This window comes from Erpetoichthys calabaricus, chromosome 3, assembly GCF_900747795.2.
Source record: "Erpetoichthys calabaricus chromosome 3, fErpCal1.3, whole genome shotgun sequence".
NCBI classification, from domain to species: domain Eukaryota; kingdom Metazoa; phylum Chordata; class Cladistia; order Polypteriformes; family Polypteridae; genus Erpetoichthys; species Erpetoichthys calabaricus.
Genome location: NC_041396.2, coordinates 251,916,287 through 252,027,262, shown reverse-complemented (window position 1 = coordinate 252,027,262; position 110,976 = coordinate 251,916,287). Strand labels below are relative to the sequence as shown.

Here is a 110,976-nt window from a genome sequence, read left to right as displayed (position 1 = left end):
TGCAGCTGCGCAGGATTCACTCAAAAGTCCATCTGCAGAAAGTGATGAGCATGGGCAATGGAAGATGGTCTTCCCTCAGACTTCGCAGGAAGTAAAGATGCTGCTAGGCTTTCCTGTCTATGGAACTGGTGTTGAAAGACCAGGAGATGTTCTCTTAACCAAGGAATTTGATGCTCCAAGCTTTAGCTGTCGATATACAGTGGAGAGTTGTTTCTTCTAGATCTTTTGAAGTCAACAACCATCTCCTTTTGTTTTTTCTAAGTTCATAGACAGCTTGTTGGTTTTGCACCAGTCCGTTAACCACTTCACCTTCTCTCTTTATAAAGTCTCGTTCTTACTGATGAGGCCCACCACAGTCCCACAGTCATGTCATCAGCAAACTTGATCATATGGTTTGAACTGTCCATTGCTGCACAGTCGTGAATCAGTAAAGTGAACAGCAGTAGACTAAGCACAAGGCCCTGTGGAGCTTCAGTGCTCAATGTGGTGGTGTTACAGATGCTGTTTCCAATCCTGACTGACTGAGGTCTCTCAGTCAGGAAGTCTGGGATCCAATTACAGATGGAGGTGTTCAGGTCCAGCAGGCTTAGCTTTATAATCAGGTGCTGAGGAATGAGTGTGTTGAATGATGAACTGAAGTCTATGAACATCATTCATATGTATGTGACCTTCTTGTCCAGGTTAGACAGGGTCAAATGGAGACTAGTGGCTATGGCATCATCCGTTGAATGGTTTCGGCAATATGCAAACTGCAGGGGGTCCGGTGAAGGGGGCAGAAGGGTCTTGATGTGCTTCATGATGAGCCTCTTGAAAAACTTCATGATGATGGGTATGAGTGTAACAGGACGATAGTCGTTGAGGCAGAACACTGAGGATTTCTTCGGCACAGGGATGATGGTAGTAGTCTAGAATCACATTGCAACAGTGGCATTGCTCAGGGAAATGTTGAAGATGTCAGTGAGAACATCCACCAACTGGTCTGTATATTCTCTGAGCAACCTGCCACAGACATTGTCTGGTCCAGCAGCCTTTTGTGGGTTAACTCTGGATAGAGTTTTCTTCATATCGGCTGTGGTCAGACACAGTACTTGATCGTTGGGAGGATAGTTGGTCTTCCTCACTGCCATGCTGCCTGCACCTCAAACCATGGGCAGAAGTTATTCAGCACATATGGAAGTGAAGCATCACCGTCACAGGCCAGTGGTGTTATCCTGTACTTAGTGATAGCCTGGATGCCCTGCCACCTGCGCTGTGCATCACCACTGTCTTGGAAGTGATTCCAAATTCTCTTGGCGCTTTGCTACTCTTATGGCCTGGAATAGTTTGTCCCTTGCTGTTCTCAGGGCCACCTTATCAACTACTCTAAAAGGGATGCCCCGGGCTCATAGTGCACACACACATCAGCAGTAATCCATGGCTTCTGATTGGGGAGTGCGGTGATGAACTTGGAGACAGTGACGTCATCAATGCACTTGCTGATGTAGCTGGTCACTGATGTTGTATACACCTCCAAATTAGTGCAGTCGCTGTTCATTGCAGCCTCCCTGAATGTGTCCCAGTTAGTGTGCTCAAAACAGTCTTGAAGATCTGACATGGCTTCTGCTGGACAGGTTTTCACTTGTTTCAGAACCAGTTTGAATCACTTGACAAGTGGTCTGTATGCTGGAATTAGCATAACCGAGAGTGGCTCCACCCAATACATGTCAGGAATGTTTGTGTAAACAAGATCAAGCACCTTCAACCTGTCATTGCAAAGTCCACATACTGATGGAATTTAGGGAGGACTGACTTGAGATTTGCATGGTTAAAATGTCTAGAGACAATAAACAGTCCGTCTGTGTGAGCATTTTGTAATTCATTAATAGCGCTGTATAGCTCACAGAATGCTTCCTTAGCGTTTGCCCTGTGGTAAGTAACGCTAAGTGGTAAGTAAAAACTGAGTTCTTGCATATTCCATGTTGATGTAAACACACACATTGGCAATGCAAGCTTTACTGCACTGAGTTTCATTTCTGTCGGTATGAAACATATCTTGTCTGCCTAGCTGAACCGCGGTGTCTGGGATGCTTTTGTGAAGCCACGTCTCTGTGAAAACAAAGATTCAGCAGTCTCTAAACTCACACTGGGTAGTCTGCTGAAGTCGGATGTAATCCAGTTTATTGTCCAGGGAGCAAACATTTGAGAGTAGAATGGACGGGACAGCCCACTGGCTACCGTTTGCTATTAGCCTCGCACAGACTCCAGCCCACTTTCCGCTCTTCTGCCTCCTCGAACACTGCTTACATGTGCCCCTTCATCAGCCATTGGTATCGGGCAACGCTGAAGACTGAAAGGCCTGGTCCTCGCAGCAGTCCGAAGTCATGCAGCTTCTTCAATAGATTGTCCTTTGGGCTGAATTTTGGATGACTTCTGTACAGCAAAAGTGTCTGGTGATGGTAGACACAAACACTGGTTGTTCTAATGTCCATTTACTGCAGAAGGTCAAGCTACGAGAGAAAATAGTATGAGATAGCACCATTTTGGGTACAGAGAGGCTACTATGGGCTACTTCTGTACTTCCACTTCATCACAATAATCTATGAACTGGAGATGAGTTGAGGAACAGTGTAACCCATTTTTAAGGGGAAGGGTGATATTCAGGATTGTGGAAACTATCATTTAGTATCACTGAATCAAGTATCACTGCCTGGTACTATAAGAGATGCCCCTTCGGTCTCAGATTTCAAATCCCGGCTGAAGACTCACTACTTCAGTTTAGCATATCCTGACTAGAGCTGCTGATTAACTGTACAGACTGCATCTCTGTTGCTAGTCATTAGCACTAAAACATAAGTAACATGATAGATATACAGTAATTGTTATTAACCCTCACTTATTCTGTTTCTCTTCTCAGTACTCAAATGTGGCACTTGGTGTCACATCCCAATTGCCAAGTTGTTTTGCCTGCCTAAGGTAAAGTCATCCCTGATGGAGGATTGCAGGAATCATGGGTAGAGGGGTCCTTTCATCGGGTTGGCTGGCCCAGCGCTGTTTCAGCTGTGGAATGGCCAATTGGGGGAGGCAGCTTGATGGCCGAGGTCTCCAGGACTCTAAACAAATCCAAATCATAATATGTGATATCATCTACTGTTACATTCTGCTCCATACTTGCAATATTTTTATTTTATACTGTATTGAGGATTACTTGTGTTCTGTTCTGTGTATTGTATTGTGTTGATCCCCTTCTTTTGGACACCCACTGCACACTCAACCTACCTGGAAAGGGGTCTCTCTTTGAACTGCCTTTCCCAAGGTTTCTTCCATTTTTTCCCTACAAGGGTGTTTTTTGGGAGTTTTTCCTTGTCTTCTTAGAGAGTCAAGGCTGGGGGGCTGTCAAGAGGCAGGGCCTGTTAAAGCCCATTGCAACACTTCTTGTGTAATTTTGGGCTATATAAAAAAAGTTGTATTGTATTTTATTGTATCATTCATTGCCATAATTACATATTGTAAAAACATATTGTTTATTGTTTTGATTGGGCACCACTGTTTGATGAGGAGTTTGTTCATAGCTGTGGCCATGTTGTTGATGGCAATGACGGACCTTGCAAAGCACGTGATCAGGCGTCATTGAGAACGTGACATCAACACATCCAGGCTAAGATGGTGTCTCACATCAATGGGCATCCAGGATTTTGCAGTAACAGATTTCATTTTTGTGGTTTTTGATATTTTTGACCTTGGATTATCAAAGCTTTTTTTTGTTTTTGACATGTTTCTAGTTGTCTTTCTAGCTTTGTGATCCTTGCTTTTTTGAATGCCCCTTTAAAAAAAACTTGAATTAATCTCTTATTCCTTTTTGTCTTTTACCAGTCCTTTTATGAACTGGCTGCCATAACCACATAACAATGGATGGCTTCTTAGTTTGCAACACATACAAACTTTGAAGTAAAAGAAAGGAATGACTTGGCAGGGAAATTCTTTGAGAACATTCACATTTTGAATCACTTGGATAGGACTCTGGCTTTGCTAAGACTGTTTTATTTTTATTTTTGTTGATGTTATAGAGTTATTCTCAGCTTTTCTTTGTTACATGATGTGTGGGTTTGGGTGCTGATTTTGGATATTATTACTGTATATTTGTATTTTGATTCTTATTCTGCTTTAATCCTTTCTTTTAGAAAATACATTTGGTGTCTTCTTAGGTATATACTGAAATCATTTATTTTGTTTGTTTTTTGTTTTGAACTAATTTTGGGGATGTTTCAAAAGTTTTTCATGCTGATTTATATGGGCCATTTTTCTGTACTACTGCTAAGGTGCTATGAAAGGACAACTAGAGGTGCACGTTATGTGAGGCCACTCATGTGATGATACAAAACTCAGTGCCATGCTATTCTTGGTTGTCCGAAATTGCGGATACAATCAAAAGCTTGCATTTTGTTATTGTGCCTTCTTGACTCCTGGTTAAAGAACTTTCATTTTCAACTGTTGCTTTGTGTTTTGGTCTAGATGTTTTGTGAGTTTTATCTCAAACGTTGACCTGAATAAGATGACATTTCATTTACCAGTCTCTTAATAAACAAATCTGTTTGGTTTCTGTACTGATAGACTAATGGAGATTACATTTCTGATGTCTCTTTTTTAAGATATTTACAATTGTTAAAATACTATCAATTCTTTCAGGCCACCTTTTTGTTAGTGCTGTTACAATGTGGCTAGGAATGAGTGATGGGAAGTGTGAGGTGTGTAACTTAAGCACTGTGATGGTATAATAGGTCTGAGCCACACTTATCGTGATTATCGGAGGTTGGGTATAAAACCTTAAAGCTTCACAAGTGCAGATTTTTATTAACAGTAGTCTTACTGGTTTTCACCTTAGTACTTCAAATTACTGATTACATCTTTGTTTTGAGATTTGGTTTTGGTAAAAAATAGGATTGGTTAAAGATTCAGACTCAGCTAGGCAAATGACGGAGTTCCATCTGTGTTTTTTTTCTATCAGTCTCTTTCACTTTTGTGATAACTTTGAATTCAGTGATCTCCATTCATTCTTGCTGAATGATCTACTGACCTCTAGTGGTTGGACTTTGCCTGTGTAAATGAGTTTTCTTCTATAAAGTCCCTAAGCCACACAATTTAAAATTTGGCACATGAGAACTTTTTTTTAAGCTGGTGGCAGACACAACACATTGAGCCACACCATTATACACATGCTTGTATGCAATTAAGAGGAAAAGGAGGGTAATGCTGAGACACTCCACTGCTCATAAATCTTGCAGCCTACAGAAATGTGCTAATAAAGGGTGACAAACCTTGTGTAGAGTAACATCAAGTAAAAGAGTAATTTCATCATGTATAACTTTGTCACAAATGGGATACAACAGCCAAAGACTTAACTGAGTTCCAGTTGTCAGTGAAAAACAAGATGTGGTTGCAGTAGGCTAACAAAAAGAAACACTGGAGGTTTAGGAAAACATGACCTGATCTGAAGAATCATGGTAATGTAAGATCAAGATGTGGCAAAAAACATTCTGGGAGTCATCAACGAGGAATACTGGTGTGTTTCATTGCACCCTAATGTGAGTAAAACGATATTTGCATGCCAAAGGATTTATAAATATCATTATTGGTCAAGTGCATACATTTATGGTAGCAATGTTTCCATTTTTAAAGATGCTTTACAAGAGGATACTGTTAGGAAAGTCCTAGAAAATTTCCAGGAATGTAACAGGCAATTTAGACTAAGGCAACAGCCTCATCGGTCATTAGATTTCAATCCAAATGAACATTTGTTGAATGGGATGGTACGACGTATTAGAATTATAAGTTTTCCATTAAGTAATTTACAATAATCATAGCATATAGTGAAATTGACATGGACCAGCATAGTGTGCCACATTTTTGACACCTGTGATCACTGAGTACATGTCTTCCATCCATCCATTATCCAACCTGCTATATCCTAACTACAGGGTCACAGGGGTCTGCCGGAGCCAATCTCAGCCAACACAGGGAGCAAGGCAGGAAACAAACCCTGTGCAGTACACCAGCCCACCGCAGGGCGCACACACACCCACACACCAAGCACACACTAGGGAAAATTTAGAGTCGCCAATGCACCTAACCTGCATGTCTTTGGACTGTGGGAGGAAACAGGAGCACCCGGAGGAAACCCATGCAGACACAGGGAGAAGATGCAAACTCCACGCAGGGAGGACCTGGGAAGCGAATCCGGGTCTCCTAACTGCGAGGCAGCAGCGCTACTATTGCGCCACCGTGCCGCCCGAGTACATGTCTTAGAGAATTTTTTTTTTGTGTTTGGAGAGCAAATGAGGGACCTACCTACATTTATTAGGATTATCATTTTATTAGAAGGGGAAATTATAGTCAGGTGTTTCAATTAATGGAATGACAATCAGGCATGAGTGTTTGAGACCCTGCCCTATTTAACACACATAAATCTGTATCATGCCTCCTCTATCAAAGGAAATTCCTGAGGACATCATCAAAAAAAAGGTGGTTGCTGCTCATCAGGCTGGAAAACTTGAAGAAATCAATTCTAATGAGTTTGGACTCTACAAGTCTACTGTCAGGCAGATCATGTACAAATGGAGGAGATTCAACACCAAAGTTATCCTCACCAGGAGTGCTTGACCAACAAGGCATATAACATACTAGGAGGTCACAAAGAACCCCAGGGTAACATCTATGAATCTGAAGGCATCGCGTGCATTAGTTAATGTCATAGTCCATGAGTCTACCATCAGAAGGAGAAAGCCACTTCTCTTCAAGGAAAACACTGCTGCCCATCTAAAGTTAAAGTTTGCTAAAAAACCACATGGATAAGCTAGAAGGCTATTTCGGGGTAGGTCCTGTGAATAGATGGAACTTTTTGATTTGAATGAGAAGGCTTATGTTTGGCGAAAATCAAACACTAATGACAACCTTATCTCATCTGTGGAACATGATGGAGGCAGTATCATGATTTGGGCCCATTTTCCCTCCCATAGAATAAGAAGGCTTGCCACCTTTGATGAAACTATGAATTCTAAGTTTAAGTAGAAACATTGTGGAAGGACCTGAAGCAAGAAGTTCATGCAAGGAACCTCACCAACATCACTGAAATAAAGCAGTACCAGAAACATGTATACATGTATGTATGTATTTATTTATTTCATTTTATTGGACGAAAATAATATTTCATACAATCAAGTCGAATGTAACAATACAGAATTCAACAACAACAACATTTATTTATATAGCACATTTTTATACAAAAGATGTAGTTCAAAGTGCTTTACAGGATGAAGAAAAAGAAAAATGACAAAATACAGAAATAAAATTAGGCAATACTAATTAACATAGAATAAAAGTAAGATCCGACGGCCTGGGAGGACAGAAAAAACAAAAAAAACTCCACATAGCTGGAGAAAAAACAAACTAAATCTGCAGGAGTTCCAGGCTACGAGACCGCCCAGCCCCCTCTAGGCATTCTACCTAACATAAACAACCTCAATCAGTCCTCGTGGTTTTCAGGCTCCACATGGAAGAATTTGATGATGGTGGTCATGTGGACCTCTAGCCTTAAATCCATCAATGTAGGGACTACACAGTGCTTTGATCGGAAAACCGGAGAAAAGAACAGCAGAGAAAGTAGGGAGTAATACAGATTTTGGTGCCACCAAGAATGATAATGATAATTAAATGCATATACAGAATATCAGGGTTAAATTAAAATGAAGCTATGAGAAAGCCATGTTCAAATAATGAGTCTTTTGAAATTTTTTAAAGTACTCCACTGTATTAGCCTGGCGAATTTCTATTGGTAAGCTGTTCCAGATTTTAGGTGCATAACAAAAGGCCGCTTCACCACTCCTTTTAAGTTTAGCTCTTGGAATTATAAGCAGACACTCATTGAAGATCTAAGGTTACGATTTGGAGTGTAAATTGAAAGACATTCTGAGATTTAGGATGGAGCGAGATTATTTAAGGCTTTGTAAACCATAAGTAGTATTTTCAAGTCAATTTTAACTGGCACGGATAACCAATGTAGTGACATTAGAACTGGAAAGATGTGCTCGGATTTTCTTTTCCTATTTAAGATTCTAGCAGCTGCATTCTGCACTAGTTGCAGTCGATAGATGTCTTTCTTGGGTAGTCCTGAGAGGAGTGCGTTACATTAATCTAGGTGACTGAAAACAAAAGTGTGAACTAATTTCTCAGCAACTTGCAGAGTTATAAGAGGTCTAACTTTTTCTATATTCCTTAAGTGAAAAATGCTGTCCTAGTAATCTGATTAATATGTGTTTTAAAATTTAGGTCAGAGTCAATAATTACCCCTAAATTCTTTACCTCTGTCTTGACTTTTAATCCTAATGTATCAAGTTTATTTCTAATACCCTCATTATATACCAATCACTAAAATTTCTGTTTTCTCATTTAGTTTGAGAAAATTACTACTCAATTCAGAAACACAAGTAAGACATTGTGTCAGTGAACCAAGAGAGTTGGGGTCATCAGGCGCTATTGCTAAATACAGTTGTGTATCATCAGCAGAGCTGTGGTAGCTCACGTTATGCCCTGAGATAATCTGACCTAACGGAAGCATGTAAATCGAAAACAGCAGTGGACCCAGGACAGATCCTTGTGGAACACCATATAGAATATCATGTGTCTTTGAAGTATAATTACCACAACTAACAAAGAATTTTCTACCTATCAGCTAAGACTCAAACCAATTTAAGACACTGCCAGAGAGGCCCATCCATTGACTAAGGCAATTTCTAAGAATATTGTGATCGATGGTATCAAATGCGGTACTCAGATATTACAGAATGAGAACAGGTACACGGCCTCTGTCTGCATTTATCCGCAAGTCATTTATTACTTTAATGAGTGCAGTTTCTGTATTGTGATTTGTTCTAAAACCCGACTGAAACTTATTAAGAATAGCATGTTTATTGAGGTGGTCATTTAGCTGCATAATGACTGCCTTCTCTAGGATTTTACATAAGAAAGGCAGGTTAGAAATAGATCTAAAATTTTCAAAAGCAGAGGAATCAAGATTATTTTTCTTGAGCAGGGGTTTAACTATAGCAGTCTTAAGACAGTCTGGGAAGACCCGGTATCTAAATCATGAATTTACTATGTCAAGAATACTATCAATTAGCATGCCTTATACTTCTTTGAAAAAACTTGTTGGTATTGGGTCAAAGACGCAGGTGGAGGGTCTCAGTTGAGAAATTATTTTATATAAATCAGGTAAATTTATTCTGGTGAAAGAATTTAATTTGTTTAAAATGGAGTACCGGGGTTTAAGAGGATCAATATCGGGGAGATGTACTATATTATTTCTAATATCATTAATTTTGTGATTAAAAAAATACAGCAAAAGCCTCACAAGTTTCACTTTAAGTTTTTTGGAGGCATTCCATCGAGTAACCTGGGTTTAGCAGACATATTCAGTTCTATTCAATTGTAGAGAATAAAACTCTGGGATTACTAGCATTCTTATTTATAATTTTAGAGAAATAGCACTGCCTCTCAAGACAGACCCATCCAAGGATTACCATATTTTAAAAAAGCTTTGAACAGACCCTCTAAGCAAGAACTTGATTTTTTCCAATTTTAAATAGTATAGAACATTAGTTAATATGTTGGGAGTGATTGTGACATCAAGGCTGTCTGGTAGGTATTCAAAGATGCTTGTGCAAAAATGATGCTAATTTGGTGCACTTCCAAAACAAGTGGCTCAATGACGATGGAGCTAGATTGCAACTTTTGCAGGTTGGATCTTGCTCTGGATACATTTTGGACAATTTCAAATGAGATAAATGTGATCAACAAGAGATTTCAAGTTGAATAATTTAATGCTTTGCACATATGATGCTAGCGTGTATTCTGTGCATGGCTGCCTTCTACTCCTCTGTGATATTAAGTGAAAGGTCCTTTCCCCACTGACCCATAAGATCTTTAAAAGGGAGATACTTTAAGATGTTTTTATATATTGTTGAGATGATCAGTCTTGGAATAAAAATGAATAGGAGGTGTGGAAAACTGGGTAGGTTCTTATTAGCAAAATTTACTGATGTTTTGTCTGGGTAGACTCCTTTTTGGCTCAACTCTTCCCTTTTGTACTTTTTATTGTGTAGACTTTATGAGAGTGCATCAAATATCATAGACTTAACAATTGTTTAAAAGGTATTGTGCTTTAGTGGTTCTCCCCACCTTCCCTTCTACATTTATAACCTCAGGAAATTACATGGAGTAAAAGGACAAGCAGGGGTTAAGTTACACATTCTATGTATTATTGATAATAAAATAATAATACTAAAGAAAAGTACATGTGAATATTGGCAAACATAGGCAGCACACAGACTTGTAGTTACTCAAATGTCTCTGGTCAAGTAATTATTTCTAGTCAACATTCTTTAGGACAGGCCACATACCTGTCTCAATATGGCTGCTGAGTTGTTCTCCTAATTGTGTTCTCTTCATGGCCGTGGTGTGACAGAGAGAGAGGGAGGGTAAAGCATCCAACTTTATACATTCCTGTCCAAACCCTTAGGCCATAGGGCATCGTGGTACAGAATGGCCTCTCATTCAATCCAATACCAAACAACCATACTTCAGACCAATGGGTGCACACACTGCCTTTTCACACCTGCCCTCAAATAGTGTATACCATGTGTTTAGCTGTAGCTTGCCAGCTTCCTGCGTGGGAAGTCTCATAGAATTTTCTGCACAGAATCCTCTTGCCACACCTGAGGCACCTCACCCCAACCCAGCAATTAATTTCACATTCTGAGTCAGTCCTAAAGACTCGGGGTTGGTTAGTTAGATATGAAAGTACAGTATACCAAGCCTAATGAAACACTAAAATTACAATTGGTATGTCTTGCTTACACATAAAGACACACAAAGAATTTGTCAATTTATATACAAAATATGACTCCACCACAGCTAGGAAGGTAAATTTGAAGCATAATTGTTCATAAAATGCAAAAACATTGTCTATATACAGGCCTCTAAGTATTTTAATCCCAGATATTTTCTAAAGATTAAATGCTGTGTAGGTTTGAGAGGGTTGAAAAAAGTGATAATTATGTAGAGGAGCAACAGATAAAAGCTTTTCTGTCTTAAAGTTCATCCTGCATTGGTTCCATATTGTGACTGATTGATGAACAATTGGATTATTGGTATATTGATGATAATTTGCATTTACTGGGGCACAAAGCAGGGCATATAAAGAAGTACAGCAAGATTTTATTTCTATTACAGACAAGGATTGTGTATATTCATCAGTTGGTGTCAATTTCCAGGTCTTTACAGGTTGCATATGTGCCATCCAGTAATAAAACTGAAAGTTAGGTAGTGCCATGCCACCTTCTGCTTTAGGTCTTTGTAGTGTCACCTTTTGAATGCGAGGAAGTCTTGAATTCTAGCTAAATTACGTTATTAGAAATTAGTCTAATTTCTTAAAAAATTATTTGTTAATGTAAATAGGGATGCTCTGAAATGGAAAAAGAATCTTGAGAAGAATATTGTTTATCTTGACAGAATTGATATATTAGGAATTGATGCAAATATGTTTGCCTAATGCGGTCTATCATCCACATTAGGTGCATGAATATTTATCAAAATTAGTTTAGATTTGAAACAATTACCCATCACCATGACATAGCGTCCTTCAGGATCAGATACTATGTCTGATGCTACAAATTAGATTATTTTACTTATTAAGATTCCCACACCACTAGTTTTCTTTGTATTCCTGGAGTGAAAAACTCCAATCTATTTGAAATCTAAACTGGTCCTTACTTGTTAAGTGAGTCTCCTGCAAAAAAAAAAAACTATCATAGCATTTCCCCTGTTAGGTGTGAAAATACTTTTTTTCTCGTTACCAGAAACATTTAGTTGATTGCCGCACAATGGGGTCATATCAGTTACTGAAAGGAAAGCTTCACAAACTTTTTCACATACAAATATGTAACACTGGATAAATTAACAAGTATATATTTTTTGTCTTTTGTTTAATTGGGTTCTCATTATCTACTTTTACAACTTACATAGAAATCTGATCAATGTTTAGGACTTGTTTATGCAGAAATAGAGAAAATTCTAAAGGGCTCACAAGCTTTCTAGCACCAGTTTACTTTCTTTTAGTTAGGTTTTCCTAATAAAGTATGAAATATATCTATTGTTCAAATAGAGCTTCTTTTGTGATATACAGTAATCCCTCGCTATATCGCGCTTCGCCTTTCGCGGCTTCACTCCATCGCGGATTTTATATGTAAGCATATTTAAATATATATACCCTTTGTCACCGATTCTGTTCATAACTTTTATGGACAGAATTTCTAGGCGTAGCCCGGGCGTTGAGGGGGTCCGGTTTGGTGAGCTCAGGATTGGGTCACTGCTTTTTGCAGATGATGTTGTCCTGTTTGCTTCATCAGGCCGTGATCTTCAGCTCTCTCTGGATCGGTTCGCAGCCGAGTGTGAAGCGGCTGGGATGAGAATCAGCACCTCCAAATCCGAGACCATGGTCCTCAGCCGGAAAAGGGTGGAGTGCCCTCTCAGGGTTGGTAGCGAGATCCTGCCCCAAGTGGAGGAGTTCAAGTATCTTGGGGTCTTGTTCACGAGTGAGGGAAGAATGGAGCATGAGATCGACAGGCGGATCGGTGCGGCATCCGCACTAATGCAGGCGCTGCATCGGTCTGTCGTGGTGAAAAAGGAGCTGAGCCGCAAGGCGAAGCTCTCAATTTACCAGTCGATCTATGTTCCTACCCTCACCTATGGTCATGAGCTATGGGTAGTGACCGAAAGAACGAGATCGCGAATACAAGCGGCTGAAATGAGTTTCCTCCGCAGGGTGTCTGGGCTTTCCCTTAAAGATAGGGTGAGAAGCTCAGTCATCCGGGAGGGGCTCAGAGTAGAGCCGCTGCTCCTCCGCATCGAGAGGAGTCAGATGAGGTGGCTCGGGCATCTGATCAGGATGCCTCCTGGACGCCTCCCTGGTGAGGTGTTCCGGGGCACGTCTAACCGGGAGGAGGCCCCGGGGAAGACCCAGGACACGTTGGAGAGACTATGTCTCTCAACTGGCCTGGGAACGCCTTGGGATTCTCCCGGAAGAGCTAGAAGAAGTGGCCGGGGAGAGGGAAGTCTGGGCATCTCTGCTCAAGCTGCTGCCCCCGTGACCCGACCTCGGATAAGCGGGAGACAATGGATGGATGGATATCGAGGATTTTTTGCTGGGTCGCAGATTTCTGCGGACAATGGGTCTTTTAATTTCTGGTACATGCTTCCTCAGTTGGTTTGCCCAGTTGATTTTATACAAGGGACGCTATTGGCAGATGGCTGAGAAGCTACCCAGCTTACTTTTATCTTTCTCTTGCGCTGACTTTCTCTGATCCTGACGTAGGGGGATTGAGCAGGGGGGCTGTTCGCACACCTAGACGATACGGCCGCTCGTCTAAAAATGCTGAAAGATTATCTTCACGTTGCTATCTTTTGTTCAGCTGCTTCCTGAAACGACATGCTGCACGGTGCTTCGCATACTTAAAAGCTCGAAGGGCACGTATTGATTTTTGATTGAAAAACAAACTCTGTCTCTCTCTCTCTCTGCTCCTGACGGAGGGGGTGTGAGCTGCCGCCTTCAACAGCTTTGTGCCGCAGTGCTTCGCATACTTAAAAGCCAAACAGCCCTATTGATTTGTTTGCTTTTCTCTATCTCTGTGACATGCTCTGCTCCTGACGGGCACTCCTTTGAAGAGGAAGATATGTTTGCATTCTTTTAATTGTGAGACGGAACTGTCATCTCTGTCTTGTCATGGAGCACAGTTTAAACTTTTGAAAAAGAGACAAATGTTTGTTTGCAGTGTTTGAATAACGTTCCTGTCTCTCTACAACCTCCTGTGTTTCTGCGCAAATCTGTGACCCAAGCATGACAATATAAAAATAACCATATAAACATATGATTTGTACTTCGCGGATTTTCTTATTTCGCGGGTGGCTCTGGAACGCAAGCCCCGCGATGGAGGAGGGATTACTGTACTTGCAACCAGCAGAAGTGAGTGAAAAAGACTCACACTTCCCTTACTGCATTTTTTCTCAATGGTCCTCAACATTTTGACACTTCCAAAATTATAATTTTGGAAAATAATTTGGAAAAACAAGTTAAATGCACAATATCATTGTCAATCAATGTCAATGCCTAGAATTTTACGAAAACTAAATGCCGTCTTGAATTTAGGACTGCTGATTCACAAACCATTGGTCTCATTCCAAACTTCATACTGCAGGGTGCTCCTCTGCAACGTGGAGTCTGCATATTTTCTTGTTTGTCCAAATAGTCTTTTACAAATTACTGTGGTTACCTCTCACAATCCAGAAACGCATATTATTTATTGGAGGCATTCATATGAAAGACTGGCTTCCATCCCATCCACGTTGCAGGTCTCATTCACAGCTAGTAATAGAATGTAACATTTGGTGCACTATTGCTCTGTTCACAATAAGTTTATAAAATGGATGAAATAAAACAATGCTAAAGACAATAGTTTTTGATCAGCTTGAGAATAATTCAATTGCTTGCAAACACAATGCAGCTCACAGTAGTCATATTGTAATAGTACTGCCAGGTGAACAGAATACAATGAAATTCTTGCAAGCACAACCATCACACAACACATCATCACTCTTCGGCACCATGATAAATAACAGGGTAGTAAACTTCAAAGCTTTGCATTTAATAGAAAACACACTGATATACTCCTTACCACAGTTTCAGTATCACTTTTTTCATATCACGTATTCTCACAGTTACAGAAATCTTTTGAATAAACCCTGGGTGTGCTATGGAAAATGATTACTTATGCCTCATTAACTCCATCAACTAAATATGATTGAATATAATAAGATTCAAAGATTAAAATGTACAATTATTTATAAATTTGCAATATCATAAATGGCTTGTCACAAACGTGGGCTGGGTTCCCCTGGAACATACGAAGGCGACAAGCAATAATGAGCAATAATTTCTCTTCTCCTTTCCACCTCTGCAAAAAGGAAGATTGGCGTGCCTCCAACCATGATGTCACTTCCAGGGTCACTCCACCTGGACTCGCCACTTCCTCCCAGAAACCATCAAAACCGGAAATGTAGTACTTTCATCCAGACTCCGTGAACTGATAGAGAAGTCTCAACGATTGCACTTAACATGTGTGTTTTGTGCCTTTAGCACTCTTTCAGTATACAGGGATCACCTTCGAGGTGCTGCAGACCCTTTACAATTGTCTGTCTTGTCATTACAGGCTATTTAAACTATCATATTTTAAAAGTGTACAATGTTTTAAGCTTGTGATTGTACAGTGCACTATTAAAAAAATTAACTAAATTCTGACTGCAAAATGATTCCATTAGTTATAATATGACATCACTACAAGTATGAACCATAATAAACAGTCAATGTCTTTGTAAAGCTAACATTTATTAACCCTTTAAAGTAAGCTTTAATGTCCCTCCAACCCTTAAAAGAGACATACAGTGGCAAATGTGGACTCCATAAGCACGGTGAAACCTCAGAGAACCACAGCATCTTTAAGAAGAAGTGCCCTGCATATCCAGCATCCACATCCAGATGAAAGTTTGTTTTTGCTGCCCTCTGTCCTGTCCCTTCAGACAGTTTAGCACATGTATACATTTAATGCTTTTGTGGTTGGCAGAATCGTGGTGTGAACTGGGATTTTTTGGGTTACGAAAAGTATGCACAACAGAAAAAGGATTGGAAAACACTGCTCTACCTACACCTTTGCTCCTGGCATGCTAAAAAAGAGTTCAGTAGGTGCTATCTCACTTAAAAACTGACACTGTGCATTACTTGGATGGTTATGTTGACATTGACTCAATCTTCTAACATGAAAAAAAAAGAGAGCGTAATTTTTATCTTTTCAAATTTTCTGTAACATTACACCAGGACTGTCATAACCCCCCCCCCCAAAATCCCATTGCCCCAAATCCCCTGCACCTATGTCAGTCTGTATAAATGAAGAAAATTAACACCAGTGCTACATATTGACATGTGGTGTATCATTGTGAACCATGTGATATGAAATGTTAAACTGTAAATTAAAATTTTATTTCATAAAACTTTTAAAAGTAGTATATGCAGTATACCGTACATATACAGTATATATATATATATATATATATATATATATATATATATATATATATATATATATATATATATATATATATACATATACATATACACTTATTTGTCAGGGAGGAACAACACCAGTACATGTTTCAGGAGTTTGAAACAAATGAGCTTTTATTGATTGCTTCCCAGTTAAACTCCCACTGTTCTAGCCGTGGGTGAGGCCCATAATTTTTCTACTTGCAATCAGACTTGTTTGACTCTTATACTGCTTGTCAGTGTTACGGCCCCGAAGCCAGGATATCCGTTACCCACAGGCTCATCCTCTTGCATATCTCTGAGCTTACCCCTTAACAGGGATTGCTGGATGATACTGAAAGCACTGGAGAAATTGAAAAACATGATCCTCAGAGTAAAATAACATCAATACGAGTTCAAAAGGTCCCTAAAGACCTAACTAACCTCCACCTTCCTACCTGTTAATTTTTTTTCATGTGTTTTTTCATGGTTCTGTCTGTGAAGAAAACATTTCTAAAATCTGTGCAAAATCTGCTCTTAACAAGTTTCCAACTGTGCCCCTGTGCTCTTAATAAAGAATTTATTTTAAAGTAGCAGTCTGGATATACTACTGCTAATTTCCTTCGTAATTTTAAATACTTTTACCATGTCACATCTTAATGGTTAATCTCCATTTGCTTAAACAGAAAACATTTAGCTTCTTAAGTCTCTCCTCACTACTCATACATATTTTACACCTGGAATTAAACCTGTCACTCTCCTCTGGACTTTTTCTAGTGTTGCTACATTATTTTTTGTAATTTGAAAACCAAAACTGTACACAGTACTTAGATGAGGTCTCACCAGTGAGTTATATAACTTAAGCATAACATCCCTTGACTTGGATTCCAAATATTGTGAAATATAACCTAACATCCTATTAGCCTTCTTGATCACTTCTGTGCACTGTTTTGATGTAGATAATGATGAGTCTACTATTACTCAAAGGTTTCCCTCATAATGTGTACTTTTAATTTTCAGACCCTACATTGTGTATTTAAATGTAACATTTCTACTTCTTATATGTAAAACTTCACATTTACTTACATTAAATTTCATCCAATAAAAATATGCCCAAGCCTGTATGCTCTCCAAGTCCCTCTGTAACAATTAAGCTGCTTGTACATTACCTGCCCTTCCACCTAGTTTGGTTTCATCTGCAGACTTAACCAGCTTATTGACTATATTCTTGTCTGGGTTGTTTATGTATATTAAAAAGAGTAGTAGCTCCAGCACTGATCTGTGAGGTTCACCACTTTTTTAACATCGCTTAATTCTAAAAATGTTCCCCTCACCATAACCCTTTGCTTCCTGTGTTTGAGCTAATTTTGCATCTACATATATACTGCACATAATTTTAGTTTAATAACTAATCTTTCAGTGGTACCTTATCAAAAGCCCTCTGAAAATCAAGATAAATAATATTGTATGGACCTTTCATATTGCATGTTTTCGTTGCTTCTTCATAACATTCCAGCATATTAGTGAAACACAGCATTCCTTGTCTGAACCCATGCTGACTACTTCCTAATACACCTGTTCCAGACATGTGCTGCTTGACCTTGTTCTTAATACTTGCTTCCATTAGTTTACCTGTGACGCTTGTTCAACTTGGTGGCCTATAATGATTTGAATCACCATTTTTATACATGGGATAAAATTTTTATTTCCATGTCCAAAAAACATGCAACACATGAACACTCTCCTACATCAATGATAAACCAGAATTTATTAAAATATAGAACTACATGTTCTAGTGTACTTTCCAGCTTCAATAATCCTGTTATTGGGAACATGTCAATATGTTTTATCAATATTTTTCATACTCATATGTAAAACATTACTCTTTAATCTTTCACTTATGATTTCTATTCTCATAAATCTGTACTAATTTAGCTGCTCACAGGGTACAGTATTTACTAATCTACTGAATTTGCTTACTTGCATTTCCAACCAACATGGAACTTGTCATCACTCTCCAGTGCCACGATTAACAACAATGTATTAAAATACAACATGATTAATAACAACATATTAAAACACAACTGTATGTTACTTGTTTATTCCAAAAAACATCAGCCGTCTCCACACTAATACAGTGGCAAAAATGAGTATGTGAACCCTTAAGAATTACCTGGTTTTCTGTATTATCTGGTCATAAAAATGTGGTCATAAAATGTGATCTGATCTTTATCACAAGTCACAAGTATAGACAAACACAACATACTTAAGATAATAACACACAAACAATTATAATCTTTCATGTCTTTACTGAACATACCCATCAAACATTCACATGCGCTGTGGAAAATGTAAGTGAACCCTTGGATTTAATAACTAGTCAAACCTCATTTGGCAGCAGTAACCCCTAACAAGCACTTCTGTTAGCTGCAGATCAGACCTGTACAATGTTCACGAGAAATTCTGGAAAATTCTCGGTTGCAGAATTGCTTCAGCTTAGCCTTTTTCTTAGGATGTCTGGTGTGAACGGACATTGACTACTGGCCCACTCCAAAATGTGGATTTTCTTTTTTAGGAGTCATTCTGTAGTAGATTTGGGTCATTGTCCTGCTGCATAACCCAACTTGTACTGAGCTTCGGCTGGCAGTTGGCCACCCTGACATTATCCTATACGATACCTTGACAAACTTGAGAATTAATTTTCCCCTTAAACTGCCCAGACCCAGAGTCAGCAAAGCAGCCCAAATCATAATTCTCTCTCCACTGCATTTCATCATTGGGATGATTTTTCATGTTGGTCTTCAGTGCCCTTTTTACGCCATATGTACTGATGCAACTTATTCCTGAACAAATCAACCTTAGTTTCATCAGTCCACAAAACAATTTCCCAGTGGCACTGTGGAGTGTTATGATGGTCTTTGGCAAACTTCAGCTATGCAGCATTTTTTTTTTTGGAGAGCAGTGGCTTCCTCCTTGGTGTCCTGCCATGTACACCATGACTGTTCAATGTTTTATGTATGGCAGACTCATTAACAGAGATGTTAACCTGTTTTGATGATTACTTAAGGTCTTTGGCCATTACTCTGGGGTTCTTTTTTACCTCATTGTGTATTTTATGATGTGCCTTTCAAGTTATCTTGGCTGGGTGTCCACTTCTAACGAGAGCAGTCACAGCACTACTGAAAATCGTCTCCATTTATTCACAATTTGTCTAACTATGGACTGAAAAGTATCTATACTCTTTTAAATTACTTTGTAACCCTCAACAACTTTTATGCAAATCAACAATTCTTGGTAGCAGATCTTTCAAAATCTTTTCTTGCAAGGTATGCAGAATATGAACAGATGTTTCATGTGAATAGCGAACTCAGACTGCTTTTATTTTATTTCATTTATTATAGGTCAAAGTACCTCTAAAACACCTCCAACCTCACTTCATTGAATGGACTCCTGTTAGCTGTTGTTGAAGCTATCAGAATAGGACAGTGGTTCCTAAATGTGGTCCTGGGGAACCCTGTGGTTGCAGGTTTTTGTTCCAACCAGATTTACAATAAGTGATAATAACTGAGAATAACTGATCTTATTTAATTAGATGGTCTTTTTTCTGTTCTTCTCTTGTTCTATAAGAAAAGCACAGCAGTATGATTTTTGTATTATAAGACATTTAGACATATTTCTATTTCTTGCTATAGCTTTAAATGTTTAACTCTTTTTTTTGTTGTTTTCCTATTATTTTTCCCTTATTTTGTGCAACATGCTTCCTCTATTGTAATAGTCACCTAATAGTGACAATCAAAAACAAGAAAACAGATACCCAGGCAAACAACACTAAATGACGAAAGTCTGCAACTGCTTCAGTGTCAAACCTACTAAGAAAATCAGGATGAGCTTAAATAAATAGTTCTTTCATTGGTCCCAAAACACAGAAACTGAGGAATAACAGCTCACTTAATTAGGCTATGAGTCCAATTAAAAACAGGAGCTGGTTGGAACAAAAACCTGCAGCCCCAGGGGATCCCCAGGACCATTTGGGAACCACTGGATTAGGGATTCACATACTGTATCTTTTCTAACCTACACCTCTGAATGTTTGAATGATGTATCCAATATGTACAACACATCGATTTGTGTGTTATTACTTAAAACAGATCATGTTTGCCTGTTATTTTAACTATCTATATAGCTATCTATTCTATCTATACATAAATGTGGTTTTTCCCAAAGGGTTAACAGTCTTTTATTTGCCACTGTACCCGTGTGAATACCAGGACAGTCTTAACAGCATTATAGACCACGGGGCAAAGCAGTGCACTGGGGCCCCTACCAACACAACCTGAGTTATGTCACAACATACATAGATTAGCATGGGCACCTGCTCAGTGTGCCCATGCTTTAAGCAGGCCCTGCTGAATACAAGTGGGACATTTCCTAATTTAGAAAAGTATCAAAAACATTAAAGTAATTGTGCACACATCTGCATACCTAAACCCTTAATTCATCATAATTTTTAAATTCAGGCAGAGGATCTCATTTTTTTCTCAACTGCGTTTGAAAACTTAATGGTGCTTTGCTGTAATGCCTAATCTTAATATTTTACCTTTTCCTCTTTGATATTGATAAATGTTAACAGTGCGTTTTTTTTTTTTTGGAATCACATTAGTTTCTTTAAAGGGTGTTGCAGTGACCTTTAGCATGAAAGAGTCTATGTTAAGATTAAGATGACCCTGACCCGTGTCAGAAAATGGCATGACATGACTAGAAATTGACACAGTCAGTTCAGGTGAATGGTTGTTCTCTTCAAACCAACGATCTTCTTTTTTATACTCTTTATGATAAATTGGACACATTTCGTCTAAACAACATATGACTGAGTGCACAAATAATTTCTGAGTTATCGTGCCGCAACAGTCTGAAGGAGACAATGGTTGCAGTGGAGGACGGAATAGGGATCTGAACAGTACCTGTTTTAATGATAATGGCGACAGTCTCACCGATTCGAAGAGAACTGTCGCCACCTTATGGCAATGGAATATATAGACTTCAAGTTAAACAAAAATGCGATGTCTCCTTTCTCCACCCAACTCATTAATAATGCAACCAGAATCCCAGGCCACGCCCTGCCACGCACACAGTATTAATAAAAAGATTGTGGACTTAAAGGGGGTCGACTTGACATTTAAACGGACGGCCACGTCGATTCGCGTGGCAGTGTAAAGTGAATCGATAAGTAACCCACTTCCTAAAAACGGCGATCTTAAAAATGTGGCGCAATACTTTAACCCGGCAGATCAAAGTTGTGAACAGAGGTGTATAATTATTGGAAGCATCAGTCAGACTTAATAGTTACCATTTAACAGCAGCAGCAACGCAACACACGATTGCAGGTCCACGGTCACCGTGCCACCTAATAAACCCGCCTCCGTCTCAAATTGGGAGGTGGTGGGAGTACAGTCTTTAATGAGACTTTCTTGTGATTGGTTGGGATTGGGAGCGGTGAAAGAATAGAGGCTAGTGATTGGTGTTTTACTGGAGAAGGCGGACCCATATGGAAATTAACAAACGCTGACTGGAACCGCCGCGTGGACGCGCCGCCGGCATTTTAAAGCAGTAGCGCGGAAGTGACGCCAGCGTCGCCGGCTGGACAGATTGACCGACTGACGGACAGGCGGACGGCAGCTGTTGAGTGAGTGCTTTGTGTCGGGATCGGGCCTCTCGAAGCGCTTTTTGAGGACTCAGGGTCTCAGTGGAGGTAATGGTCACTATTAAAACATGATTTTTTAGGAAAGAAATCTGTAGGTAAGCATCCCGACGCGATAGCTGCAATAATGGTAATAAATAATGCGACTGGAGACTGGATGGTCTAGTGGTTTCTTAGTGAGATGCTTGTCTTTTTGTTGAGCATGGACCTTCTAAGATGATTTTTAGGTACTGGGGACGTAAAGAGTAAAGAAGGCAGGTGCTAAATCACAAGACTGTACGCTTTGATGCGGCAAGATAGTTCGGTGATTCTTATGGTGTGGCCCGGCTAGGTTCAGAAGAGTCCGGGTCGGTAGACCCTGTGGTGCGACAGGGCTTGGCTGTTAAAAGAATTTTCCATATGCAGTGATTTCCACTCGTGTTGGATTATATAGCATTTTTTTTAAAAAAACCTCAAACGTGAAACAACTGCCAGATATTCTGATTATGCAATGCCATCCTTCCCAGATTTGTGCCTAATATGCATGAGATGCATGGGTAAATGGTGAAATGCGGTAACGTAGCGGAACGCTGAGTAAAAGCTCTTTATTTTCGGGGGCGTTCGTCAGGATAAGTAAGACAAGAGAACTTGGGGCCCCAACCCCTTTTTCAGTATTGTTTCATAAATAGCATCTTCACAAGATATCTCGCTTCCTCTTTCAGTGCAGCTGTTTTATCTGACATTTACGAAAGTGCACTTCGCTTTGCATATTTCCGAGTGAGCGATGTATGAAATTTTGTAATTCTGAGGGATCGCCTGTGTTTAAAATAGCAACAGGTTAATTGTCCAGCATTACTCCAATAAACGTGCATATCCGTCTGACTCTGCCTGCCATTCGCCTTGGTGATCTGCATGTGCATCTCCAGACTTTTTTTGCCAGGACCCACTTGACTCACCCTCCCCTCCCCTTGGTCCCAACAGTTTCAGCATACGTAAGCAATTAAATGCCTAGTTTGGCGTCTCGATTTTAGGCTTTCCCCCAATGTAGCTGTGTATAACTTCCACAGGTTTGCAATATTTATTTTTCACTAATCCTTCATTCATACCGGGTTATGGTGACATGGGCACAGAGGTGCACAAAGTGGATGATTTCACGTTTTTGTTCTTGCAATGACTTTGACTTAATGATATACAAGGAGGCAGGCAATTTTGACAGTTTGTTTATACTGAAGCCCACCTGTCATTGTTTGTAAGGCAATTTCTGATTAGTTTTGCATAAGCTAGTGACCAAGTTTGTGGGTGCATAATTTTTGTTGGGCTAATGAATAGTGGCCTTTGCTCCTGCCCTTCAGCCTGTCGTGATGTGCTTCTCACTTCCTCTGGCTGCAAAATATAAAAAAATGAGGATTAATGGAAATAGACAGGTTAGGCAAACTTTTTATTATTCCAGAGGGAAGTTTGTATGTAGTAGAAAGTACAAGGCATCGTTATGCAGATACAAGACAATAAGCAAAGACATAATGACTGAAAATTAGTGTTATCATAAATACACACACTTAGGATTAGTACAAAGAAGAATTACCTTTAACATCACACAGACTATTTACGAATTCAGCAGCATATCTACAGAATTCAAAATGCTTATTGCTCTAGGAATAAGAGTTCTTCAGTCTGCTGCTCTTTACTTCCATATAAACATAATCGGGGCACGCCATCTTATGGCTGTCTGTGTCCTATAGACATACAGTACTTGGTGTGATTATTCGGCAACACCAACTTTTAGTGATCCGTCTGCTTTTTAATTCTCTTCAAGACCCTGCTGCTTGGTTTGTTAAAGTGCCAAATTCATTTTATACAATACCCATTAGCACTGATCATCTTACATGGACCAAAGCAATTGCTTTTTGTGTCATGAAACTGGAATTGCCAATATCCTAATTCTTTTCACTTCCAGCCTGTTCCTTTTTTAATTTTAAATTGCTCCTTGAAATCTTGCATGCACTTTGTAACTGAAGCTCCACTTCTTCTCTCCTGCATTCATGTAATAACTTTTTCATTTAATCCATCCATCCATCCTCTTCCGCTTTTCCGAGGTCGGGTCGCGGGGGCAGCAGTTTAAGCAGAGATGCCCAGACTTCCCTCCCTCCGGCCACTTCTTCTAGCTCTTCTGGGAGAATCCCAAGGCGTTCCCAGGCCAGCCGAGAGACATAGTCCCTCCAGCGTGTCCTGGGTGTTCCCCGGGGCCTCCTCCCGGTTAGACATGCCCGGAACACCTCACCAGGGAGGCGTCCAGAAGGCATCCTGATCATATGTCCGAGCCACCTCATCTGACTCCTCTCGATGCGGAGGAGCAGCGGCTCTACTCTGAGCCCCTCCCGGATGACTGAGCTTCTCACCCTATCTTTAAGGGAAAGCCCAGACACCCTGCGGAGGAAACTCATTTCAGCCACTTGTATTCGCAATCTCGTTCTTTCGGTCACTACCCATAGCTCATGACCATAGGTGAGGGTAGGAACATAGATCGACTGGTAAATTGAGAGCTTCGCCTTGCGGCTCAGCTCCTTTTTCACCACAACAGACCGATGCAAAGCCCGCATCACTGCGGATGCCGCACCGATCCGCCTGTTGATCTCACGCTCCATTCTTCCCTCACTCGTGAACAAGACCCCGAGATACTTGAACTCCTCCACTTGGGGCAGGATCTTGCTACCAACCCTGAGAGGGCACTCCACCCTTTTCCGGCTGAGGACCATGGTCTCGGATTTGGAGGTGCTGATTTCCATCCCAGCTGCTTCACACTCAGCTGTGAACCGGTCCAGAGAGAGCTGAAGATCACGGCCTGAAGAAGCAAACAGGACAACATCATCTGCAAAAAGCAGTGACCCAATCCTCAGTCCACCAAACCGGACCCCCTCAACGCCCTGGCTGCGCCTAGAAATTCTGTCCATAAAAGTTATGAACAGAATCGGTGACAAAGGGCAGCCCTGGCGGAGTCCAACTCTCACTGGAAACGAGTTCGACTTACTACCGGCAATGCGGATCAAGCTCTGGCACCGATCGTACAGGGACCGAACAGGCCTTATCAGGGGGTCCGGTACCCCATACTCTCGGAGTACCCCCCACAGTTTTCCCAGAGAGACACGGTCGAATGCCTTTTCCAAGTCCACAAAACACATGTAGACTGGTTGGGCAAACTCCCATGCACCCTCCAGGACCCTGCTAAGGGTGTAGAGCTGGTCCACTGTTCCGCGACCAGGACGAAATCCACACTGTTCCTCCTGAATCCGAGGCTTGACTATCCGACGGACCCTCCTCTCCAGGACCCCTGAATAGACTTTTCAGGGAGGCTGAGGAGTGTGATCCCTCTGTAGTTGGAACACACCCTCCGGTCCCCCTTCTTAAAGAGGGGGACCACCACCCTGGTCTGCCAATCCATGTTTTAATCATTTAATTAGCAACATTTAATCCATGTTGCTAATTTTTTTTCAATTTGTGCTATCCTTTACTTTTTGATGCACAAGTTTGACTTCACTATATTCAATTTCTTTCAAGAAATTTGATTTTGAGAGTGTGCTTTTAAAAGCACTGTATAAAATAAAGAAAAATTCCATATATATTAATCTATGTAATTGAGTGTCTGTCTCCATCTCCTTCTTTAGCTGGAATTGGTGGCTGCTAATGTTGATCTCAGGGCAGATTTACAAGATAACATGATTCCATTTGATGTTTTGTAGACTGTATATAACTATTAATAGGGGAGAAAATTCTGCTGACTTGCAGAATCCTGAAATCTCAGCATTTTAAAAACCAGGTTGTAAACCCTTGAAGTTGTGTATGCCACCTTCTGCTAATGTAGGTGTCTTTACTTTGATTTTACTACTGATGACATTTTAAATGTGGTGTAGCTTCTACATTGGACACTTTCACGTAGGATAAGTGTGTAATTCTTTGTTTTTGAAACCATGTTCCAAGAAAAAAAATCCTCTTTATCCTTTATTCAATGACAGTGTTTGACCACTGGGAATAAAAGTAGCTGGATTTCTTGTATAATCTTGAACTCCTAATATTTTGCTTTAGGTTTGTATTGACCTATACAACCTTTTTGTTTAGAGTGTTAACTTGGGATCAATGGCTTTTGTTCCCAGGATCATTCTGACAAAAGTCTTTTATGTCACCTATATACATATTTATTTAAGGCCTTTTGAGAAAGAGACAAATGTAAAAATTCAAGTAAAACATACTTGCTGGTTTGGGGAAAAGGGATGTAGATTGTGTGCTTTGTTAGCATTAAAGAAATACGCTTAGACCTGCTTAATCAATTTTGGTGCTGCAGTGGGCCAAAGCTGGTCTTGGCAGTGCTAAGTGCAATTCAAAAACCAGAACTGGACACACATGGACTACTCCTGTACACACACCGACTAGAACAGGGCCAATCTTTATTGAATTGGCAATTAACCCAAAATGCACATATTTGGGCGTCTGGCAGAAAAACTCGAATACCCAGAAGAACTCCCACAAGTATTTGGTGGGGATGGTGTTTTAATTTCCTGCCTATGGGGATTTGGTCCTATTATTCACATGCAGTTGTGTGTGTTTTTTTTTTTTTGTTTTTTTTTAACTTTTGCTTATAATGAAAGTCCAGAAAATGTGTGCAGTGCTCATAGGACCAAGCCACTTGAGGTGAAGCAAAATTGTTCTGGGTTTATGCATGCTTTTTCATGTTCTCTTCGTTTGCAATTGTTGACTTCCGCACAAGGTTAAAACCCACCCTTAACACAGGAGAGAAAACATGGTAATATTGTACAATTAATCTGTTAAAAGCCAACTGCACTCCTCTTCAACAATTTACACATTCTTTCCTATATAGATTTTTTTTTTTTAAGTTTATTTATATATGTCTAAGTTGACGTTATCATTTTTATTTACATTTTTATAACTGGGCAATGCAAATGTTAATGCCTGACAGCTCTGGGCTGAAAGTGCCTTTGAGCTAATAAGCAACTTTAGTTGTCTAAGCTAAGCTGGATGTGTGAGCGTCATGTGTTAGGCATCAGGTTCAGAGCAGAGTCCAAGATGTGCACACTGACAATGCTCTCCACCTGACAGGTGAACCCTAATGCACTACACAAACGGCATGTTGCTCTACATACTAGAGCAGCTATGACGCAAGAGATGTTTAAGAGGGGTGTGTTGCCTCTTAACTTTATTGTTTCCCGGGCCAACATCATGAAATGAAATAACCTTTAGAGGCATGCTGCTTGACAGGGTCCTTTTAACACTAGGAAGACGCATGTGAAACCTCCAGGTAAAAGACTCTTAGCTACATATTGCAGGCATTGTATATTGTCTACTCATTTGAGCTGTTCTCCTTCCTTTTTTAAATGTTGCTGTGTGTTTTGGTTTGGCAATTTTCTTACGACTTGAGTAGGAAATTTACTATTTTCCGAAGGGCTCAGAAAACATTTAGGGTATCAATGTCCTGGACCAGCTATAGACATACACTACCTACCACAGCAGGAAAGGAAGACAATTCTAAGTCTTCCTGCATCTCAAATTTAACTTACGAAGATGGTGAAAATATGTTGCCATAGATATGCACTGTTTGATTCTTGCTGCTTCGTTTTTCTTTTTATGGTCTCTCTCTGACTTAACCGGTTCAGTCAAATACATACTGATTTGTTCATCTGTTCGTGGCTTCAACTTGCTTCAGCCATGGTTGAGGGCCCTTGGCTGAACATGAGGATTCCATATTTTGTGGTGTTGTCCAAAAAAGTTCTGTTTTTGACCAGGTTTACTTTACAAATCTCTGTTCATTATGTGTGTAGTATTGGATCTGTACCAGTTGTCTTCATTGTGTAAAGTTCTGAGATTTGTGGCTCGGACTTATTGTTTAAACCAGTAAGGCAATCTTTTCCTCATTGTGCCCTTCATGGGGAATACTGTCTTTAAAACTGTTCATAGTAAAACCAAGTTCTTCCTTTACATGCCTGTTATTTTTATATTGTTCCTGTAGTATTCCACATGTGCAATAGTCAAATTTATACAGTTACAATACAGAAATGCTATAGCAGGCATATGAGCTACTTAGGGGTGTACAGTAGGCCTATGGAGGAATTGGAAGCTGCCTGTAGTTTACTATCCAACTCCATTACCACTTTTCCACATTGTCTGCCAGTTAAGACTTGAAACTTCCCTGTTATTGGAGGCAAGGTGTAGGAAAGTAGGAATGAATGGAAGTCTGTCTGTTTGGCTTTTTGGATTATTTGCCCTTGCCACGTTCTAATACTTTTTGCTGAAATGGTAGTAAAGATTCTTGGCTAATTCTCTTTATTCTTTGTGAGTGGTGTTGGGGGGGGTCACTCTCTTTTTCCATCAGTAGCTCTTCAGTGTATCCAAAGCAGGACGGTATAAAGATTCAGCCCAATGCTATTACTATCTTGCACTTTGTGTACCAATGGGCCTGTTATTCACAACTTCCCGTCATAGATGGTGCCCGTATATTAAGACAATGACCTGAACTTATTTTTTTCTTTTTCCCTAACTTATACAGAGCTTCTTGGAGTCGGCGGTGAAGATGCAACACTCGGCCTCTGACATCTGTGCAGCCACCACTACGTGATTTCAGACTTGCCGAGAGATTTGTGAAACCTGAGCCACTTCTGGCTGGGCCCCAAAAGCATTTGGACGTCGAAAGTTAGCCAGACCTGGCTGGGAGAGAAAACAGGAGTGTGACAAGAGGGTTGCCTATGCTGCAGGGTTTATCTTTCTTTATATATTTTTTTTTTTTACCTGGAGAAGCTCATCCCTTGTCGTGCTGGCAATCCCTGCCCCACCAGCGTGGTCCATTTTGTGGGGATTGACTTCAGGAGAACATGTCCAAAAAGCACGGTCCAAAAGGTGGGTGTCCTATTTTGAAGTGGTTCTGGGTTTTTGAGTGTTGGGTGAGACTTTGTCACACTGATTCTTTGGGATATGAGAGAAAGAGGATCTGACTTGCACTGCTGCCATGGATGTTCCATGAGCCTGCTGCAGTAGTTTCCCCATTGGGAAGCATTTTTTTTATGTCCCCTTCATCAGATACTTGAAGCAGTGGGGTTTTTGGGTTGAGTGCTTTTTCTTGACTGGTCTGTTTTTTTTTTTTTTTGATAAGCCCAAGCAGCAGTCAAATTTTCAAAAGCTAAGCTGGGAGTTTACAAAAAAAAAACTGGTAGTATGATTGGTAGGATAGTATTTGCATTTCCATTTCCACACTTTTAAGATCTAAGTAGATGATTTTCTTCTAAAAAAGAAAACGCTACTTTGAACTAGCTACAACTATCATAGATTTTGGAGAATTTAGTCTCTTTCTGCAGTTCTTATGCTCCCAACCTCTTCCTCCTCCTAATGCATTTTAGGTGATGCTTTTATTCAAAGCGACTTGCAAATCACAACAGTTTGCATACCTCTATACTATGAGCACTGGCGGATTATTTTACTTGCACAGTGCTTTTTTTTTTTTGTTATGGCAACATTTGTCTTAAAGTCTAATGGCTTGAATACCAGGTCACACTGTCCAGTTCTCCAGAGCAATACTTTGAAAGTCACAAATGTACAGTAAAATCAACTCTCCCATTGAATTACCTTTTGCTGGTTGCTTCACAAGTTATAATCTTCTACATGTTTTTTTTTTTTTATTGTTACCTAAAAAGTAATACAAAACTAGTAGTTTCTGGGTAGAATTACCTGGAAAGGGCCTAGCCCTAATTACAGGCGAGCGTGCCAAAAGAAAAAAACAGAAAAATGTCTGGTTGTTTTTATTCTTTTCAGATTTTTATATGCGTTTAATTTAGTTTGGGCAATCGTAAGTGTTAGTTGGCTTATGTGAAGAGTGAAGACTGCAGTTGTTCTCTTGACTCAGTCTTCATGAGGAGCTCTCTGCTACCCATTGCTTGTTTTGTGCGCGTGTGCTGCTATGCCATTGATCTTCCTGTTCTGAGTCTGAGGCCCCGTTGATTGGATACTTTTTCCCCTTTGCCTCACTCTGAAACTACTACATTATGCTGTTTCCACCCTTCTGGCCCCTGATCCCCTTCACAGAGTTTCTAACATTACTGGACTGGTATAACTGTATGTACCGGAAGCAAGGGGCACTATTTGTGTGCTTTTGTACATCTAGGAAGTGACCTTTCTATCTGGCTTTTGCCATTTGCAATGTTGGGGTGGGGGATGATGTTTACTGGGTGGTCTGTTACTTTAGTTCATTTCTTCCTGTGCCTTGCCTCGGTTTGCTCTTGAAATGAGCTGGATCAACGTTGCCGCTTAAGGGGGGGAGGGGGGTTATAGGCAGCATATGTTACTTCCTTATTTCTTGTTGCTGGAGAAAGCATAAACACCCCCAACCCTTGTAGAGATTCATTATTTACATGCTGGAGAAAAGTTTTGAATGGCCAATCGCTGGCAGTAGACTGAGTTTGTGCCTCATCACTGTCGGCTTACATGCAACAGAGGAGGCTGTAAGGGGGTTGTGTTGTGTTTAGGTGCAATCTGGTATGCAACACAAGTCTGTGACAGATTTTTGGATCCAAAGTGAGGTGGGAGCCTGGATCACTTATGATTGGATTAGCATTTGAATGAATATATATATTTTTAGGAAGTACTGTATTGTATTATGCATATAAAGTATCTCAGAACAAGGCTAACTATGAAAGATGTAATGTGAAACGAATACTGATGCTTATAGTTTATTTTTTTTAGAATATTAGGCTTTGACATCAGCAGACCTCTGGATGATGGGAAAAGGGGGCTGTTGTTTTTTGCTTAGATGGAGCAAGCTAACTCACTAGTAAACCGTTCTGTCTAGACTGCTCAAACCTAACATGAAATGAGAGCTATAATATTTCATGCATTCAGTTAATTGATGTATGCAGCTCATTTGCCTGGAAGAGTGCTTTTTAGTTTGGCTTGTTAAATTCTTCATTTGAGTACACAAAATCTTGGTGGAGCACAGATTGATTTAAGTTTTGGCTGTCTTGTTAGTCTTGTATTTATTTAAGGGGTTTATGCTTTATCAGCCTTAATTTTAGAAGTTGTTTTTACATTTTCCATAACTTCCAAGATATTTCTTCATTGTTGCGTTCAGATGTCTTCATCTGTGGAGTGAGCTGTTGCTGGAAGTGCTTGAGCAGTTTTTCAAGAGGTGCTTTTTAATACAAATGGCTCTTCTGTGTACTTTTGGAGTAGAGCTACACAGAATTATTTCTGAAAAACCCCTCTGCCTTTACTGTATTTTGTTATTACGTTGTTTTATTTTTTTAATTAAGTCAAAATTATTAGTACACACTCCTTGTATAGATCGTGAGAATCCAGCTCTCTTCTTTACCGCACCTTTTGAAATTTTCTTTTTCTTTCCCCCAGTGGCGCCACTTGTTTGCTGCGTTGCCAGGTGGCTCCAAAGCTGTGCAGCCCTGGGGCGTATGCTGATGACGGCCAATGGATAACAAAAGCCAGCTGTGTAATGGCTTTGCGCAGCTGCTCCTACATCCTCCTCAGCCCTTTTGTCATTGCTCAGCAAGTCCTGTTCTAATAATCTGTGTGGTAGGCATCCCGGAGACGTCTGCCATGGCAAGCAAAGTGACAAGCTCCGAGGCTGGCACACCCGCACTGCACAAATAGGTCGGCGCATGCTACGTGCTTGCAGGTGAACTTTGCTTGCTGTGCATTTTGGACCCACCCTGATCACACATACACTGAATTAATTCCTTCGGGGTATGTACTTGTTACTTTTCCACTGTTGGAATTAGCATTGATGCTTACTAGGCGCTCAATCACATTTTACAGTTATCACTGTGCTGATATAGTGCCTTTAATTAAGAGGAAAAAAAAAAAAAGTTGTTTGCAAATCAAATCATCAAACGGTGTGCTTGCATGAAATCCATTCATTCATCCATCCTCTTCCGCTTATCCGAGGTCGGGTCGCGGGGGCAGCAGCTTGAGCAGAGATACCCAGACTTCCCTCTCCCCGGCCACTTCTTCTAGCTCTTCTGGGAGAATCCCAAGGCGTTCCCAGGCCAGCTGGGAGACATAGTCCCTCCAGCGTGTCCTGGGTCTTCCCCTGGGCCTCCTCCCGGTTGGACTTGCCCGGAACACCTCACCAGGGAGGCATCCTGATCAGATGGCCGAGCCACCTCAACTGACTCCTCGATGCGGAGGAGCAGCGGCTCTACTCTGAGCCCCTCCCAGTTGACTGAGCTTCTCACCCTATCTTTAAGGGAGAGCCCAGACACCCTGCTGAGGAAACTCATTTCAGCCACTTGTATTCACTTGCTTGCAATATGGACATAAATTTAATGTCCAGTGTACACATGGGTTAGGCGGTTAGGTTTCACTTTCAATTCTGTGCAGTACATAGTTTCGTTTCTGGGTAAAGTTGGCAAGATAGCAAGGTGAAAGGAGGCTGGGACTGCTTTTCATTTTATTTCTTTCTCGTTACAGACTCTGGAGATGTCTTCTTTGACACACAGTCCAAGATGGTCATGTCTCAGGGTGGAACATTTGAAAAAATGAAGGAGAAGGTGAGAAATCTTAAGATAAATTTTGGCTTATTTTTTTTAATTTGGCATAGTAGTCTACCAGTATGCCAGTTTTGCATGAAGCAAATGAAGAGAGGTGGACAGGTTCTAGTCTTTTATTAATCAAGGAACAATAAATGAACAGATGATACATAGGTTGAGGGGAAAATATGCTTGGAGGCTGACATGGGTTAATACATTGCTAAAGCACTAGGGTCTGGTGTTATTGGCTGATATCCAGAACATTGTAGCCTAGAAATCGTAATGTGGAGACACTTCAGAGGAAATAATGGGGCTTGTTTTTTTAACTTTATGCATAAAACAACAAACCTTTCAGCGTCTGCTCCTCCTTAACTGGTACTGAATGTGTGAAATCTTTATAGATCTAGGAAAATATCAAGTCATCCTGATGTGTGAATGAACGAATTCCAGTAAATTCAGTGGATGTTTAAGCTGGCAAATCCCTTTGCTTTATTTGCAAAGATGGGTACTATGCGACTCTCAAGAGACCACTTAAAATGCCATTGCAGTAATTTTTGTGTGTGGACATGTTAACAATTCTAATTTTTTTTATATAAATCTCATTGGGAAAAGTAGAGTTTCATATATATATATATATATATATATATATATATATATATATATATATAATATATAGAGAGAGAGAGATAATATATATATATATATATATATATATATATATAGATAGATATATATCTATATATATCTATATCTATATATATCTATCTAATATAATATAAATAGTACCTTACAATTATATTTGCAGTACAAAGAGCTAAATATAATTTTGTTTCCCATCCAATGCCACGGCACAGCACTTGCATACTACCTTGTTTAACAGACTTGGATATATGTTGTGCTAAGCCTAAGTGGTCCTTTAATAATGCTGCAGATTTCAATGGCCACTGGCATGGCATCTGTCTTATACTGATATTTGAAATTATGGTCGCTAAGAAACGCATCTTCTTAAATGAGTTCATGATCCAATGCTTTTTTTCTAAAAATGGGTTAAGGTAAGTAAATAAAAGAAAGTTTTGCATTATTTCTTGTTTATGAGCATGTTAGCTAAGTTCTTGTCTTAAAAAGAAGTAACTAGTGTGTGTCTGTACCTTTTTTTTTTTTTTTTTTAGATCAGCGCTGTGCGAGCTGTTGTTCCCAACAAGAGCAACAATGAGATTGTCCTGGTGCTTCAGCACTATGATAACTCTGTGGATAAGGCTGTGCAGGCTTTTGTAGATGGTAAATAGCGTACTTCCTTTAACTATTCTCTTCTTAGTTTGGTCCAGGTATGTGTTTTATTAAGCCTTATTTGTATTATGTGCTTTCTGTACTAGGTAGTGCTGTGGAAATCCTGAAGGAGTGGAATGTCACTGGAAAGAAAAAGGTATGGTTTTATAAGGTACTCTATACCTTGTGGTAATGTCATTTGTTGCATGAGCTGGCTTCTGTCATATTAGTTAGTCACTGTTGACTGTGTGCCTTTTAAAACATTGTGCAAACATATTTATCTGCAAGGGTCAGAGTTGAGTGTACTAGGTCAACAAAATTACCATATTTTTGTTTGCTCAGCTTGGTTCTGTCCAGTCTGCCACTACAAGATTACTAGTATGCTGAAATGTGATTCTGTTTCAGAATATAGGTGGAATCCTTTTGTAATGAAATTCATGGAACCATAAAGATATTTTCTTATAATAGATTCGCCATTTCGCAGAAGGACAGCTCTGTAGCTGCTCAGCTGCGTCTGGTAAAGAGTAAACCAAGGGCAAAGCAATTTGTTGTCTTCTGCCGGATTAGGCTTACCACGTAATGTGCTTGTCACATGATGTTTAGAACATTTGACACTGGACTTTGACCTGATCTTCTTCACACTCTCCTGGTCTGCCACAGCGGTGATTCTGAGCTATCGGTATTGTTCTAATCTGAAGATGGGAGTTAAACAGGACAATTACCATGTCTCGGCACCTATTTTGTGTACTTGAGTGCTGAAGTAACCAATCCTATTTTGAATGAAGTTGTGAGACTGTTCTTGTCTTCTTTATACAGAAATAAAGTACCTGTGTTTTCATGCATGTCTGTGACCCAAGCTTAATAATACTTGTACAAAAAAAAAAAGAAAAAAAAAAGGTGCTTCTTAAACTGCAAAAAATTTTATTTTAAAATAAGAAGTTAGATGAAACTTTTTTTTTTTTCTTACAAATTCAGGTATGAATACAAAATGAAAATGAGATGTTATAATGTTTTTTCCCTTTGGCGTAAATTAACCATGTCTGATGTTTTTTTGTTCATTGCAAAGAAAACTTTGAGAAGTGCTATGAAACTGAACACTACAGTATCCACACACGACACAATTAGCCACATGGATACTCGCTGGAACACTGACTCAGACTTTGGCTATACCTGTATGATGCCGAGACTGCCCGAGACCGGAAATTTCACAACAGACTTTCCCTTTTTTTTTTTTTTTTTTTTTTTTGGCATCTGATTATTAACTTTGGTGGCCATTTTTGGTTGGGGGGAAAAAACATTTAGTTATACTGAAATTTTACATTTTGATAAAATTAAATCTATTAAACCTGAGGTCTAAACATTTGTCCAGCATGACAAAAAGTTTTGGATATTCTGAAAATTTTGCTACTTCTGTATTTTTGTGATTGGGTTCTTATTTAAAATAATGGCAGATGTTGGATTGTGTGTAAGGGTTTGTGGTGGTTTTTTTTTTTTTTTTTTTTTTTTTATATAAAGCATTTCTCGATGAAAAGAAAAATCACAAAATTAAGGTTGTCCACATTTTGCAAACAGAGAAAACAACCGTATCTTTCCTGTAAATTAAAAACCAATCTAGAGAAAAGGTGCAAATAAGAACTTCTTCCTGTGCAGATTTTTCTGCTTTTTTTTAAAATTAATTTTATATTTGTAACCCTCTTTCTGCTCTGTGGCCATCACAGGGCCTTTCACATCACATACAGGGACCTTTCCTTAACCTCTGCATTTTTCTTTAAAAGTTTTTTTTTTTTTTTTGTATTGCAGCCTTCACTGCTCTTCCTTATACATCCCTATACATTACTTTCTTTTCTTTTCCTTCAAAAAAAAAACAATTTCACTTGCAAAGCACAGCAGACCGCTTTTTCCTTATACTATAACTACAGGCAGGGCTGGCCCTAACCATTTTGAGGCCTTAGGTAAGGTTTTGCTCTGGGACCCCAACTAGCACAATGCAAACATGTATTGTGATATTTACATGTTTCCTAAAGGTAGTCTACCTTTTGAGGTGCAGCTGAAAAGAAGCTATAAAGCTGTTGCAGATGTCCACAGAAGACAATGGCATCTCTGCAGATTCTTACTGCATCAGCTACCACTACACTTAGGGTGTAGGCAGCACATGGCCCAAAGAAAGCTTGGGAGTTTTTTGCAGCAGTCTGGCCTTTACACCTTTGTGCTTAACCCCTTCATATTGGCACAATTGTCATATGACCAGAGAAGACACAATTTCTTCATTGTCTGTTTCTGGAAGGAATCCCACAAAGTGCTCTTTAATGCTGTGACAATTCTTAAAATGTCATTTGTTCCTCATGGCTAACATCTAGGAAGAAAATGGAGTAATATTTGGACTGCCTGATGTCACTCGCATTATGCTTGGTTACCTTCTCACATAAGGAATTATTGAGCTAATTTTCAATTGTTTTGCCAAAGTAGCTTGTGTGGGTGCTGGCACCACACTCGATCTGTTCTATATGCTATTTCATAAATGCCTTTCTCCTGAAGCAAGCAATGAGAATCTGACACATTGAAAAGTGAATATGAAAAGCCCGCTACTACGGAAAATGCAACAGACTTCACATCTATGACAGTGGGGGAAACTTTTTAATTAATGAGAAACAAATATTAGGAGGACTTGCCTGTTTTTGTTACACTCAACAAATCATTGTTACTCGTGGAAATTTCCAGTTGAATATTTAGTTAAATAATTTGCAAATCTGTTCTCTTTCACATGAATTGAGATTCTGCTTCTCTTATGAAGTATTCTGTGGTGTACCTATCAAAATAATTTTAATGGTTAGCAACTGCAGATGTTATTAATTTGGCCCACTGTCCTAAATATTTGTGCTTTATATTTTATCTGTTAGCATTTTTTCACCAACTGATTAACACTTACCACTAGCCGTTAATCGGGTATCATAGTTGAAATTTGCCACCTATTTGCCAACCTATAATAAACTGATAAACTACCTACAAAATGGGGAAGTGGGATATTTCATATCCAAACCAATACTAGATGACCATGTGGATACACTTGACTTGAGAATTCCTAGTTTTCATCCTCTTTCTCTATACGTTTAGCATTCGTTTGCTTAGAGGTTGATGCCCTTGCTGCTTGCTGAGCAACTCTTCTTTTCTTCACCCTAGCAGCCTGCTTCTTCTCTTTTTTCGTCGGCATCTTCTCACAATTAATCTGATTGAGTCAGTGTTTGTGTTGCAATTACTTAGTACATTTTCTTTAATTTTTCACTTAAGCTGGCACTTAAGTCTTCAATCTGCCTCAAGAGTGATGTAAGATATGAAGAGGTAGGGGAAGTGATGGCGAAGGAGGTAGAGATAAGAACAGTGCCCATATGCATGCACCACACAGCCGCTCCGCTGAGTTGATTCTACAATAAAATAAAGAGGAATAAGCTTGGAGGTCAATCCTCACCCCAAAAGCTGATAGTAGACATCACGTAGTATATGTGTACCAAATTTCAGGTCAATAGGTGAAATGGTTTGCGAGCCACAGGTGATTTAAAATCCTAGACAGTCAAACGGACAGCCACAGTAGCATATTATACTGTATATAAAGATGTTAAAGACTTGAGGCATAAACAATATAAACTTGCGTTGCTATGTCAGTGATAAGGAACACACAATTTCCATTCTTTAAGACTCGGTAGATCCACTGCTGTGATTGTCTTGAAGGCGTTACTTTAAGTGTGTGTGGTGTGTGTTTTTTTTCTCCCCTCCTCCCTTCCTTTAGGAGCACAACAAACCAGTGGTTTACTACACTGTGAAGTTCAGGTTAGAGTTACTGTTGTATTTTGTGCAGAGATAGTCCACTGGTTTTCTGATGTTGGTTATGACTTTTAGATTTCAGGCATGTATTTTGGAATATTTATGCATGTGGTACAGTTTGATGTTCTCAGCACATACTGTATAACTAATTATGTAGCCACCTGTAGTTTATAGTAAATTTGGCCTGAGGCTGCCTTTGCTATCTTTTGCATGTTTTGAATACTGCTTTTTTAATGTAGAAGATATTTTTGATCTGGTAAAATAGTCCTCTCACTGTGTAACCAGGCCACGTCTGTTTGTAGATAATTATCGGTGAAATAATACAATGATGCTGTGATACAAGATTTGTGGAAATCCATGCAAGCCTTTTTTTTATGGAATGCCATGTTTATCCACATTTTTTGGCCTCAGGATAGATTTTGATTACTGATCTAAGCCTGCTGAGGACTAAAATGTGTTTTTAGTCTGTTGGGCTGCGCCAGTTAAAACTGCTAGATGAAGGAAAACTGCTGATAAACATCCCTGTCAAACACTCTTGTGTTTTGGTGGTTTATTTGCCTTTTTTTTAACTGTACAATCTTAGGTGTTCACTTGGTAATAGCATTCTGTATGTGCTTCCCTACCTGTTTTGTAGACTCGAAAGAAGAAACCAAAACCAAAGCCTCAGACACCGGCCAATGATGGTCAGGTGGAGCCCAGCCAGGCTAACCCTGAAGGAACGCAGTCAGTCACATCCTCAGAAAAGGAAGGCTTGAATGGATTCCATGCTAATGGGTCCCTCAATGACATGGAGTCTGTGGACTCCCTCAGTGAGCAGCTCGACTCCATATCTATGGATCACCATGAGCTGGAAGACTCGGAGTCTGCTACACCAGAGGTATCTGATCCTACAGGTAGGAAGCCTTCAGAAGTGTCAAAATTGATTATTTTGAAGCTTAAAATTAGACTTTCATGACATTGTGTATCTTATAATATTATATCTTCTAATGCAACATTTTGTTAATTTTTTTTTCTTATTTCTATAGAGCTGGAGGAGGGACCATGTACAGTAGAGCCACACGGCCAACAAACTACATCTGTTACCTCTCAGGGGTCCAAACCTCAGAGGAGCTCAAATACAAGGTCAAGACAGAGCTCCCACCCAGTCCCATCTCCGCTTCTGGTAATGCCAGATGATTTGCTTCTTGGTTCTTCTGGCAGTAAGAAACTAGGTAAATGCAAACCAGTGACATTTTCAATAATGTGTATCTGTACTAGTGGCTGGACGGGTGAAATTAAGACTAAAAAAATTGACATCAGCAAGCATTTCGTTGTGTAAAGGATTGTGGGAATTTGGGACAAGCAGTATAACTTTGAAGTTCTCTTCATGTCCTCTAAATGCCGATTGGATGAGATACTAGGACAGCTTGGCTGCTGGCAAGCCAAACAAAGCTGCTTGAATCAAATGGCATCCTTTTTGGTATTTTTTTAATTTGCTTTTAAGGCCTAATAAATACTGATGTGGCTCCACTGCTCAGCTCTGAACATTTCAGTACACTTATGGTAATGTTTCTTTGTAAATTCTAAAGCTCCTCAGTTATCAATGAGGAAGGTGGTGTATGTGTATGTATATACAGTGGAACCTCGGGTCACGACCATAATTCGTTTCAAAACTCTGGTCGCAACCCAATTTGGTCGTGACCTGAAGTAATTTTCCCCCATAGGATTGTATGTAAATACAATTAATCTGTTCTGGACCGTACGAGCTGTATGTAAATATATTTTTGTTAAAGATTTTTAAGCACAAAAATAGTTTATACCATAGAATGCACAGTGTAATAGTAAACTAAATGTAAAAACATTGAATAACACTGAGAAAACCTTGAACAGAGAAAACTAACATTGCAAGAGTTCACGCTACAGCCTTACGAACCAATCGCTGTAAACACTTTTTTTTTTTTTTTTTTTTTTTTTATGAGTTTTAAGCACAGGGAAAAACATTAACATTTGAAAAAATCTGTGATTTATACAAAAACTAACCATAAACAACCAAGAAAACTAACCTTGCATGAGTCGAGTTCTGGCATGAAGGAAATGAGGAGGAACTGGGTGGAGAGGAGGTTACAGTTTTGAGGTAGAGTCCCTCTGCGCGATGCACGTCTGACCGAGAACAATGAACTGTACAGGGAGAGACTGAACACGTGCGTAAATCACTGGCACGTATGAACCGGAAGGGAAACGAAATAGAGCACAAAGAGTTCACAGCGAATGCACAGGGAGAGACTGAACACGTGCGGAAATCATCGGCGCGTACGAACCGAAAGGGAAACTGGCTTGTTTGTCACCTGAGTGTGTGGTCATGAACAGATGCAAAAGTTTGGCGAACTTTTTGGTCGTAACCCGATTTGTACATATTCAGAGACGTTCGTGAGCCGAGGTTCCACTGTATTATATAATTTTTTTTTTTGGCAGCCTTCTCATTTTCATATCCAGCCTCTTGCCTGGCCTGTTATAAACATCCATCCATCCATTATCCAACCCGCTATATCCTAACTACAGGGTCACGGGGGGGGGGGGTCTGCTGGAGCCAATCCCAGCCAACACAGGGTGGAAGGCAGGAAACAAACCCCTGGCAGGACACCAGCCCACCGCAGCTATTATAAATAGATGTGGCAAATTTGTTACAATGCATCAAGATTGAACATGTGCTTTAAGGCATTTTGCATGCTACTTGCTTTTAATTCTTAATGGTTTGTGCATCATAGAGGATGCTCCTCACGTCACATTTGGATTTACAGTATGTAGTTATTTTTGCAAAATCTGATGAAATTGACGTAATGCAGTGGATCTCCGCCAACCCCCCCCCCCCCCCCCCCCCCCCATTTTTTTAAATAACAACAATACTAGCAAGGTTAAGTGAGTTGTTCCAAATTGGGTATTTGTGGGATTGAGTAGGTTAATATATTATGTCTGCCTCCTGTCATTTGGATTGGGGTTGCGGATGAGACAGGCACGCAAATCTTAGCATGTTGAAAAAAAAAAATCTTTAGACATTTCATCTAGTGTATAGATTCATTAATCTTTATTGGTACTTTTCCTTTCTACTTGTAGCATCTAATATCGATAAGTCTGTCAAGGACCTACAGAGATGCATGGCCTCGCTCACACGCTACCGAGTTGTAGTAAAGGAGGAAATGGACTCGTCCATTAAGAGGATGAAGCAGATCTTTGCTGAGCTGCAGACATGGTATGTTTTAGTGTTTCTTTTATGGATTCTGTGGAGCACTGAAAGTGCCACTGAAAAGATTGGATAAGGAATGTCACAAAGAACTGGTATCTCAATATTAATTCGGCGCCAATGTTCCTAAAATGTAATAGTGCCAGTGTTTTTACAGTATTGTTACTAACGAGAAAGTCGGAACTGCAAACATGTATGACTGCAAGTAGATGAATTACTCCAGAAGACACAATAGTAAATGATAAAAACTATGTATAATAATGTCTCATTATGGTGAAGAAATGGCACCACTTCTACAAATGTCCAAAAAAAAACTGCACCATGCATGTCTGAAAACATTTTTGTTTGTTCAGGAGATTTTCAATGGACAAGTGCAGGAATTTTTTTTTCCTTCATTAAATAAAAAAAGAAAAATGCGCATGTAGGCTTGTAATATTGACACCTTCTTCTCCCATTATGGAATTAGTTCAGAAACTGTTTTTGTGTGCGCTTTGAAAGTGAAATAGCATTAATGATCAAATTGGATGTAATTGTTTAACTCGTATTGTTATGCAATTTATAAGCATAGAGATGAAAAGATGAGATTAATTACATTTAAATAGTGTCCTAGCCATTCCAATAAATGAAATGAGGCTTTGCATTCATGCTCCGATTGTAATGAGCTTATCTACAGAAGTCCATCAGTCCAAACATCTATCCATTTTCTAACCGGTGTATACAGTTCAGGTTTGCGCTTGGGTGAGATTCTCATGCATCCACCGATATGCATAAAGGACTGTGGAAGAACTACCAGAGCAGACAACAGTTATAGCAAGTAAACATCAACTCAAGATTTAAAGTGGCAATTTGACTTATCTACACCAGCAATGACATAAGTTGCTCTATATAATACCAAAATAAAATGTATTTAGTATTTAAATACTTCGAAGGATAAGGCACATCTCCCTATTAATAGGGTATGTTAATCATTGAAACATGGAGTTAGGAAGACACTCAAAATGGCATAATGTACGTCATTCCTAATATGAATCTGCAAGTGACATCAAACTAATGTTCATTAGCATGACCCATAAGTGAAAACACACATTATATACAGTATATTTGAATGGTACGTTGAAGGATATAATGCTGTCTCCTGCGTCTGTATACTCGCATAAGCATTAACAAAGTCTGATCACTCAAACCTTAAACAGTAAAACAAAGGCTGTTTAACCGGGCTTCTGAAATAAAGGATTCATGTAAAACCGACAAGTTTGAGTTCACTTAACAGTTGAGGGGAAAAATGTGTTTTTTATATATATATATATATATATATATATAAGACAGATTTGACTAATCTGTCAAATATTACTCTTTAGTAATATATTTTTTAACCAGCTAATGGTGTAAATGTTACAATAGCAGATGTCTCAAACCTGACAGATTTGATCCTCTAACACACCAGATTTTAAAAACATATTATAAAAACAGCTTTTGAAGAGTTGGTTTACAGTGAATTATCTTGAAGTGCACTAATTCAACCTTACATATATAATCAGGTTTGAGTGTTTATATTTATTATGGATTTAAAACAGTAGTTTTCAGTTACTGGATAGAACATGTTGGAGATTAAATTTAGAGTGTGCACATGCCAAGATAAATTAGGTAGTTCATGATATAGATTATTATTTTTTCTTTTTAATAAAGCCTATGCTGAAATCACCCCAAGATTATAAACCCCTGATTTGTTGCACTGTAGGAATCCCCATCTCTGCCACACATTAAAATTCAAGCATTGCATTTTTATATTTATGAATACCATTACTTGTTTGCTTAAATTAGAGGTATCCAATTGATGGATATGCCAGTATTTTAAAGATTTTGTTGTTATTGTTAATATATTGTATTACAGGAAAAGGTACAGTATTGTTCATTTCAATAAATGGAGGTACATTAATAAAACCCCACTGAATGGTTTTCTATTTTTGCCATGGTATCAAAACTTATTGGGATTGAATACAGAAATTCTGGTATTGCGACATCCTTAGACTGGTTAAAGTGGAACTTCTAGTAAGGTGGAGCCTGAGTTGGGGGTAACTGGTAATCTACAGAAATAAAGCAAATTGATTCCTTGATCAGAACATTAGAAAAATGTACACGAGAACAGGTCATTCAGCCCAAAAAAGCTTACTGGTCCTATTCGCACAAGTTCCCCAAACTTGCATCAAGTATAGTTTTGAAAGTTCCTAAAGTTCTGCTGCCTACCACACTTCTCAGTAGCTTATTTCACCATGTCTGTTGTTCTTTGTGTGAAGAAAAGCTTCCTAATGTTTGTGCGAAATTTACCTTTAACAAGTTTCCAAACTGTTGGTGTGTTTTTGCTGAGCTCGTTTTAAAGTAAGTAAGTTTTTAAAGTAAGTAATTTTCTTCATAATTTTCAACTCTTAAATTCTGTCTCATCTAAATGTCCTTGTGCTTAAACTCAGAAATTTCACCTCCTTTAATCTTTCCTCATAACTCATCCCCTGTTGCCCAGGAATCCGCCTAGTTGCTCTTCTCTGGACTTTTCCCAGTGCCGCTATGCCTTTTTGTAGCCTGGGGACCAAAATTGGACACAATTCTCGAGGTGAGGTCCCACCAGTGTGTGTTAAAGCCTGAGCAGAACCTCCTTGGCCTTGTACTCCACATGTTGTGCTGTATAACCTAACATTCTGTTGGCCTTTTCAATGGCTTCTGAACACTGGCTGGCTGCTGTTGGTGACAAGTCCATTACAACTCCTAAATCCTTCTCATATGGTGTGCTTTTGATTTTCAGACCCCCAATTGTATATTCAAACCTAATATTTTTAACTCCCATATGTAATACTTTATATTTACTTACTTTAAATTTCATCTGCCACAAATCAAGCCTGCATGCTGACCAAGTCCCTTTGTAATGGTTATCTACCAACCCACCTATCTTGGTATCATCTGCAAACTTAGCCAGCTTGTTACTTGTATTCCTATCCAAATCATGTACTGTATCTATATTAAAAATGGCAGTGGCCCTAGCACTAACCAGTGAGGTACACCACTCTCAATTTCACTCGATTCTGATAAGGTTCCTCACACCATAACACTCTGTTTCCTTTGTTTTAGAAATTTCTGCACCACCCTACATACTACTGCCCTGCATTCCCACTTCTTTTAGTTTGATGCCCAACCTCTCATGTGGCACCTTCTCCAAATGCTTTTTGAAAATCCTGATAAATTGTATGCACCACTTTGATCATATCATTTTTGTTGCTATTTGCCATTTTCCAATTCTTCAGAATTTCCTCAGTGCGCAGTGACTTCCTAAAAAAAAAAAATATATATATATATATATATCAAGGGTTTATATATGTACTTGAACTTGAGGGTAAATATTATCTGATCTCAGTTATTTTGCTTGATTTCAGCCTATTTAATCTAAGCAGTACTTCTCCCTCTATAAATTCCAAAACACTCAGTGCCTCCTTAGTGTAGTCCCTTTTACCATTGTGAGGTTATCCACTTCCTCACATGTGAAGCCTTCAGAAAAATGCAACTTTAGAGCATCTGATATTTCACTGTCTGTATATTTTTAATTTTCCGTGGAGTGGTGGCTCTGAGGCTAGGGATCTGCACTGGCAATAGGAAAGGTTGCCGGTTCGAATCCCGTAAAATGCCAAAAAAGGGACTCTGCTCTGTTGGGCCCTTGAGCAAGGCCCTTAACCTGCAATTGCTGAGCGCTTTGAGTAGTGAGAAAAGCGCTATACAAATGCAAAGAATTATTATTATATTATTATTACCATTTCTAATACACTTTGCTTTCTTCTTGACTGTTCTGTCAGTTTTTAAGTATTAAAAGAATCTCCTTTGGGTCATCGTTTGCCTTATCTGCTGCATTTCTCTCTAATATCTTTCTTAATCATTACTCCCTACGATTTACACATTAGTTATTAGTCCCTTTGCAGCATCTTTTTCTCTTAATTACCCAGTGCATATTTTGTGTGGTGTGTTTTTTAATTTTCTAGTAATTCCAGATTTTTGGGATGTACCTGTCCTGCATTAAATGTAAAACATTTAAACCTGTATATTTTTTTGTTTTAAACCTGTTCCATTGCACCTTAACTGTCTCCATACTTCAAAACCTACTGTATCCCAGTTTATCCCTTTTAGATTTTGGTGTATCTGTTGAAAATTTGTCCTGCTAAACTTAAGTTTAACAGTATTGGTCTTCGCATCCATGCTCTTCCAAAACATAAGTGTATTATTATATTATGGTCACTTGACCTCTAATTCCTCAATTCTATCCCTGATTATTACAAAATACTAAATCCAGACAGGCTTCCTGTCACGTCAGTGCTTTAACATACTGTGTTAAAAAATAGTTGCTGCTCTTGTACTCTGCTATTTACAAGTTTTATGTAGTTAATATTCGGATAGTTAATGTCCCCCATGACTGTAGTATCCCCCTGTAAACATGCCTTGTTGTGATATGCAGAGTGAGATTTTAAACTGCTTTAGAGCTTTTCTTTGTTCAGGCACAAATATCTTTTAAAATGAGGGAGGCAGTGTGAAAATCCTGTGTGAGGTTAATGAGACAACAGGCAGACAAACAAAGATGGGTGCTGTCCTTGTGGCTTTGTCTTGGTCAACAACTTTACAGTCTACCTGGTTAACTAAGCAAATAAGCTTTCAGAGGACTTTGTGCTGAAGCAGCAGCTGGGATGTAACATTTTGTATATTATCATACTGATGATATTGCTGATAATATTTTGAATTAGAAGTGCTTCTGTCATTTACGCTTTAGTGAGGAAGGTTATATATGGTGTGGATTTAAAGTACTCCGTAGTCCTTATACTCCATACTTGTAGCATTGTGAATACATTTTCAGTCAATCTTATCCCTTTTTGTTAAAAAGAGAACTTTTATTTATTAAACCCATGTGAGAAACTTCCCTTTCCTCCCTACAGTGGTTTTATTTCTGTCAGTTATACTGCATTGTAATGTGAAAAGTCAGCACCAGTGCTTTTACAACAAGAGTGTTAAAGTCTGAAGTAGTGTTGGGAACAGAACCTTGCAATTTTTTTAAATATTTTTTTTTTATTAAAGTTTAGTGAAAGTCCACCTTGAAATGGACTGTGCCTCACTTTCTGTCGGACAGAGGATCATTTGGATCAAAATTGTTTATTGCATAGGCCTGAATGCTCCAATTTAAGCCCTTCTTGTGAGAAGTGGTGTCACCAAGTACCCGTTTACCTTGGCACATGTTCACGCAGTACCCTTGCTTTATACAATACTGGATCAATAATTTTCCACCAATATCTGTTCTTTATAACTGTTTTCCAAGTGGTATCTGGTGGAACACCGTTGGCTTATGAGCACACTACTACAGCACTTTTACTGCCCTGCTGGCTTGCTGTCTCATTTTATTCAATTGGAAGAATCCCAAAACGCCTACTGTTACGCGGGTGGGGGTCTGGAGGGTTAGCTCATCTGGTAACAATTCACAATTTTTTTTGGTTCTAGGCAGCATCTTTATCAGCCTTATTCTTGGCAGTTACTTCTTGCATGAATTCATTTTCACATTCTGTGGCTGCAATTTAAAAATTTTTTTTTTTTTGTTAAGCAATTTGGCAGAAGTTAATTATCTTTTATATATAACTTTTTGTGTGAAAGGAGGATAATAATAATATTGGTATACTATATCAACATGTATATGTAATGAGGGTGTGCCATCAGCATGCACTTTTTAATACAATGAAAATGATGTACACCAATGGTCAAATCTCATATAGTTAAATAATTTAATGGCTTGTTTGCCATGATTTCCAAGAAAACTGAGGCTACAGGGTGTGAGGGGTGTTCACTTCTGTTGATTTATTTTTAAACTGTAACCTTTTCAACATCAGTGGATCTGGAAATTATGTTCTTCCTTACCTTGGAAGCATTGAGTCTGTCATTGATGCATCTTTTATAGATTTACATACAAATTGTGCCAAACACTTGATGTTCTTTCTTTTCCCTTTTCAGCCTAATGGACCGGGAAGTAGCCTTGCTTGGTGAAATGGACAAAGTGAAAGCAGAAGCATGTGAGTGACCACATTGTCTGCCTGAGCAGCTGTTGGCGCTACGCAGTGTCTTACCTCTGTGCTTTTTACGTATACCCTGAACAGTGGATGTGGTCCTTAGGTTTTGTAATAGTTGCCCATTTGCTTCCTTATTTAGAGGGGCATTCATCTTATTTAGAGTAAATGGTCAGGGCAGTTTAGACCTGATTCTCATACTCAAGATGTCCTGCTTTTTAGTGAAAAGGTTACAATGAGACTTAAACAAAAAAGGAGTAGAAACTAGGTGGTGGAAAACTTCCTGCCATTTGGCATAGAATCTGTAACTGGTAACCAAATGGATCTTTGCTCTTGTCACCTTGTAAACAGAAGTGTTATATCTTTGTTTTCCTAATTGGGGGAGTTTGTGTGTTTCTTTTAAATCAATACTCTGTTTAGCTTTGAAAAAGACTTTCGGTAATCTAGTGAACTACCAGTGGCGACTGTTCCTGAAATACAGAAACCCTGATACAGTTCTGAATTGTCTGCAACTTGTTTAACCATCTTGGTAAATGAACCTTTAGCCTTAAGAAGGGTCCAAGGTCCTGACGTTGGGAGGAGTCCACGCCATTTAAAGGCCCGTTTCAGGTGACCAGGGATAACTGCTGATTTGTGACATTACATAAGGGGCAGAGTTCATGATGTTGGAATTGCATCTGGTTTGCATATAATTCAAAAATGTACAAAGTCTACAAGTTTCTATAATATTGATATGAGATTTGTCCAGTTTCATTTCTTGTAATGGTGAAACTGTGTTTATCACAAAATGTCATGTGGAGCTCCTCATTATATTATCTTAGGAAATTAAAGGCAGTCCTGCCGAGCTTACTTATAATTTTTTTTTTTTTAAATTTCGGTACAGCACATTTCTTATTGCTTAGCAACAGAGAATGTAGTACACTTTAAATTACAATGCAGTCAGTTTTACTTCATATTTTTCATACATGCAATGTTTGAAACAAAGCCTGGTGTCAGAACAGGAGCTTATTTGTAAGTGTTGTGGATTTGTGTCTGCGGTGTATTAGCACATTTTACATTGTGCTGTAATCCTACAGCCAAAAAATCTGTAATTTATTGGCCAACATCCCAAGAGTTCGAAAACCAGCACTTGCTTAGTGCCCTTTATTTATAGAATTCTATCAAACTTCTATCCTGAATTTGCATTAAGAGGGTTTAATATTGTTATCTGCATCCATCTAGTTTCAGACCTCCATAATCAATTTCAAGGATTTGTAGGGTGCAGTAACGTTTTACAGGAGTGTGAGGAGAAACATAGGAACCATTGGCAAAACCTGAAAGGCACATGCACGCTCATTCACTCCTAGAGCTACAATTAATTGTCCAATTAACCAGCATGCATGTTTTGAAAATGTAGGAAAGTGAAGTAGGTGGAGAAAACACGAACAACATACAGACACCACATGGGCAATGAGCTGGTTAGGATTTCATTCAATTGTGGAGCGTTTTCCCCATGTGTGTGTCTGCAGTCTTTAGATAATGTGGATGTAAGCTTCAAAGTATTTGTAGAAAAGGTAAGCAGTCAAATGACGTACACCCACTGTCCTAGGATTGGTTATCTTGATGGCAAACTGGGTAGGCGCAGAACAGGATAAGCTTGATCACTTTGCTTTGGGTCAGATGGGCTTTTCATTTGTGGGCAATACCACTGATGTTGGTAGATATCCCTCGAGTCTTCATATTAGATTAGAAAAACTTTCTTAATCCCAAGGGGAAATATAGATGCATACAACACCAGAAACATTGATAAAAATACAGGCTCGCAGGACTAATACAGTCCATCAATCAGTTAAATTAATGTATAGTGTGCTGAAATTTCAAAATGAACTAAAGTGTCTGTCATTGAATTGCTTGAGAGCAGCGGACAGAAAAGATCCCCAGAGGCGCTTTTTTTAGCACACTGTGGTGGAACGAGCCTGTGGCTAAAAGTGCTCCAAGATCGCACCTCCTGGAGGGGATTTTTCATGATGGCATCCAATTTCTAGTGTGGATGCTCTTGTAGTAAAGAAGATGGTGGCAAAAGTGGAGGCCATCATGAAAAATCCCCCACCATGAGGTTAGCATTGTGATGGAGCATGCTTTCTTGATCAGTTTGTTCAGGAATTGTGATTCTTTTGAGCTCAAGTTGCTTCCCCAGGAGACCACCGCGTAGAGCAACACACTGGCCACTATGGACCGGTAAAACATTTGCAGCAGCGTGCTGCACACATCGAAAGACACAAGTCTCCTTAGAAAGTACAATCTGCTCTGGCCCTTCTTGGACAACTTAATTTTGTACTTTATAACTTTAATGTATGGTTTCGTGGCTCTGTGTGCGTCTCTGCATACCATATACAACATTCTTGTTATCTTTATTGCTGTTTTTCTTTTTGCCAAGTTAACAGACGTGTTGCACAATCCATTCATATGCTGACTATTCTCTTTTAAAGGAAATGTCATGATATGTAATTAGGCAATTTTAATGGTACTTGCTTAAGAGGAATGTTGTTACAGATGAGTAACAAGTATGTAAAAAAAAAAAAAAAAGCTATACAAATACATATAGTAATATTGTGGAGAATACACCCCAGGATTAAGACTAATGTAGAAACTTAATTACAGAATCGTCTTTGCTGTAGAAAACATGAACACGAGGACCGGTTCAAATGGAGTTTGCACAATCTCCTCATGTCCACATGGCTTTACTCGATGTGCTCCAGTTTCTTCCCCATATCCCAAAGACGTGTATTAGGTGAAATAATTTGGATCTCTGGGAGCGAGTATACTCTGGTTGGTGTTCTGTTTCTGACTTGTACACAGTGCTGTCCGGATGGATTCTAGGACTTGGTGATTTTATATAAAAACATTAATGTTTGTGTTGGAATAAATAAATTATAAAGCCCATCTTATCAACTGGTTAGAACATTAGAACAATTTTGAGAACAGGTTACTCAGCCAACAATGTTGCTGATGGTATTCACCTAATTTATTCAGAATATCGAGTCATATTTCAGCTCATTTAAGAATACAAACAGTGCATATACCTGAACAGAGGTGACAGTTTTATAATGCAGTGTAGGATTCACTTTATTTCAAAAATAACTCTATATCGACTGCCGGATGGATGGATGGACAGACCGACCCATAAAGTTTTCCATTTATTGTCTTGACGTATTTATGCATTGTGTGTGTGTGTGTGTTTCTAGTTTAGGTCTACCTCTAGAGGAAGCAAAAAGCAAGTACATAAGTATATCTGCTTTATTATTATTTTTTTTTTCTTGCAGAATTGTTCAGATTCATTTAAATGGATAACGTTTGACCTCCTGACACATACTTCATCTCAGATTATTTTATTTATTTATTGTCTCATTCCAGTGGTGTGTACCATGTTTGGACTTCATGTTTTGGTTCACAGGTAGACCAATTCTACCATTACCTATAATAGACTGCAGTAAGTTTTGTACCAGAATTCCTTTGTACTTAAAATGCAGAAAGGGTACATCAGTCCTTAGAGGGTCTTCTAAGGTCCTGATGTAGAAACCTTTTCTTGCACAATAATGCTGTCACTACCCTGCTTTCGCTTTATAATAAGCAGCCATTGTGACCAAGTACTGTAGTTAAGGAGCTAGATGTGTGTATTTGTGAGTGACACTGCACAAGTCACCTGCTGTCTGTGTAAATTATAAATAGTTATGCTATGTATCTGTACTTTTAAACTACTTTTGGGATGGTGTGCAGTAATATGCTTGAGCGAAATGTGGTTAATTTAAAGCACTGAATTCTGAACTGGAGCTCACTTTTCTTCTTGCCTTCTGGCAAACTGCTTGAAATGTGTAACTTTTCTTTCGGCTCTATCCTTTTGTAATGCGTTTTTTAGGAGCCCCGTAATCAGGGTGCCTTTGTCATGTTGTTATTATATGCATACTTTCATGAGTATTGGCCGTGAAAGACTTCTTACTAGTAACCAGGAACTTGGATGAGGCTGGCTGTTTGGTTCCATGCCTATTGTGTGTGTGGCAGATGCTGCATTACCCCCATCCCTTTTGCCTACTTATTGATCCTTTCACTATATGTTTTATTTATTTTTGTACCATTTTTGTTCCACATAGGATGGTTAACTTGTGTAATATTCCCTCCTATTCTGTGCATCTCTAGAATTCACTTTACATTTTCTACAGTTGTAATAGAACATTTTTACTCCATTTTGCAAAAAAAAAAAAAAAAAAAGTGTTGTGCAAAAATAATCCAAACAAATAAAGTGAGCATTTAAGAATGCTGTGCAAAATAAAACTTCGATGATATGGGCTGTGCCAACACCACAGCTTAGTAGAGACATCACCAGGCTGGCCCGGATTAAACGCACAGTAACCATGCTGAGAAATGTTACATTTAATTGGAAGAACTTTGGTGGGACTGGGGTGGGGAGACCTGATGGAATTGAACCTTCTGGGCACTAATGGAAAAGCAGCCTAATTCTTTAGAGATGACATAACCCAGTTGGAGACATCCCTGACTCGGGTTCACTTTGCCATAATAATCTGTCCAAATGCATCAGCTTTGTCCATTAAAAAGACATGAGGATGGTGGGAAACAAATCCTACATCCTTTTATTAAATCCTTAAAGGGATTCATTTTTTGGTGTCTGCCTTAAAGTTTGGATGAATAATTTTGCACATCTCCCAAATGGTCAATGTAATTTGACATTGGCAGTTGTGTATCACCCAAACTTCAGCTTTTATCTAGTTTTTGTTTTTCAGTCACTAATTTTATTACATTTCACTTAACACCAGATATCTGCTGATCTGCGTAATCCATAATTCCACAGTTTCACATGACCATGTGCTTTCTATATTTGACTACAATCTGACAGTATTTTTTTTTCCTTATGCATTACCTGTTAACTGTATGAATTTCTAATTAAAATGGTAAAATGAATACACGGCAGTAGATTACATAGTCGTGATATTGTGAAGGGACCGTTAATGAAGACATCCCTGAGTAAGACTAGTTGTCTATCATTGTGTCAAGCTTGAATTTCAGACCTGTTTTATCTCCTTGTTTTCTAGTGGCAATTCTCAATGGCCGCCAAAAGAAGGCTGAGGAGTTGAGGCGACTCACTGATAAAGTTGGTACCATGTCTGAGGAACAGCTGTCGGAGCTGAGGGCTGATATAAAGGTTGGTGAAGGGTTATGGATTTAGAGAGTGCCTCCAGTTTGGCCTCGGGAGTAGCTAATTTCAGAGTTCCCATAGTTCATTATGCTGTTTTTACATTGGTTGATCAGTTTTGTCATTTTATTCCCTTTTGGCTTGTCATGCCTCTATTAAATGTTTTACTCAATTTCTTATCTGGAGTTCTTTGAGTGTCTCTCTTGTGTGTGTTTTAAATTCTTTTTATTTATTTATTTTTTTTACTTTCTTTTTAGCATTTTGTCAGTGAACGCAAATACGATGAAGAGTTGGGTCGAGCTGTCAAGTTTACATCCAAGTTTGAGCCAGTCAAGGAAGCAATTGTGGGGTTTGGACAAGGTGAGCCAAAGATTGATTGAGCAAAGTTACTGGCTGGTTGGCATTGAATTTTTCTTTTTTTTTTTACCCAACCCCGAACCCTGGTTTTGTCGGCTAAACCATATGTCCAACTTTGTGTCTATTTCTGTAGTCTATCACCCAAACACCAGCTATTCCAGTCGTTCCCGCTGCAGTTCGGCCTCTTCCACCTCTCTGACCAGTCCCAGCATACCAGAATGCCATCCACAACCTGCCCCTGCACCCCAAGGCCTGGGATACAGCCCCCGTAGTGCTGGGCCGCGGTCTGAGCATAACCAGAGACAGGTGAGTTAAAAGCATCATCTCGCACACAGGACAAGACAATTCCTGGGTTAACCATCTTAGAAAGTTTTGGAATTGTTTGTTCAAACAGAAGTAACAAGATGACCCCCTTCATTCCTGGTCTGTAGTATTAACACAAGTAAGTTGGTAGAAACCTAAAAGTTGAATTAAATGGCCATTGCCACCAGTGTCACATTTTTATTGACAAAAGTGAAGGAAAAAAGGCTAAACACCAAGTGCCATGTTTGTCCTATCAGTTCTGCTTTGAATGCTTTGTAAGGGTTTGAGATCATAGTAAATTATTAAAATTTGAAAGCTGAAAAAAGCAGATAAGATGTGAATAAGGTTGGCACTGCATTTTACAATTCCTTAATTTTGCACAGAGCTATTTCTACTGGGTGACCTCTAAGGACTCTTATTTCACCAGTACAAGAGTGGGATGTTGTCTTTATTGGAAATTGCCTCTAGTTTACTAATATAAATGTTGCTTTATTTGGCAGGAAATGGACTTAACATTTTTCTTCTTGGTATAAATAGAAAGTGGCACCCTTATTTTATAGTTCCTTGGGTTTTTATATGTTTATGATTGCCACTTTGCAAAAGGACCTCTTTTTATAGTCTGTCGTCAAGCAAGTTCTAGTCTTGTATTTCACCACCCGAGCTGCTTATGTTCGGTTTTGCTTTCACTTTGTATATTCTACAGGAGACCATTGGGAGATTTTGTGTGCACTTGATCTGGGCTGCGTTTGTTGGTAACATTTTAACACAAATAACATTGTAAACTCCAACTTAAGACTGAGAGTTTCTCAAAACCGACCATACATAGATTATGCAGGATTTAACATGCTTTATGTTCTCACCGACCTAATCGTTAATCACTAAGTGCTTCTTAAAGGAGAAATTTGGTATTTTTTCAAGTTGAAGTTACTTCTTCATAAACATGTTAACTATGCATTTGCCACTCGAAGTTGTGTTCTAAAGCTAAGTGCGTTCTATAAATTAAAAGAAAAAGAACATATCTTGCCTGCTCTGGTGCTTATACAAGGGAGATCATGGGGCTCAGAGGAAAATCTGTCTGTTTTTGAAGCTAAGACCGCTATGTATTGATCCGTGCCTTCTGTGTTTCTGATGCATGTTTGTGGCAACAAAGGGGATTTGGATTTCTCATTTTATTGCATATTCCTGGTACTATAATTTTTTTTTTTTTTTCTTGTGGTAAAGTATATGGGGGTTTTTTTTATTCACCTGTGCAAATTCTCATGTAAATACGGAAGTAAATCAAAGCAAAAATCAACCATGTGGCAGATGCCCCATAGATTGCCATATAAAGTGCCAGTGTAGCCAAGAGTTTTTTAAAGATGGAAAACTATTAATTTTAGAACACAATTTTGCTTGGTACATGCATATATAACATGTTTGTGGAGAAATAACTTTTGACCTAAAAAATACCAGACTTTTAAACTGGCTACCTCTTGTGCTGTCTGTAGGCCCAGGCAGTGGGCGCCACACTGAATGCATTAAACTCGCATTATGACAGCTCTTATAACACATTTGTACTTGAGATGATATCATTTTCATGGTGAGATGCATTAAAGCATTCGTAGTATTACATTTTATAGATATATTATTGAATGAATTTAATATAATTACGAGTATAAATTATTTAAAGTATAAAGGTGATGATATTTCTGTGTTCTTTAAAAGTTTTTGAGGATTTAGTGTTCTAAGATTGCAGCTAGTTTTACCTTCCCAGAAACATTTTCTGTGTTGCAATTGATTATTTTATTTATTTATTTTTGATTGATTAATCCCAGAGGGGAAATTGACTTGTGAAGGAGGGGGAAGAAAAAAATGGAATGACAAACTGGAGGTGATTCATTTGGACAGAGCTACTAGGTCTTAATTGTAGCTGTAATAAGAAGAATATCCATTGAATTCTGTATCTTTGTCTCTGAATGCCCAACACTTACATTCCACCCACTTAATTTAAATAATGTGTAACTGAAACCCATTCATACATTCAGCCTCTCGTACTCTCGTTACGCCTGCCGTAAAGGTTCTCTGCATTGAACATAGTGGTGATTTCAAAATTACTAAGGACTGTTTGTGGATATTATAGCCACATGCCCTGGAGTATCAGCGGTGTCTTCATCTAAGCCAATTTGACAGGTATGTTGAAAGACAAGTCCTTCTGTGGAGGGACAGGCACTTCGTGTTAGTCAGTTTGGCTTTTGTGCATGCCTGGTGACACCTGTAACTAACCCTTAGGCAGTGTCTGAAGAACAATACAACACAGCACATCCGTAAACGCGCAGTGTGGTGGAACGCAAGGCATAGGCACAGCTTCTGTATGTGGAAAATGGGCTTACTCCGTCTTTAGAAGTACTAATGTGGGTTTTTTACATTGTATTATACTCCAGTTATTCCATGTAATGCATAATATGAGAAATTAAGAATTATGTACTCGCCAAAAGAGTTTGGGAATGTCTAATCTATAATTGAATTTACTTCATTTAATTGGGGGGGTATAAGAATTAGGCTTATACGCAATGAATTTACAAATTGCCGCCAGGCTGTCTAGGTGGTATTTTTTTTTTTCTCCTTGTATCATACCACTTTTGGTTTTCTCGTTGTTTAATGCAAGCAGCATCCTCTCCCACAACAACACTATGCTGACCTCCTCCAAACTTCTTTTGTATTTGTCTTGGAAACCGTACATGTCAGACTTTGTGTATATACTTATGCTTTGTCATACTTGGTTCTTAGCATTATAATGACTAAGTTTACCTTGTAACTTTTTGACAAGTTTATTTCATTCCACCGAAAGACTAATAATGAAAACCTATCATCATATTACTGTTAATAGATTGCTTTGTTTTTCAATTGACTTTGTGTCCCCATAGGTGGGAAGTTAACAAAGTAGTACTTTATACCCGTTCATTATAAGTGGATGCTTAAGAGGGATTCTCAGAAATGTGCAAAAAAGCAGCTGATATAGTGTATATAGAAAAGAACCCCCTCTATAAAATATTCACATTTTGTTGGTTTACAGCCTGAAATGGAGACACACACAAAACAAAATCTCCAGCTGTATTTACTCAATGCAACTTATAATAGCCAAGTGAAAGATAAAATAGCAACAGTTCAGAAAAATATAAAACAACCAGAATGACTGATTATGGTTAAAGGATCGCCCCCCGCATGTCAATACTTTGTGGAACCACCTTTTGCTTTGATTAGAGCCTCGAGTCTGTTGGGATCCTTCTCTACCAACGTTGCCCATCTAGACCGAGTAATCTTTGCCCACTCATGTTTACAGAGCTCTTCACGCTTCAAAGTTGCCGTAGGCCTCTTGGTAGCCTCTCTGACCAGTTTTCTCTTGACTCTTCCATCCAATTTTGGGGGGCTGGCCTGATTCGGGAAGGGTCCTAGTAGTACCAAACACATTCCCCCTCTTGATTATGGACTTCACTGTGCTTCTGGAGATTGATAAAGCCTTTGGAATTTTTTTTTGTATCCATCTCCTGACTTGTGCCTATCCACAACTTTATCCCTGAGATCTTTTGGGACTGCCTTGCCATCCATAGTTGATTGTTTGCGTTCAGTTGCACTACTAAGCACTGGAATTCTCTAAGAATAGTCAAACAAATCGGGTGGAAGTCAGTTAGCTTGGTGTGCAATGGAGAATGTGATTACTTAACGCTGGATTGAGTTTAACAGTATTTTTAGGAGAGGGGAAATCCTTTAAATCTTTCTGAACTGTTGCTATTCTATATTTAACTTATCACATTTCAATAAATACAGTGGGAATAAATACATTTTTTTCTTTTGTCTTCATTTTGAGCTGCAAAGCAACAACATTTGAACACGTTCCATACACACTGTACATGCATCATAGGGTTACTTGTTCAATCGCCAAGATTCGTCGTAATTTTGGGAAATGCAGCCCTGGTGGTTTTACTGCTCTGTTTATACAGAGAGACCGACAGAAGTGGTAAATTACTAAAAAACGTATTGGGTTTTAACCTGAGGAACAGCTGGGTAGTTTGCCAGAATCTTCCAGGATGTGTTGCTTCAAAATGTCGCTTGATCAGGCCTTTGTGAGAGGCACTACTAACGTGATGCTTTTTTCTAGGATTTGTTTTCAGTTTAAAGCCCAATTGGATGAAGCTGAACTACTGCTACAATTTTTTTTATTTGAAATAGGCTGCTATTTTTTTCCTGTTACTTGCCTTCATATTTTAAAGGTTTATAAACCTCTTGAAGACTGTAGACGTGATGTAAATTATCATACATGAGGATTTGTCCTTGTGCTTCTCTGTGCACCCCACATGAGTCCTGCCATAATGAGTGAAGAGGGGTGAGTGCTAAATGTTTTAATGGTTGTAACCTTTTGCATCTAACAGACCGTACTTCCTTCTGGCTTTCTTCAGGGCTACCAAGGCAACAGGAGACCAGGTCAAGGCTACCAGCCCCGTGGTCCACGGCCTAGTGGCTCCCATTACCAGGGCCGTCCCGATTACCACAACCGGACTAGCAACCGCTTCCCTAGTCAAGCCCACAACAGTCCTACCAACAGAACTGCAGTGTCTTCATCCAAACCAGATCAGCCCAATGGGCTCCCACCACGTCCTGTCCAAACAAACTGTTCCGTCTCTGACCCCTGAGATCCTGCTGCTCGATCTGTCAGCTGCCCCTTCTCTCCCAGTCCCCCACCCCCCTTCATCCCATCCCCTCAACCTGTATTGTTACTGGTGCTGTGTAGAGAAAAGTGAAACCTAGAAATGAAGAAAACCGCACCAGCTGGGCTGTCCTGGGTTGGCCTGGTTGGCCCAAACTCCTCCAGATTAGTTTGCATGAAGAGTTTTGGATTTCTGAAGACTGGTCTATTTTAATTTGATTTTTTTGCTCTCTAATCTGTACTGGGAGAAATCTGCTCTGAGAGGATGATGGCTGCGCCAGCACTTCCTTCACTTATCTCCATGAGGTGCCACACTACAATGACAAAGTGAATGTACAGATGTCTACCAGGCAGAAAGCACTTGACAAAACCCCTTAGCACCGGATTTTAGGATCCTGCTTAAAATGAGAAGTAATTTTAGCCAAATTTTGATTTCGGAAGCTCGACCTTCAAACTTGCCAGTGGAACAAGTGCTTGTGATAGCGTCCCTGATGCTGAGAGCCCATTGTCTTCTGTAAAAGAACAGCCAGCCTCCTGATGCCCCTCCAGCCTCTCTACTGCTGCATTAGCTAGAGGGCATGGCCTTTGTGAACGAATTGGGTGGACGCCTCTTCTTTCTCTGTGCCTTGTCTATTACAGATATCGAGCACCAGTTGTTGGCGTAACTCTGGTAGACTGACCCTGAAATTGGTGAACCTCTACCCTCCAGTTTGTGGCCTGCCCATGTGGAGATGGGAACCAAACTGGTTTTTGTGCTCTCCTTTCAAATGTAAACTTTTTTGTTTGTTTTATTCTTCAATTTCCTTGATTTAATTTTCAGCTTATTAAATGCTTTATTGGAAGCTGACACTTCATGACAGAATATTTCTGAAATGTTTCCAGAGGCTGCAAAAAACGAATCTCTACTGGACCCTTTGGCCTTGCTTGGTGAGATTTAGTGGAACTTTCCAGCCGGTGGTCAGCTGGGTTTTTTTTTTTTTGTGTTTTTTTTTTGGTACATGGCGGGTCACGTCTTAAAGGGCTGTTGCAGGTGCCATTCCCATTCATCACCAACTGCTTGCTTATGCTTATTTTTTATTTTTTCTCCATGTTTACATTCTGTGCTCCCATGTGAAACTTCCACCTTATTTTGAGAATTTCAATATGGGCCTGTCTCTGTAAATGTTGGCTCAGTGAGGCAGAGCTCAAGTGTCCAGGGTCCTCTGCAGTTTCTTTAGCACTACTTAGCCTTCACCCTGTAACTGGACAGAAGATACTACACTGCATGCCATTTTGGAGGAAGCTGAACTGTCTCAAAACCAGGTCCAGCGTTCACTTTCAAAGTGCCTTTAGTCTTTTTGTCTGTCTGTTTTATTTTATTTTTTGTCTCCTTGGCCCTTATGTCCTTAATCATGGACCAAAGACCCCTGTTTCCCCCTTCAGACCTTTAGTGTTGCAATGAGTTTTCCAGAAAACTGGGCCGGTGCCAGATTAATTGGGTCAGTCAGTCAGTCCTCCTCCTATGTGATTTGTTTATTAATAAAATGAAAGTAGCAGATAACTTTTGCTATGTGGTCTTTATTGTGGGGCGAGGAGGGTGTAAAGAGATTTGATTTGCAGGTGTTGGTGGTGGCTGAACGTGCGTAACCTACAGTCGCATTTCAGAAGGAAATGAAGTAGAAAAGCACCCAGAAATCGGGTTCAGGTTCCCCAACCCCAGTGGATGTTGAGGTTACCCGTCACTGTTTGTTTAATTTGTAGGAATTAGCTCTTATAAATGAGGTTAAGTAGTCGCAGTAAAGGAAGAACTTCCACCCTGTAAGCCACTAGGGGGTGTACTGTCGCCCTAACGCAGGATACAGGTTCAGCTCAACACCCGTGTTTGGTGCACAAACTGTAAATAATCATTAACGCCACAATACACAGTCCATTCTCTTCCTCGTCGCCAGTCCACTCCTGACTCTGGCCCCTTTTTTTATAAGGCACCCGGAAGGACACCAGGTGCCTGCCACACCTCTGGGACAAATAAAGTCCTGCAAAAGTCCATATGCCCCCTGGTGGTGGCCACGGGTTCCAACAGGGTTGAGCTACCATGCTCCTAACCCGTGGCCACCACTGGAAACCAAGGGGACTGCCCTCTATCGGCCCGGGGGAGAAATTGTCCCACAAATACACTCTCTCTCTCTCTCTCTCTCCCTGGTTCTTCCACACTCTGGGCATCCTGGTCAGGTAAGGATCCCGACCACCAGCCACAACCCAAATGAAAAGGCTTCACTGATTGGCTCAAATCAACCGTCCCAACCCCTTGAACGTCTTCTTCAGGTCAACACTCTTAAAGCCGATGTCTCATTATGCCATTTCTAGCCAGATTTGTTGACCTTGTTGCCAGGCCATATAACTTTAAATGACTGCTAATCGATGGAGATGTCCCATTTAGCCATCATGTGCCAACCTTCCAGTGCAGTTGTGTGTGCCCCTTTTTCTGATGGGCAGTAATGTGCTGCCTGACAGAGCCGGCACTGTATGAAGAGTTGACAGCTACACTGAGTTCATCCTTTGTATTGTGTTGTGGTGTGTCATCTGACAGACGAGCTTCTTTGGTTTGTGAGGTCCTGATCGCCCACGTTCCTTAGTCCTCGTCGCTGCATTTTACTTTCAGATGAGCATTTGGTGGTTGTCTGCTGTCATGCACACAGAGCCGCCCCTACCACGACTAAAGACAGAATCAAACTCTTGTCTCGGACTACTTGGAGCGATGCATCCGCTCGATTCGGCTGTTGCTACACAAACAGTGTACGGAGTATACACCAGGTGGCAGTGTGAGAAATCATTACGCTGAGAAAACAACATCCAGGTTCACTGCGTTGTGAGTTGAGGGAAGAAAGGTACGAATAATAAAAGATTCTTTGCATCCTGATGCTATTGCAAAGGTGCAAGAAAAAAATTAAAAGATGGTAACCGTGACACAGAAGATGTTATGTGAGACCTTTAAATGTGGCACACCATGATGATGGGGGATAATCGCCTGTGCGAGAAATGGATGAAGAGCACCATGAATACATCCGCATGTCAGCATTTACGTTTGATGATTTGCTTCAGCGCATTGAGCCATTCATCAAACATCGAAGCACGCAGATCGATCCTATCGGAGCTGTAAGCCTGCCGTCACATGTTGATAGGCAACGTCAGCATCGTGGTTTACTAACAAAACTTGAACGTGCACACAGCACTCCTATTTCATAACGCGTCACGTTCATGTCTGACTATGTGATTCAAGGACGCGTCAAAAAAAATGCTGGGAATGTGTTGCCGCCATGATGCGTGTGTGTAAACCGGCCCCAAGTGGATGGGCACGTCGCATTACGTGACGGGCTTCACGGGAGCAAACACTGACTGCCTGTGTAAATAACTGAAAACCGCTGCAAAATTTGTGTGGTGTGACATGTCCTTACGTGGGCGGTTTATCGGGTCATTATTGTCATGAGGACCGTGAAATTCTTAATTGCACGCGCTAATCAACATGTCACCACTCTCCAGCAGCATAATTAGTGCGCAGAACATCCTTACTGTGAAACATCTGCCTTGTGTGGTTGAACTCCATCTCAGCCGTTAATGTAAGTGTCTTTCATTCTTTCAGGATGTCCACCTGCCTTTTTGATTAGAGGACTTTCAGGCGCTGAAGCCCACCTTGACAGCACTGATCTGACATAGGGGGTACTCTCTCTGTCTCTCCGTTGGTTAATTAACATACCCGGTCACAGCTTTATGGAATCCTTCTGCCTTTTCCTTATGGCGGTCTGAGATTTCTCAAAAATGCCTGGGATGTGTAAAGTCAGTAGCATATTACACGACTTGGGGGGTGATGTCAAACTTGACAATTGTGGTTGCTGATCAGACCATCCAATTAGAAATCTCGGGGGGGGGGATACAAATGTGATGGCTTTCCAGCACTATTTCACCTTTTTGAAATATCTCAGCCGTGTCCCCTTCTTTTACAGTTCGTAGTGTGCTGCCTGACGGGGCCACTGCTGTGTGACTGCTGCCCAGCTACCATGAGTTCATCCTTCTTTATTGCATTTGTAAAAGATGAGGCTGCAGCTACACTCGCCTCTCTTCTGCTCCAAACATCCATCTTCCTTGGAGCTGCATTATACGTATTATGCTTTTGGCTGGGTGCCTATTGGTTGTCAGCTCCCGCACTTGAGCGCACACACACACGGAGCCCACCACTACGACTGAAGATAAAACCAAACCTGCCTGATTTAAGACCGCGCCTCATTAGATGACTTTTGCCGAGCTGTCCAGTCCCACACTTCATTTACATCATCTTTTGAGAGTCGCGGCCCACTCGCCTGAAGGCAGTCCCATAGTCTGACATACCCAGCGACTCAGTCCAGCAAGTCCATGACTTGGTGCCACAAAATCCAACAGGCTTGGTTTCATTTTAACTTTAGTCATTGGGAGAGGCGCCGTGTGTGGGAGTGCAAGCAACCAATGTATGCTCGTCCACAAATACAATTCATAAAATGTAGCGACGATGAATAAGGAATGTGGGTGTGTTGGACCTCACAAACACAGGAGAAGCTTGGCTGATGTCTCGTTCTATATACCAAAACAGAATGGGGGAAAAACATAAAGAGGGGCAGAGTTTGTGGCTAAACTCACCGTACGTTTAAACCCTTTGGATGGGCCGTACTGCTAATTGGCCGTCGGGCAGAAAAACGGACAAGCTTGAGGTACTTTGGAAATGGGAAACTGTGCAGAGAAGTCCTCACCCCGTTGGGTAATTTGGCCTACCCAGCGATTTCTTGTATAAATCGACATCCCATCTGACGTCGTGTAACGGGACATCAGCTTTATACAGAGCACGTTGCAGACTGGGGGTCCGGCTGCTAGTGCCACGACTGTCTTGGACGTACCAAGATTATATAAATGAGGTCCTGCAACTGAAAAATAAAAAAATATAAAGTCCTGGCATGTGACCACCTTAAGTTGATTATGTGGCCCAGTGCAGCGCTTCCAAAGTTCAGTCCTAGGAGACCCCTGGGACTTGAGTCAGTTTTACAAATCGGTGTGTTATTCCCACATTTAACTGTTTATTGAGCTGCCCATTTTTTTATTCTTTTATTTAAAGACAATCCTAAATATTTGCATTATTTGCCATATATTTAAATAGGTAAGCTTCTTTTGCTTTATTTTTAACATTGCTCTTTCCATAAAGTGTTTCCAAATTTTGACAACACTGAATACCAAACCGGGGCCATTTGACTGGACTGCCATTGTCACTTGTCTGCTTATTGATGTTTCTGAAGACGGACAAGACCACTGAATATGGCAGCCGCTCTCCTTTAGAATTTAGGGTTGTCAGCATTTGGATACAATTAAGGAAGTAAATGCTTAAGAAAAAGGGCGAATTAAAACAAAAATGGCAAAGAAAACGTGAGCTTTAAAAGGTCTGTTGACAACCCGGTCTTAAAACCACTGCACTCTAAACAGTGAGATCAGGCAGAAAGAAAGAATGAGGCACAGATTAAGAAACGCTGCGGCCATGATGGGGGTCCACTGGCCTAAGGTGACGGACTGGCTGCACATCCAAGGATGGGTCACATTTCATACGCCATACTGGAGTTAAGTGGCTCACGATGTGAGCACAGGCCGTTTGCTTTAATCACAAATGTCTTCCAGCGAATTCAAGGACAATTAATGAAGGGCTTCTTAACTTTAGGAAAGCACAAAGTGTGCAAATTCAGTTGCGATTTAAACCCACTGCTGTTTTAACTCTTGAGTTTATACTGGACATAGTTGTTCTCAATCTAAATATGAATTTAAATTACTGTATAAACATCTTGACACTTGTGAAGGTAGGTCTTTGAAGAAAAAGCAACTTTTATTTTACATCACACCTAATGAACATCCCGAGCCTGTTACCACCATTTCCATACACAGTGGATTCAGAAAGTATCCAGACCCCTTCACTTTCTGCACATCTTGGGTTGTAGATTTAATTTTAAATGGATAAATTTCCTATCGATCTACACTCAATATGACAAAGTGAAAACATGTTGGCAGAAAGGTTTGCAAACTTATTCAAAATCAAAAACTGCAATCTCTCATTCGTGTAAGTATTCAACCCCTTCATTTAGCACTTTGTAGAATCCCCTTTGGCAGCAATCACAGCTTCAAGTCTGCCTGGATAAGCCTCTACAAGCTTAGCATGCCTGGATTTGGATGGTTAATCCCAGGGGTCCGCAATCCCAGTCCTGGAGGGCCGCAGCGGCTGCTGGTTTTTGTTCTAACCCGGTTGCTTAATTAGAAAGCAATTCTTGCCAATAATTTAATTTCATGGCTTGTTTGTGCTTTAACGCTGCTATGTCAGGTCATTCTCAGATCCTGGATGTTCTTCCCCTTTCTAAGGATATCATCCAAAATGGAGGACTAATTCTCAGTCCTTCACTTTTTTCTCTTCACTTTCCTTCCAAGTATTTAACTAAACCCAACAGTGCATGATAAATACTCACAGGTGTAAATGGTAACAAGCTATATGGAGAAATGCTGGTCTCCTTTGTCATTTGCATGGTATTGCTAATAAGGAGCAATTAAAAATCAAGAACACAGCTGTTTAAGACTAAAATAAGCAATCAGCATTCAAAATCGTAACAAGTGAGACAAATAAAATGACGCAGAAGTGTTACTTGAGCACTAACTGGTTTGGAGCAAAAACCTGCAGCCACTGCGGCCCTCCAGGACCGTGATTGAGGACCCCTGGTTTATCCCATTATTCCTGGCAGATCCTCTCAAGCTCCGTTAGACTGGAGGGAAAGCGTCCATAAACTGCCACCTTCAGGCCTCTCCACAGATGTCCAATGGCAGGGGTGGGCAGCGTCAGTCCTGGAGGGTCACAGTGGCTGCAGATTTTTGTTCCAACTCAGTTTCTTTATGAGAAGTCAATTATTTGCTAATGAAGCTCTTATTGCTCAAGTGACATTTTTCTGCTTCACTTTAGTGGTCTCACTTGTTAAGGTTCCCCACTCTTGATTCCTTATTTTAGACTTAAACAGCTGCATTCACTGTTTTAATGGCTCCTTATTATCAACAAGATGCAAATGACACAAAGGAGCCAGCAGTTCTCCATCTAACTTGGTTCCATTTACTTCTGTGTGGATTCATCACACACACACACACACACTGAAGAGGAATGAGATGATCCATTTCAGGCTTCAGGTCTTTTGGATGATATCCTTGGGCAGGAACATTGCAAACTAACATGCCATAAGATCAAATACGGTCTGAGTTTTTACCCCCATGCTGTCAGACTCCTTAACACCAGGCTGCCCCCTGGGATCTTCCACACGGCCTCAACCACCTCTAGAAACAGAACTTTTATACATGCGAGCCACCGTCCTGCAAAGACGAGCGTGCAGGTAGAAAAGAACTGAAGATCTCCTACTGACCTTTAAGTATTTTGACACTCTTGATGTCCTTCTGCTGTGAAACATTCTGACCTGTCATTGTTTACACGTCTTAAACAACTATAGTATTATCATACACTGATAATTTCTGTATTATCTATTATTTATTATATTACATATCTTACACATCAATATTGCTGCTATTTCTTTGTCCTGTCTTTGCACAATATCTTGTCTTGTTTGTGTTTTATTTTTAAATTTAAATTCTATTTTTAATTATTTGCACGTCGTGTTGTTACACTGTGGACCCTGAGCTTCGCAATTTCATCTATCAGTATACTTGTATATGGCTGAGATGACAATATACTTCACTTTGACTTTGAGATTGGCAAGGATTGGTTTCTAATCAAGTAATCAGCTTGGAACAAAAACCTGCAGCCACTGAAGCCCTCCAGGACCGACACTGCCCACCCCTGTTCTATGCGGTTTGGCTGGGCCACTCGGGAGACTTGTCCCAGATCCACCCCAGTGCGGTCTTGGCTGGAAGCTTTGGGTTGTCATCGTGCAGAATGGTGAACTGTCACCCCAGTAGTCTGAGGTTTCATGCACACTGCAGCAGGTTATCTTCATGGACCTGTCTGTAGTTGGACACAGTTACCCTTCCCTCCATTCTCAGGACTCTGTTTGTCCCTGCCACTGAGATGCAACCCCATAGCATAATGCTGCCACCACACTGCACTTCACTGTAAGGGTGCTATGAGGAAGGTGATAAGCAGTGCCTCGTCTTCTCTACATTTAGTACAAGGTTAGTCAAAATTCTGTTAACACTAATGGATTATTTTTATCTCGACCACACCTTTACAGGTCAATGGATACGTCGTGGTGGACCATTGCCATGGCCTCCACACGCCTCTGATTTGACACCCTGTGATCTCTGGTTATTGGGTATGGTGAAGGAGGGTGTGTATAGCAGGAAAGTTCATGATATCAATGACCTGAAGGACAGAATATGGACTGTGGTATCATCTATTCCCCACAAAATGTGTGCCCGGGCTTTAGATGGTACTGTTGCTTGTTGGTTTTTGTGTGTTGAACATGTTGCAACATTCCTGTAAATCATCTTGCACATATGAAGTATGTTTTGTGAATAAATTGTTTCCACCATTCAAATGTTAGCATAATTTTGACTCACCCTATACTTGGGAGTTCTACCCAAACAGTTCAATTTTTGTGTCGTCCGACTAGATAGTATTTTTCATTAGGCTCACTGAGTCTTTTAAAGGCCACATCAAATGGGTTTCATGCTACAGTGGCCTCTGCCTAGCCATTCTACCATAAACACCTGCTTGATGGTGTGCTGCTGAGATGGTTTTGTCATCTCAGCAGAGGGCTTCTAAATCTCAGTTTGGGTGACCACTAGGTTCCTGGTCCGCTATCCCCCTCCCTGAATACGGCCCTTCTCGGAAAGGATGGCCAACTCCTGGTGATTCCAGATTTATTTAAATTTCACAATTGAGACCACTGTGCTCCTGGGAATACTCAAAGGTTTAGAAATGGACTTGTACCCTTGCCTTTATCTATGCCTCACCACCATTTAATCACAGTGGCCTACATAAAGTGCCATGTCCATTTCTGCCCTGACATACATGAAGTATGCGCTCTTATACACAAAGGTGTGTGCCTTTCTAAAGCGTCCAATCAGTTTAGTTTGCCACAGAGGAACTCCAATCAAGTTCAAGCCAAGTCAGGGGGGATTAAAGCAAGCAGGATGCACCTGAGCACAGTTTGGAGCGCCACAGCAAAGGGCCTGGGTACTTATAGGAATGAGAATTTTAGTTTCTGACTTTAAATAAATTTGCAATCCTTTATGAATAACATGTTTTCACTTTATCATTATGGGATGCTGAGTCCAGTGGGGAAGGGTTCTAAAGACCCAACACTTTCCAGCAAGACACACGGCTGACAGCCTTGTCGAGAAGCTAACTGCGGCCATGCAGACATGGAGACTGATAAGACAGTTGTGTGTGTTTCTGATAATTGGTGGTATGTAGTGACTGAACAGACAAACTCTCAGGCAATGATGCACTTGATGTTTCAAAGCTATGCTGAGAGGCTACCTGAGCACACCGAGAGCATCAGTGCCATTAAAGAGACACTTGTACATGTGAGAAAATAAAGCGTCTGGAGAGCTACCCATGAGCCTCTACTATTCTGCCTCAGCGTTGAGTGTGCATGTGTGGCAAACCATACGCTCAGAAGCCTTTGAGAAGCAGCAGTGCAGCGTACACCCAGACTGGTTAAGGAGGAAAGGCCAGCCATCCTGATATTGGGTACCTGCAGTTCATGTCTGCTGAAATACGCAGGAGCTGGGCACTTCAGAGTGCATCTATGACTGACTCCTGCCCCATATACACCCACTTCCTAAACAGAAAACATTAAAGATGAAGTCTGTGACATGATTTCACTTAACACTAAAACAACTTCATAATAAACAAAACAATTCCAGAGAATTTTATCCTTATGCTCTAGAGAGGAGAGGAATGAAGGTCAGTAGGAACAAGACAGAATACATGTGTGTGAATGAGAGGGAGGTCAGTGGAATGGTGAGGATGGAGGGAGTAGAGCAGGCGAAGGTGGATGAGTTTAAATACTTGGGATCAACAGTACAGAGTAATGGGGATTGTGGAAGAGGGGTGAGAGAGTGCAGGCAGGGTGGAATGGGTGGAGAAGAGTGACAGGAATAATCTGTGACAGACAGATATCAGCAGGAGTGAAAGGTCTACAGGACGGTAGTGAGACCAGCTATGTTACATGGGTTGGAGACGGTGGCACTGACCAGAAAGCAGGAGACAGAGCTGGAGGTAGCAGAGTTAAAGATGCTAAGATTTGCACTGTGTGTGACAAGGATGGATAGGAATAGAAACGAGGACATTAGAGGATCAGCTCAAGTTGGACGGTTGGGAGACAAAGTCAGAGAGGCGAGATTGCGTTGATTTGGACATGTGCAGAGGAGAGATGCCGAGTGTATTGGGAAAAGAATGATAAGGATAGAGCTGCTAGGTAAGAGGAAAAGAGGAAGCCCTAAGAGAAGGTTCATGGATGTGGTGAGAGAGGACATGCAGGTGATGGACGTAACAGAACAAGTGGCAGAGGACAGAAAGATATGGAGGAAGATGATCCACTGTGGCAACCCCTAACGGGAGCAGCCGAACGAAGACTATCTTCTGTTTTTGTGCAGGGTGTCTCATTTAAATAATTTTACGTTTTTCATTGTTCAAAGGGGTTTAACCATTAGGTATGAAATGTGATCAGAACCTGCATTACTTTTTTTTTTTAAATTTCACTCTTTTTCCTGTAACTCTCTTTTTACCGGCCTGCTTGGCCCCCATTCTAAAACTGCTCAGTCACGGCATACATGTGTCCATTTTGCATCCAAAGTTGAGTGCGCTTTAATGCAAGTGTCAGAAAAAACATACAACTTGATATGCTTACCTTCCTCATTTGCTACTTTTTAATTGCACTGATGCTCTTTTAATACTACAGTTTAAACATCACAAAAATAGACAAGCCATTGTTAGATTATATTATTTATTGCATATATTTATGGAAATAATGAGTAAAAGTGTGATTATAAAGGCTGGTAAACAGAAAAGAGGACACCATCACAATTATCAAGAGATGCACGGAATTGAAAATACGACTTCTTAACGAGAAGTGAATTAGCTGCAGTACAAGTCAATTTCTTATTATAGTTTATTAACTGCACAGTTTTCAAACAGTGTGTTGTCTGATGTCTCAATCGTTCCAAACGCATCTGTTACACAAAACTATTTTCTGCATTTTCTCTTCCACTCACCTTGGAATCAGTGGGTTGTTGTTTTGCTCTGCATGTTTTTGAGTGTAAAATGTTTCAGGAGATTAGCTGCCTCAAACAAGGAAAGCAGGGTTCACATCGCAAGTGATCCCACTGTGGAGTTTGCGTGTTCTCCCAGTGTCTGTATGGGGATTCATCCAACCGTCCAAAGACATGCAGGTTAGGGGAACTGCCATTACTAAATTGGCCTGCAAGTTTCACCCTACGATGGACTGGCACCTTGTCCAGGGATTGTTCCTGTTTTGTGCCCCCTTCTTCCTGGGATAGGCTCTCACCTCCCAAAGAACTTGCTCATGATAAGTGGGTTTGGAAGATTTCTTACATTATTATTATTATTTTTAAACTTACCTTTCTGATTGAAGTGCTCAAAAATTAGTAGTAAGAGTAGTTACTTGAATCATTTGCATTGTGGGCAACACAGTTAAGTCTTACAAGCTTGTACAGAGCAGTGACCGAGTTTGTTCATTGGATGATGAAAATTACTTTGTTGCCCATCCATGGAGCATTAGTTCTGGAAATATTTTGTAAAGACTGCATATGTTGGGCTAACATGGCGTTGAAAAAAAGTACAACTGCTGCTTCTACAGTGGATTTAGAAAACATTCAAACCCCTTCACTCTTTCACACTTTGTTAGGTTTTAGATTTGTGTTACAATCATTTAAATTCACATGAAATATGACTTGGGTGCATCCCATTCTTCTGATCATCATCAAGATGTTCCTACACCATTCAATTGCCTGGACATTAATAGGCAAGGCACAGAACTCTCTATAGGAAGCCCACAGTTCATGTTTATCAGAACAAAAAACAACCCATGAGGTCAAAGGAATTACATGCAGTGCTTAGAGACAGAATTGTGTTGAGGCACACATCTTGTTGAAGGAAATTTTTGTAGCCTTTCCATTGAAGGTTCCCAAGAGCACAGTTTCCTTCATAATTCTTAAATGGAAGAAGTCTGGAACAACCACAACTCTTCCTAGAACTGGCCACTCAGCCAAATCCTGCCAACATTGTGGAAGAAAAGCCTTGATAAGAGAGGTGTCCAAGAACCAGATGGTCATTTGGGCCAAGCTCCACAGAATCTGTGCCATCACTGCAACACTCCACCCATGTGGGCTTTATGACAGAGTGGCAAGATCGAAGCCTCTCCTCAGTAAAAGACAATCGGAAGTCCACAAAAAGGTGCCTAAAGGACACTCAGACTGTGAGAAACAAGATACTCTGGTCTGATGAAACCAAGATTTGTATCATGTCTGGAGGAAATCCTGCACTACTCATAACATGTGCAATGCCATTCCAAGAGTGAAGCATGGTGGTGACAGTATCTTGATGTGGAGTTGTTTTTCAGTGGCAGGGACTGGGAGACTAGACAATGTTGAGGAAAAGCTGAACAGAGGAAGGTTCAGATATCCTCAATGAAAACCTACTCCAGAGCTTTCAGACTGGGCCGGAGCTTTCATCTTCCAAAAAGACAATGACCCTAAGCACAAAGCAAGGACAAAACACAGGAATGGTCTAAGGACATCTCTGGGAATATCATCGAGTGGCCCAGCCAGAGCCCGGACTTGAACCCAATTGAATATCTCTAAACAGACCTGAAAATTACTGTCCGCTGTCTGTTTCCATCCAACCTGACAAATCCTACACAAGATGACTTCAGGCTGGAATGGCTGTCAAAGGGGCTTCAACTAAGTAAAGGGTCTGAATACTTGTGTCTATGTGATATTGAAGTTTATTACTTTGCAAAAAAATGATAGTACCTCTGAATAACAAAGCAAAACAGGATTTTGAGTGTTGCTTGATGTGAGGAAAATTCATTTAAATGATTTTAGCAGAAGGCTGCAACAGAACATATAGTAGATTCATGAAGTATTTCGACCCCATCACTTTTTTCACATTTTGGTATGTGCCCACCCACCCAGATGCCATGATTGGATGAAATATATGGCAATATCGTATTGTCTTTGAATTGCCACTTCTGGCTGCTGTGTCACTTACGTGCTATATAAATTCAATAAAATCTTTGCCAGGCACTGTCACAACTACTCAAATATCCTGAAAAATAAAAAAAATAAAAATGGCTGCTTGATTTTTTTAGGTCCCTTGCCACTTCTGTGATTGTAAAAAAGAAAAATCAGCTTAGGTCACTCCTTGACAACTTTTAAACACATATTGCTGTAAGAAAATGGCAGATATACAGCTTTCTTGTCAAGTACAAATGAAAATGTCTGTTTTTTTTTTTTTTACCTTTCTTTAGTTATTTCAATGACTTTAAAAACACTTTTCAACATTGTTACTATTCATTTAAACTACCTCAGCCAACATGCAATTTGACTGTAATCTAAAGTATACCTTCCGGCATAACAGGAGTGTAAACTGCATTCTGGTTGGCACACTTCCTAAAAAAGTGACAGTGTAGCTTAAAATGAAGATTTAGGTCAACTCCATTACATTTATGCAACAACCGAAGGAAAAAAAGAGAAACTTATTTTAGTCCTGCATTTTTATATCTCGACCACCTGCAGAAAACTACTTACAGTGATGCAAAGAATTGGGTCAGGTCCTGCAGGACTCTTACAGGAATGCAGGCCTCGAGATTACTTTAGAGGTCTGAAAAGAGGAGTTCAAAAGTTCAAAGGTTTCATGGCTGAGAATCAAAATTATTGAGCTGCTGCAAAAGTTCACACTTGTTAAATTTTTCAAAGAATGAATCTTGATGAAAAAAATAGTACATTTGCTTCTCCTTAACCCCCAATATATGTTTTAGTGACCCAAGGGAAAAAAAAACTGCTAGAACATTTAAATATTTTATTAGTCTTGTAAGACTATAGCTGCATTTTCAACTGTTGGCAGGTAATTATAGTTACTCTTTTTTTTCTGAACACAAAGTGTGCTCTTTAGGCTGCTCTTTACACAGTTAAAGTCCAGGCAGGAGAGCTGCTGCCCTTTACAGATAAACCGACTTGGCTTGGTCACATCCTGCACCTGCCCCCAGCTCGAAAAGTACTGTAACTGCATAGCTCCAGCAGCAACACATCAACATGAAGAAGTGGCCACTAGAGGACAAGTATTAATCTGGCATGGGGACTTGTATCTTTTCCTGTTGCTACATGGCGGTGTGCAGATGGACACACACAGGAGAGAGAAAAAAGAGAAAGAAACGAGCCTTGAATCTTCTGTTCGTCACTGCTGGGTAATCTTTGCTGCCTCAGCTTTGATGAGGGAGATGAGGTCTTGATTGATCAAAAAAACAAAGCGAAGTCCTGCAATCTGTCAAAGACAATGAGAGTTGTGTGAAAACACTGCAAAGACTGATCCCAAACTGCGTGAAGCTGCTGTATGAGGTGTGACATTATGTAAAGCAAGGGAGTTTCTTTACTAAGCAGGTTTTTTTTGTCTTAATGAGATTAAAGGTGGTGGAATTTTTCGGTAACTTTACTTTAAGATGTGGAGCATTGGTGCAAAGAATTTACAACAGATATGCATAGAGAAAAGAACCATTTGCATCAGCATGTAGGAGCTCTAAAAGGAAGAACTCACCCACAAATATATAGAAGACAGTCATGTGATAAAACATTCTTGGGTAACCATTACCAAAAAAAACCCTCTCAATCTCTATTGCAGAAACAATTATATTTCTTAACAAAGTACAAGCCATGAAACCCTAAAAACCATTTACCACCTCACATCTCCCATAACCAGAATGCCATTGCTGAGCGCCAACGTCAGCTTAGTAGAAAGTCAACAGCTGCCCATTGAGCAGTGTAGACTGTACAGCATTGACTTCCTGCTTAATCCATTACAATGTTTAAAGAGGCTGGAGCTGTTCCAGTGTAATTGGTCACTAGACATCCATTTTCACCCACAAGATAAATAGAAGACCAAAGTCTTTAGGTTGTCAGAAAAATCGAACACCCTGAGTAAACCAACACATGGAAATTTCTTCATCAACTTTTTCAGGAATTGAACTTTATTTCCTAAAGCTGTGAGGCAGCTTGTCAGTGAAGCAGGGTGCCTTGCTGAATTAGTTACAGTGCATCCGGAAAGTATTCACAGCGCATCACTTTTTCCACATTTTGTTATGTTACAGCCTTATTCCAAAATGGATTAAATTCATTTTTCTCCTCAGAATTCTACACACAACACCCCATAATGACAATGTGAAAAAAGTTTACTTGAGGTTTTTGCAAATGTATTAAAAATAAAAAAACTAAGAAATCACATGTACATAAGTATTCACAGCCTTTGGTCAATACTTTATCGATGCACCTTTGGCAGCAATTACAGCCTCAAGTCTTTTAGAATATGATGCCACAAGCTTGGTACACCTATCCTTGGCCAGTTTGGCCCATTCCTCTTTGCAGCACCTCTCAAGCTCCATCAGGTTGGATGGGAAGCGTCGGTGCCCAGCCATTTTAAGATCTCTCCAGAGATGTTCAATCGGATTCAAGTCTGGGCTCTGGCTGGGCCACTCAAGGACATTCACAGAGTTGTCCTGAAGCCACTCCCTTGATATCTTGGCTGTGTGCTTAGGGTCGTTGTCCTGCTGAAAAATGAACCGTCGCCCCAATCTGAGGTCAAGAGCGCTCTGGAGCAGGTTTTCATCCAGAATGTCTCTGTACATTGCTGCAGTCATCTTTCCCTTTATCCTGACTAGTCTCCCAGTCCCTGCAGCTGAAAAACATCCCCACAGCATGATGCTGCCACCACCATGCTTCACTGTAGGGATGGTATTGGCCTGGTGATGAGTGGTGCCTGGTTTCCTCCAAATGTGATGCCTGGCATTCACACCAAAGAGTTCAATCTTTGTCTCATCAGACCAGAGAATTTTCTTTCTCATGGTCTGAGAGTCCTTCAGGTTCCTTTTGACAAACTCCAGATGGGCTGCCATGTGCCTTTTACTAAGGAGTGGCTTCCGTCTGGCCACTCTACCACACAGGCCTGATTGGTGGATTGCTGCAGAGATGGTTGTCCTTCTGGAAGGTTCTCCTCTCTCCACAGAGGACCTCTTGAGCTCTGACAGAGTGACCATCGGGTTCTTGGTCACCTCCCTGACTAAGGCCCTTCTCCCCCGATCGCTTAGTTTAGATGGCCGGCCAGAAATGTTTCTGTAACCTTCCCCAGATTTGTACCTAGAGACAATCCTGTCTCGGAGGTCTACAGACAATTCCTTTGACTTCATGCTTGGTTTGTGCTCTGACATGAACTGTCAACTGTGGGACCTTATATAGACAGGTGTGCGCCTTTCCAAATCATGTCCAATCAACTGAATTTACCACAGGTGGACTCCAATTAAGCTGCAGAAACGTCTCAAGGATGATCAGGGGAAACAGGATGCACCTGAGCTCAGTTTTGAGCTTCATGGCAAGGGCTGTGAATACTTACGTACATGTGCTTTCTCAATTTTTTTTTTTTTTTAATAAATCTGCAAAAACCTCAAGTAAACTTTTTTCATGTCGTCATTATGGGTTGTTGTGTGTAGAATTCTGAGGAAAAAAATGAATTTAATCCATTTTGGAATAAGGCTGTAACGTAACAAAATATGGAAAAAGTGATGTGCTGTGAATACTTTCCAGATGCACTGTATAATAAAGTGTTACACAAATGTTAAATAAGGAAAGTAAAAACATGAATAAAAATTAATTAATCTTGAGTAACAGGAAAAACCAGCTTGGAGAAGGAGAAGAAATTGTGGCTTTGTAACATTGTTTTATATTGAGTGAAGAAAGAGCTTGAGTACTAATGTCCTCTAACATTATGCACATTTAAGCCTATGCAGTTTATAATGACATCTGGGAACTGAAAATCCACAACACAACCACCAATCACAGAACCAAAAGGTAACTTTAAGGAGGAAGGACAGGAAGAATCCAAAATATGTTTTAAGGGCTGAGTGACAAGACAACAGTGAGAGTTGAACTTTTAGCAAATATCCCAAACACATATTTTAGTGCATATTGTCCATAGATTGCATCATGCTCTATCCCCAGACACTTTGCTGCTCCAGGAAGATGAATGTCTTCAGGGTGAAGTTAAATTACCTGCATATGAAGCCAGTAGAGGAACAATACAACTTGGACTATATGAGGGTATGACAGTCAGGGAGACATGCAAAGGCCTGCTTAAAGTTTGCTTCAGAACTATTCATGCTGGTGACTGCCATACAAGATTTGCTTACAGTATGATAGAAAATTATGAACAAAATCATTCACAATGCTTATTAGCACAGTAGTGTCATTGGGGGAAAAAGAGATTTAATAATAAGCAACACAGTAATTGACAAATATACCCGATTGTTTTACTAAAAGAACAGCTACACATAGTAAACATTTTAAAGTAATCTCTCAAAAAAAAAAGTACACTACACTCCTCAAGAAAATAAACAATAAAATTACATCACATGTATAAAGCCATTCTCAACTGTAAAACATTTTTAAAAACGTACTGGAGTCTTTATCTTCTGAAAAAATACAAAACAGCACACCTTGTGTCTTTCATTTTCCCACTGTCAACTCGGTCTGGGGTGAAAAGTGAACTGCGGCCATGCTCCAACTTTTACTCTCATCTATTCACCCCCCGCACCCACTTGTTATCAGACCATTTTAGTTTCTTCTTTTATGTAATCACTTTCCTGTTAAAATTATCTGTTCTTATGCTGTTTTTAACCATAACCAATCTTTAACTGTGGCACTGATTCATGCATACTTCCTGAGTAAGGTTTCGTTATACTTTACTATTGGCAAATATTTAGGGAGATTTATCTTTCTTTACATTTTCTCAGTCATTGTGACCTCACACTTATTCACAAGCCCGTGTTTTATAAGGAACTGAATATGTTCACACATGCTTCTGTGTAAGAAACCCATATATATACTCTGTGGCTACGAGATTAGGTACATGTATCTAATACTGGGTATAACTTGCTTTTGCCATCAGAACAGCGCAAGTCCTTTGAGACACAGATTCAACAAGCTGTTGGTAAAATTCTGATGCCTTTTGGTGTATGTTAGCTCAATATTATTATTTAGTCCCTGCAGAAATTTCTGTCAGACATTCTTGCTTCAAACCTCCTATTCCAATTAATCTTAAAGGTGTTCTAGGAGACTGAGATCTAGGAACTGTGTAAGCCATTGAAGTAAACCAAAGTACTGCCACTTACTTGAAACAAGTTTGAGATTATGCATTTTTGTAAAAAGGCACGTTACTATGTTACTTAACTGGCACTATCCAATTTAAAAGGGGTTGATTACAGCCTTAAAGATCTTTCAAATAGCCCTCAACTAGTACCGTATTACCAGACCTAATGTGTGTGTGTGTGTGTGTGTGTGTGTGTGTATAAAGAAAACATTCCCTACACCCTTACACTACCACATATGGCCTAGAAAAGTGACAGCTAATGGTAGATCCACATACTGTTGTTTACGCTACATTTGGACCCCAAAATCAGCATGTCATAGCTGATACCAGGATTTGTACCATAAAACATTTTGCCAAATATCAGTTTTTTAATTTTGGTGATCCAGCGCTGTAGCCTTATCATACTGTGCTTAGCTAGGAAGAGTGGAACCCAAGTGCATTGATGTGTTAAATCTGAAGTGTTGTATATTCAGAGATGCTCTACAGTACACCACTGTTTAAAAAGCTGCTGTTTGAGTATTTTTGGCCTTTTTATAAGCTTGAATGAGTCTGACCATTAGAAGAACTGGAGGGCCTGGTCTACTGCACGAAAATTCTAGAAGGCGTTTCCAAGATGCCAGAACCACCACGTCTGACACCGACAATCATACCATGGTCAAAGCTGTAATGCTTGGACAAAAAAACTCTGCATGGTATACATTGAATTATGGGTTACTTGTAGGAATCGGCTATTAGTGTTAACAAGCAGGTACACCTAATAAGGTGGCCAATGAGTGCATATTTCATTTGTTGTGCGTTATGTATCCAATCATATTATTTTTAAGGTGAAATTTGTATCTATATTTAGGTCTGCACATTTTACCTTGTCAGTTTAATGTACAGGTCCCACCAATGTCTTTCTGTAATACATTTTGTTTTTTAGTCAATCTCACTGGAAAAGATTTCCTGAAACTGCCTTCCGGATGGCCACTGGTGGTGATGACTGGTGTTAAATCATAATATGTATGTTATCTACTTTGAAAGTCATGTGTTTCCTTTTTCCTAGGCTCAGTATAGTTTTAACTCAAATGTGCAAGACTGTAATTAGGCATAACAATGGTTGTATGGCAACAAAGTAGATACAGAAAAGCAGATGAAAGGTAAAGAATGTACTTCTGACAGAAAATATTCATAAAGAACAATATACCACAGGGAAACCTTTAATAAATACTTAGAGAATGAAGGGAAATGCAAATTGCATCACATAAGTAACAAAGCTAAACAACAAAAAAAAATCTCAGCTAGAGAAAGAAATGCCCAAAAAGGATCCAAGTTTATACTGACAAAATGTATTCAGTCTCTGAATGGTGCCCAGAATAATTTGAAAGATAAACACAGTATTAGGTTTTAGATTACAAAAATAATAATCTAGAAAACATACAGCTGGAATCCTTTAATGTGCTAGTAAAACCATACTTGGTTTAGTGAAAACCTCATCCCCAACTATATTTTTAAATAAACTGTACAATTCAGGTACCTTTCTACAAAATGCAATTGCAGCAACATCTTAATGATATCACATATTTGTTGCTGTTGTCTCTTTTTAACTGGAGTTTTTTTTGTTTTTTTTTACCAAGAAATCAAGTTTGGCTATACAGTATATACTTTGCATGCTGCATTCCCTGCAAAAACATGAAGGACAAACAGCCTGTCACTCTCCACTTCCCCTGTGGTGCTGCTCTCCTAACAAGGAGCTGTTGGGCAGAGGTCTAGCAACACCACTTCTTGGAAGACTAAAAACTCTGTATCTGGTCATTAGTGCTGAACCAATAACTAAGACTTAAATATTAGAAAATAAAACTATCCTTGTTTTATTATATTTGAATGAGCGCTAAATACATAGCTCATACAGTAATGTATAACATAAGCTACGAGATAATAATTCATGCTGAGTTTTAACAGTACTTTGTTATTAAAACTTCCTCTAAACTGAACTCTATTTAGTTCTCAACATCAATAAAAGTAATTGAAGAGATACTCACCTTCAGATTTTTTTATGTCATTTATTTCTTAAATCTTTTTTTTTGTAACACATTGTTGCATGGGTTGGGTCATATTTACACTTCACACAAGTTTTGCTTTGCATATGGAAAAACACGGCATTGACGAAGAATTAAGACACTGTAATTTACGATCTATTCTTTAAAGGACACATGTAGGCACTAGCTTTAAGATGAATGTAGCAAACCCTTCTTAAAAATACAGTCTCTTCACAAAGTACCTTGGGATTAGTCCAGAATTTCCACATTCAACTCCTCTCCTGAACATGTAGGTATACAACAATCATACAACTGTAGTTTGTTCGAAAGACAGTCCCAATGCTGAATGAAAGCTAACTATGGTACTCAGTTGCACTTTCCTGCTAAAAACTGAAATGTATTTTATATACCCTGTGAGACACTTTGGTTAAATGCATCCGACAAATAACAGTAATAATAACCCTCAGTAATCATACATTACAAATTTCTCCATTTAAGATATACGTTTAACCAATTGTCAATTTCATCAGCATTATAAGGTGAATCATTTCCATTGAAACACTATGCGGAACAAACAAAATGAGTAACATAGTGCAAAGTGCACTGTTTTCAGTTTTCCATCTGACTGAATCAGTCTGTGTGTGCAGATAACTTGAAAATGGCCTCTACAGGAAACACAAATTGGCATTTAAGCACTCTTGCCAGCAGGCTTTTAGAAATTTGACAGCCTCAGGCTGCTGACTACTCAAGAGGAAAGAGTGAAAAAAGGGCAGCATTGTTTGTATTATTGGAAATAAAAGGGATTAATCACACATATGTAAAAGGCTGTTTCTGAAAGTGAGAGTACAAGATATCAACCTGAAAAATCTGGCAATGTTACACAATAGAGCACAAAGTAATAAAATGCTGATTGAAGACATGAAATTTTCAATACAATTTTGAATATGCAAATTATATACATTCAGATATATTCATAATTTAGAAATAAAGGTGACAGTTCTATTGCACACATCAAAACTTTTAAGGTGTGATATTTAAGATTTTTTTTATATATGGTTTGCAAAAAGCGCAACGTTTTCCTTTTATATAAACGATTTAAAGACACAGAATACGTTTAAATCCTGCAGATTTTTTTTCAAATCACCCTGTTTTTATATGTAACTATGTATACAAATAATAATCTACATCAGAAGTCAAATCATGACCTAGTACATTCTACTAAGGCTAAGGAAATTCATTATCTTAAGTGCGTTGTTTTTAAAGAATTTGCTTTATTTTTTTTTTGTTAATCTTCATGGGCACTGACAATCCAGAAAACGTTTACTAATTAATCAGTCAAACACACACCATGTATTCCCATTATTGGTCACACATTAAAAATATAAGAAATCAGGAAAAAAAAAATTTACACATAGAGAATGAAGCAAATCTGTAATAAACTGGTTGATCTGCATCAACTAAGAATTGACTTAAAGAAATGAACTAAAATGTATACAAAAATATGAAAATGAAAGGAAAACTAGCTTATTAAAATTGAAAAATGGACTATAACTTCACATGTCTTTATGCAAATAATATTACTTGATGAAAAGGCAAATAAAACAAGATCGACAGACACCACCAATCTTTTTCCTCTTTTGGCTTCTTTTCTTTTCTTCCCATTAGGGGTTGCCACAGCGGATCATCTGTTTCCATATTTTTCTGTCCTCTGCATCTTGTTCTGTTTACACCCATCACCTGCATGTCTTCTCTTACCACATCTATAAAACTTCCCTTAGGCCTTCCTCTTTTACTGTTCCCTGGCATCCTTCTCCCAATATACACAGCATCTCTCCTCTGCACATGTCCAAACCAACGCAATCTCGTCTCTCTGACTTTGTCTCCAAACCGTCCAACTTGAGCTGATCCTCTAATGTACTCATTTCTAATCTTATCCATCCTCGTCACACCCAATGCACATCTTATCTTTAACTCTGCTACCTCCAGCTCTGTCTCTTGCTTTCTGGTCAGTGCCACCGTCTCTAACCCATATAACATAGCTGGTCTCACTACCGTCCTCTAGACCTTCCCTTTCACTCTTGCTGATATCCGTCTGTCACAAATCACTCCTGACACTCTTCTCCACCCATTCCACCCTGCCTGCACTCTTTTTCACCTCTCTTCCACAATCCAATGAAGGTGATAAAAACTAAAATAATCTAATAAAGATATCATCATTTAGCAAAGAGTCTAGTGAGTTATTATCCATCATGTAGTCAAAATAGTCGGAAATGACAAACTACAAAATCACTAGGACTTTCCTTACCTCCACCACAGAGTTATTGTTGAGCTTCCATTTGTTTCCAGTTAGCACTGGCCGACCATCAACATAGATGGGTCTTCGTCCTTCATTGGCAATGAAGAAATCACCATTGTTTTTCAGTTTAATGATTCCTAAACAAAAGTGACGCATACGATAACATTAGTTATGAGAAAATGCCTAGGATTTTAGGAAGACTGGAAATGAAAAGCTATGAACACTTGGTAACATTCTTATTTACAGAGATCAACCGAATGTAGTGAAACTCTTGCTAGATACAAAACAGAAAGAGAGCAATAAATAAGAAACATAAATACTCTACATCCCTCATGTTACTAATAAAATGTATGACACATGTCCATTGTAAAGTTTGATTTTTTAAATAGCACATATAGAAATTGAAACAAAATAATGTTTGCAAATTAAGGCTCAAAATGCCCACAAACAGGTCCAATACAGTTTTGAAAAAGACATGCAATAAAATGACGTACATCTAGTACTGTGCTAGCAGCAGAGGAAATTTAAGTTTTAAGCATTTAGGTGTGAAATGCTTTTGATTTTACAGTGTTCAATGTTCTTTAAAGTAACTCAGTTGTAATAGTGTCAAGTCATGAAATTAGGCCGGTGGCTTCAAACTTCTACTTCACCTTATTAATGTTACAAGAAAGCCATTCACTTACATTGCTCAAATATGCAATGTAGTAAAAATACTTTATTATGCTGGCTATTGCAGTTTGGCACAGAAGCTTTAGACATTGTCATCTAGGATCACCGTAATAGGCAATACATCACTGCATAATACTACTACTCTCTGTATATTTCTATTGTGTTATTAGGATTTCTATGCATTTTTGGTGTTACCATGTTAATATTTATGAGATGAACAAAATCAATCAATTTTATTTGAGATTATATAAATACATTTACTTAATCATGCTGTCCCTAAGTAAAGTAAACAGGGCAATAGTGCTGGATATGTAGCAGTATTTAAAAGACAAAGCAGATATAAGTGCCTTCAGAAATTATTCAGATTACTTATTTTTTTTCAAATTTTCTTATATTGCAGCTTTATGCTAAAATCATTTAAACCCATTTTGCCTCATTAAACAACACTCAAAATCCCAGAATGCCAATGTGAATACTGAAATATCACACGGACACAAGAATTCACTGCCTTTATTACGACTTGTGAAAACTGGCTCAGGTGCATCTCATTCTATTGACCATAGTTGAGGTATTTCTACACCTTGTATGGAGTCTACCTGTGGTCAGTTTGAATGATTGTACATGATTAAGTAAGGGACGGACACATCTGTCTGAATAAGGTCCCATAGTTAATCAGAGTAAAGACTAAGTCACGAAGCTGAAAGACCTGTCTACAGAGCTAGGACACAGGATTATGTTGAAGCACAGATCTGCAATTCCCATGTGCACCATGGCATCTATAATTCTTAGAAGATTTGTGATTGTTCCAAACTTATTCTCTTTAAGTGTTGGCTGCCTGGCCAAAAAGCAGTCAGAGAAAAAGGGCCTTGGTAAGAAAGATGATCCTGCATCCGATGGTCACTCTGGCTGGGCTCCAGAAAGCCCATATGGAGATGAGAGAAACTTAACAGAAGGATAAGCATTGACTGCAATACTACACTAATCCGGGGTTTATGGCAGAGTGGCAGAAAACACGACAGCCCACCTGGAGTTTGCAAAAAGGCTCCTAAAGGACTCTCAGACTGTGAGAAACAAGATTCTGAGGTCTGATGAAAGCGAGATTTAACTGTAAGCATCACATCTGGTGGAAACCAAGCAGCGGTCATCACCTATGTAATAATGGTCCAACAGTAAAGAATGGTGAGAGAAGTGTCATGCTGTGTGGTTGTTTTTCAGAAACTGAGAGACTAGTCATGTTTGAATAAAGGAGCAAAGTAAAGAGATATTCTTAATGAAAACCCGCTCCAGTACACACTGGACCTTGCACTGGGATGAAGGTTCACCTTCCTGCAGCACAATGACCCCAGCTTAGGGTCAACTCTGTGAATGTCCCTGAGTTACCCAGCCAGAAACTTAAACTTGGGACTTGAACCAAACCCAACCCAACATTTCTGGTGTGACCTGAAATTAGATGTGCACTGACTGTTTCCAACCAACCTGAAATAGTTAGAGAGGATATGCAGAGAAGAATGGCAGAAAATTCCCAATTTTCATGCGTGTGAAGCTTGTTATATCATACACTAAAAAGACTCCAAGCCATATTCTCTGTCAAATAAACTTCAAGTAAGTAAGTAAAAAGTCTGAATACTTATGTCAATGTAGTAGTTTTTTTATTTTAATAAATTTATAAAAATTTCTAAAAATCCTATTTTTTTTTCTTTGTTATTCTGGAGTATCTAATGTTGCTTTCTGAGCAAGAAAATGAATTTAAATGATTTAAGCATAAGGTTGCAACATAAAATGTGTTAAATGTGAAGAGTTCTGAATACTTTCTGGAAGCACTGCTACTACTGCCATCTACTGGTTAAAACAAATACAGGCCACATTTTCTAATTCAAACTGCTTTAATTAAACTCATTTAAGGTCAAGTGGCTTCTTTGATTATACATTGTTATTAGATGAAGTACCCAGTGTTGCTTGTAAATGAACATGTTGCTTAATTACACTGAAGTCTGAATGAGTCCAATCAAAGTCAATTATTCCTTGCATAAAAACAAATCACTTTTCCAGTTTTCTCCATGATGCTTAAATGGTTGTCACCAGTAAAGTAATAACAGGTGAGTGAAGCAATTGCTATAAGCATCATAATTGATAACTAGAAAAGCTTCAAGTACAAATATGAGAGTGGGAGGTGAGCTTACTAACATTCCTTGTTTAGTTCTTATTCTTTTTCTTGCTTGCTTGTTTAAGTATTGTACTAATAATGGAAATAAGGAACAAAACTCTCTTCCAATGTTAAGATTTTTTCCCCCCATTTCCCCTTATTTATACGGAAGCTGACTTTAAAAAATAAACACATTAATTAAATAACATGCATCTTTCACTAACCTACTGAATCTAATGTACAATGTAAAGTATTCTTGATTATAGATTACTCTTGAATATTAAGCAGAAAATCTAACATTCAACATTTTAACTAGTTATACTATAAACTATGAATTCCGACGACAACAATATTAAATATTAATAAAACACACACATACTAATTACTAAGCCAGTTTTACAATCAATTTGTCATTTACAGCAAGAGAGACTGGTCACATGCACATGTGCTTTTTGTACACAGTCATTACTTTATGAGTTAAATTTATATGAACATCTCTAAAATCCTTGCCACAGATAATCCAACCATAAAAATATATTTTATATTGCAATGGATCAATTTGTAAAAGTGTTAAATGGTCCATAATTGTATCCCTTTTCTAAAAATGTCTTTCTGGTAATTCATGTAACAATCAGATGTCTCATTAAATAACACACTTCAAAATTTAACTTTACACTCCAAATAATGATAACTCACAAAGTCAACATCTTCCTTAAAACTGACTAAATGGCTTAATCCATGTTTTTAAGATGATAACTGAGCTACTTCAAGTAAATATACAGAAAAAAAAAACACTTGTGGTTTAACTAAGAAAAAGAACATAGCCTACTTGTTTTATAGACTGAACTAGCATCACTCTTTGTGGTCAGCATTTTCTGACTGCGGGTAGTAATGGAAATTATACAGTGTTTTTTCCCCAAATATATTCTTGATTCTTCAAAATACAAGTACATATTATCATTGTATTTCTGTTTGCGAAATGTCTGCTCAGCGTGAAGAAAAAAATAATTTAACTGGAAAAACATAGCTTTTAAACTGCTACTTTTTTGAATAAATCTTTTCCAGTAATAAAGCTGCTAAATCTATCAACTTCCATCTCAACAATTTGTTAGTGTAATAAATGAACAGTCTTTTCTATGTGACTCTCTGTGGTCAGTTGCCTAACTCAAACACTTCAATAAGATGACTTCATAGTCTGTCACACCCATTCACAAAGAATCTAACACATCTGGATGAGGAATGCACAGCTGTAGTTATAGTACATGATATTGTAAAGGTACATGTCATTTTCGTATATTTTATAAATATCCCCATACACACAAATACATATATATGTATAAGAAACTATGATATGTTTACAGATGTGGGAAGAATGCTAAAACTTTGATTTAAGAAGTATTGTTACTTAAACAAAAGAGTATTTAAGTATATGACATGCAAACTGCTTAAGTAATAGGAAAATAGAGTCTGAAAAAAATAAATGTAACTGTTGCATAAGTATTAAAAAAAATATATATATATTAAATAACCTCTTATATCCATGCTGTGTAATGGAAAGCATAAGTAAAATATACATACTAATTTTACTTGTATTATTTATCAAAAGTCATATTAATGACTAATATTTTGAAACAGAAACAGTGTACTATGGCAAGTAAGTTTCAAACAAAAAGTCTGAATATTTGTAAGGAAAACTAAAGAAACTGCACAGGAGCAGTACTAATTTCAAACAGTAAACATCAAGCAAATGTATGTTAAGAAAATAATCAAAATGATCCCTGAATATCAGTTAGTCTGTACTTAACTATTATATGCAGCAAAGACTTCAGTGGAGACAAAATAAAAGCTTACAATTTTTCAAATAAATGTAAATTAATAAAAGCAAATCGATGAAAAGGTAGGGCGGCACGGTGACGCAGTGGTAGCGCTGCTGCCTTGCAGTTAGGAGACCTGGGTTCGCTTCCCGGTTCCTCCCTGCGTGAGTTTGCATGTTCTCCCCGTGTCTGCGTGGGTTTCCTCCGGGCGCTCCGGTTTCCTCCCACAGTCCAAAGACATGCAGGTTAGGTGGATTGGTGATTCCAAATTGGCCCTAGTGTGTGCTTGGTGTGTGGCCAGGATTGATTCCCTGCCTTGTGCCCTGTGTTGGCTGGGATTGGCTCCAGCATTCTGTACTGAAAGAATTGATACCACTGACTGGCCCCCACGTTCGCCTGACCTCAATCCAATAGAACACCTCTGGGACATTATGTTTCGGTCCATCCGACGCCGCCAGGTTGCACCTCAGACTGCCCTGGAGCTCAGTGATGCCCTGGTCCCCAGGACACAATCCATCGTCTCATTAGGAACATGCCCCAACATTGTCAGGCATGCATACAAGCACGTAGGGTCCATACAAACTACTGAGTGCGATCTGGAGTTGCTGCAATGAAATTTCGGCAAAATGGACTCACCTGCCACATCATTTTTTCACTTTGATTTTCAGGGTGTCTTTGAATTCAGCCCTCTGTGGGTTGATAATTTACATTTCCATCAAACGATGTGGCATCCTTTCATTCCTGACACATTACCCAATCCATATCAGTATAGATATCCAGCATGATTTTTTCAAAGTTTTCCTTTAATTTTTTTTTTGAGCAGTTATATTATAACAGGTTTACAGTCTAGCAGCCTCACCTTGTCTTCGCGATATCTTCCAGGCTGGCCCTTCTAGTGACAGGTCAACATCAATCTGTCTGTCCTTGGTGGCACGGCCCAATGTAATCTGCATACACAACAAAAGTCCTGTAACCTTAGCCATGCACCTGAAGCCAACCAACCCATGATGGCAACTCAGAGAGAACCATTTCTTTTGCAAAAAGTATAAAATTTACGTATTACCTCTCGAGATCGCATCAAATAGCGAACCATCCTCCCTCGCAGAGCAGCAAGTGTTTGGTTGTCAAAATCTGGAGAATTCATCCCTAAAAGGGAATGGATGAAATATGACTTTCAGAATATGCACAACCCCCCACATCTTGCCCAACCACAACCTACCACAAAGTTACCAGGTTTTTGTATGACTAATAAAAGTATGGACAATGCAACACTACCAGGGTAACTTACTCACCTGTAATGCTGTCCACCAAGACCTGCCAACGTGGCAACTCCTGCTCAAGTTGACGAATCTCTCTCTTCTGGTGACGATCAGCAATCATGAGCTCTACATAGGTAGATAGAGGTACATTATTTATCCCAAGGGGAAATTTAGGTTTTTACAGAAGCTAAAGAAATACTATAACAACTCATTCTCAACCATAAACAGCAAGATATACTGAGCTGTCACAGTGAGACATGATAAAGGCACATTGTTTTAAGTATAAAGGAGTCTCAATAGAATGATTCACTGGCTAAAATTACTCAATGATAGAGTGTCCTAAAGAGGATGCTAAGCACTGTTAATGATGACCATCAGTCTTGTTTTCATTCTCTCCCACATTACTACTTTCAGTAGGCTAAGAGTGCATCCCAGACCTGAGCCTGTCTCATTAATTAGTTTGTTGATTTGGTGGGACTTTCCTGAAGAAATATCACACTGGTTATCACAGAGTTACAGAACAAGTAATGAATGTTACTATCCAAATTAATGGAACACAGCCACCTAAGGAAATAACAATCTGCAATGCCCTATTACTAGACTAGTTCACTCCCTCACTGATGTGGCCCCTGAAGTATATATAGCAGTGCACCACCTCCATATTCATTCCCTGAATAGTGACCAGGAATAAAACCTCTTGGGTGTGGTGAAACTCAAGAAGCGGTCCCTTGGTTATACTGATGCTGATTTGTGGATAATTCTCTTTACTAGAAAAACCAAACTTCTCTCCCTGACTCCTATATTCTGTCTCATCCTCCTTAATAATACATAATAATATCGTTAGTGCAGAATCATCAGAAAATTTCCGTAAGTAATACAACTTTGTGTTATACTTATGGTTTGACCTTTGAATCACAACTAAAAGCCGTGTGCCTTTGTGAAAATATCAACACAGGTCAGAAAGAGCACAGACTACACAAATAAATGAACTCACCATGCTCGAGGACTTCATCTCTAGTGTCCCTAAAATATACGAAAAAAAATTAAAAAGGAACTATTAACGTAGCATTTCTACCCACTCTTTCTAGAAACCTGCTATTTCAATGATATATGAATGAATATTTTCTCAGTAAAATTATTCTGTAACAGGCAAACTCCTTCAATTCTCAGAACACTAAAAACTTACAACAGTATTATAAACTTTAGCATTATAATCCACCAACAATGAATGATCCCTTTAACTCTAAAGTTTCAAAATAAAATGAACATATATGTATACATACTTCAGCTTGCTATCATCAACCAGCTGTTCAGCATCGGAAAAGTTAAGAACTTGGTCTCCTTTGGGTAGTGGCTGGACTAAAATCACAAAAGAAAAAGGCTCTCACTTATGACATTTAAATAAAAAAGTCCACTAAAATGGAGTGAAAATAGCTGACATGGTCAAAACATGCAGAGAACAGACATAAAAAGGAAAAGAAAACAGCACTAGTATGAAAAGAATGCAATGACATATACTTAAGAGTTTAGCAAAAGACTGTCATATAAGAAGAGTGTGAACCCTCTTTACCTGTCTGGTCGTCCAAGAGGTAGTACTGCTTTAGCAGTTGCCAGTGTATTTGTAGGCTCTTTGCCGTTCGTGAAGGGTAAAAAACACCAGGGTGCTTGTTCAGCAGCTCTTGAAAAACATCAGTCTTCGGCTGGCTTGTCTAAAATGGGGAAGCAAGAGTTTGTGAAAAGGAGAAGAGTGTGAGATAACTTTTAGAACATTAGAACAATTCTGATGACAAATGGCTATTCAGCACAACCAATCTTGCAAATCCTAATTGTCTTATTTTCCAAAATAACATTAAGTCAAGTTTTGAAAGTTCCTAAAGTATAACTCTCTACACTACTTGGTAATTGTTTTCTATGTGTGTATGGTTTTCTGTGTGAAGGAAAACTTTGTAATGTTTGTGCAAAATCTCCCCTTAAGTTTTCAACTGTCTTCAAGTTGAAGAACTTAAAAGTAGTAACTGTGATCCATCGTACTAATTCCTTTTATAAATTAAAAACTTCAATTACCTCTTAATTTCCATTTGCTTAATCTCAAAATGTATAACTCTTTCCATTTGTCTTCACAGCTCAAATCCTGAAGTCCTTAGATCAGTCTAACTGCTTTTCTCTGGATTTTCTCTAGCACTGCTTTGTTTTTATTGTAATATGAAGACCAAATTATGCATACAGATTTCCAGAAGAGATATTATTTGTGTTTTTTATAGGTTAAGTGTCATTTCCCAATCTTCTACTCATTGTGCTATATACAGTATCCTAACTGTGCACCATCTGGATAGAGGTACTGATGGGTAAACTACGACTGACAGGTACTTCTTACAAGTTGAATTTTGAAGTTTCAGATTGCCCATTGTGTATTCAAATATAACATTTCTACTTCCTGTGTTTAATTACTCACATTTATTCAAATTAAATTTCATCTAGTACAAATCTGCCCACACCTGTACTCTGTGCAGATATCTTGGCAATGATCTGGCTATTACACTGAAGTTTGATATCATCTTAAGCAGGTTTTATTATATCTATATATATATCTATATATATCTATATCTATCTATATATATCTATATCTATATCTATATCTATATATATATATATATATATATATATATATATCTCTATCTATATATATCTATATATATATATCACACATACACACCCCCAAACACACACACATACATACACACACACAGACAACAACAAAAACAACATTTATTTATATAGCACATTTTCATACAAATGATGTAGCTCAAAGTGCTTTACATGAAGAAGAAAGAGAAAAAAGACAAAATAAATAATTAAAATTAGGGAACACTAATTAACATAGAATAAAAGTAAGGTCCAATGGCCAGGAAGGACAGTATTCTGCTGTCAACTAGTGGATGAAATAACATCATGCTGAAAAAAGAAAAAACATGAATATTATTTCTATGCTTTCAGCTACATTATGATATTTATGTGTGAGGTAGCACCTCCAACAAAATACATTATAGCAAACAAAAAATTGTAAAAGTAAATTTTACAACAAACTGAAATTGAACCATTGATCAAATTGAGCAATAGTGATGATGATGTCAACTGGTCATCAGACGTTGACATGAAAACTGAATCTGATCTGAAACTGTACAACTGAACAGCTGTGATATAACCAGTGACTTCAGTGACATCAAGCTTCACTGTGGTGCGACACTAGCTGTGTGACAAAAAGGCAAAATAATTGTGAACAGGTGCAAGGACAAGCAAGACATTAGCCCCCTAACCACTGTTTACAATGCAACAATTGTCAATGTTTGTGTTAGGAGAAACGTTTAAGTCACTAAGTCTTGCATTGTGGTAGCCTGCAAAAGTACAAGGAATGTGTCAATAGTGCAGGTCAGGCAATGACATTCTACCCTCTCATGTGCAAGCAACAGAAAAAAATAAGTGCGCAAAGAAATAAACTTCTTTTGTCCAAATCGGGCTGTGTGTTGGTGACCGTCTCAAAATGTATCACATGAAGGGCATGTACTAAATCTGTATCAGTACAGCAGTGGACACTAAACATACCTTTTCTACTGCATTTATATTGAGGTTTTCATATTTACATGTTTCTTTTATATGTAATAACATTGTTTTCTTGTTGGAAAAAAAAATCAATGCTTCTGGCTTGTTTTAACCAGGGGTAAACATAACACTAAAGGAGGTTAATAATTGCTAGTATTAATTTACCTGTGATGCATGTGACACTTACTGGCCTATAGTTAATTGTATTAGCTTGATCATCTTGTTGAACAATGGGATAACAATGGGATAATATTTGCTAGTCTTCATAACTTAGGAATTACACCATGTGAAACAATTTTTGAAAATAAGTGTCCGCAGCTAAAATATTCACATACTAACTTACTTAAGTACTCTAGCTTTTATCTGATCCTGGAAGTTTATTAGATTTTAGCCTATTTAATCTATGCAGCATGTTTCCTCTACAATTTCCAAATAATTGAGTACCTCATTGACTGCCCCCCCTTATGGTTGGGAGGTTATCCATTTCTTCACATGTGTAAACTTTGGAAAATTGTAAAGTCAGAGCATTCACTGTTTCACTGACTAGATCTTTATTTTGCTCTCATTGCTCCTGGTACACGTTGTCTCCCCACCACCTGTCCTTTAGCCACTACAATGCTGGATAGCAAAGATTCACACTGCCTCCAGATGCACTTTCAGCTGCTAGTAAAATACTTATCGTTAAGTTCATAAGCATGTAACTTACTGATCCAATTTTGGCAAGAAGTGCCTCCTCTGCTCTGCTGAATAGTGCCTTACTCTGAATGGCAGCAATAGCCTCTGGGTGAAGCTGCCTCATTGCTTGCCATGCCAGCCTGCATAGGAAATCAAGCATTGCATAAATCAGGAAAAACAAACTACTGACCAGATAAAACTTATAAGAAGAATGTCTTAAAACGTTGGACCTTACTTGGAAATAACTGGGTCATATAGCAAGGCATACCAGCGCTCCTGTATCTCACGCAGAGTGAAGCGGCAGCTGAACTTTACTCCGAGATGAACAGCCACTAGATCAGTGGTCTGTTGAAAGAAGAAAAAAAATAAAGCAGCACAATGGAATGGATTGCAATGTCAGTGTTTTATTAGATTATATTATGACACAGTAATATCTTTAGAGTTGCCTTACCTGTAGTACAGCATTGATAAGCAGAAGGTCATCTGTGGGCTTCCACCTTCCCAGGTCTTTGGTGACCTGTAGCGGCTGTTTACTTTTTTTTACCCGTTTGGTCAAACTAGGAGGAATGCTAACAGTGGCCAGAGGGGGTGTAGGTGTGCTGCTTGCTTTAGATATCTGGAAAGGAAGAATGTAGAATAAGTAACACACTGTAATCATCATTTCTTTGTATAATGTCATATCAGTTAGGTTAATCTACACCACCTTTTCTGAAAAGTACATTAAATAGACAGTTGCAGACCAGTCAATGTGGGTAGATCTCTGACAGATAGTTTCTCAGTATAGAAACAACCAAAGCAATATGCCTAGAACCTTATAATATATGGGTTTCATAAAACATACAGTCTCAGAAGATATGTGCACTATACCACATCACCAAACTCCAAATGCTTACTATTACAGTTGGCAAGGGGGCAAGTGTACTCCAATAAATAAAAAAAAAAAAAAAAAAGAATTCCTCACAGAACAAAAGAAAGAGGAAAAACCAAAATAGTCAAAGCACACTGTTTGCTATGAATGCTTTTCAGGATGTGGAGGAGGATGTGTACTTTCTTTCAAAATGTACAATAACAAACATGTAACCTAAAAAAGTTTTTATTCTCAAAGTTCATGCTACTTGCATACTTAACAGGATATGTACATATATATCTGGTACAATGAATGTTTTAAAAGGAATTCACTATATAAATCTCAATTTAATGGTCACTATAAAGTTAAACAATTCTAGTTCAAAATGGCCTTAACTTGTTTCAGTATTCAGCTTTGTGTTTTTGCTCATAATAAATTTATAATGTGAAATTAAAATGTATTTTATTGTCTACAACTATGTGAAAAAAAGAAAATAGTCTAAACATACAGACAACATAAACAAAAACAACTCACTTTCTTTCAGACATCAGATTTGAAGCACTTTGAGCATTAGAAATGTGATATAGAGAAAATATTATTATTATTTACTCTATATTAATAGAAAACCATTACTAAAAATATGGTCTTTTTTTTTATGAAATACGTAGAATGATTCACGTGACAACAAATATTGATACAACATTGTCAGTACCCGTAACAGTGGTTAGCCACTAAACAATTTGGAGTCATGCATGAAACAAGCAGATAAAATAAAACTAACAACCAAGAACTGACAAACAGTATCTATCACTTCAGAGGTCACCTGCTGTTGCCCAATTAGAATCCCAAAGCTCTGCACCTTCTTCTTCTCGCTGGATGAAAGTTCACTGCCCGAGTAGCGTGCTGGTTCTGCTACTGGAGGACCCTTAGCACGGGATGAAGACTTTGCCAGACTGCTCTCCACCAACTCATCATCAAACTTTTTACGCTTTATTGACCTAGGGATAAAGAAGGTTTTTAAAAGCTGAAAAATGGTAGACTTAGTTTTCGTTATTTTTTCATTGTTGGTCATCACTAGTGATATCATATGAGTATTTCACACCTTGACCAATATCAACAACCCATGTCATTAAGAACAGCCTCTGAAACCTACTAACCTAGAAGAGCTCCTCCTTTTAGGCACCCCTCCAATAAATGCTTGAGCTGCAGTACGTTTTAGATCTTTTGCCCCTGTCAAGTCCTCATCTTCAGAACGACTTTGTGGCATAGCACTTCCAGCAGACAGAGATATGCCACCTGTGGCCTGCATATCTGCAAAACAAAGAAAATATTCATTCCCAACATTTGAGTAACTGAAATCAGCACCTCTCAGGACTGGAAGAATTTACTTTTGTTTTGTTTTATTTTGTACTGGCTGCATGGTGGCACAATGAGTAGCTTTGCTGCCTCAGAAAGGCATTCAGTGTGGCAGAGTGGTTAAGGTTTTGAACTTCAAACACTGAGGTGGGTTCAAATCCTGCCACTGACACTGTGTGACCCTGAACAAGTCACTTCACCTACCTGTGGTCCAATTGTAAAAAGAAAAGAAATGTAACCAATTGTATCTCAAATGTCAGAAGTTGCTTTGGATAAAGGCGTCAGCTAAATAAATGTAAATACAGCCTACTAGGTGCAAATCCCACACCAAGACATTATCATCATGGATTTTGGTGCTTCTCCCCATGTCTACATTGGTTTTACTCGGTTTTATTCCTTTTAACAAAACCTAATAAGAAATATGTCATTATTTTTTGTTAATCATTTTGTTAACTGTAGCTAAAATAAAAATGACAAAATGTTTGAAAAATAGAAAAAAAACAAACTAAAAATTAAAAAAGAAAAAAGTTATTCTAATTTTAATTTTCACCACAATAGTCTTTGTGTATAATATACATGCAAGTATGGAGTAGCTGGTGATTTAGTAAATATTATTTAAAACTGCAAAGTAGTAAATTTGGTAAGGAACAAACATTGATTCATGAGCAAGTTACCCCTTGTTGCTGCCATCTGAATCTGTGGATTTCATAGGTTATTTCATACATCAGTAAGCTAATCCTAATGTATTTAGAATGCTACAGTATTGCAAAAACAAAGTAGCCTTGAGTAGTTTACATCTCAGATTGAGGGGACTCTTTCTGGTCTGTTTACTTTGCAGTGCCAAAAAGGTCAGGCTGGGATACAAACAAATTTCAGAAAATATATAGTCTGTTTACACCTTTGTTTGAATGGCTTTATTGAGAGGAGGTTAAATGGATTGTGCAGCTATATTTTGCATAATGTTACAATTTGTACACATGCCATCACCAGAGGCTAAACATGCAAATTAAAGAATTTAAAACATATTTGTACATCTCAGAAGATATCACTAAACTCCAAATGCTTATTATTACAGTTGGCAAGGGGGCAAGTGTACGCCAATAAACATGAACTACATTTACTTATATAATAAAATAAAATAAAAAAAAAAACAATTGCTCACAGTACAAAAGTGTAAAAACCAAAATAGTTAAAAGTACACCGTTTGCACTGAATGCTGTTCAGGATGTGCACTTTCTTTCAAAATGTACAATAATGATTTCTATCCAAAAACATGTAACCTGAAGAATGTTTTTATCCTCAAAGTTCACTCTATTTGCATACTTAACAGGATATTTACACATACAGTATGTCTGGTACACTGAACACTTTATATGGAATTCACTATATAAATCTCAATTTAATAGTCACTATAAAGTTAAACAATTCTCGTTAAAAAATTACCTTAATTTGTTTCAGCATTGAGCTTGTGTTTTTGCAGCTGTTACTTAAAATACGTTTATAATGTGAAATAAAAATGAATTTTATTGTCTACAACTATGTAAAAAAAAAAAAATTAAATAGTCTAAATGTACACACAACACAAACAAAAACAAGCTGTTAAACGGCCAATGCTGTCCATTGCATGGCCGTAAAACTGATAACTAAATCCACTCTTATTCTATTCATTGTTCCTTATCACTATGGGTAATTATAACATATACTGTACATTTATATTTTATATGTAATTGTACAAAAATTGTATATTTGTTGCTTTGTTCCATATTTCTGACTTGTTTCCCAATTTAATTCAAAACTTTGACTTTAAAATATTTATCAAAATTTGATATTACATTGCATCCTGCATTACTAACGTCTTACCTTTTTTTCTATTGTATTTCTTTGACTATTTTTGAAGCACTTTGAGCATTCGAAAGGTGCTACACAAACACAATTTATTAATATTATTACACAGTGTCATGAGCTCAGGTTTGATTGCTGAAGTGCTCAGTGTCTGTATAAGAGTTGGCGCGTTCTCACCAAATGTATGTGGATGAAGTGTATGTAACTTCAGATATTGTTTTATAGATTAACTAGTCATTTATCCCGTTACAATAACAGCCACTAGAACAGTAGTGCATAAACATTAGAAGGAACAGTCTATATTAAATGGCAAGGGACTTTGACCTCATTCTTTTTGTTGGTTGTATTTTTCTTTCTTTCAGCCTTTCTTTTGTTGATGTTTAGTTGCTGAGCTGACCGTTCTTCGTGGGCTGCCGCCGTGTATTGTGTGTCTTTAATTTTCTGTGACAGCAATACTGTCTTGTACATCCCCTGGCTTGAACGTCCGTAATATACCTTTAATTTTCACTGGCGGTAATACAGGCGTGCGCGTTGGTAATATGCCTTTAATCTCCTCTGACAGTAATACTGGCTTGTATGTGGCTGTAATGAGAGTCACTGTATTGTGTACCTTTAATTTCCTCTCGCAGTAATACTGGTTTGTATTTCCGTAAAACGCCTGTAACTTTCTCCGACAGTAATATCGCGCATCGCACCGTGCCCCGCGCATGCGCACTTCACCAGAAGACACACACACACAGACACCTGGACGCACACAGGGATTTTATTAAAGAGGATATTTGAAGAAGTACGTAACTAAACATTCTCATTTGCCAAACTCGTTTATTCTACATGTGCTGTTAAATTACATCCTACCAATTGCTGCTTCTACACTCGAGGCCACAGGTCCGCCACACCCTCGACCCTCTGCAGTTCGCATACCAGGAGAAGGTGGGAGCGGAGGATGCCATCATCTATATGCTACACCAATCACCGATCTTACAGCAGTGGTGCTGTAAGAATTATGTTTCTGGACTTCTCTAGTGCCTTCAACAACCTTCCATCCTCTGCTCCTCAAGGACAAGCTGACAGAGATGGGAGTAGATTCATACCTGGTAGCATGGATCGTGGACTATCTTACAGACAGACCTCAGTAAGTGCATCTCGGGAACTGCAGGTCTGACATTGTGGTCAGCAGCACAGGAGCGCCGCAAGGGACTGTACTTTCTCCGGTCCTGTTCAGCCAATATACTTCGGACTTCCAATACAACTCAGCCACGTACAAAAATTCGCTGACGACACTGCCATTGTGGGCTGCATCAGGAGTGGGCAGGAGGAGAAGTATAGGAACCTAATCAAGGACTTTGTTAAATGGTGCGACTCAAACCACCTACAACTGAACACCAGCAAAACCAAGGAGCTGGTGGTGGATTTTAGGAGGACCAGGCCCCTCATGGACCCCGTGATCATCAGAGGTGACTGTGTGCAGAGTGTACAGACCTATAAATACCTGGGAGTGCAGCTGGATGATAAATTGGACTGGACTGTCAATACTGATGCTCTGTGCAAGAGAGGACAGAGCTGACTATACTTCCTTAGAAGGCTGGCGTCCTTCAACATCTGCAATAAGATGCTGCAGATGTTCTATCAGACGGTTGTAGCGAGCGCTCTCTGTCCTGCTCCACTGACAGACTGAGGAGATCGTTCCTCCCCGACACTATGCGACTCTTCAATTCCACCCGGGGGGGGAGGGGTGGTTGGTTTGGGGTAAACGTTAACATTTCTACAATGTTATTGACTGTTATACCTTCATTTTTATCACTCTAATTTAATATTGTTTTTTTTTTTATCAGTATGCTGCTGCTGGAATATGTGAATTTCCCCTTGGGATTAATAAAGTATCTGTCTATCTATCTATCTGTTTAGGCTCAAAGGGAGCTACCCAGGTTTTGCAAGTTGCTTATTAAAATGAATGATCCGAGAAGTTGTTATAACAGACATTTAGTATTTAATGTAAATGGAATTCTTGTACTAATGTAGTATATACCAAGGCTGTGGAATCAGAAGCAATTAATGAGTTACTGGAGTTGGAAAAATGTTTCAACTCAGATGAAATGTAAATTGTAGTATAATGTGATAAAGTTAATTTCACAGATACTAATTCAAATAAACTATTTTTTTCTCTTCTAGTCTTTTGATAAAAATAAAACCTTTAATTTTGTAAATTTTGTCTTTTATTTAATGTTGCTCAGTGTTTGTAAGTTCTTTAATAAATAATATAAAAAAGCCACAATGGCATCGCGACAGCTTTAAAACCCAAACTTTAACAGGTTAGGGTGCTAAAAAGAAGCCTGATGTATGTTGTGTGCTTTGAGTCAACATAGTAAATACACTACTGTCCAAAAATTTGGGGTCACCAGTATCATCTGCAACAGTGAAAATATGATTCTGGGATGCTGGCCTTAGGGGCAGAGTTTCAAAGAAAAAAACATATGTGAAACTGGCAAATAAAAATAAAGGTTAAAATGGGCAAAAGAACACAGTCACTGGACAGAAGATGACTGGAAAAAATGTACTATGCTGAGCATCCTGGAGTCATCTTTTTTCTGTTGCAGATGACATTTTTGCAGACAAATACTTATTTGGTGTGCACTTAGTGATGAAGGAAACTTAGGGCCTGTAAGGTATTTTTTTTCTCAAACCACACACTCCAATGTTTTTATCTTACCATCTTAAGAGTATTTCATAAAATAAGCAAGTAAGAATTCCTTGAAAAAATTCACTTTCATTGTTTCGAAATGGGTAAATGTCATATAATCCACATCAGTAGATTAATTTAAGAGTATATGTGTGCATCTGTCTTACTGCTCACAAATGGAATATCAAAAATAAAAAAGAAAGAGTTTTTCAAACAAATAAACAATTTGCTTAACCCTGCTGCAGGTTAATGTAACAAATAACATCAGAGAACACTGGTTATTTGATTCTTACATTTTTTGGATTATATTGGAAGCCTTTCATATTGTCAGGGGACAACAGAGTAAAATGATATATACTGTAAATTGACAGGTACAATATAAATGATATATCATTTGACAACTAAAAAGAAGACTTTGTTTTACACTTGCAAGACTGTGTTCATGTGGACATTTTTGGTGTGAAAAAAACAAAGTTAATTGTTGAAAAACTAAATCCAAATAAGACACAGACAGACAGACTGACAACTTTATTAATGCCAATTATTTAAAAATGGCATAAAACCTAAATAAAAACTGAAACTAAAAAAATATTTTAAAACTAGAAAAACACTGGTACTCCGTTTTTTTATATCACATCCTCCAATACATGCTGGAGATACTTAATTGGCTTTGTTTCTTCTCTTGTGACAAGTGCTGAAGGGTTTTCTCTGACTCCCATCTTGTGATCCTACACTTGATTAAGCGGGTTTAAGAATTTTATAAATTTTAGGCCACCGCAACAGATGTTGAAAACAAGTGCAAGATGATCTTGTCACAACACACTTTGCAAATGAGCTCAAAATCTGAAATGCAGTTGGTATGTCTACAAAAAACAACATACAGACTGGCTTTCATTCATAAACACTAATATTTTAACCTACCAAACATAGCTTGTTACATTTAATGGATTATGGTTTGACCTCCCACTGTCATCCAGAAGAAAATTTTTTACTGTATATCTTTAGTTCTCTCTTTTCTTTAGTATTCTTCATCATAATTTGTTATTTGCAGAATACTACCTTGGACGCATATTATCAGAATGAAAATGAGATCTGCTACAATTTTTTCCCCATTTTATTTCTCAAAAGAATTTCTTTGAATTTCTAGATGTGTGTACATAAAAGGATAACATACCTTAAAGAAAGTACTAACTGGCCTCAGATCCTGTTTAATGCCTTTACGGTCAGAATGTTGAACAAAGAAGGTAATCAGGGTAAAAAATAAAGGTAAACAAGAAAAATGAATTAGAGAATTAGACCAAGAGAATGCTTTTAGACTAACATTCATCATGACTGAAAATGCCAAAAGTGTTAGGAATAAGGGACATGTGCTCCAAGCCTGTATCCACGATCTTTGAAAGAATTAGCAGATCTGATTGATATGCCTTTCAAAGCCCTGGATAACAGTATTGGACCCTTACTTAGCTGTTGATTCATTGGGGTTTTATTTTTGGGAAGATGGAGGATAATCTGTGAGAAAAAAACAAAGACACTGCAGTTTGCATACTTATTAATATGAAATACCACAACCCATTTTATATTAGAAGAATAAGGAAAAATCTAACTTTTTTTTTTATATTTTTTTTTACATTGTTCACCTGCTGACATTTCAGCTACTGTTACTGTTACATGAACTACTAATATAAGCTGACCTGAGCACTTGGGATGCATTCAGATTAATCACGAGAGACTTTATTCTCGACAGTTTGAAAAACTGTGTGCCACACTCCTTGCACTGCATTAAATTCAATATCTGGAGCATAAATCTAGGTGGTCTTGATTTGTGCTTAATTGGCAACATTAACACCAATTGTAGCTCTAGAGGGGACTGCCAAGTATTGGCTACTGTGATCACAACACATAAACATTTAATAAACAAGGAGACCATTTAGCCTATCAAACTTGTTATAGCTCATTTGTTCCAATATTGGCTCCAGCAGACCCCCATGACCCTGTAGTTAGGATATAGCGGGTTGGATAATGGATGGATGAATGGATTTTATGCATATGCTTTTTAAAAAGTTGTCAGAGTTTCTTCAACTGCATGATTCTGTGGTTACAGATTTCCACAATTTAATTTACTTCCCATTGCTTTTCACAGGTGCTGTCAAATTTTTTGATTCCACAAATAATTCAAAAAATTTTTTTTGGATTAATTTTATCAATAACTTTTTAAAAATTTCCCTGAAAAAAGCTAACAAAGTTAAAATTCCTCATCTCAGTGGTTTTTATGTTTAGTCTGAGGCACCCACTGTGATTTCAAGTTTTTATACCAAACAGATTAACAATTAGCGAGTCATTTTGTATCTTTAATTGATGTCATTGTTTAACTACCGGACCTTTCTTCCCTCTCTTATTTCACATTCAAAAAATTGTAATACTGACATTTATTGCAATGGGTTAAGGAAAAAATGCAAAGATCTGTGTGTCTTTTAAATGAAGACCCTGTTGTTTTTGCTAGGTGTCCCATTTGTCATGCACACTGCCTCTCTATCAATGTCTCTGCTATTGTAAGTTGAGTATTTGTTCTTTTTGAGTCCAAAATTGTGGTAACAGCTTGCTGAGTTATAAACATGAATGATGATTCATCCTTTTTATTCAAGGTGGACAGTTTGTTTTACTCACTCTGAGCCAACAGGTGGCACTGGTGTAAAAACTGTACCACACAAGAAAAAACAAAGCACTGGGATCCCCAGAGTAAAAATGGTGAGATCCAAAGTAGTCTGTCTTGTCCATGTGATCCTAAAGAGCAAATATGCAAACTTTGGTCCAAATTGGTCAAAGAGTGTAGGACTGCATAGGGAATAAAGTGACAGATTAAGTAATATTTGCCTTTTTCCTTAACTTGAATTTATAAAGTTTTGCCATTTTTTTTTAATTCATGATTTTTGTGCAGTCTTCTCTCTTAAATGTATAGGACATAACCTTTTAATTCCACTTAACACCTCTCTCCGGCATGGAATATTAACGGGTATGTTTCTGTGGAGCACAGAAACCAGAACTGCACACAGTGCTCCATGTGCATTCTCATTTTACAATCTGAGCATAATGTCCTTTGATTTATACTTACTTAACAGTATTTACAATATAAACCTAATATTTGCCTTTTTAATTGTTTCTGTACATTGCCAAAATGATGTGAATAGTGTGTCAAATATCTATATCCTTTCCTGAAGCTGCTTCCTGTACAGTGTCACCCTAGTATTTACAAAAAATGTTCATATGGCTGGCATATAGCTTTTGCACTTCTCTACATTTTCCAAGTTTTTGCCCAATTTTTAAACTTGCTCAAATCTTGACAATCATGACACAAGTTTTTCTAGACACTGTGTTGCATCTCATACAAATAAAAGTTAAAAGGAGACTTGAGGTTGATCTGCTTGAACAATCAATACACTTCATGGTTGTTTTCAAAGCAAAACTAGGATATTCTTGCTGTTGAATAAAGAACATCAATGAGTCAGCAATAACTGCCTCAGGACATGTCTGCATCTTCACAGAAATGTACACTTAAAGAGACAATAAAAATTCACCAAAACAATAAGACTTAGATAAGTCCTGAAATAAAAAGAGTTGCTACATCCAAAAAGTTATCTGCACAGTGAAAAATGGGTAAATGATTTGTGAAGAGAAGATTAAAAAATTTAAGAATATACTGTATATAATGAAGATGCAAAGAAAGCATGATATGGATTACTAACAGTTTTTGGCTACAAGACCAAGAGTGACTGTACAACTGCTGAAACTGTTTCTTTTTAAAACAATTGTTTATTCATTGTTTATTGTTTACAGGTTGTTTATTTTCTTTGGTCTATGTCCAGGTGCTCTAACTTCAGTGTAAATTAACCAGTTTCAACAGACAGTATTAAGGCACCTTCTCCAAGAACTTATTCCCTTCTAATAATTGAACTTTTCTGCCGATTCAGGATCAAGAGGTTTTAAGGAAGCACTGTCAGACACACTGAACAGTATCTCTGATCTTCTGGAGGAAACTCAAAATCCAGTTATATTCATTCTCATAGACCATTGTTCTCCATACTATATATACACATCTACTAAATGAGACATTGATGGCTTTTGGAGTTGATTTGAAAATTCATTCTTTGGTTGCACAATTCATTGTATATCACTGCAAGCACGGGAGTTTTGCCTCTGTTCTGTAAAGTCTAAAAGCAATTAACAGTAGTACTGGGTTCTGTTCTCTCTTTAGTATTATACATTTAACGGACAAATGTTTGCTGCACTTTACATATAAAACTCAACACATATACACTGAGAATATTGCACTGGTGTACTGTTTAATAAACCAACAACTCTTTCCAAGGAGTTGGTAACAGTAAGCTATTGAATTTTAATACACACCACTCTGATAATTTTGTTACTGTAAATATGAATAAAACTCAACAATTATAAATTGTTAAATGAGAGAGCCAATACTACAACCTACTCAAATAAACAGAATTAGCTAAGAAAGTCACATCCCACAAATATTTTGGAAATAAAGTTCACTTGTCTTTTTGACTAAACCCAGGAATTTAAACACAAACTGGTTTACTTATAGAAATGAATACCTTAATGTCAGCTGTTGAAATCCACAATTGTTCTAGGTCTATGTTTTAAAGTGTGCTGTCCTTTGTACCTCTCTGTGTTTTTGAAAAGATAAAAACAAAACTATAATGTATGATTAAAGCAATAAGCAGAGAGATTAGGATTGATCAAATGCTGTGGAAAAACTAAATGCTGACTTAGTGCTAAAAATGCTTGATCAAATCCTTAAACATCCTGTTTGTCCTGTATACTTTTAATTCCAAGTCAACCATTTGACAATCAATACAATTCTGAAATGCAAAATAAAAATGTCTTGCACTGTTGCACAAGATCACTTATACCTTCAGAAATTAGAGTACTTTATGAAAAAGAGTGATATGGATTAGCTGAAGTAATACTGGAGCTCCATTTTATCTTATTGCTTGTATAGGCTTTGTTTCTACAATCTTCCTTGTTTTCATTACTTATTTGTCATGCACATTACCAAATTAATTTCCCCATTTACTGATAATAAACTTTACTTTGACCTTCACCATTATGATGCACTTCAATCCTCCTCCTGCTACAACTGAAATACCAAGGATATGGTGGAAGAAAAGAAATGGACAGGTACTCAAACTTTAAAGTTATTCCACAAAGATTATTAGATAGAGGGAGAATAGAATGCAGTTTTCTGGAAGTACTCTAGAAGTGTGTTAAATCGAGAAACTAGTTTTCGTGGTTTCTATATGTGCAGTAAAGTACCTTACCCTTCTCCATCATGTCCCCACAGCCTGAAGGTGGATTGTGCCTTCAGGCACACTTTTGCGTCATGATTTCTTTTTAGACCAGCCACTTCCAGGCGAGTATTCACCTATATGAAAATAAAAAATAATTAAATGAGCAAACAAACAAGTGTACACAATGAAGAAGGAAGAGGATTAGAAAAGGACTTCCACAAATGCCAAAAAAAAAAAAAAAAAAAGTATCACAGTTTGTTTGAACATTCCAATTTAATTCAGACAACACAGCAAAAAATTAAGACTTCTGAACCCCAGCAGAATATACTGTAAATCATTTTGGGTAAATTGAACTATTTCACTGTAAAATGTAATAAACGACTTGTTCTCTTGTATGACTCCTGTATTTTTTTATTAATGTTAGGCTCCCTTTCTTCATCAGATTCCAAGTTCATTGAGCCAAATGTGCTATATATATTTTGTTGTCAGTGTGGAGTTTTCATGTTCTCTGGCTACGGCAAAATTCCCAAACACATGTGTGTATGTGTGATTCTTAATTGGTATTGAGAGATCATAGTGGCGAACATAATTGGGCCCTGCAAACAACTGGCACCATGACCAAAGCTGGTTCCACAGTTGTGGCCGACAACATTAGGATATGGACACTAGGATATGTCAGTTACCCTGACATCTAAGTGAAGAAGTCATGACAACATCTTTACCACCTCAGATGCCTTAGGGATTTGCAGCATACCCTTCCAATTATTAAGGAACTTATAATATCCACCATTGAAAGTATCCTGTTAGGAAGTACAATATTACTGCCCGGTTTGAAAAGAGCACACAGCAGGAACACAAGGCTCAGAGAGTGGTGCAAGTCAGCTGAATGCATCACTGGGTGTGCATTGTCAGACTTACAGGACATCTACACCAAATGATGTCAGACCAGGTCAAAGAAATTATCAGTGATACCAGCCATTGTAACGACAGCCTCTCTTCCATGCTGTGGCCAGGAAAACGCAACCGCTGCCTGAAGACCAGTTCATAGAGCCTAAGGAGAAGCTTTTTTTAAATACAGTGGACAGTGTCTATAACTACATTGTGTCCTGTAGTTAATTCTTATATTATTGAGTTATTTATTATATACTTTAAAACTCTTATATATTGTATACCACTGCAGTCTTTAACATAATGATTTCTATTGATATTTATAAAGTTGTGTCTTATTGTTTATCATCCTTTTATATTCTTCTTTAATGGACAGTCTTAAAGTTTATCAACTAAGCATTTCACTACATACTAAGTGTATAATTGTACAAGACAAGTAAAATTTAATTTGATTAGACTAATTCACCTAAGCAAAGTAGATAGGATGGCATCACAGCAGCACTGATTAGCATCATTTTTTCAGTTATGAACCTAGCAGCATTTAACAAGAAAAAGATAAACCCTGTTAAATGTACATATTACTGAAATGGAATGGAAAAGTTGGTCTTTCAAAGCAAGGCTTGTAGCACTGCTTGAACATGGTGTACATTTTTTATTAGCAAAATATTTACACTTACTGCTGCTGGTGCTGAATTTATCCATAGTTGTTGTTTTCTAAAAAATATATTATGAATTTGTTTAGAGTAATTAGGACATATGCCTAGACAGCCTAATCTTGACATCTCTTGACTTTACTTGTGCAAAGTGTTCTATTTGCAGCTCATACTCTTCTTCAGCCTTACAGTTGTGAGGTACTTGTGTGCTACCTTGAATCTACTTGAGAGTTCTAGTAAATAAATGTACAATATTAAACGTAGACTGGAAAGATCACCTGGAATTTCAATCTAGACATTTCTCCATGCCCACTTGCATTGATTCACCTACATCCAAATTGTTAGATAATCTGTTAAACTTACTTCTACTTAACCAAACTCTCGCACTGATACATTTACAAAACCACACTTCCTTGCTCGTAATTCTGGAGATCCACGGGCATCGAGAAAAAAACAGCGCTTGACGGAATACAATCACAAGGCAGATTACTATCACACGAATAATTTTGAACACCTCCTGATCAGCATGTCTTCAGAAACACTTAAAGGAAGTGATGTCAGAACATTAAAAATGAATTATTCCATCGGATACTGGCATAATTTGTTTTCTTCCAGGAGGATAAAACGGACAGATGATTATGCCGATTGCACACCTATTGGACATCGAAACACACACATATCCGCGACGGACACCCGCGACCAGCATGACCATGAGGAAGGAACAGAACAAAGCGAAAGTGACGCTGTGCCCCGCTTTCACAGGCAATGCGTGGTTTAAGGGTCGCTTCTTTGCAACCTAATCTCACTTATGTTTAAAGCAGTGCAAAATCTGAAATAGCACGATCTCCTTCAGATGCGGCTAGCCTGCAATCATAAGTGGGCACCAACCCACTTCAGTCCATTTCCTGGAGCCACTTAGCCCATTTACCATGCATCATTAACAAGCAGAAAGGCACACTCGACTTGAGGAATCCATAAAATCCTTAGATTTCTAAAATTATTCTGTGACACGTTTCTCAGTAAGGTAGATTTAACTGCAATTGGCTCCGGCGCGATAATTTATAATTTGTGTCACATGAAGGCCGCTAATCCTCGGAATCACTTAGCCCGCCTAACCGCCACAGTCACCCTCCCACCTTACCACAGTGTCTGGCTCGGCAGCTTCTACGGCCAGCTTGATACACAGGTTCGCTGTTTGCTCTTTTTTAAAATGTCACTTTTATTTTAATCCAGCAGTTTAAATAACAACAACAAAAAACAAATAAACAAAACAAAGCCTTTCAAAGTCTGTTTCCGCTTGTTAACGGAAATAGCGTTTGAAGCTAACACACTGTTCACGTGATCTGAGTTAGCAGTCTAGACCTGGTGACGTCACAAATGGGGTACGCCTTCTAGTTGATGTAACTGGCGCTTTTATTCAGGTTGATATTGTTTTACTCCGAGCTACAGCAATGCCCTTCTCGTTTTATAAAAATCGCAATTCGCAATCACTTTTTTTCGGCAATACTTACTCTGTAGGAATTTAACTTTGTAGTTTTGAGCTGCTTATAGCACAAAAGGGCGAAGTGGTGGCTCTGAGGCTAGGGATCTGCAGGTTCGAATCCCGTAAACGCCAGAAATGACTATACACGGTTGGGTCCTTGAACAAGGCCTTTAACCTTCTTCCTGGGTGTAACGTTAATCAGCATCCAGAGCTGCAAGCAGGTCCTCCAATTTACAGGGAAATCGTGGGGGTTGGTGGCATGATTGCCACTCCAGCCACCGTAAAAACCCTCACACTGTTCCGGTGTGGGGTGGTGAGGTGTCATCCGCTGCACTCGGGTCCTAATCCAGGTGGTTCGTCGTGTAGTAGGTGCGGCAACGCGCGGTCAGCGCATGCTCCCAACCTCTGTTGCATACATTGTAAACATTAGCATAACAGTTTAATGCGTAATTATAATGGGGATGTGCAAATGACAGCGTGTGTGTATGCATGTACATATACTGTACATAAGTACACACACAATCAGACCACCATACAATTTATGAAAGAACACACAAATAAATGTGGGAGACAGAATGAATTACTGGTTTGCGAGAGCTATAGATCAGAGAAAGAAACTGTTCATTTGTCTGTTAGTTTTTGTTTTAATTGACCTAAACAGTTTACCAGAGGAGTGGTGTTTTGGAACAAGTGATGACTTGGGTTGGATGAGTCCGTGGTGATCCTTTTGACATGGTTTATGATACTAGATGCATAATATACAGCAACAGATGGAAGAGAACAGCCATTTATTTTCTCAGCAGCCTTCACAACACGCTTTAATTTATTTTTGAGAAGCGCCTTCACAACATGCTTTAATTTATTTTTGGAGAGCACTGTTGTTGAACCAAACCAGACAGCAATGGAGAATGTTTTCAGACTTTCAACTATGGCTTTGTAGAAGTGTACTAGGATGGGTTTTTTTTAGTTGGTGTAAAAAGTATATCTTCTTAGTGATGGCAGTGGTGTTAATGTCCCAGCTGAGAGTGTTTGTAATAGTTATGCCCAAAAATTTGAAAAATTCTACAATACTGACTGTAGAATCATTAATTTTTAGAGAGAGAGCTTGCAACTGCTGTTCAGTGAAAGTCAATTACCATTTCCACTGTCTTGGTGGTATTGAGTACCAGGTTATTGATTTTACATTTATTTATTTGGCTGACACTTTTATCCAAAGCAACTTACAACATAATGAGATACATTTCTTTTTGATTTTCCAGTTGGAGCAAAAGCATGTGAAGTGACCTGCTCAGGGTCACACAGTGTCAGTAACAGAATCTGAACCCACATCCTCAGGGTTTCAAATCCAAAGCCTTAACCACTACGCCACACTACCGATTGGTAGCACACCACCACGCAAGACAAGTCACCTCCTTTCTATATTAGGTTTCATTTCCATTGGTAATTAGTCCAATGATGTTGGTATCATCAGCAAACTGATTTGTGCCTTCTTATTTCTGACCCACCTACCTCTAACCATGCAAACAAAGATTATGTTACATCAGAAGGGTCAGATATCCTTACCCTGCCCACGTCAGTCACCACCCTTCGCTGGGCATCCCCGTCACATTGACTCCCGTCCCCTCCCTATCCCATATCCTACAGGGAGGAGTAGTTGTCGTGAACCTGCCTTGGATAAGGTAAGGAAAATGGATGGATGGATGTATGAACAAAGCAAAATTGGTATGATAATAGCATTAAATAAAGATAGAAAGCAGTTCTTATAGGTTGAGTTTGCAGAAAGCTATTTGAGTTTGTGTAAACAAATTAATATTCTACATTTTTGGAATATTATTTTTAATAAGGTTGAATGATTGTTTATGTAAATAGTGGCACATTTTTGGTGCTGCTGCCTCTCTACTTGAAGGGCTGGTTCTAAATCCCAGCCTGATCACTGCCTTTGTGGAGTCTGCACAGTTTTCTAATATCTTAGTGGATTTTTCATTCTGTACTGCAGGTTTCCTCACATACGGTATGTGTGTCAGGTTAATTGATGACCCTTACCTCGTCCAAAATGAACATTTCCTTGAAAGTCTGGGACTCTATCCAGATATGGCCCCTGCTGGTTTAGGTTCCAGCAGTGCGATTCCAGATTGCATTATACAGGCTTAGTAAATTAGAACACTAGAAAGATTTAAACAAGAACAGGCCATTCAGTCCAACAAAGCTTACTGCTCTTACTCACTTAATTTCTCCAAAATTATAAGTTGAGTTTCGAATGTCCTGAAAGTTCTCCACCACAGTACTTGGTAACTTATTCCATGTGTCAAAGTTTCTCTGTGTGAAAAAAAAAAATCCTAATATTTGTGCAAAATTTACCCTTAAGAAGTTTCCAAGTAGTCGATGGTCAATGGAAAAAAAAACAACAACTTTTATTCTTTTCTTTTGTTTGACCAGTTTCAGATGGTTTAAATCTGGATTACAAAGGCCCTCAAAAGTAGTTCTTTTACAGTGACAGCTATAAGAGAACTGCTTCTCTTAACATACAACCTAGGAAGGATCATAGTGTGATTCCATGACAAAACTCTTGGTTTAGATATAAGATATATTTATAATTAATGGGTTTAAATTATAATCTGCAAGTTTATTTTTGATTTGGTCTGATTTCAAATCTGACTCCTACCAATTGTTTTGATGCCTTAGTTATTAGACCCAGTTTTTGTGGTCAGTCCTCAGCTTGTTTAGTACAAAGATCACGTAGCCTTTGCCAGCCTAAATAAAGTAAGTGATCTTGTGGCTTTAAAGAAAGGTTTATATACACAAGGAAGGAACAAAATGTTTTAGACCTCAACTGGAAAAGGGATATTCTTTGGTGATGGTTTTATAAATGGTTAAAAGTTTGTGTGCTAAAATATATAATTTACTACTTTCTAGCATTTGTAGTTTATAATGTAGTTTTTCTTTTTCAGAACCAAGTCAATATTGATGCTGAAAACTACAGAATGAAATATTGCACTACCACTGATAGTGGTTTATGTAGGGGAGCGGCCCTGGCACACATTGACTAGGCAAGTATGAATCTCCAATATTAATCATCCATTGTATTTATTTATATATATATATATATATTATATATATATATATATATATATATATATATATATATATATATATTATATATATATATATGCTGTAAACAAAGAATGCTTTCAGAAATATAAATAATGATTGTTTATTGTTATCAATTTACAAAATGCAAAGTGAGCGAACAAAAGAAAAATCTAAATCAAATCAATATTTGGTGTTACTACCTTTTGCCTTCAAACCAGCATCAATTCTTATAGGTACACTTGCACAAAGTCAGGGATTTTGTAGGATTCTAGTCAGGTGTTTGATCAACCAATTATATCAAACAGGTGCTAATGATCATCAATGTCACATGTAGGTTGAAACACAGTCATTAACTGAAACAGAAACAGCTGTGTAGGAGGCTTAAAACTGGGTGAGGAACAGCCAAACTCTGCTACCAAGGTGAGGTTGTGGAAGACAGTTTCATGTCATGTCATGGCAAGATTGAGCACAGCAACAAAACACAAGGTAGTTATACTGCATCAGCAAGGTCTCTCCCAGACAAAGATTTCAAAGCAGACTGGGGTTTCAAGATGTGCTGTTCAAGCTCTTTTGAAGAAGTACAAAGAAACGGGCAACGTTGAGGATCGTAGATGCAGTGGCCAGCCAAGGAAACTTAGTGCAGCAGATGAAAGACACATCAAGCTTATTACCCTTCGAAATCGGAAGATGTCCAGCAGTGCCATCAGCTCAGAACTGGCAGAAACCAGTGGGACCCAGGTACACCCATCTACTGTCTGGAGAAGTCTGGCCAGAAGTGGTCTTCATGGAAGAGTTGCAGCCAAAAAGCCATACCTCTGACATGGAAACAAGGCCAAGCGACTCAAGTATGCACGAAAACATAGGAACTGGGGTGCAGAAAAATGGCAACAGGTGCTCTGGACTGATGAGTCAAAATTTGAAATATTTGGCTGTAGCAGAAGGCAGTTTGTTCGTCGAAGGGCTGGAGAGTAGTAAAATAATGAGTGTCTGCAGGCAACAGTGAAGCATGGTGGAGGTTCCTTGAACGTTTGGTGCTGCATTTCTGCAAATGGAGTTGGAGATTTGGTCAGGATTAATGGTGTTCTCAATGCTGAGAAATACAGGCAGATGCAGTATATTTACATGGAAGCAAAGGTCTGTGATATAGTTTGCATATTTGTAGCTAGAGATCCACAAAGGGAGAAAATTAATCACATATCTTATACTAATAGTTTTTTTTATTCCTAAGGTTTTGAGAACCTACCAGGTGTCATTATCAGAGGAAAATGATTAGACATACAGGAATGAAAGGCAATGTATAGCAGGTGAAGTGTGGGGGGTGGAGGAGGGAGGTTGTAGTGGGGGAGGGGGGTGGATTAATAAGGTTAGGTTCGGAAGGTGTTGGTCATAAAGTCTTTTTTTTTGTATTTGAGTGTTCATCTTTTTAAGCCTGCATATGCTGGGTTTAAGTCCAAGTGTCCATTAAAGGCTTTTTCAATAGAGAGCCACGATTCAGCCATCTCTCAGGCACAGTTAGTATTGGTCCTGATTTTTACTTTCACAGTGTCTCAGTTAAACATGTGTCCGGTGGAACTTGTATGTGAACACTCAAACCACAAGTGACATCAGAGGTGTCATGGTTTTCAATCTTCCAGTCTGCAGAGACAGGAAAAGAAAAGGCATTAGTTGACAGTGCCATAGATTTTGTTAGAGTAGACTATAACAGTAATAGCCTAGTCTATTCATTTAGGGCTAATTCACATTTAAGCATTGTAAATTTCCAGCTTTTGTTAGATGATTTTCAAGTATTTTAATGTTGCTTTACATGAACTTGTGTTTCTTCAAGGGGCATTTTTCCAGTGCTTTTTAAACATTTTTCCAGCACATTCAAAGAAGCATTTTGCAGGGAAAATATGACTGACATAATTTCCATTTTATAATTTGTAAGGTGTTGTGAAGTTATTGTTGTGTTTCCAGAATGCCTTCTTTGACTTTAGGGCTTTAAATCCTGGTGATCTCAGTAATGAAGAGCAGATGTCATCAGCATCGTGAGCGCACATTGGGTTCACCCAGTTGTGCAGCAAAGGGAGTCGAGAGAATGATTCTGGGTTCTCTGTCAAGCAGGTAGCATCCTGAAAAATCCCAGAATCACATTTGAGTGTCGATAAGCATGTAAGTGCATATATACGAGGAAAAAATCATTGCATTATTTTGCAAAAAAATTGCCTTTTGCTATCAGTACGACATCATGCAAGCATTTGAACTGGTCATCTAGTAACAGCTGGTGAAGAAAGGGTTACTGTGCACAGCAGTAATCATCTCAAAATAAGTGAACATACAGTACATTGTGTAGATATAATATTTTTTTCCTGCATGGAATGAGGGGTAAATTTAATTTGCCTTTTTTAGGCTCACTGGGAGCCAGTGATTATTGGATGTAAGTCAAGAAACACACACTGTGGACAGTATATCGATCATTTTCAGGGCTTAGTCACACGGCCAAACAGAAAAGAGTGTGCTGTGTACAATGTGGTAACAGAAACTTATTAATAAACAGTTTTAGTGTGAATGGGCCCTTTGAGTTGCTCCTTTATTTGACTTTGTACTTCATCAATCTGGATCCAGGAGTATGCTTGTCAGCTCTGTTCAGAATTCTTCTTTTCTGGTGCCTTTTGTTAATGTTTCTCTGTTAATGCTTTATGTATTTGCTCTTCTAGTTGTATGGG

General features: G+C 38.7%; 2 protein-coding genes across 7 annotated transcripts; one reads left to right on the top strand and one right to left on the bottom strand.

Annotated features, from left to right (window-relative positions):
- The first annotated feature begins 21,710 nt into the window (after nucleotides 1-21,710).
- Nucleotides 21,711-58,798, top strand: spats2 (spermatogenesis associated serine rich 2). 3 transcript variants are annotated; one of them, XM_028798056.2, is made up of 13 exons: nucleotides 21,711-21,839; nucleotides 28,384-28,730; nucleotides 32,304-32,383; nucleotides 33,532-33,640; nucleotides 33,736-33,785; nucleotides 38,079-38,337; nucleotides 38,470-38,655; nucleotides 40,535-40,670; nucleotides 46,680-46,738; nucleotides 51,817-51,926; nucleotides 52,175-52,277; nucleotides 52,408-52,580; nucleotides 57,011-58,798. In XM_028798056.2, exons 2-13 carry the CDS (start codon nucleotides 28,706-28,708, stop codon nucleotides 57,242-57,244), a joined length of 1,524 nt encoding a protein of 507 aa, XP_028653889.1. In that variant the 5' UTR covers nucleotides 21,711-21,839; nucleotides 28,384-28,705; the 3' UTR covers nucleotides 57,245-58,798. The 3 variants fall into 3 exon arrangements, with proteins under 3 accessions (XP_028653889.1, XP_028653888.1, XP_028653890.1); XM_028798055.2 differs by having other exon boundaries at nucleotides 21,747-21,905; XM_028798057.2 differs by lacking the exon at nucleotides 28,384-28,730 and having other exon boundaries at nucleotides 21,748-21,905.
- Nucleotides 58,799-71,315: 12,517 nt separating this feature from the next.
- Nucleotides 71,316-105,480, bottom strand: mcrs1 (microspherule protein 1). 4 transcript variants are annotated; one of them, XM_051925223.1, is made up of 15 exons: nucleotides 105,206-105,480; nucleotides 102,188-102,291; nucleotides 92,134-92,287; nucleotides 91,800-91,974; nucleotides 90,581-90,745; nucleotides 90,365-90,474; nucleotides 90,161-90,269; nucleotides 87,428-87,566; nucleotides 87,141-87,216; nucleotides 86,852-86,880; nucleotides 85,891-85,983; nucleotides 85,662-85,744; nucleotides 85,458-85,545; nucleotides 79,982-80,109; nucleotides 71,316-71,791 (listed from the first exon to the last, which is right to left on the bottom strand). In XM_051925223.1, exons 2-15 carry the CDS (start codon nucleotides 102,198-102,200, stop codon nucleotides 71,705-71,707), a joined length of 1,449 nt encoding a protein of 482 aa, XP_051781183.1. In that variant the 5' UTR covers nucleotides 102,201-102,291; nucleotides 105,206-105,480; the 3' UTR covers nucleotides 71,316-71,704. The 4 variants fall into 4 exon arrangements, with proteins under 4 accessions (XP_051781183.1, XP_028653885.1, XP_028653886.1 ...); XM_028798052.2 differs by having other exon boundaries at nucleotides 105,210-105,480; XM_028798053.2 differs by lacking the exon at nucleotides 105,206-105,480 and adding an exon at nucleotides 104,840-105,026 and having other exon boundaries at nucleotides 91,836-91,974.
- Nucleotides 105,481-110,976: the final 5,496 nt, after the last annotated feature.

Coding starts and splice junctions, on each gene's coding strand:
- mcrs1 (XM_051925223.1), bottom strand. Junction 85,984..86,851: donor AGATGAAGTCCTCGAGCATG/GTGAGTTCATTT, acceptor CTACCTATGTAG/AGCTCATGATTGCTGATCGT. Junction 85,546..85,661: donor ATTTGATGCGATCTCGAGAG/GTAATACGTAAA, acceptor TTGTGTATGCAG/ATTACATTGGGCCGTGCCAC.
- spats2 (XM_028798056.2), top strand. CDS start 28,706: ATGTCCAAAAAGCACGGTCCAAAAG. Junction 33,786..38,078: donor ATGTCACTGGAAAGAAAAAG/GTATGGTTTTAT, acceptor CCTGTTTTGTAG/ACTCGAAAGAAGAAACCAAA. Junction 38,656..40,534: donor TTCTGGCAGTAAGAAACTAG/GTAAATGCAAAC, acceptor TTCTACTTGTAG/CATCTAATATCGATAAGTCT.